Source organism: Durio zibethinus, chromosome 18 (assembly GCF_047325235.1).
Source record: "Durio zibethinus cultivar Kanyao isolate XHJ-2024 chromosome 18, ASM4732523v1, whole genome shotgun sequence".
Taxonomy (NCBI): domain Eukaryota; kingdom Viridiplantae; phylum Streptophyta; class Magnoliopsida; order Malvales; family Malvaceae; genus Durio; species Durio zibethinus.
The window spans coordinates 15,799,747-15,908,943 of NC_143179.1; the positions used below are offsets into that span (position 1 = coordinate 15,799,747).

The following is a 109,197-nucleotide window of genomic DNA, read 5'->3' on the forward strand; positions in this document are numbered from 1 at the left end:
ATGGAAATAAAAAAATTCAATGCTAAAGATGTTTTAATGTATTTCTTTATCGCACTTGATATATATATATATATATATATATATATAGAGCCTAGATGGGGATCTTATAGATTGTATTCACATATTTCACCAACCAGCTTTTGATCATCATTTTCTCAAAGATCACAAAATCCAAGTTCACTCTTCACCTCATTTCCATTGTTTGGCAGCATTTTTTTTTCATATAATTGAAATTTGAGGATTGAATTTTGTATTGTTGTATCAAATAAGGCCTAATTACCACATAGAGGTCCTTTTTGACGAGAACAAGATCTTTGAGACTAAAAAACCCAAACAACGCTCAAACCCCATAACTCAGTTATGGCACAAGAATGGTAAATTCCCCAAAAAATCATACCTATTAGAAGAACTAAAAAAGAAGACATTTCAAGGGCAAGCTCAATCAAAAGATATGGTAAAAAGAAACATAGGGTCGTTCTTCAGTCTAGGTCTACGATCCTGATCTCATCAATCAAAGTGGTCATCAGGTGGTTTTTAATTTTCGTGTTAGTACATGTTTAAGAGAGGATGCAAGATAAATCAAGAGATGGAGAACTTCTAGTTTAGATAGAGAAAATTTATTTGGTTTTAGAAAGAGAGAATGAATTGATGATGAAGAATGAGGGAAAAAATAAAAAGTAATGAAAAAAGTAATGATTTTAGGAAAAAAAATAATAAAATAAATTACAAAATAATTAAGCGTCACTTTTTAAACTTCAGAAATTATTTTAAATTTGCCTCAAACCACAAGGTAGTTTTATATAACTTACCCTAAATTTTATTATGAATTTTGTAGTTTTTCAGAGCAATAATAGTAATATTTTATTTGCTGGAATGACTTTACAAGATTCTTTACATGTTACCATAAGACGTCTTCTTTCAATAAGAAAAAAGGTAGCATTGAGAAAAGTAGTAAATAGAGTAAGACATATCCATCTTGTAATCGCAAAAGTCATACAAAGCATACTTGTGGTAAGTATCAATAATTAAAGTAAGTAATCAAACTAAGTCCATTTTTTTCCTTTGTTCTATCTTTTTTAACTTTAAAATTAACATTTTTTTATTTATGTGGTCTTATGAATATTGCAGTAACGAGTTTAGTTCAATGTGAACTTCTAGCACTATTAATATGATTGAACCCTAACATTTTATGGTATGTTGATCTTTCTTTTTTTTTCTTCTTATAGTCTTTCATGATGTGCTTTGACTATTCAAATGATATTTTAAATATGTTACCAAATATGCTTCCATAGAAAGATGAAATTGGATTTCAAGTTACCACATTCTGGAGAATTAGTATATCACAAACTCTATGTAATAACTTTTTTATTTTTTTTGTTTTTGCCAACATAAAAAAAATAATTAAGCAAAAGGTGGTTTTTGAGACATTATAATGATTGAAGCTTAAGTATTATGTTATTTATTTGATTAATAAAAATATTTTTATTTATTTAATTTAAATTTAAAGAAAAAGCTTCTCCAGAGGTCTATTTCAAACCTCGAACAGGGCTTCATATGCTGTAACTGCATCAGTTGTGGTAATAGCCTAAGGGTTACCGTCATGATCTAATGTCTGTTCCAGTTCAACTATTAACTGTAACCACTAAACCAAATGATGAAGCTGTTATCCGAACCCATTCTTTGATTTAATGGTGTTATGGATTTAAGCATCAAGTTAGGAAAAGTGAATTCAAAATTAACGGTTTAAATTATCATTTGCAAAGTTTCATAGATTAAAGTTGAGTTTGTACTATTATAATGAATGAACCACTGGACAAATTAGGAAACATTTGTTCAATAAATTAGGATTAAATTAGGAAACATGTCAGAACATTACAGGCAAGATGCAAAGTTCAAAAGACATCCAAGTTGCATTCGATACTCCCTGATTGTGGCTAGAAATAGAAACAGTACAAACTTATGTGCCAGAAGGTGTTTCATTGGAGTTCAAATGAAGATGAGGCATAGTAAGTCTCAAACAAAGTGAATTCTCAGTGCTATACCGCTGGCTAGATAGTATGGATGACATTTCAATATTGGCTCTGCGCTCAATCTCTTCAAGTACTTTCCGCTCTGTAGGCATACTGGTAGCAGTCATCCCAGCTGAGTAAATTAACGGCTTTATATCATCTCTAACCATCTATGTCAAGGTTTTTGGGTTACAGCCACTAAATAAAGCTGTCACTAAGCCTCTGTTGTCTGAAACAACTTTTCTACTTCTATTATGGTACTGCGAGCATCTTCAAATTACGAGCCTTCCTTCTCGTTTGCCTCCTCCAATTAAACCTGAAATTAAATATGTAATTTGACAAACTTCATCTAATTAACTAATCTTCAATCAGATATATATAAAGTTATCTTGATAGGAAATTAGAAAATCCAAAAATAACCAAGTATAACTGGCAAAGGTTATAATCCAAATGCCATAAACATGTAGACTAAAACACAAGTGAGTAGAATTCTTCCATTTCTTTTCCAAATTATTCTTAAGTATTGAAAGTCAGTTATCAACCAATGAGAGGACCTAGAGCTCCTTTCTGGTACCTAAAAGATATCTGCAAATTCGGTTATAAACAGTGTACATATGGGGCACCTTTCTCAACTACATTCATGTTGTCTGCTATCACAAGAGCACGGGGTTTGGTAAAACCCCTAAACAACACCTATCCGGACATATTTCAATCAGAACTACAATCTGTTAGCAAAGGCCATGGCAATATATATTTCAACAATGGATTAGTGCAATGGATTTGATCATCAGACCATCCAGCTTTGGTGCACAACAAACTTCAATACTGAAACAGAACTAATGAAATGATATTGAATATCATTCTCCATCCCTAACTTTTAAATCAAATTCAATCAGGACCAAGTCATTGGTATACTAAACCCTGATTGGGATGATCAATGGGACTCTTGTAGAACAAACAATGAAAAAGAATCACATCATTGCTTATTAACAGTGAATTCAAAAAGAGAATAACTTCATCAAATACAAATGTACAATACCAAAGTTCCATTAAGGTCAGCCAATGAAGCCTCTAGCCGCTTGCGATAATCAGGGATCATCTACCAGCACATTTTCCTGTACCACCAAATAAAAATTTATATCTATAGAAAACAATATACATGAAGAAATTCCAAATTACAGATACTCATTTTTAGTAGGTGAACAAATATTAAATGAAAAATAACATGGGATTTCATAGATTCAACAGTAAGTTTACTGTCCCAAACAACGCTTAAATAGCAACAATTGGAGACAGTGACATCTATTGCTTGAGGTCAAAAGGGTCAGCTCATTTCTCTTTCATGTCAGCTGTTTTTGTAGTTTCCTTTTCAACCTGCAGCTATTTAACAATTCGTTTGCAAGTTGATGTCTTGATTTTCAGATATCTAACTGTTGCCATGAGCCCATGACTAAACTGTAAAAAACCAAATGCTTTCTGTTATTGATTTTCATACCATAAATCCAAAGATATATACCATATTCCTTTGGTTCAATAAATAGTTTATCCTTTCAGCCTACATTTCTATTATCACTTTTACTATTAGTTTCCTTGCATTTTCTAGGAACCCAAACAGATGGTTTAGATTTTTTTGGAGAGAAAAGTAAACATTTCATTAGGTAGAAAATTATTATTATTATTATTTTAAAATTGTAAAGATCAGGCTTGGTCAATCTTGTTTGGTAAATGGAAAGAAATCCCCCAAAGCATGACAAAAATACATACATATGAGAGGGGATCTGCAAATCAGAGGACTGAAAGTTGAAGTGAAGCTTCAGAAAGTAAAAAGAAAGACAAGAAAGAGAAAATGAGAGATACTCATAGCGCGGGAATACTTCAAGGATTCTTCAGAAGGTTTATTAAATGGAAAAAAATTAAAATTAAAAAACCTTGCAAAGAGAAATTGAAATTAGTGAGACGAACAGAGGTCAGAGACGAGAGGTTGAGAGAGAAAGCTCCTAAGTTTGGAAGCAGCGTAGAGAGAGAAAAAAGTTTGGAAATTAAGCAGCAGTGAGCCTAAAATTGACGTTAACGGCAGAAAAGATAGTTATTTTTTTAAATAATCGTGACAACTAAAAACCCTCACTAGTGGAGTTTTTAATTTCCACAGTGAATAAGATAATAATCCTTATTCTAAATTGGAACTAAAAAAAACGATTTATATAAATTAAAATCATATTAACTAGTAAAGTATCCATGAGCTTTGAACCAAAAATAACAAATCAGGAAATGAGCCGGTCCTCTATGATTGGGTTTTTAAAATATTTGGACACTGCAAAAACAAATCTAAAATCTAAAGCCAATATCAACACTTTAAAAAGATTGATTATTATACATGAGCAACACTAATTGTTATTGAAAATTCTATCCATGATCCATCAATAGCATCATAGCATGCTCTTTTTTTTTTTTTTTTTGTCCCAATTGACAATGATCAGAATATGGCGGCGTAGCTGTTGTGCTCCCAAGTCCACAAACAGTTTGACTAGTGTGAGTGTGGCAGTGGCACGTACCATATCGATGCCAACGTTTGCATAAGCAACAATCCCACAAATATCAGAGCAATTGCCGAGCTGCAAGATCTCTTCATTTGTAGAATTCGAAGTCAGTGTCAGGCTTCTTCACATTTGTTCTGTAACCCTTTTCAAAGTCCTTGGGAAGTATGACATATCGGTTCTTGCGAACTGCATGCATACCGGCTTCTTGACAGATAGCCACAATCTGTGTGAATCAAACGGGCATGCCTAATGATGAGTGAAAAAATAAAATAAATATTTATGACCTAAACTACAATATATGCCATAGCTAACCTCCGCAGCACTAATTTTATCTGGCCGAGAAACGTAATCCTCCAAGTCCACCTCATCACTTAGGTTCATTTTAGCACTGCAAACCTGTGAAGGGAAACATCACCTTAAACACAGCTAACAAAATAAAATGTAACTTTTCCTAATAACAATCTAACCACGACGGATAGAAAGGAACAATAAGAAAATACACAAACTATAAAGACAATCGCTAATTGCACAGAGAATTTCTAAAGACAATGATGACATAGGCATTTATACATTGCCCTACTTGCCTGGAAAACAAGCCTCTTCTGCCTTCTATCAAGCAAAGGGAACTCAATCTTTCTGTCAAGCCTTCCAGGACGTAAAAGTGCAGGGTCCAAAGTGTCTGCCCGATTGGTTGCATAATGACCTTAACATTCACAGTCTGATCAAATCCGTCCATCTAGAGAAGTTGGTTGAAAAAGCAATAGTTCAGAAAAAAGGTCAAGTAAATTTAAAATATCAAACTCCTCAAATATTTTGAGGGATAATATTCTACGTAACATCTTTATTGATACATCAACAAATTCCTCAACTCATATATACCTGATTCAAAAGTTCCATAAGGATTCGCTGAACTTCTCTATCGGCTCCAGTTTGAGCATCAAATCTAGCAGTAGCAATGGCATCTACCTCATCAATAAAGATGATAGCTGGAGCATTCTCTTTAGCAAGACGGAAGACATCACGAACCATCCTTGGGCCCTGAAACAAAACAATGCTCAATATATTATTATCCACCAATAGAAGAAGAAGAGAGTGGTCAATAATTAACGGAATCAGTAATAACAAAAGTCAAGTATCATGGCAGGCAACTAAGTCTTACATTAATTAGTGAATGATGAACTGAATAATGAAAACTAAAAGAAAAATGACTACTAGATCCCCTTACCTCACCCAAATAGTTTTGAACAAATTCAGATCCAACAACTCTAATGAAGGCTGCAGTTGTATGGTTAGCAACAGCCTTTGCAAGCATGGTTTTCCCGGTGCCAGGGGGACCATAGAGTAAAACACCTCGAGGAGGGTCTATCCCAATCTGTTTGTAGAGCTCTTGATGAGTCAATGGTAACTCCACTGCCTCATGAATTTCCTGCTTTTGAATGTCACATCCTCCAATATCCTAAGAGAAGAGAATAAGGTCTCAGATGCCAGAAACAACCACCAAAGCATAACCATTATCATTTTTATTCCAAAAAAGAGATATGTATTCAAAGAGAGTCTTGCTAATGCACTACAGTCTACAGCAGAAGACTGACCCTAACAAAAGAATCTATATCCAACAATCAAACAATACAAGAATGCACACGAATCAATTTGATACTGTTAAGGTTTAGGTATCAAATATGACCTAAGGTCCAAATATGTAGTTGGTGTCTACAAAGGTTCCATTTGATAATTGAAAAAGGAATTCAAATTTAATGTGAGTATTTCTTTACGAATTATTGAATTGGATTTAAATTCATCATATACGAATTATTTTACCTATTCATCGACTCATTTATTGTAAATTTTATTTAATTAAAAAATAAAATAAAATGAAAAATATTTAAATTAATGTACCTCGTTGACATCTTAATTAGATTTTTAAAACAAATTTATCTAAATAAAAACAAAAAAAAAGTTGCAAAAAGAATAGAAATTAAAAAAAAAAAAATAAGATGCTACATTAATATATCAAATGAGAGCCAAATAAAAGTAAAAATAAACAGAATTTATATAATGAATAGATGAATGCATAGATTACATCTTAATTATTTATAAATATAATATTTTATCCCTAAAATAGTTTTTTTTTTTTTAAAGAAAGCTTAGTGTCAAATGAATCTCACTTTTAAAACTTAAAATTTATAAAAAAATATTTGTTAAATATAAAAAAATTAATTAAAAAGGACAAAAGAAAAAACTAAAAAAATTAAAAGAGTGCCACACGATACTTCTTTGATCATGTACTGTTTATTCATACATGATTAAAATTTAATTTTTCAATATCATATTTTCTCTTACAAGGCATAATATCTTTTACAATTTTGCTTTTAGAGCATTGTCATGGACCAAGGGCTGAATTTTTAAGTCCACTAACAAATTATAGAAAAAAAAGTTAAATTGATAAAAGAAATGCAATAATTATTCTTAAATTCTTACACTTTTCTTCGTATATATGCAAGTCAAATGAATAATAATTAATGAGTTTGTATATAGATTTATATGTAAAAAAATAAAAATAAAAAATAGGCACTGATTGGACAGTTAAAAAAGGAGTACCACACACGCGAGTTTAATTTAACTTTATATTATAATTTTTAATTGATTTGTTTGTTTATTAAATTTTTTAAATATGTTTTACTTGATAGATAATGAAAATGATTTAATTGAGATTGTAATTTACTTGTAATATTTTACCTTAAAAATAGACTCAAGATTTATAAGGTTAAGAAAATATTGGATAAACAAATTAATGAAAATAGTATATATATATATATATATATGATATTTGAGATTCAAATTTGATATCTCATATTTATACTTATTAAATCATATATCATATATAATATTATATTATAAGATACATGATTATTCAATAAAATTTATTTATGTATAATCTTATATACACAATTTATATTTTTGACACGTACAATAATTCTTTCATTATAATTGTCTGCCAATAACCTTATCATTTGAATTTTAAAAATGTTTCAAATCTTAAAAATTAGATTTATTCAAATATTTTTATGTTCAATATTTCATAATTTTTATCCTCATTTAAATAAGATAAAGTTATTTAGATCATTCCAATTAAAAATTAAAATCTCATTTAAAATTTATAAAATATGTACATAATTTTTATGTTACATTTAAATTATATAAGTACATTATAAAACAATTTTAAAGTTTTATATTTTTTTATTAATTAATTAATTAATTAATTATTATTATTATTAGATTTGTAATATATATTTTTAATATTTTCATCTTAAATCAATTGATTTTTGTGTCATAGTTAATTAACTTTTATTTTCACTTAAAATTATTTTTTAATATAAATTTAAGTAAAATGTTATAAAAAGATTTTCTTTGATAAGTTAAATAAGACCATAAATCCATAACAACATATAATACTTATATTTATTTATTATTTTTATTGCAATAATATTTTTTTCAATGTTTTATGAGTCCTATTATGTATGTAGAATAATGATAATTATATAAAAAAAATTCTTTAAGAAAATAATTAAGAACAAAATAAGTGAAAAAAAATCTTTTATATTCAATTTTGGTGTGGGGTTAAATTGACATCATACATAAAAAAAAAAAGATAATAATATATGACAAAACATTCACTAACCAAGTAATTAACTTTTAATTAAAACAATGTTAAATTTAAAACCAAATTAAATTATCGATCTTTTATAAATGTTTAAAAATAAATAATTAAAAATATATTTTTTCTAAATTCAAAATCACACATGTCTTTTTAACTTTTTTAATTTTTCAATATTTTATCTTTAGTTTCTTTTTAAAATAAAAAAAAATACATATCACTTTAACTCTATTAATAATATGTACTACCTCATTTTTTTCAATATTCGAATTTTCTTTAAAATTTATATTATTTTTTGATTTTGTTGTTTATTTTACTCAAATGATTTTTTTTTCTTTTGATATTATTTATATTCAATTCATTTTTATTTGTCAAACATTTCTTAATTGATATTTTTCAATATTTTAATCAAAATCATAATTTAGTGAAAGCATGTAAATTTTTTTATTATTTAATTGTTTATTTAATATTTTATTTTTATGCTATTTTAAAAAACCAATATTATATATATTTAATTCTTTTTTACTTTTTGTTCCATATCTAATATGTTATTTTTTTTAGATTTGTTTTCAATATTTTGATCAAGATAATAATAGTAAAGTTTAATTTTTATGATATTAATTAAATATGTATTTATATTTTATATATGTCATAAAATTTTAAAAACTTAGATATAATTGTAAAAAATATATAAATTTTGTAATTTAAACATATATTTGAAAAAAAAATTTCACACAAGAGCTACAAGTTAGTTAGATTAGATGACTTATAACGTGTGCGTAAAATTTCTCACAATGTGACACGTTTATTTACATTTTTACTAATATTTATATAATTTCTTTTCAATTCTTTTTTTAGATTTAAATTTTTTAGTAAAAAATCAAAACTTTTGTAAGGACAAAAAAATTAGAAGTTGGGGTACTAATGTAGTAATACCCAAAACTTCAAGGACTAACCGCATATTTTATCCAAATAAAGCGTAACCTTCACGCTTTGATAAACCTATATAATTGCTTTTCAATTCTTTTTTAGATTTAAATTTTTTAGTAAAAAATCAAAATTATTATAAAGAAAAAGAAAATTAGAAGTTGGGGTGCTAACATAGTAATACCCAAAAGGACTAACCGTATGTTGTACCAAAAGAAAGAGTGAAGCATGTTGTATCAAAAAGAAAGCGTGAGCTTCACGCTTTGATAAACCCGATACGGTGAAATTGAAAAGCTTCCTTTCGGGGTTCAGCCATTTTTTTTACTATTTTTATTGTTTTTTAAATTTTAAACTCAATAAGGTAGCAGGCCGTATATGAAAAGGTTTTTTATGTAGAAAAACTATAAAAAGTTCTTAAATCTGAAATTGCAAAAACACGCGTCCTAAAAGGAAAAAAAAAAATAAAGATAGTGCTATCTTCTATTATAACTCGCGAGACTCAGAGTTTCAACATCAGAGTCGTGCGATTTTTCTTTTTATGTGACTCGTGTCAATGAATTTATCTATTCATTATAAATTAATTAATTTCTTAATCTCCGATTTTAAGCAATCAAAATTACAATTAGATTAAATTTAGAGAGTAGACAAAATAATGGTTCCTCTCTATTTATGACTTTACAATATAAATTTTTAATTTTTTTAGACAACTTTTTAATAGTTTTTCGGTGACATATTTGATACCCATGAAAAGGTTTTTTCAAGACATTTATAATGGATTTTATACCTTTTCATTTGATTGTGTATTTTAAAAATTATAATATTTTTAAAATTGATAAAAATAATTTTTGACAATTTTAATAACACAACTTTATGTCACTGAAATTTCACATTTCAATAAGTTTTTTAATTAATTTTTTGATGATTTTTGTAATATGATATGTGATCTTAATTTTAGTATAAGTGACTCGATTAAAAAAATTTTTTGTTAAAAGAATTAAAATTTTAAAACTAATTAAATAATTTTAAAATTTAAATATCGAAATACAAATGCAAAAACAAACAATAGAGAGATGAAGGCGGAGGCAATAGATACCTGCTATTGCGCACTATATGTGCAACATAGGTCTTTAGTTGCATATTCATTCTGGAAATTGCATGCGTGGAATACATACTATCCATATACTAGAAACCGAATCTCGGCCTCTCTTCCTCTCGGCCTCTACTTTACATCGCATCAGCTTCGTTAGCATCATCATTGGGTGCAGCTCTCTCAACCTTAATAGAGTGATAATATAAACGACGCAAAAGCTTACCAAACAACTTGATTTCATCTTCAGATACGTGCTCATAAATTGTCACTACATCACCAACTCTTAGATCATGAAAATCAACAAAAAGTAGCCATTCCTTCTGCAAAACAGGCTTTTTGAAGCCTGTTTTGCGGATCGAGCAAGCAAACGTCCACACGCGCCCACTACTCTCTTCTTCATGAACTGGAAACTCCATGGGACGAGATCTGCTACTTGGGAAGAAGGCAAGACTCTTGGTGGGTATATCCAATCTTTTGCTAATATCAGTTGGAGCGAGAAGCTTGGAGAAGATCCGTCTCCTCATATCTGTGCATATATATTGTTAAAAGTATAATATTATCACTCTTTCTCTTTCCAGACAAAACATTGAAAAAATTTCAAATTATTAAATCATAGCTCAAAACAATTTCATATTTTTCAAAAAAAAAAATGGAAGATTCAGTAAGAGAAACTGATTACCTTCTTGAAATGCAATTTGAAACGTTTATTATAGTGATGAAAACGGGGAGCAATTGTTTCGTTTACTCTCCAAATTTGCTCATAGGTTAGAATCAAATATGAAAAGGTTGACATGTTAAAAATACATAAACAAATAATTATAGACGCGTGTCACAAGATAAAGCCGATCGTACAATCTATTTTTTTTTTACGTTTTTAAAATTGATATAAAATTAACACGTGTCTTATCTTTTCAATTTCACCGGTTTATCAAAGTGTAAAGCTCACACTTTCTTTTGATAAGATATACTTGTAATTTTTTGACCTTATATACGATTTTGATTTTTTATTAAAAAATAATTGAAAAAAAAAACATCATATTAGTAAAAATGTAAACAAACGTGTCACGTATGAGAAATTTTTATACACACATTGTAAGTCATCTAATCTAACTAGTTTATAACTCATATTATGGATAAATTATTTTATTTATTTAAATATATATTTATATCAAATATTGTGGTTGGGAACGGAAGCTCCAACGGGAGTTTCGGTTCCACCACCATTGCTAAGGCTGCCATTCGCGCTTTCTCCGACTTCGAATTTGGCTTGAAGAGCAAGAAAAGGAAAAGTAGAAAAGATTAAAAACTACCAGTCCTTGGGTTTTCATAGACTTCCATGTTTTTTTGAAAACGACGCCGACGTAACTTTGTCAGACTTTTCTGCTTCAGCCCAATATGTTATAATCCAACATAGACACCGGTGCTTCTATTTAATAAAATTTATCAAAACATCTATTTTAGTATAAAATTTAATAAAAGAATAAATAATAATATTCATTTAGGTGGGATATCGCTCATTGTTATGGATTAAAATTTTTTTATTTATAATTTTTATTCATAGCTTTTTTAATTTTATTTAATTTTAAAAAAATAAAAGATAAAAAAACTCAAATGAAAGCGAACATGATACTTAAATTGACAAATTTTTTTTTACAAAATATCAATTATAAGAAAATTTTTAATTTTTTTGTGTGAAACTCATTTAATATCAAATTTTAAATAAAAAATCAATAAATACATATATAAATATAAAATTAAATAAATATACTTTTATTCTATCATTAGTTTTTATTAAAAATCAACTTGGATTGATTCAATATTGATTTTTTTTAAATACGTTCATATCGAATCTAAACAGATAAAAATTTATTATATATTAATTATTTTATCATCTTTATTAATCTACTCATTTTATTATAAAATTAATTTGATTAGAAAATAAAAAATATACAAAAAGAAATAAACAAATGAGAATTCGACATTGACACCTTTATTAACATTTTTTTTTACAAAAATGATCTAATTAAAAAACAATAAATTAAAAAAAAAGCAAAAAAATTTTAAAAAGAGAAAAAATGACCACTATTAGACCGAGTCAAATTTCAACTCATCATATACGAATTATTTATCTATCCATCAACTCCTTTGTTGCAAATTTTATATAATTAAAAATTGAAATGAAATGAAAAAAAATAAAATTTATTGTACCTCGTTAACATCTCAATTAGGCTTCTAAAACAAATTTATCTAAATAAAAACAAAAAAGAGCTGTAAAAAAGGATAAAAAATTTAAAAAAATAAGATATTACATTAATATATTGAATGAGAGTCAAATAAAGATAAAAATAAACAGAATTTATATAATTAATGAATGAATGAATTGTATCTTAATTATTTATAAATATAATATTTTTATTAAAAAAATAAAGATTAAAAAAAAAGCGTAGAGTAAAGTGGGTCTCACTTTTGAAAATAAAATTTATAAAAAATATTTATTAAATATAAAAATTAATAAAAAAAGGATAAAAAAACTGAAAAAAAATAAATAAAATAAAATAAAAGAGTGCCACATGATACTTCTTTGATCATGTAGTGTTTGTTCATACATGATTAAAATTTAATTTTTAAATATCATATTTTCTCTTGCAAGGCATAACATCTTTTGCAATTTTGCTTTTAGAGCTTTTTCCTTGGACAAAGGGCCGAATTTTTAAGTCCACTAACAAATTATAAAAAAAAAAAAAAAAACTTAAATTGATAAAAGAAATCCAATAATTATACTTAAATTCTAACACTTGTTCTTGTCTTCGTATATATGCAACTCAAATGAATTAATAATTAATGAGTTTGTACATATATATATATATATAAGGTACTAATTGGACAGTTAAAGGAGTACCACACACACAAGTTTAATTTAACTTTATATTATACTTTTTAATTGATTTGTTTGTTTAGAACCACACACGCGAGTCTAATTAAATATGTTTTACTTGATAGATAATGAAAATTATTTAATTGTGATTGTAATTTACTTGTAATATTTTACCTTAAAAAAACCTCAAGAATTATAGGTTAAGAAAATATTGGATAAACAAATTAATGAAAATAGTATATTTATATATATATATATATAAGATATTTGAGATTCAAATTTGAGATTTCATATTTACACTTATTAAATTATATATCATATATAATATTATATTATAAAATATCTGATTATTTGATAAGATTTACTTACATATAATCTCACATAAAATAATTCTTTAATTGTAGTTGTCTATCAATAATCTTGTTATTTGAATTTAAAAAATGTTTCAAATCTTAAAAATTAGACTTATCCAACTATTATTATGTTAAACATTTCATAATCTTTATCCTCATTTAAATGAGATAAAATTATTCAGATCATTTCAATTAAAAATTAAAATCTCATTTAAAATTTATAAAATATGTACATATTTTTTATGTTACATTTAAACTATATAAGTACATTATAAAACTATTTGGAAGTTTTAGATTTCAATTATTTATTATTATTATTATTATTATTATTATTATTATTATTATTATATGTTATGTAAAGTGTAGATGTATTTAGATATTGCCTTCTTATTATTAGATTTGTAATATATATTTTCAATGTTTTCATTTTAAATTAATTAATTTTTGTGTTGTAGTTAATAAAACTAAAAGCATGCATAGAGATGTATATTGATATAATTTCATCATGCACAACAAATATATAACTTTTACTTTTCACTTTAAATTATTTTTCAGTATAAATTTAAGTAAAGTGTTATAAAAATATTTTCTTTAATAAGTTATATAAGACCATAGGTCCATAATAACATATAATACTTATAGTTATTTTTTATTTGCATTATAATAATTTTTTCCAATGTTTTATATGTCATATAATGTATATAGAACAATGATAATTATATAAAAAATTCCTTAAGAAAATAATTAAGAATAAAATAGGTGAAAAAAATCTTTTATATAGATGATAAATTGAAATTTTATTGTGGGATTAGATCGACATCAAACAAATAAAAAGAGAATAATATATGACAAAACATTCACTAATCAAGTAATTAACTTTTAATTAAAATAGTGTTAAATTTAAAACCAAATTAAACTATTGATATTTTTATTATAAATATGTAAAAATAAATAATTAAAAAATATTTTTTTTCTAAATTCAAAATCGCACATATCTTTTATATCTTTCTCAATTTTTAAATATTTTTGTTGCTAGTTTCTTTTTAAATTAAAAAAAAAATATTACTTTAAGTTTATTAATAATATGTACTTCCTCTTTTTTTTTTCAGTATTCAATTTTCCTTTAAGATTTATATTACTTTTTTTATTTTATTGTTTATTTTACTTAAATGATTTTTTTTCTTTTGATATTATTTATATTCAACTCATTTTTGTTTGTCAAACATTTTTTAACTGATATTTTTTAGTATTTTGATTGAAATCATAATTTATTAAAGGTATGTAAATATTTTTTTTATTATTTAATTGCTCATTTAATATTTTATTTTTATGTTATTTTAAAAAACCAATATTATTGATATTAAATTCTTTTTTACTTTTTGTTCCATATCTAATATGTTGTTTTTTTCAAATTTGTTTTCAGTATATTGATCAAAATAATAATAGTAAATTTTAATTTCTATGATATATTAATTGAATATGTATTTATATTTCATATATGCCATAAAATTTTAAAAATTTACATATAACTGTAAAAAATAAATAAATAAATTTTGTAATGTAAACATATATTTAATAAACAAAATAATTCATTCATGAGTTACGAGTTAGCTAAATTAGATGACTTATAACGTGTGCGTTAAATTTCTCACAATGTGACACGTTTATTTACATTTTTATAATATTCATAATTTTTTTTCCAATTCTTTTTTAGATTTAAATTTGTTAGTAAAATATCAAAATCATTATAAGGACCAAAAAAATTAAAAGTTGGGGGTACTAATGTAGCAATATCCAAAACTTAAAGGACGAACTGCATATTTTATCAAAAGAAAACGTGAGCTTCACGCTTTGATAAACCCGATACGATGAAATTGAAAAGCTTGCCTTCCGGGCTTCAGCGATTTTTTTTACTATTTTTATTTTTTATTTTTAATTTTTTTAACTTAATAGGATGACAGGGAGTAAATGAAAAGGTTTTTTTTTTTTTTTTTTATGTAAAAAAGTATAAAATTTTTATTTTCTGTCGTAATTTAATGATCACAAAAGTTTTTAAAAAAACATAAAAATTTAATTTTGAATCAATCCCCTCTCTCTTATCTTATAGTAGGGCTTTGCCTCCTTAGGAATAAATTAAAACTGACATTACATAAATACGCGTTGAAAAATAAAAAAAAACTAAAGATAACGCTCATAATTTGTGAGAGTTAGAGTTTTAACATTAGAGTCATGCGATTTTTCTTTTTTTTTTTATTATATGATTCGCATCTATAAATTTATTTTTTCGCTATAAATAAATTAACTTCTCAATATCTGATTTTAAGAAATCAAAATTATAATTAAAATAAAATTATAGTGTAAATGAAATAATAACTCATTTTTATTTATGATTATATAATATAGATTTTTAATTTTTAAATGATTTTTTGGTAATTTTTCAATGGCATATTTGGTACCTACAAAAGGGTCTTCTCTAGACATTTTTAATGGATTTTGCACCCCCTCATTTGATTTAGTATTTTAAAATTTATAAATATTTTAAAGTTAAAAAAAATAATATTTAACAATTTTAATAACCTAACTTTAAGTCACTGAAACTTCACATTTTGATAAATTTTTTGGTTAATTCTTTGGTAGTTTTTTGTAATATGATATACGATCTTGATTTTGATATAAATAACTTGATCAAGGGATTTTTATGCTAAAAAAATAAAAGCCTTGAAAATAACCAAATAGTTTTAAAACCCATAAATTCTAGATATTTTTGTGATAATTTTCAAATTTTAGATCTTCAAAACTTATGATTTTTAGCGTTTTTTTAAGTGAAACAAAATTTTAAATTATAATATTACATGTAAACTATGAATTAATGTTGCTTTTACCTCTGGATTTAATATAATATATTAGATACAAATACTCAAAGTAGAGTAAATGATTGAAAATTCAAAATTTCAACCACTTATAAAAATTATTTTTAAATTATTTTGAAAATTATTTTTGCCTAATAATTCATCTAATTTGTTATAAACAGTATAAATTTTGATTGTATAAATTTTAATCATTTTTTGTATGAATTAATATATTTTGTAAAATTATCTTTAAGTTGTCAATTTACAAAAAAAAAAAATTATTTTTCCTAAGAAGTTTTTCAAAACTAAATATAAAGTAATGTCATGATTTATCTCATCCAAATACTAGGTTTGATATTGATTTTGAGTTTTAGCCTATTATTTCAATTTTTTGATATTTTAGTATTATTTTAAAATCATAAAATAAAATCTTTTTTACTTACAAAATATATTTTTAGAATTAATTTTAATTAATGAAAAATGTTGCTACACCTTAAACACCTTAAAATGTCTACTAGAAAAGCTAGGTCATTATTTTGATAATAGATAAGTTTTGATTTGTGGCTTCGAATATTGTTGAATTAATAGGTTATGTGTGGTTTTGAATTCTTTCTTTTTGGCGTCATTCTTTGGCAAGTATATATAAGTAATTTGATATCTTTTCGATTTTTCACTCTCTAAAAATTAGTCTCAGTATGTCTAGAGTTTATATATATAATGTATATTGTTTTGTCCATTTGTTTTGTAAATCGGGTTAAACATACAAAATGTATATATATAATTTTTTTTATTATGAATTTGGATATGATTTTGTTATTTCTTTAATATCTGAATATGATTTCATAATAATATATTGATATATCCATCAATTTTTTAAATATGAAATTTTACTTTTTAATGATATACGAAATTTATTATTTACGAAATAATGTTATGAAAAAGTATATGAATATTGATTTTATTTATGTTTGGTAATCTAAAAATATTTTTTGATTTTATATTCTAGTATGGCTATGTTTTGACCTTGCTAATGAGAGTTAATTATTGATCATGTCGATATGTACTTTATAATCTAGAAACTAGTTTCAAATGTGCCACTAATTGAGAATAGTTGTTTTGTTCACTGTGCCATCGGTAATATACTTTTATCCTATTACAATAAAAGAGAAATTATGATTTTGTTCTATTAAGTGGAATAATTTAGTTACTTCTGATATACTTTAGTTTTATTACACTAAAAGAGTAATTCTTATTTTGACCTATGCTACAGAGGTAAAGTTTGATCATAGTATGTTAGAGAGACTAATAAAACTTATAATTTTATAATATTTTATTTTGCTTTATAATATGAGAATATGATTTTGAGAATATGATTTGTGAAAATATGTTTGTGAATACAAGATTACCCAAAATATTTTTAAATTATTCAATCAATATTTTGACCTAAATATTTTGTAACATACTTAATCAAACAAAAGGATGTTAGTTACTTGCTGAATCATCGTATTTTTTTTTAATTTTTCTTACTTTCAAATTTAGATATTTGCATATTTGGAACTTAGTTTTGACAAGAAATTATGTTGCAAGACTTTATCTTTCTTTTGCCATTATATAGCTTTTTAATTTGAGTACCTTGATATAATAAAATTAAAATATTATTGTATTTTTCGATTAAGTGTAACATGTGAATTTCAAAAACTTGATTTTATAAACTGTAATTTTTGAAAAGCCTTTAGAGTTTGATTTTTAATTAATATGGTATTTTAAAGTTTGATTAGTATGATATCAGTTTTTTTACATGCTTATAGGATCTTCTTATGAGTATGCAGCATTGTAAGTCATAAATCTTCAGATTTAGGGCATGACATAGGGTTAAATCAACATTATGTAGATAAAAAGATAATAATATATGACAAAAAATTCATTAACTAAATAGTTAATTTTTAATTAAAATAATGTTAAATTTAAAAAATAAATTATTGATTTTTTTACTATAAATATGCAAAAAATAAATAATTAAAAAATATTTTCTCTAAATTTCAAATTACACATATCTTTTCTATCTTTTTCAATTTTCAAATACCTTACTATTAATTTCTTTTTAAATTCAAAAAATGCATGTCACTTTAAGCCTATTAATAATAATACATGATATGTCAATTTTTTCCCAATATTCAATTTTCCTTTAAAATTTATGTTGCTTTTGTGATTTTGTTGTTTATTTTATTTAGATGATTTTTTTTTCCTTTTGATATTATTTATATTCAATTCTTTTTTGTTTGTCACACATTTCTTAATTGATTTTTTCTGTATTTTGATCAAAATTATATTTTAAAAAAGATATGTAAATATTTTATTATTATTTAATTAATCATTTAATATTATATTTTGATGTTATTCTAAAAATCTAATATTATATTTACATTCAATTTTTTTTCACTTTTTATTCTATATCTAATATCTCTTTTTTTTTCACATTTATTTTCAGTATTGTGATCAAGATGATAATAATAATAATAATAATAATAATAATAATAATAATAATAATAAAGTTTAATTTTTATGACATGTTAATTGAATATATATTTATATTTTATAAGTCATAAATTTTAAAAACTTAGATATAATTATAAAATATATATAAATTTTAGGATATAAATATATATTTAAATAAATAAAATAATTTATGCATAGTATCAGTTACAAACTTGTTAGATTAGATGACTTACAACGTGTGTATAAAATTTCTTATACGTGACACGTTTGTTTACATTTTTACTAATATGACGTTTTTTTTTTTCAATTCTTTTTTAGTAAAAAATCAAAATCCTATATAAGGACCGAAAATTAAAAGTTGAGGTACCAATATAGCAATACCCAGAACTTAAAGGACTAACAATATAATTTATAAAAAGAAAGCGTGAGCTTCACGCTTTGATAAACCCAGTGAAATTGAAGAGCTATCGTTTCAGGCTTCAGCGAATTCTTTTTTACTTGTTTGTTGTTTTTTACTCTGCAACAGAAGTTATTGTAGGGCGGTTTTCTTTTAATGCAAAAAAACTATGAAAATTTTTAAAAACTGAAATTACATAAACACTCGAAAAAAAGAAAAATAAATAAGGATAGCGCTATTCTCTAATATAACGTTCGAGAATCAGGGTTTTCGCGTTAGAGTCGCGCGATCTCTTTCGCTTCGTGTCTGTGATTCACGTCTATGAATTTATTTATTCATTATAAATAAATCAGTCTCTCCATCTCTGATTCTAACTTATCAGAATTAGAATTAGGGCCAATTTTGAGAGTAGACGAAACAATGGCTCCCTTCTGTTTACGTGGCCGTTTTCATCACTATAATAAAAGTTTCAAATTGCATTCCAAGAATGTAATCGGTTTCTCTTACTGCATCTTTCATTTGTTTTTTTGAAAAATATGAAATTGCTTTGAGCTATGATTTAATAATTTGAAAATTTTTCAATGTTTTGTAGGGAAAGAGAAAGAGTGGAACGAAGAACATGCAAGAGAAGTTAAGGAGGCTGAAAGCTGAGATGGAGGAAATCAGCGAGGAACAGAAGAATATAAGAGAAGGGCAGAGAAAAGTGAGGGAAAAATTCGAAGCGATTGAAAGCGAGTGTGAGGAATTGAAGAGAGAAACTAAAACCATTATCCAGCAAAGTGCCCGGACCCAAATCAAGTTGGCCCTCATGTTCCGAATTTTCAAAGCCTCCCAACAGGCTGATCTCGCCACTGTCGCCAATCTCAAGAACTTGCTTCGGTACTTTTTTTTTTCTCAATTTTTTTATTCTCAATGTTTGTTTACGCTTTAATTTGGCCTCCCTTTGGTTGTTAGTTGTTGCGTTTTTGTATATATGAAAATGTATTTTTATATATTTTTCATGGACCAATTTTGTTAAATTTTAATTATTTTCTATGTTGATATAAAATTTCTTTGATCATGACTAGTGATTTATGTAAACTGTACTTGGATTTCATAGTTTTTAGGGTGATTGTGTTTCAATTTGCTTAAGGCTTTATTCGTTATTGTTGTTTTTTTTTTTTTTTTTGGATGATGGAAATTCTATCATACAAAGACCCTGGATAACTTGCTACTGAAGAAACTAAGTTAAACCAATATAGAATTAAGATTTTGGTATTGAGGCTTCACTGCTGAGAAATTCCTTCATTTATTGGCTTCTTACTTAGCAAGCTCTGATATAGAATTAAGCCATGGTTGAACATCATTTGTATCAGACTTTAAGATCATTGCAGCTACTTTATTATTGTTATAGTGCTTCATAGAGTTCCTTTTGTTTTGAACTTAGTAAATGTAATTGGACCAACCAACCCTTAGCACATTGGCAACAAAACTATTGCCTCATGTCCCCAATAGACCCAAAAAGCTCATAATCTGAATAACCAACCATTTGTTTATTCCTGAAGCTTACATTAGATTAGAAATAATAAAGATTGGAATGAATTGAAATGTTCTATGAACAGAACTTAACTAAAGTTGCAATCCAGTCGAGGATTGCCAACCACTAAATAATAGACTGTTTTCTAGAAGTTTATGCCAGGGAACCCTGGGGTTCTTTTCCCTAAGACACTCTACAATGAGTAGTCTTGAATTTCCAGAATTAAAAGGATTCTTTCATATTCAATTTATGCCTGAATCTAGATCTCGCTTAATCTGCCGGAGTGCCAGGCAAAGAAGCTTTCTCCACTTCCAAGTACAAAACACAAGAATATGGACCTGTCACTGCTTTGATTTATCTTAGGTTTTAATTGTGATTAAAATTTTGCTTCTGGAAGAAAAGCTATTTAGAAAGTTGTTTGACTCATAATTTAATTGATGGCTTTTCAATTTCACCAATTCTTTTTTGCTTTGCTATTAAAGCAAACAATTATGCATTGATCTAGTTATATATATATATATAGATACATATTTCTTTTTTAAATAGGGTAGGACAAATTGGCTTTAAGTTGGTCGATGGAATAGAAAGAAACTATATGAAAGAGAGATTTAGGGATCACAATTACTTGATTCAATCAAGTACCTCTTTCTATTCTTTTGTCTATGGAAAGATTATATTTGAAATGATCCTTTTCTACTGGAAATTATCCTTTTTTCCCTTCCTGTTATCCTTTTTCCAATTTCCTTTCCCTTACTAAATATGCAGTTAGTGCAGCCTTGACTACTGTTAATTGAATTATATCAGTCGTCCTTAATGTATGCAGCCAGGAAATGGCCTTTTAGTATCCCAAGATTTTTATGATATTTCTGGATGCAAATGGTGCTTGTAAAACTAAATAAATTGTTTTTCATTTTTGCAGTGAAATAGTACGAAGAGAGAATGAGGAAAGGCAAGCATCAGGTGACAATTGAACTGAATGGAGAAATTTCGTCTGCTGGTAGAAATATTAAGTATAGAATCTAGTGAGTAATAAAGTGGTTGCTGTCTTTTAGAATTGAGTTTGTTGTTATCAACTTATGTTTAATCTAGTTTTTTCATGTTTGGTGTTTTGTGACAACTTCAACTTGTTGAACTGTTATTGTGTCTTAGGATGAAATTTACATGTAAGGAATGCCTTAAAACCAACAAGTGCGTAGAAAATTTTATAATGCAATCTATAAGTCTATGGTTCTACTAGAATATTCTATGAGTTTGTGGTGCTTTATACCATGAGGAGCAAATTTGTGCTTATAGTTTGTGCAATTTCACTGTATTGGAGGAGTGATTTGAAGAACGTGGAGCTTCTGGGATCCAAATTGCTAGTTATTGTAAATATTTGTGTGTGTGTGTCTAAACTCACACAAAGAGTCATGCAACTCTGAGACAGTTTAGGGGTCAGGAGTAGGAAGTTCTGGCTTGGATGCTTTTGCAAGGTCTTCTTGAGTTATGAATGAGCCAAATAAGCTAGATAGATAGTGTCGTTTGGGTTCAGGGTTCATTACTATCCATTCCAATGTCCTAGGGTTTGTGCCGCAAGTCAAATTACATAGTAAACCTCATGTTGGAATGACATGGTCATAGGATGATAACCTAGTTTCTGAAATGATAGTTGCTATGTACTTTGCTTGTGGCTTTTGTAGCCAGATGTTAAAGGGGGAGAAACTGGTGGAGGAAGAATGAACCATTATCTTCTTCTGTCCTCTTCCTGGAATAAGTTGTAGCTGGGCTGGAAGATGTCTGATAAAAACAATAGAAGGTTGAAAGAGCTCACTTTTAACTGACTAGCTAGTTGTCATTTGAAGAATTTTTTCAGAATTTTGAAGTTGTTAGTTTTCATTTTCTGATGATTGACCTTTCAAGAACGCGTCCTGAATTACTTGATTCTGAAAGCACGTTTTTAGATATCAGTGAGTGACTGGGAAAAAAAAAAGAACAGAAATTGGCGGAATCATGTTTGCTTAATGAATATTTTGTGAAACCAATAAGAAGGGATGGTTATGAACAAAATTCTTTTTTGTGCTGGAACTTTTTAACTCTTTCTTTTAGGACCAAGGAAAGCTTAGAAGGCATTCCGTACTTATGGGGGATAAATCCCACTCTAATGTGCTTTAATAGATGGTGGTATATGTAATGAGAAATGAGAAAATTAATGGGGTGTATTAATGTAATGGTAAATGTAGGATTAAAATAAATGATTTTTACTATGTTATCAAAATTAATTAACCCAAATATGAATGATTTTTACTGTGTTTTCAAAATTAACTAAAATAGTCTTTCTTGTTAAGAGGTATTGCTTGTGATCAAATGGGGTGTGGACGGTTTAAAAACATTTAAAAAAAAGTTAATCCAAACCCCAATTACGCACTCAATTTGATCCAACATAATTTAATCATGAAAACTCAACAATATATTTATGTTAACACTTCCTTTAGTTTAAAAGAATCGAAACTATTAATCAACAAGAAGTGCTTTTAGCAATAATAAAATAAAGTAATGAAAGTTGGAGTTAAAGTCGAAGGATATATAATCTTCAACACTCTTTAATCTATGCTTACATTTTGTAGAGGTTATGGGAAATTGTTTAAATGATTTTGCGATGGGTACAAATTATTTAAATTTAAAGTATTTTTCTTCATATATATAATATATATATATATATATAAACTATTTATTTATGAGATACTAAATAATATTTAATGGTATTCATGGAATTGACTTGAGTTCGGGCCAAGCTCGTCAAACTTAGGCCCCATTTGGATTCTGCTGCAGCAACGATTAGGCGATAATGAAACTTGTAATCGCACCATTTTTTTCGTTTGGTAGCAAATGTGCTGTAGTTCATCGTGCTATAGCTCCAGTCATGTGTAAGACTCTCATATGTCCGACAAAACGCAAATTTTAATTGGGATTTTTTTTTTCAATTTTAACCCTCTTTTCTTTTATATATTTTTCAACTCTATCTTTTCTTTGCTTTTGTTTTACTTTTAATTTTTATATTGAAATTTTTTTACCATTAATTTTTTGATAAAATCAAATTATTTTTTTAAATTAATTTTAAATTATTTTGAAAATTATTTTTTCCTAATAATTTATCTAATTTTTTATAAACCATATAAATTCTAATCAATTTTTGTATGAATTCATATATTTTGTAAATTTATCTTTAAGTTGTCAATTTATAAAAAGAATTTATTTTTCTTTAGAAGTTTTACAAAGCTAAATTTAAAGTAATGTTTGATATTGATTTTGAGTTTTAGTCTATTATTTCAATTTTTGAATATTTTAATATTCTTTTAAAATCATAAAATAAAATCCTTTTTACTTACAAAATATATTTTGAGAATTAATTTTAATTAATGAAAAATGTTGCTACACCTTAAATACCTTAGAATGTTTACTAGAAAAGCCAAGTCATTATTTTGATAATAGATAAGTTTTGGTTTGTGACTTCAAATGTTGTTGGATTAATAGGTTATGTGTGGTTTTGAATTCTTTGTTTTTTTTTTTTTACTTCGTTTTTTAGCTAGTATACGTAAATAACTTGATATCTTTTTCTTTAAAAATCAGTCTCGGTATATCTAGAGTTTATATATATATATATAATGTATATTGTTTTGTCCATTTATTTTGTAAATCAGATTAAACATGCAAAATGTATATATATGATTTTTTTTTATTATGAATTTGGCTATGATTTTGTTATTTCTTTGATCTCTGAATATGATTTCATAATAATATATTGATATATCCATCATTTTTTAAATACGAAATTTTACTTTTGAATGATATACGAAATTTATTATGTACGAAATTATGTTATGAGAAAATATATGAATATCGATTTGTTTATATTTGGTAATCTAAAATTATAATTTGGTTTTATCTCTTAATATGGCTATGTTTCAACCCTGCTAACAGAGGTTATTTATTGGCCATATCAACATGTACTTTATGATCTAGAAACTAGTTTCGAACGTGCCACCAATTGAGAATAATTGTTTTGTTCACCGTGCCATTGGTGATATTCTTCTAACCCATTACAATAAAAGGGAAATTGTGATTTTGTTCTATTAAGTGCAATAATCTAATTACTTCTGATATACTTTAATCCCATTACATTAAAAAAGTAATTTTGATTTTGACTTATATTGCAGAGGTAAAGTGTGATTATAGTATGTTAGAGAGACTAATAAAATTTATAATTTTATAATAATTTATTTTGCTTTATAATACGAGAATTTGATTTTGAGAATATGGTTTGTGGAAATATGTTTATGAATACAATATTACCCAAAATATTTTTGAATCATTTAGTTAATGTTTTGACCTAAAATGTTTTGTAACATGTTTAATCTAAAAGAAAGATGTTGGTTACTTATTGAGTCATTGTCATAACATATAGATCAGTGGACCTACCGCTAGACATTGATTAAAGAAGTCATCATCAATCTTTATTATTTTGGTGTGATTGGTCACTTGATCGAATTTATCCCCTTTAAAAAAGAGTCATAAGATTGACTTAGGTATCTTTAAATAGTAAATTATAATCCACGAAACCAGATTTTAAGTTTAAAAGTACAGTTACGTGTGAAAAAAATTATAACACTCTTACAACGCCCATTCAAACAATGTTATTAGTTTGATTTCAAATTATCTAAGCCTTAAACATGTTTATAATTTACCCAAATATTTAATATTGAAAATTGATCTTAAGATTACTCCAATAGTTTGGTAGCAATTTAAGATAATTTTTTTATCTTAATAGTATTCATGGAGACTAGTATCATACTTTAAAGAGATTCTATTAGTGAATTTATTAATTTATTTTATTCAAAAAAATTAGCAAAGTCCTCAAATAGTTTAGTAAGATTTACTTTGAGGTAAATTTATCAATAGTTTGATGAGATTTTATTTGAAAATATTTATAAAAATTTTATTCTTTTGAAAAAATTCATTAAATCTCCCAATAGTTTGGTAAGACTTGATTTAGAAAGTAATCTTTCAATAGTTTGGTAAGATAAAAATAATTTTTTTATTTTTTGAAATTTATTTATGAAAATTTCAATAATTTGGTGGATTCCATAAAATTTAATCTATGAAAAATTCTTAAATAGTTTGGTAAGATTCATGAATTTATTTGAAAATATTTTTTTTTGTTTTTGGTTTTTCAAAAATAAAAATAGAATTTTTAAAAATATTTAATAAATAATAATTGCTCTATAAAAATAAAGAATTAATAAAAGTTAATAAAATAAAATAAATAAAAAAATTGAAAATAAAAAAAATCAAAATATAAAATAAATAAAAATAAAATTAAAAAAAAAGAGAAAACTTGCGATCGGGTCGGGTCGAACCATAGGTGGCGCATGGATTCTATTTGGATTATGCGTGTATCTGGGTTTATAAAAACGATGTCATTTTAAAACCCTATAAAAGCCAAGTTCTTCGTTTTGTCTTCAAAAGCTCTCGATCTCGTCTCTCTCTAGCCCGAAAAAATTCTTTGATTGCTCTTTAGGAAAACCCAAAAATTCAACTAAAAATTGGAAAACCCATTGATTTTTGGAAAACTAGCTGGAAACTGACTGAAAAACTAAAATCTTATCGAAAAATTCAATTGAAAAATTCAAAAATTTATCCCGAAACCTAGATTTTTTTTAGATTTTTCTCAGATTCTTTAAACTTTTTCAGAAATCCAAACTTGATTCCATAAATCTAAAATCTCAATCCTCACACCCTAGGACAAAAACTAGAAATCCAAACATCTTTCAACCACCCAGAAATTTCGAATTTAGAAACTTTGAATCCCAGAAACCCAAGTGACCAGACTTTTTCCCAGAATTGCAACAACAAAGTTTTTTTCAAAAATTCTCCCATGTCCTATTTTCTGTAATATTGTCCAATTTATAGGCCTATTTAGTAAAAATTTTAGAGATCAGATAGAACTGACCCAGGCTTGAATCCTGAGATTGAATTCTACCTGAACCTAATTTTAACCTTAAGTCCTTACTGATTTGTCTAAAAAAATCTTTGGATTTGATTCTGATTGACCATGTAGATTGGATTACTTTATGATTGGAGATTTTAGATTCCTTATTCAATTGTAATTTAGGAAGAAACGAAAAGAAAATAATAATAATAATAATAATAATATGTTATACTATACTATAATATAATACAGGTAATACTAACAAATAATAAAAATCAATCCCAATTGACCCCAGACACAGATGAATATCTATAGCTGCCTCTCTTTGCACATCCTTGTTAGACATGGATGATGTAAAGACCTAGACATCTATTTTATTTTGATCCAAAAATAAGAGTAAAATCAGTAAAAAAAAAATGAGCGAGATTGAGCCACAAGTTTGAAAAATGATCTGAACTAAACCGAAATTAAGTGATCAAGATTGAATTGTAAGTCTAAAAGATGATCTAGATCAACGACCAATATTGAACCATAAGTTTAAAAGATGATTAGGACTGAGCTGAGATCAAATGATCGAGATCGAATCACAAGTTAAGAAAGCTGACCTAGATCGGGTCTAGGTCAAACAATCGAGATTAAATTACAAGTTGAGAAAATGATCTGGACTGAGCTGAGATCGAATGATCAGATTGAACCGTAAGTCAGAGAAATGATCTAGACTGAGCAGAGATCAAATGACTAAGATTAAACCACAAGTCAAAAAAATAATCTGGACTAAGCTAAGATCGAATGATCGAGATTGAACCAAAAGTTAAGAAAATGATTTGGATTAAGCTGAGATCGAACGACTAAGATTGAATCATAAGTAAAAAAAAAAAATTTGGACTGAGTCGAGATCGAATGATTAGGATTGAACCATAAGTCAAGAAAATGATCTAGACTAAGCCAAGATCAAACGATCAGAATTGAATCATAAGTTAAAAAAATGATCTGGACTGAGTCGAGATCGAATAACTAGGATTGAACTATAAGTTAAAAAAATGATCTGGATTGAGCCAAGATCAAATGACCGGGATTGAACTACAAATAAAAAAAATAAACTGGACTGAGCCAAGATCAAACGACCGGGATTGAACTACAAATAAAAAAAATAAGCTGGACTGAGCCAAGATTGAACGATCAGGATTGAATTATAAGTAAAAAAAATGATCTGGACTAAACTGAGATTAGGGTCGACAAATCAACCCGAAACCGTTGGGTTTCGACCCGACCGGATTATTTAGAGGAAAATTTTTTTTTGAAAAAATGGATTTTCGATCGGGTCGGGTTTATGTGAAACTTGATCTGAAATATTTACCAAAATACCCTTATTATATATATATAAGTAATTTCTTTTAGGGTTTTTAAACTTTGTTTCTTTTGGCAGCCCCTGTTTTGTTCTTTTATATCCTTTCTCCACATTAGGTAGTGAAAATCTAACTGAAAATCTTATCCACATGGTTGAATCTGAGAAATGTTCACCCAATTAATTTTTGACGCTTGATTTCTCTCTTATCAAATAGTGTAGTGGGTGTTAGTGGTACTATCACCTTCAGATTTGGTGCATTTACAGTCGAATTTTAAACTCCATGATCTCTTTAAAAAAATTTTTCCATCCATAGCGTGATGCTGACGCTGATGCTGATGCATCCCTTCCGACAGATCGACCTTGGACAGGTGGGCGATTGGGCGAGTTTCGAGGAATGGGTCTTGTTGGAACCAGATTCAGGCACATCCAATTTTGGGCGTAGTAAAAGTACCCCATCGGTCAATCAACTGTAACCAGGAGAACAAGCTATGCCTCCCGCTAGGCTTATTGTGCAGGAAGCTGCTAATCAGGGTCTACATTCTCAATGAATGTCGAAACGACTACCCAACATCTATTTTGTCAGGGTTATAGTCCATAAAGGTAGGAAGATAGAAGCGATAGCCTTCATACGCTGAAGCAAGGGTGATGATAAAGTTTCATACTTAGCACGCTGCACTCTTGTCATTAACTCTGTTAATAGAACACTCAAGCTAATACAACCTCTGACCTCTCACCTTTTTTTCCTTCATTTAGCTTTCATCCATTACCATTTCCTTCGAATCTTTCCTCTATTTCAGCAAAGAAAACCTTTAAGCCAACAAGAAAAAGTCAATGATGGTCGTTTCCCCTTTTGAGAAATAGAAACTGTAAGTCTGCAACAGCTAAACCTTCATTTGAGTAATCTCTATTAGTACCAGTAATTTTGAGGTAAGCCAAAGCCATCTCCTTTACATATCTTATTTACAAGTATCAATATTTTTTATTATGTATTTTTCTTAAATACTTGCTAATAGCTTAGAAACAAGACAAAAGGATTGAACATACTGAGGCCTTAATGGCTTGGTTCTTGAATTGAATGCTCAGAAGTGTTTCTGTTTTGAGTGGAATAATATATAGATAGCAAAATTTAAGTACCACAAGTCAACCAGCTACCAATATGAAAAGACTGGTAGTTTTTTAAAGAAATTAAGGGTTAAGTCAGATACAATATTGTTTGAGTTGATATAGAATTTCAGTTGAAAAAAAATATATCAGACCTGAGGTAGGTGAGCCAAGATGGACAACTGCCAAAGATATTCAAAGCAAAATGTGAATACTGGATTGCCTGCAGATACGATGTTAGTGTTATATGGCTTACTTTGAATTTTGAAACAATTATGAAGTAAAACCAGGAACAAAATGGGTAGAATGTGAATGTAAAACACAGAATGCAAAACCATGCTGCTATACTTCAAGACTGATTATGCACAAAATGTGTATATTATCTTGCTATAAAAGAACAAAATCAGCAACACAAACAAGTGCAACTACCACAGAGATAAAAAAACTTGCAATATTACAGTACGTAAATAAAACTTGCAAAAGCATTAACAATTCAAACACGCTGCAAACCTTAATTACATCAAAACACATGTAGGATGAAAACTATCTTAGAGTTACAAAGATTCCCACTTTTAAGTGTTAACAGCCTGTCAGAAGAAGTAACCAGGATTTCACTGACAAGGCATAAGTAGCAATTCTTTTGATCAGTCAATGTTTAGATTAAATTTAGTTATTTTTAGATGGTTTGCTACCATTAACTATCTTCATCTCTGTTATTCAACTCTTAAGAACAACACGTGGATGGCAAAAGTGTGCATTATATCATCCAGTAAATTATTATACTAGGCTAATAATACAAATAAATTAAATTTCTATCAATAAAAAATGCTAATAAAATATGTCTACTTACTAAAAGCTAAATGGAAGTTCAACACCCATAACAAGTGTCTCTACATATAACATTACCCTTATGAAGGTATTGATACTTAGACATGCTCTGTAATTAAAATTGGACCTATGAATTATCTGTTATTAAGTAAAATTGTTGGCATGTTTTTAGATTTGGTTGACCATTCATGCATTACTTTGATGTGAGCCTTTAAGATTTTTAACCATTTCTTTTTAGCTTTGGCTGAATCTTTTACAGGCTTGACTTATGGTATTTACTTTTTTCTATAGTATTGTTCAAATTTTTAAGTTAATCCTTGTCATGTTTTTGTTACTACACTTCTAACTTGGATTGAGAAAATCTTACCTGTCAAACTCTGCTACTCATTGATCTTCTTCTGATGTGTAGATTCCATGACATATATTATAATCTCTCTCTCTTTCTCTTTACGTGCCTAAATTTCCTTCCAAATTTTTTAAATGATGTCCTTGTGAATCTATGTCTAGACCGCAATATAATATGCTTGAATTGAATGTTGCCAGTGTCATTATTTTAGGTTTATAGTATTATTTTTGAGGCTTCTAGTTGTGACAATAGGAGAATGTGTAATATTATTTTACTTGTGGTCTCAACCTAGAAGAGTCTGTATAAAATCATTATCTTCAAGTTTGTGATTAAATGCTTATGTTGCTTGGAGTCAATGCTAGATTAACTGTTTGAATTGGATGATATGAACTATCAAAGGAAAGAATTATTACACTAGACTTTTACTGTTATTTTTTTTGGCAAAAAGAAATAAGTAAAAATAATCATGCTCTCTAATGTATGATAGGCCTAAAATCTCCAATGGCAAGTTGGAATTCCAGTTTCGTTTTAAAGAAATTTAAGGAAACTTAAGTACAGTATTAAAGTCTTGAGAAATGGATGCTAAAAAACGTGAAAAAGAATAGTTGTCCTTATGCTTTTAGTAACAGTTAATTTATTTAGTTGCTTTATTTGTTAATATAAAAAATAATAACTCTAATTTTTTTTTTTTATGAATGAAGGTGAAATGTCTAATTTGGGAGATAATTCGTGTTCCCCAACACCTCTTACTTCTACCTCACATCAGTCACCAATTCAGCAAACTCCCATTCTAACATCTGACGAAAATACAACTCCATCATTAAGTGTGACTAACGAGGGTGCTGAAGTTGATAATAGTGGGTATAACTCAAGTAAGTTAAAATCAGAAGTATGGAAACATTTTAGAAAAGAGAAGATCAATAATGAATGGAAGGTAATATGCAATTATTGTAAGAAAAAACTTGGTGGTACGTCTAAGAATAAGACAAGTCATTTGCGTGATCATTCAGAGAGATACAGCAAACTATTTCAAATGGATATTCGTTAACAAGTGTTGCTAGCAAATCAAAGGAAGGCAGATGGAAAAGTAACATTAAAAAACTTTTCCTTTCATCAAAATGTCACAAGGAGGGAGCTTGCCAAGATGATAATCATGCATGAATACCCCTTATCAATGGTTGATCATGTGCAATTCAGAAAGTATTCTTACAGTCTCCAACCTTTGTTTGCTATGCCTTCTCGAAATACTATAAAGAGTGATATTTTAAAGATTTTCAAAGAAGAAAAGGCAAAGATAATATCTAAGTTGGAAGCTAATGAAGAGAGAATTGCTATCACAACTGATATGTGGACTGCTAATCATAAAAAAAAAGGATACATGACTGTCACTGCTCATTACATCGATAATCAATAGAATTTACAAAAATGCATCATCAGGTATATTTTATTAAATTGTCTTATTTTGATATTGTTAATTTTTTATTAAGTATTATTATTGAATTAATTATTAAATTAATGTAAATAATTGATTGTTTAATTAGGTTTGAATATGTGCCAACTCCACATATGAAAGAGGTCATTACTTCAAGTTTGATGAAATGTTTCTTAGATTGGAATATTGATAGAAAACTTTCATCTATTACAGTGGATAATTGTAGTGTGAATGATGGTGTTATTGAATTGTTAATTGATAGAATTGGTTGTGATGCACTTTTGCTTAATGGGACTTTTTTTCATGTGTTGTTGTGCACACATCTTGCATTTGATTGTGAAAGATGGATTGAGTGTGATTGGAGATGGAATTGATAGAATTCATGATAGTGTCCTTTTTTGGAATGCTACACAAAGAGATGAGAAAAATTTGAAGAGGCAACGCGTCAATTACGCATTCTAACTTTAAAAAAGTTGTGTGTTGATGTCAAAACACGATGGAACTCTACTTACTTAATGCTTCGAACAGCTTTGTTTTATAAAGATGTTTTTCCTCGTTGTGTGCAATTACATGGTGATCTTTTGTATAAATATTTACCAACTGAAAATGATTGGATCATTGCAATTGAGATTTGTAAGAAGTTGAAATTGTTTTATGATATCACTGAAGGTTTTTCTGGCACAAAATATGCTACTGCAAATCTTTATTTTCCTAATATTTATAAAATCAGATGGGCATTGAATGAATGGATTATGCATATCAATAGAATTATTTCATGTATAGCTGTGAGCATGTTAGGCAAATTTGAAAAATATTGGAATGATGTGCATGGTATAATGGGTGTTGCCACAATTTTAGATTTAAGATACAAAATAGAGTTATTGGAGTATTACTTTGAAAAGATTTATAGAGAAAATGCTGAATTTGAAATTGAAAGAATTGTACAAATATGTCAGGATTTGCTTAAGGAGTATGAGGAGAAATTGGCTTTGAAAAATGAAGAAGGACCTTATAGTTCAAGCTTTTCATTCTTAGATGGTGTTGATGCTACTGAATTGGGAAATTTGAGAGACTATGATGATTTTGTTTCAAGAAAAAAAAATCAAAAGTAAAATCAGAGTTAGATTACTATTTGGATGAAGAAGTCATACCAAGAAAATGAGATTTTGATATATTGAATTGGTGGAAACTAACTGGACCTCAATTTCTGACCTTACAACTTATTGTTAGAGATATTTATGTCATACCGATTTTTACTGTTGCTTCAGAGTCTACTTTTAGTACTGGAGAGAGATTGGTGAGTGCGCAACGTAATAGACTTCATCCATCAACTATAGAAGCTTTAACATGTTGACAAAATTGGTTATGGGCTGAAGAAGAAGGTACAATAATGCATATTATGCAATTTTATTTTTTATTTTAGCATATTGTTAGTTATTATATTTTGTTGTTATATATTATTTGTTAATATTTTATTATTTTATTTGTAGGGTCAATTTCATTAGAAGAAAAGTATTTTTACGAAGATGTTGATGTGAGTGAGATTGAGGAAAAGATAACTAGTTTGGTAAATAATATTATCTTTTTTAATTAATTCATTTTTTATATTATTATTTTTAAATATATTATTTTATGAGATTTATTTATTCATCTTATTGTTTTATTTTATAGGGCTAGTATGGTTAGAAGAGAATGATGATATGGAGCTTAGTGATGATGGAATGATTTGTTGTGATTTTGAAAGACTTTTATCATGTTGGATGAAAGGATGTTCAAACAATTTAGCTTTTTATTATGGTGATTTAAGCTTTTGATGTTCATCTTGTATCATGTATTATGTTTAAATTTAGTTATTAACTTATGCTTGTTTGATATTTGAATTTTAGTTTACTAAGTTTTATATATTTCATAATTCCATCATCTATGGTAAGAATTTGTGAGTTTGAATTTACTATATTTTATGTATTTTATAATTCTATTATTTATGATGAGAATTTATGAGATTTTTACTAGATAAAAAAATAGTATGTACTAAGATTGAATTTGTGAGTGATTATGTTAAATTTGTTAATGCTTGTAATATATTTAGATTATAATTTATTACGTTTTTGGTAAATTTAAATAGGTAATAGATTGAATTCGGGTCGGATCGGGTTAAATTCGGGTAAATAATATTCTAGCGGATCGGGGTCAAATTTTTCAATAACAACCTCCGAGCGGGGATGGGTCGGCTATCGGATAAAAACATTGAAGCATCGGGTCAGAGGCGGAGAGAGAAAACCGCCTTGCCCTGCCCCGTTGTCAACTCTAACTGAGATCGAATAACTGGTATTGAACCATAAGTCAGGAAAATGATCTAGACTAAGCCAAGATCGAACGATTAAGATTGAACCAAAAGTCAAGAAAATAATCTGGATTAAGCCGAGATCAAACAACTGAAATTGAACCACAAGTCAGAAAATGATTTGGACTGAGTTGAGATCGAATGACTGAGATTGAACCACAAGTCAAGAAAATGATTTGGACCGAGCTAAGATCAAACTACCGAGATTGAACCACAAGTTAGAAAAATGATCTAGGCTAAGTCAAGATCGAATGACTAGGATGAAACCACAAGTCAGTAAAATGATTTGGGCTGAGCTGAGATAGAATGACCGAGATTGAACCACAAGTCAAAAAAATAATTTGAATTAAGCTGAGATTGAAAATGAGTAATGTAATGATGCAAATGCATGTCCTATCTAGGATACAAATGTAAATACAATGTAAGCACAATGTATGTAGTGCGGATATTACTGAATCAATGCCATGAAATTTTAATTATGGTAGCAAGGTTCTCAAGACTCCACCATCTTATATATTCCCTCTCAGTTTCTTAACATTAATGATCTCAAAACAAACTATCATTCATTCTATGCTATTTTCCTCATCTGGTCATAAATCACAGGTTATATCAACTAATCTATCACTGAATTCATCACTAGATCACCTTGTTTGTCCATTTTTAAAGTATTTTCTTAGGCTTCTTGCACTCATCTCATCTTGGATTTCTTTCAATAGAATGGAACACTCTTTACAAACATTGTCATTCATTTATTTACCATCATTCAAATTGGTGATAGACATGATCAATAACATTTGGTAAATGATAAGAAAAATGGGTCTTTATTATAAAAAAAAAAAGTATGTTCAGACAATTTTGAACTCCAACTCAGAAATCTTTTTCAAAAACACATTCTATCAATATCCTCAATCTTTGAGCCAATCATCATCCTTATTTCTAGGACCCTCACATGATGTTGTTTCTTCGAGTTTTCATCTTTACTTAAATCTCCTTTTTAGATTCAATTTAAGTATCCATTTTTCTCTTTTTTATTTTTTTTGCTTTTTACTTTTTTTTTTTTTTGCATACCTCTTTCTCATCTTTTCTTTTCATTTCTCTTCCCTCTTTATCCATTAATGAAACTTTGATCAAAGTTTTAAATAATCCAATAGCAAATCTGTCTTAATTCAATTCATGATTCTTCAATTTGAGTATTCATATTTGATCAAAATGGACTTTTAAGGGATGAAATATAGGCTAGGGTGAAGTGCTATGAAAGAAATAAATAGAATAGACCCAAATTATATTTGAAGGGTGATCAAACTAAGAATCATTTTCATATGGGGCACATTGGCATTTTGCCCTGTTAATTTCTCTTTCATTTCTCTTTTTTTTTTTTCATTTTTTTTCATTTTCTTTTCATCAATTTTCAAGAAAAATTAGAGTACAAAAAGGCTTTACCCCCTGAAATCACTAAGGATAAACTAGCTTCTCAAACTTTGCCTTTAGTGTGGGGGTGGTCTTTAGTTAGGGTTTCTCAAAAAAAAATTTTAACAGGCTTAAATGAGATAACAAAGGATAATTTTACTCTCTTTTTTATTTTTTTTAAAAGACAAAAGAAAGATGGCTATTTTTCATCTTGAACATAAATACTCTCGATGAAAGATATTTATTGATCAATAGCAAATTTGTGAATAAATAATTACAAAGATTATGTGATGCATCACTTTTGAAACTTTTCAATAAATTTATCTTTTTTTTATTTAGCAGTCCCAATGAATTAACAATTTTCATCTATTAATCAAATCATCATAAATGATAGTTTTTCAAAATTGAATTCTGAATTATCATCATAACTATCTGAACATTTATTATTTGAAATTAAAAAATACATATGAAAAAAAAAGTATGAGAAGGTAAAAGTAAGTAATGATGATTTACACAAAAGAAGAATGTCATGAAAATGCATCAACTCTATCACTTTTATTAAAATGATACAAATAAGATAAAATTCAAGCACATAAAAAAGATCCATATTCTCAAAAAGTTCTAAGATGATAATCAGTTTCAATCAACCTTATCAAAATCATGCCTTTGAATGATTGGGTAATGGGTTACCACTGACATTAGGTGTCATGTTTCCACTAGGTTGAAGCTTATCAACCATTCGTTAATCAGACTTTGCACCCTATGTTTCAAAAGGATATAATTTTTGATAGAATGGCCAGTCATCCCATAATGATAGTCATAGTGAACAGTAGAATCATACCATTTGGGATATGAATGTTCAAGTTATTTGACGAGAATGAAAGCAATCAAGTAGTTTTTGTAAAGATCTTGGTATAGTTCTACGTAGCTCATAGGAATAGGATCAAATGTAGGTTTTTTTTTATTTCAGGATTCTCGTAGACCACTTGTTAGGGTAGTTAGATGAATAGAGGGCCTCGTTGTGGATGGATAAGAAAGTTGTGTAGTTGATTGGTAGGGTAAAGCAGAAACATGATTTACAGTAAGATGATATGTGGGATAGATCAATTGAAGGTAGTTTTTGAATTGTTGCATTTTGAAACTCACAACTTGAGTCTCACTTTTCTTTTTCTTGGGCATCTTTTTAGTAGTAGAAGATTTACCTTCTTTCAGTTTACCATTTTTATTACATTTTTAACGATCTCACCTGAAATCACTATATTAGCAAAATTCTTTATTGTGTTCCCTATCATCTTCTCATAATAGGGCGACTTTAAAGTACTTACAAATAAAACTATCATTTTTTTCAGTTAAGGGAGGCTACACTTGAGCAATGACATCTCACCATCTTTAGGCATACTCTTTGAAGGACTCAAATTTTTTTTTCTAAATTTCTTGTAATGAAAGGTGATTAGGAGCTATATCTATGATATGGCGATATTGGTTGATGAAAGATCGAGTTATATCTTTTCACAATCTTATGCAACTCTTGTCCAACTAAACATACTACCTTACAGTAGACCTGATTAAGCTATCTTAGAATATATGCATGAGTAGTTTTTCATTGTTGACTTGTACTATCATTTTACGATAATACATTGTGATGTGTGTAATGGGACACTTAGTATCGTCGTACTTTTTAAATTTTGGTACTTTAAATTTGAGAAGAATCATAATATCTGGGACCAAACAAAGGCTGGTAGCATCAATAGAGCCACAAAAATCTATTTTTCAATAGCTCTTAATCTTTATTCAATCATGCTTATTGTTTGATCAATTTTAGAGTTTTCTGAAGATGTAGCCATTTATAACTTCACTTTTTCTTTTGTCTCATCTAGATTGGAGATTTGGATGGGCTCAACTACCTTTTTAACGAAGACAAGATTAGCATAGCTCTAAACATTCCCTTGACTAGGTGTATAAGATATTTCCAAGTAGTTGTAACTTGGAAACGTGGTCTGTTGTGACTGAAGATTTGAAACGATTTGGATTTGATACGAACAGAACCCTAAAGGATACAATGACTTAGTAACTTTATGCGAAATATCTTTTTCCACCTCTTTTCTTTTTTTTTTTAAATCTTTTTTAAAGCTTTAAGGATCTTACTTAGTTTCCCCTCAATTACCTTCAAGCTTTTTCTAACCTCTCGAAATGGATCGTATTGCCTTGTTCATCTTTTTAGCTTGAACCCGAGTGTTATACGGGTCTTGAGCTATTCTTGCCCCTTGATTTCTCATAATATGCAAATTTAGAATGATGTTTATGAGAATGGATGCAAAAACCAAATGCATGAATGCAATAAGAAAAATTTACCACATAACAATTGTTATCAAAGAAAATGTTTATTGAATTGAAAGTCATTTTTAGTCAAATCCAACATTACATCCATGAAAAGTTTAGAATTTATTGGGAAAAAAAAATTCATAACTCGTCGATACTAGTTTTGCATTTTATTAAGGAAATCTATCAATTCTTGACCATTTGCTCCCACTGGTGGTAACCTTGCCTTCTATTTTTCAATTTGTTTTGCTATGTCCTTGGTTTTGTAAATAGCTATAGTGATTTAATCAAGTAGATACTCCTACTAGTAATGTTTTCTCACATATGCTTCTTTCATTTGTTTATTCAATCACAGCCCCCATTTGAGCTTTGATTCTCACTACTATTCCATGTAGCATTTGAATGTGCCTTTGTGCTTCAAAGAGCATTTCATCCCTTTCTCATAGCTTTGCTTGCAATTATCCATTTTCTTGTAAAAGTTAGATTAATTCTCGATTAGTAGATGATCGTATTGTGTTAAGGTCAGTGAACAAAATCTTTCATTCATTATTTTCTTGTTTAAGTGCTTGGATTTCCTTTGTTAATTTTTTGTTTGCAAGCTTAAACTCTTCAAACTCCCTTTTTAGACTAGTAAAGGATTTTGTTAGGCTTTTCTTAGATATAACTGAGACTTTTCTTATTAAAATTATTTTGTGGCAAATATTCCTTATAATAAATCTAATGATATGAATACATGATAAAAGGAAAAAGTTAATAGGCATTAAAAAATATATATAAATACAAAGACCAACATACAGGGTTAGTATACAAATATATAGAAGATAAGACAATACATAATTTTACAAGTAAAACAAACATCCAATCATGTATCCTATTTAGGATTTTCTAACATAGGGGAAGGTGTGGCTCTACCTAGGTTCAGACCCTTAGGGTTGACTATATATGGCTTGGATTATTTCTAAAAGGTTCATAAATTATTTCTTACATCATTGTTCATCATAGACTAGTAACGCACCCCGATCTTTGCCCATCATAGGTTACAAACAAAAAGGGTTCAATTTGAGTGAGAGTGTTTCGTAGGCCCAAATGAAGACATGAAATCTTATGAAAGCATAGGTACTTCACTCCTTCATAAGGATAAAGCTCGGGTGGAGAGCTTTGTGTTATGCATATGCAAATAAATGATAGATATATATATAAATGAATAATTGAACAAATATAAGCAGGGAAAAGAAAGAAATAGGAAAGAAAGAAAGAAAAACTCAAATTTATCAAGCAAGGCTTGGATAATAAGAAATCATTTACTGACTTGACTCTCGATCTTCCCAGCGGAGTCATCAAATTATCATAATGTATAGATCCGTGGCCTACCACTAGACATAGATTAAAAGAGTTACCATCAATTTTTTTTAAGTACGATTGGCCACCTGATCGAATCTGTCCTCTTTAAAAAAGAGTCTTAAGATTGACTTAGGTATCTTTCAATAGTATATTCTAATTCACGAAATCAAATTTTAGGTTTGAAAGTATGATTATGTGTGATGAATGTTATAGCACTCCTACAGCACCCATCCAAAGAATGGTACTAGTTTGATTTCAAATTATCTAAGATTTAAACATGTTTATAATTTACCAAAATATTTAATATCGAAAATTGATCTTAAGATTACTTTAATAGTTTGGTAGTAATTTAAGATAATTTTTTCACCTCAAAAGTATTCATGAGACTAGTGTCCCACTTTGAAGATGCTTCGTCAGTAAATTTATTAATGTATTTTATTCAAAAAAATTAGCAAAATCTTTCAATAATTTGGTAAGATTTACTTTAAGGTAGATCTCCCAATAATTTAGTGAGATTTTATTTGAAAATATTTATAAAAATTTTATTTTTTTGAGAAAATTCACTAAATTACCTAATAGTTTGGTAAAACTTAATTTAGAAAGTAATCCTCCAATAGTTTGGTAGGATAAAAATTATTTTTTTATTTTTTAAAATTTATTTATAAAATTTCTCAATAGTTTGGTGGATTCCATAAAATTTAAATCCATAAAAATTCTTCAATAGTGTGGTAGGATTCATGAATTTGTTTGAAAAGATTTTGTTTTTGTTTTTGGTTTTTCAGAAATAAAAATATAATTTTTATAAAATATTTAATAAATAATAAATTGCTTAGTAAAAATAAATAATTAATAAAAGTCAGTAAAATAAAATAAATCAAAATAAAATAAACAAAAATAAAATCAAAAAATAAAATTAAAATGAAAAAAGAAAAACTCATGATCGGGTCAGGTTGAACCACGGGTGATGTGCGAATCCTATTCAAGTTATGAGCAAATTTGGGCTCGTAAAAATGGTATCGTTTTGAAACTCTATAAAAGCCAAGTTCTCCATTTTGTCTTCAGACGCTTTCGGTCCCATCTCTCTCTAGCTCAAAAATTTTTTTGACTTCTCTATAGAAAAACCTAGAAATTCAATCGAAAATTAGAAAACACACTAATTTCTACAAAACTGGTCAAAAACTAAACAAAAAAACTCAAATCCTGTTGGAAAATTCAATCAAAAAAATTAAAAAATCATCTCAAAACCTAAAATTTTCCTAGATTCTTTAAAATTTTCCAAAAATCCAACCTTGATTCCATAAATCCAAAATCTCAATCCTCACACCCTATGACAAAAACCAAAAAATCCAAACATCTTTCAACCACCCAAAACTTCGAATCCCATAAACCCAACTAACCAGACTTTTCCCAAAATTGCAACAACAAAGGTTTTTTTTTTTTTTTTTTTTAAATTCCTCTCGTGTCCTGTTTTCTGTAATATTGTCTAGTTTATAGGCCTCATTAGTAAAAATTTTAGGAATCGAACAAAATAAATCAAAGCTTGAATCTTGAGATTGGATTCTGCTCGAACCTGATTTTAAGTCTAAGTTTTTGTTGATTTATTTGAAAAATCCTTGGATTTGATTCTGATTGACCATGTAAATCGGATTTCTTTGTGATTAGAGATTTCAGATTCCTTATTCAATCGCAATTTAAGAAGAAACAGAGAGGTAATAATAATAATAATAATAATAATAATAATAATAATAATAATAATAATATACTACAATATAATATGGGTAATAATAACAAATAATAAAAATCGATTCCAATTGATTCTGAACACAGATGAGTTATTACAGTTGTCATAATCATTCTTTTAATTTTTCTTATTTTTAAATTTAGATATTTGCATATTCAAATTTTAGTTTTGACAAGAGATTATGTTGCAAGACTTCATATTTCCTTTGTCATTATATAGCTTCGTAATTTAAGTACTTTGATATAATAAAATTAGAATATTATTGTATTTTTTGACAAGTGTAACATGTGAATTTTAGAGACTTGGTTTATAAATTGTAATTTTTAAAGACCTTTTAGAATTTTAGAGACTTGGTTTATATTAGTATGATATTTTAGAGTTTGATTAATATGATATCTATTGTCTTACATGCTTGTGGGATCTTTTTATAAATATGCAACGTTGTTTACTTTCAAATCTTCAGGTTTAAGACGTAATATAAGATTAGATCGACATCATGTAGATAAAAAGATAATAATATATGAAAAAATATTTATTAACTAAATAGTTAATTTTTAATTAAAATAGTGTTAAAAAATAAATTATTGATTTTTTATTATAAATATATAAAAGAATAAATAATTACAAATATTTTTTCTAAAATTAAAATTACACGTATCTTTTCTATCTTTGTCAATTTTCAAAAATCTTACTATTAATTTCTTTTAAATTAAAAAAAAAAAAAACATATCACTTTAAGCCTATTAATAATAATATGTGATATGTCAATTTTTTTCCAATATTCAATTTTCTTTTAAAATTTATGTTGCTTTTGTGATTTTGTTGTTTATTTTATTTAGATGATTTTTTTTGACATTATTTATATTCAATTCTTTTTTGTTAGTTACATATTTTTTAATTGATTTTTCTTTTCAGTATTTTGCTCAAAATTATAATCTAAAAAAGATGTGTAAATATTTTTTTATTATTTAATTGATCATTTAATATTATATTTTGATGCTATTCTAAAAATCTAATATTATATTTACATTCAATTCTTTTTTACTTTTTATTTCATATCTAATATCTCATTTTTTTTCATATTTATTTTTAGTATTTTGATCAAGATAATAATAATAATAAAGTTTAATATTTATGACATGTTAATTAATATATATTTATATTTTATATGCCATAAATTTTAAAAGCTTAGATATAATTGTAAAAAATATATAAATTTTATGATATAAATATATATTTAAATAGATAAAATAATTTATGCACAGTATGAGTTATAAACTAGTTAGATTAGATGACTTGTAACGTGTACATAAAATTTCTCATACGTGACACGTTTGTTTACTTTTTTACTAATACGGTTTTTTTTTTTTTTTTTCAATTCTTTTTTTTAGTAAAAAATCAAAATCATTATAAGGAAAAGTTGGGGTACCAATATAGCAATACCCAAAACTGGTATTTTATCAAAAAGAAAGCGTGAGCTTTACGCTAACCCTAAGCCCAGTTAAATTGAAGTGCTATTGTATCGGGCTTCGGCGAATTCTTTTATTGGTGTTGTTGTGTTTTCTTTAACAGAATAGGGCGGTTTTCTTTTAATGCAAAAAAACTATAAAAATTTTTTAAAACTGAAATTACATAAACACTCAAGAAAAAGGGAAATAAATAAGGATAACGCTATTCTCTTATATAACGTGCGAGAATCAGAATTTTCGCGATAGTGTCGCGTGATCTCTTTCGTTTTATTTATGTGACTCGCGTCTATGAATTTATTTATTTATTATAAATAAATCAGCCTCTCCATCTGATTCTAACCTATCAGAATTAGAATTAAGGCAAATTTGGAGAGTAGACGAAACAATGGCTCCCTTCTGTTTACGTGGCCGTTTTCATCACTATAATAAAAGTTTCAAATTGCATTCCAAGAATGTAATCGGTTGCCCTTACTGCATCTTCCATATATAGTTTTTGAAAAATATGAAATTGTTTTGAGCTATGATTTAATAATTTGAAATTTTTTCAATGTTTTGTAGGGAAAGAGAAAGAGTGGAATGAAGAACATGCAAGAGAAGTTAAGGAACCTGAAAGCTGAGATGGAGGAAATCAGCGAGGAACAGAAGAATATAAGAGAAGGGCAGAGAAAAGTGAGGGAAAAATTCGAAGCGATTGAAAGCGAGTGTGAGGAATTGAAGAGAGAAACTAAAACCATTATCCAGCAAACTGCCAGGACCCAAATCAAGTTGGCCCTCATGTTCCGAATTTTCAAAGCCTCCCAACAGGCTGATCTCGCCACTGTTGCCAATCTCAAGAACTTGCTTCGGTACTTTTTTTTTTTTCTCAATTTTGTTATTCTCAATGTTTGTTTACGCTTTAATTTGGCCTCCCTTTGGTTGTTAGTTGTTGCGTTTTTGTATATATGAAAATGTATTTTTATATATTTTTCATGGACCAATTTTGTTAAAATTTAATTATTTTCTATGTTGATTTAAAATTTCTTTGATCATGACTAGTGATTATGTAAACTGTCCTTGGATTTCATAGTTTTTAGGGTGATTGTGTTTCAATTTGCTCAAGGCTTTATTCATTATTGTTGTTTTTTTTTTTTTTGGATGATCGAAATTCTATCATACAAAGACGCTGGATAACTTGCTACTGAAGAAACTAAGTTAAACCAATATAGAATTAAGATTTTGGTATTGAGGCGTCACTGCTGAGAAATTCCTTCATTCATTGGCTTCTTAGCAAGCTCTGATATAGAATTAAACCATAGTTGAACATCATTTGTATCAAACTTTAAGATCATTGCAGCTGCTTTATTATTGTTATAGTGCTTCATAGAGTTCCTTTCGTTTTGAACTTAGTAAATGTAATTGGACCAACCAGCCTTAGCACATTGGCAACAAAACTATTGCCTCTCATGTCCCCAATAGACCCAAAAAGCTCATAATCTGAATAACCAACCATTTGTTTATTCCTGAAGCTTACATTAGATTAGAAATAATAAAGATTGAAATGAATTGAAATGTTCTGTGAACAGAATTTAACTAAAGTTGCAATCCAGTCAAGGATTGCCAACCACTAAATAATAGACTGTTTTCTAGAAGTTTATGCCAGGGAACCCTAGGGTTCTTTTCCCTAAGACATTCTACAATGAGTAGTCTTGAATTTCCAGAATTAAAAGGATTCTTTCATATTCAATTTATGCCTGAATCTTGATCTTGCTTAATCTGCCGGAATGCCAGGCAAAGAAGCTTTCTCCACTTTCAAGTACATAACACAAGAATATGGACCTGTCACTACTTTGATTTATGTTAGGTTTTAATTGTGATTAAAATTTTGCTTCTGGAAGAAAAGCTATTTAGAAAGTTGTTTGACTCATAATTCAATTGATGGCTTTTTAATTTCACCAATTCTGTTTTGCTTTGCTATTAAAGCAAACAATTATGCATTAATCTAGTTATATATATATATATATCTTTTTTAAATAGGATAGGACAAATTGGCTTTAAGTTGGTCGATGGAATAGAAAGAAACTATATGAAAGAGAGATTTAGGGTCACAATTACTTGATTCAATCAAGTACCTCTTTCTATTCTTTTGTCTATGGAAAGATTATATTTGAAATGATCCTTTTCTACTGGAAATTATCCTTTTTTCCCTTCCTGTTATCCTTTTTCCAATTTCCTTTCCCTTACTAAATATGCAGTTAGTGCAGCCTTGACTACTGTTAATTGAATTATATCAGTCATCCTTAATGTATGTAGCCAGGAAATGGCCTTTTAGTATCACCAGATTTTTATGATATTTCTGGATGCAAATGATGCTTGTAAAACTAAATAAATTGTTTTTCATTTTTGCAGTGAAATAGTACGAAGAGAGAATGAGGAAAGGCAAGCATCAGGTGACAATTGAACTGAATGGAGAAATTTCGTCTGCTGGTAGAAATATTAACTATAGAATCTAGTGAGTTAATAAAGTGGTTGCTGTCTTTTAGAATTGAACTTACGTTTAATCTAGTTTTTTCATGTTTGGTGTTTTGTGACAACTTCAACTTATTGAACTCTTATTGTGTCTTAGGATGAAATTTACATATAAGGAATGCCTTAAAACCAACAAGTCTGTAGAAAATTTTATAATGCAATCTATAAGTCTATGGTTCTACTAGAATATTCTATGAGTTTGTGGTGCTTTATACCATGAGAAGCAAATTTGTGCTTATAGTTTGTGCAATTTCACTGTATTGGAGGAGTGATTTGAAGAACGTGGAGCTTCTGGGATCCAAATTGCTAGTTATTGTAAATATTTGTGTGTGTGTGTGTGTGTAAACTCACACAAAGAGTCATGCAACTCTGAGACAGTTTAGGGGTCAGGAGTAGGAAGTTCTGGCTTGGATGCTTTTGCAAGGTTCTTCTTGAGTTATGAATGAGCCAAATAAGCTAGATAGATAGTGTTGTTTGGGTTCAGGGTTCATTACTATCCATTCCAGTGTCCTAGGGTTTGTGCCACAAGTCAAATTACATGGTAAACGTCATGTTGAAATGACATGGTCATAGGATGATAACCTAGTTTCTGAAATGATAGTTGCTAGGTGTTTTGCTTGTGGCTTTTGTAGCCAGATGTTAAGGGGGAGAAACTGGTGGAGGAAGAATGAACCATTATCTTCTGTCCTCTTCCTGGAATAAGTTGTAGCTGGGCTGGAAGATGTCTGATAAAAACAATAGAAGGTTGAAAGAGCTCACTTTTAACTGACTAGCTAGTTGTCATTGGAAGAATTTTTCAGAATTTTGAACTCGTTAGTTTTTCATTTTCTGATGATTAAACTTTCAAGAACGCCTCCTGAATTACTTGATTCTGAAAGCACGTTTTTAGATTTCAGTGACTGCCTGGGGAAAAAAAAAGAAAAAAACAGAAATTGGTGCAATCATGTTTGCTTGATGAATATTTTGTGAACCCAATAAGAGGGGATAGTTATGAACAAAAATCGTTTTTGTGCTGGAACTTTTTAACTCTTTCTTTTAGGACCAAGGAAAGCTTAGAAGACATTCTGTACTTATGGGGGATAAATTTCACTCTAATGTGCTTTTATAGATGGAGGTCAATGTAGTGAGAAATGAGAAAATTAATGGGGTGTATTAATGTAGTGGTAAATGTAGGATTAAAATAAATGATTTTTACTATGTTATCAAAATTAATTAACCCAAATATGAATGATTTTTACTGTGTTATCAAAATTAACTAGAATAGTATTTCATGTTAAGAAGTACTGCTTGTGATCAAATAGGGTGTGGATGGTTTAAACACATTTTAAAAAAAGTTAATCCAAACCCTAATTACAGATTCAATTTGATCCAAAATAATTTAATAATGAAAAGTCAATAATTTATTTATGCTAACACCTACTTTGGTTTAAAAGAATCGAAACTATTAATCAACAAGAAGTATTTTTAGCAATAATAAAATAAAATAATGAAAGTTGGAGTTAAAGTTGAAGGATATATAATCTTCGACACTCTTTAAACTATGCTACATGGTGTAGAGGTTATGGGAAATTGTTTAAATGATTTTGCGATGGGTACAAATTATTTAAATTTAAAGTATTTTTCTTCATATATAATATATATATATATATATATACTATTTATTTATGAGTTACTAAATAATATTTAATGGTATTCATGGAATTGACTTGAGTTCGGGCCAAGCTCGTCAAACTTAGGCCCCATTTGGATTCTGATCCAGCAACGATTAGGCGACACCATTTTTTTCGTTTGGTAGCAATTGTGCGCTGGTTCATCGTGCTATAGCTCTAGTCATGTATTAGACTCTCACAGGTCCAACGACAAAACGCAAATTTTAATGGGGATTTTTTTTTCAATTTTAACCCTCTTTTCTTTTATATTTTTCAACTCTATCTTTTCTTTAGTTTTGTTTTACTTTTAATTTTTATATTAAAAATTTTTTACCATTTATTTTTTGATGAAGTCAAATTATTTTTTATTACTCATTATTCGATATAATTTTTTTTAAATTTTTAATTAATTTTATAAATATTTAATAATTTAAAATTTTTATTTCATATAAATTTTAATATAATATTTTAGTGATTTTTTTTCAACTAAAATTCATCTCATTGTCATTATTATGTTTGTGTTTAAACATATATCTTTATTATTAATTTTAATTTTATAATTATAGTAATCAGTTTTATTTATACTATTATTTTTAATTTTATCGTCCATCTAAATTGATTTTTATTTTTTAAAAAATCAAGTTACAATCCAACTTAATTAGCTTATTTAAATAATAGTTTATTAATAAAATATTTAAAATATTTTATACTAATATTTTAAAGATGATTTTTTGCATTTTAGTGGAATTTTTTTTTTATTTTCTCTAGCCGAAGAAACTGTCATGTTTCCTTTTTTATTTTTTAATTTTTTTAAAAAAATTTTAACATAAATGGGTAGATTGAGCTGGGTTTAGGTTGGCTCAAAAAACAATTGAGTCATTTTGAGTTTAGGTTAAGAAAAGTTTTAGGCATTTTAGATTTGGATTATTTTGGATTAGAATTATTTTGATTTTGAATTATTCGAATTTGTGTTATTTCAAGTTTAATATTTGAATCATTCAAGTTTAATTTGTTAACTTTTAAAATTAAATAATTATAATTATAATTAAATAATATAAAAATAAAAATTCAAAGTTAAATGATTTTGAAGCCATTTATTAATAATATGAAACTATATTCTGTTAAATATGAAATTAATTTTGTTCATAATAAAAACTTATTAATGATTTTTATTTATTGATATTTAATACTTATTTTCAATATTTTGTGCATTAATTATTAATTTATTATTAATGATTCACATTGATTAGTCAACATTATTCATTAGCAATAAATTAAAAATAGACAAGTAATTAGATAATTAAAAAAGGTTGACCACTAGAGTTATCACTAAAGAGCATGATAATATTAAAAAGAGTATTAGTGGTATTGATTATTTAATTAACCTAATGGTCTAATTTTAATGCTTATTTTTTTCTAAAAAAATCAAAATTATTTAGATATAATCTTAATTTAATTTTAATAATTGACCATTTAAATAATAAATAGTATAATAAAAAAATAAAGATGAAATATTAGTATATTATTTGTTGGCTCCGTCGATGGCGTCAGAAAGAGATTTTAATAATGAGGATTGAACAAATTGTTTCTTAATATGTAGGATTTACAATTTAATTGTCTTGAATTGAAATTATTATGATTATGAATGACATGACTATATTTACTTGCAGTAGGATATTTCATCATTATAATTGATTATGTATGATATGATTATGTTTACTTTAAATAAATAAATAAGACTATTTTTACTTGGCCTAGGATTATGATTATGTATAATAGCTATTACTTAATAATAATAAAAAATCAAAAAACAATTTAACTGTTTAAGAGATTTTGGGGTTTCAGTTAAAAGTTCAGAAAAAAGAATGAGAAAAAGAAAAAAAAAGAAAAAAGAAAAAAGAGAGCCTTCACAGGAATATTTGAATCTGAAGGCACAGAAAAAGATGACAACCTGCCCCAGTAAGAGTTCAATTGCATTCAAATGCAGCATTAGAATTAATTTTTATATTGATATGGGCTAGTGCTTCAATTGAGCCATATGTTAAAGAAATTAGGCATATAAATTTGATTCTAGTGGAGGATTCCAACATTGTAATTAGACCTGATGAAATAAACCTGAAACCCAAAAAAACTCAAACATGAACTTAAAAGGCATGCTAAAATAGTTACATTTTTTTTTTTTTTTATAAATCTAAAAAATAACTTGACTAACCTAAACTTCAATCAAGCCTAAAAAGCTCAAATATGAGAAGAACTTAAAAGAATCCAATTCGGAATTTAGGCAAAATGTATGATTTACAACTTATCATCCTTTTTTTTTTTTTTTTCTGTACTTAACTTTTCACTTTCATTTTTCTTGGAAAATGAGAATTAAGGGTAGGGATAGAAAGTTACAATTCATGGGCCACTTCCAAATAAATGCAGTTTGGGCAACATAAAAAAGTTGATGAGAGCAACCTGGTCATCTTTCACCTAACAATGATTCAAGAAGAGCAGCTTCTTCTTCCTGCAAAAATTCAGAATTAAACCCACAACAACTATTAGGTCATTTCATCAGCTCATTGACAACAAGGCAATTAGTAGCGGCACATACCACCAAGGCATTAAATTCAGTTTCCTCATCAATGGCACTCATGATAGCAGGATCCTCCAGCAGATCCTGTTAGCAAATGATACACACTACTTAAAGCCATACCACATATACGTGCTCATATAAAACTCACTTCACAAAAACTAGTTAAAAAAGCCAAAGGGAGGGAAAGAGGGCAAGATAACAACAGCAATACATAGTTGCAAACTGAAAAGCAACTGCTCAGCATCATCCTCTCAAGTGAGGAAGATCCTCCAGTGTACATATCTAGGAAAATATAGATTTCTCCTACTGTCTCTCTCTCCCTCTCTTACACACACAAAGTTATATGCATGCAAAGCTAACCCTATGGTAAGTTGATGGAGACTTGACATATTTTCTAGGACATGCCAAGACCAAGAGTAATCAGCCACTAGGCATGCTGTGCATACTGGGCCTAAAACTATATTTGTGCGCGCGAGAGAGAGAGAGAGAGATCACCCCTAATGAATTCAGGGCAATGCAGAGTGATTCAGCATTTGAAACCCCTTTGGCATGATTGCTGCCAAGAAAAATGCTCCTTAGCTCTTAATTTGCCTCGTAAAGCCCTCAAAACCACAATTTTTGTTTCATATACCCTTTTCAAAGTTCCATACCAAAATTCATAAGTGTATAGAAGATGTAAAAGTTGTGCATTGAATCACAATGGGAAATTATTTACGTTAGTGGTTGAAGGACTCTAAATGAGAGCCAGCTTGTGCATGCACATTAACATGCAAGTGAAGACTCTTGAGGTAAATTACAATACGATATTATTGATAACAGAGAATGCATGTATAGCACTATTTATTGCATTGTTATAATCTAGAGGAATAGAGAATGAAGTAGTCAAATAAAAAAATTAAATAATTTTTATTGCAAAATGTAAAATGTTGCTTACATCATCAGCAACTTGCAGCATTCCATTCTGATCCTGCAGAAACAAAACCCAGTTTTATCAGCTTCCCAGTTCATCCTAATATTCATAATGTTTCTTCTCTTTTGCATTTCCCTAAACCCAGCTTTTAAAGTCCAGATCTTAGACACATGGGCATAAAATTCAATCAAAACTGAAGTCCAGCCACATTCAAGTGTGAAACAGTAATTCCTTCAAGGAAATTTATATTACCTTGACAGCAACAAATAGAAGTGGATCAGACGGTGTATAAATCATGTAATGTGCTCCATCCTGCATAGAAAATCAGGATTTGACAAGAAGTGTCAAATTAAATAATAATGATGATGATGATGACTATGTTATATATACCTCTGTTCAAATGTCCTTATGTTGACATAGCTATACCTCTTTTACTGTAAATATATGTGGCAAATTCAGGAATTCAATTAAAAAAAGACAAAGGTTAAATAACACTTTTGTCCCACGGCTTCTGAGTAAATAAATGCCTTCTATCTAGAATGCCAGATATAACAATCCACTATAAATTCACATGCTTATCTAAACACCAAAAAACTTAAAGAGGAGACTAATTTCTCCCCCTCCCCTCCCACTTCAATAATCAAACAAATATGAAACTTCCAACTATTATAACATGTGTAACTTTTAAATGCTAACATGTAAACGATAATAAACTGTGGTAACTAATCTGGCAAAAAAAAAAATAAAAAGATAATAAACTGCAGTAAGATTCATGCTTTTTTTATGTATGCTATGTGTAGGGGTTAAGACAATGTGTCCAATATTCTTGGTCACAGGGCATGAGAACCTGCCAAATACATATCAAGTCTGCATCACTCTTTTAACATAAAGATCAAACACAAACAAAGTATAGGAAAATTATGCTAACACATCCAATCTTTTATGAACAAGAATTACGGTGAGAAAAACAGATAGAAAACAGAAAAAGAATAAAAGCCTAATTATTATTGATAAGGAAAAGATTTGCTCAAAATTCCCAAAATAGGATGCAACACTCATACACAAAAGTTAAACATGAGCACTGAAAGGATATTAGATATACTGTAGTAGGATTCACCCATTTAATATATGTCGTGCTTTTAGATGCATCTCTGTGGCCATTAAAGCAGTGACTAAAATATATTCTAGGTCACAGGGCCTGAGACCCTTCCAAATACATATCAAATCAGTATCACTCGTTTGATGTAAAGCATCAAATTTTAACAGACCTCAAGTCAGCAAAAGGTGCGAGAATGATGCTAACACACCCAATCTATTATGAACAAGAGTTACTGCCACAAAAAGAAAAGGAATAAAAGCCTGATTATCATTGATAAAAAGTTTGCTGATTGCTAAAATTACCCAAAAGAGGATGCAATCCTCATATGATAAGGGTAAATATGAGCATTAAAAGAGAACCATTTGGCGAACAAAGACAGAACTACAGAAATGGATGACAATTAAATTGAAAAAAAGAAATCTAACCCCTAAATGTACCAAAAAAAACTCAAAAAAGGAGATTTACAAAATGCAGGGATAGAGTTTCTACATGTTATAGAACTTTTATTTTGCAATGCAAGGAATCTAAAAGAAACTGGCATTTGCAGAAGTGTAATTAATAATCCTTGGAAATGACATTACCACTTACAATTTCCCTGACAGTAGTTCTCACTGTGAGTTCAAAATTTTCTATGAAAACAGACTAAGGGGTGCAAGAGATGATTCTGAGCGTGTGATCAACCATTAAAAGAGGCATCTTTTTTGGAAAATATGAACAGTTGGCCCTTAATATATGGCTTTACAAACATACAAGGCAAAGAGATATAATACCAGAAGCAACTGAAACTCTAAAAAAGTTAGAAGCAACAATAAAGAACAAGACCAAGTTATGAAAATACATCACAGAGTGAAGACTGATTTGCTTCAAACTGAAAATGAAAAAAAAAAAAAAAAAAAAAAAAGAAGATCAAGAATAATGTTATTCAACCAGAAAAGACATTTTGACTGATTTTTAAAAGATGATATGGAGAGAATTGGTGACAAGTTGATGGAGGAACAATCTTCAAATTTGGTGGAATTTGTTTTATTATGTGGCTTAAAAAAGTTTATTAAGCTCATATAAGACTTTAGAGGGAGCGTTTGACAACCTAAAGTTTGGTACTAAGAATTGACTATTGAGGCTTGAGATTTGAGATTTCAAAATTGAGTTTTTTGGATATTTTCTTGGAAATTAGTTTGAGATTATTATTCTACATAACACGCTCAATATGGTCAGTGCCAATTGCCAAATAGTCAGAATATAAATCTCTAAGTTGTCATGGACAATTTCAATATTATCGAGTTTCCAATTATCAGCAATTGCTCAACTTTTACACCTCCATGTTCCCTAGATATCTTGTGTAAATAAATTGAAAAATAATTTTCACCTACAACTTTGACTATTATGAATCACAAGATTACTATTCCAATATAAAAGTACACATTAGCTGACAACATAGGAGTTTGAAAATTCTTAATAATGATGTAAATGCAGCAATGCAGGTCTTTGGAGAAGAGCTGTAACTCATGCAAGCCAGTTCAGTTTCAGATGAAACATTGAAATGGAAAGAAAACTGAGGGTTATTACCAGATGGAAGCATGTAATTTCGATGCCCTCAGTTGGCAAGCCATCTATATCTTGACCATCATCTGCAAAATTTGAGCACCAAACATAAACATATTACCTCACACGGCAGAATACCTAATAAATATTTGACAGTGTCATAAGAAAATAGGGAACACTAAAGAATGCAAAAGTCTAGAAAGTGCACCATACCCAGACCCCAAGCCTAAGCCTTTCTTCATACAGCTTGAATCCTAACACCATAATAATTTCTCAACCCATTTTGACCAAGCAACACATCCACAATAAGATAAGAATTCATGCTGTTATCTTAATTTGTAGAGAAAATTAATCTGTAAGGATAGCATCTGGAGACTTGGAAGCTTCATTAAAAGAGGAATCTTCTTCCCTCAATCTTCTGCATTTCAGAGGAAGAAGAGGAGGGCAGAAAATGAGTGGTAAGGTGTTGCTACCATTCACTTGCCTTCTAAAAGAGATCCAAACAAGGAGAACTAGAATGCCCTACCCTCTAACTCTCTTTGCCTCTCCCTTCACCCACAAGGACACAAGGAATAATCAAATTCAAACCTCCTTTTCTTTCTTATATATAGTTAAACAGGGAAGATGGGGCTTCAAACTTGATTACTCCTTTTGGAGGTAAGATTCAATAACTAGAGCTATTGCCTCAGTCATGACTAGTTTTCTGCAATTCAAAAGCCTAAAAACATACTCTTCACCATTCAGACTAACTCAAAATCTGCATAGGCAGATTTCTTAAATCCACCCTACCTTAAAAGTTCAGAGAAGTTTATCCACCAAAATGAAAGAGAAAATTCAGAGAAGTATGCATGACTTTAACTTTGGAGAATGTCCAGTCAACCCTAATGTTAGAAAATCATAAGAGCCAAAAGCAAAAGCATAAAGCAGATAAGTAGAAGAGATTGCCTGTGCGGAAATCAAAGATGTTATCTTCTGAGAAGCAAAATCCTCCACGAGCCGTATAACAGAATCTGATGTGACACAAAGATATTGGAATATATAATATCTAGAAATATAGGAGAAATAAGCTAAACTGATTTTTTGAACATACCCACTATGGACTAGATGCATATGTATTTTTGCAAGAGCATATGCAGCTGTAGGAAGAATAGCTTCAACTTCTTCATCACTGACCTGAAACAAAGAAGCATGTACGTTTGTTAGCTAGGTTGTAGACCCTGTGGAAGAGGAAAAGAGGAGTTGATAGTTTTTTCTGTGTGATGGAGATGGGATATTTTCTTCTATAATATACAAACAAGGCTTAATGAATTCTATATATTCTAAAGTCTGTTCAAAAGCTATTAAAAAAATTACTCCCAAGTAATTAAGTCTGAAAAGATTCAACACAGGAATAAAAACTAATGTGGAAGAGGAAACATACAGCTGACCATCCATCAATATTTATACTCTTTAATATCTCAACAGGCCTGCAGAAACCAAGCTCTTATCAAATATCCAGAGCCAGCAATAGACCAATAGTTAATGTCAAATACTTTTTTGATGAATTACACATCCACATTTAGAGCAAGAATACATACATGTCAACTGGGCAGAGCAGCATACATTCATCCCCCCGAGAACTTTTGAATACCCTCCTTATAACACACTCTAATGGACTGTTGTTGGCAGAATCAACCTGTCCATAATTTCTTTAGAACTTCTTTAATTAAATTAAAGATAAAAAGAAGCAAATAACTTACCCTATTTACTAGAATAAAGAAATAGAAGAAAACCACTCATTTTGAGCAAGGTATGAAAAATTTATGGTCACAACAAGCATTAACTATTTTACTTAATGGAGCATGGAGAGCACTAGAACAAATCCTTGATGCATCATTGTAACCTCTCTTTCATTTACACTGTAAAGGATTTGTTCACATAATCTAATCCCAAGATAGATGTAACTCAAGGTATAGTTGAAAATTCTTGCGACTTGCTTGTGCAAAACAACTAGAATCGGCTAGAGCAGAGTGCTAGAACAAGATGCACGAATGGCAAAGAGATAATTCAAGCTTTTTAAGCAATTAAGGTCATGTTTGGTGCATAGGCTTTTTAAGCAATTAAGGTCACGTTTGGTGCATAGAATGATAACCATCCTATATTATGTTGGTTTGTATCTAAAGAAGTTATAGCATTACAAGGAGGATTAATCATCCTCTTGGTATAGGATGATTCAATCCTCCCAAAGTGGAGAGGATTATTTTTAATCCATAGGATAAAACTTACATGTTCTCTTATACCCTTAAAAATTACATCAACAATTTAAATTGTATAAATTTTGAAAAAGGATAATTTTGACTAATAAATAAATTACCTATCCTAATACTTGCACACATCAAACACAAGATTGGATGAGATTATTTAATCTAATTCTATTCAAAATATCATCTTTATCCTATCATATCATAATCTTGTGTACCAAACACATCCTAAAGGACTTAGCTAGCTTTGACTGCTAAACATCACAGCTGCTATCCCACAACAGCAATTTTGCTGCAGTTAAACTGATGGAGGACAAAAAGAGGGCTAATTGCAGAGTTAAAATTATTTAAGAATTTATTTACTTATTATGTTATACTTTTTAAGGGCTTTATTGTCACTTCTGGAATTTAGGGTATTTTAAGATTTTATTTAATGCTCATACCCGTTTTCTTTGCCCATCTTCTTTTTGGTTGTCATGAAACTATGAACACCTTATACTCTTACTTTTTCTATATTTCAAAATTATTCCTTCATTTTTTACTTTTGGCATTAAAAATCATAGAACATAGATTTTATAAAAAAAATTAAAATTTTAATATAAGATACACCATAGTCAAAGGTTTTTTCTTAAACTCTGTAAAAGTCAAATTAGGATAATTAAAATAGGTTGCAGAGAGTAGTTCACATTTCTATTATGGTTTACAGTGTAACCTACGGGTACCTTATGTTATTTCAATTATTAGTAGCTCATTATTAAGAGGTGAAAATATTTAATTTTGAGATTTCACTCCCTTGGTTCTATCGTTTCCCTCCCCTAAATTCCTCTATTGTTTCTCCTTTCCCTGTTATTTCTTCCTATTTTCTGTATTACCCCTCTTTCCCCTTCCTGTTCTACATCAAAAACACCATTATGAGCATGATTTGGTTATGGCATTGATTTGGCCAAGTTGGTTGCATTGCCTACCCTTACTGACATGTTGTAATCTGACACAACAAAATCTCATACTCTTTTCTATGTTGAGTCATATCAACGGGCATTTTTGGCTTTCTTTCAGCTAGTCTTTATCACTTGTAGGCACACCTCTTTTTGTTCAGCTCATAAGCCAAACTCTAGCAAGGGTACTATGTTGAGCTCGACTCAACTTGTTTACAACCCTAACCACACATAGCCAAGCTGGCCAATCATCAATAAGTAACTTCAAAAATCCAAGTTAGGTTCTCTGGTAATTAGAAAAGCTTCATATGCCAACGTCAGTGAATTGTTATCCAATTTCCTAGTGCTAGAAGCAAATGGATGACAAAAGACTTTAAGAACATTGTCAGTCATCTACCCTAATACTAACATACTTCTTGAAATAGCTGTTGACAGCAATCAAGATCTATCCCTCATTTGTTGACAGTAATTACGATCTATTTCCTGATTTGTTGGGATTTAGGATCTATTTCGTAATTTGTTGGGATTTCCTGATCATTATTTACTATTATTTGTTTCTAATGTTTAGATGACTGCTTCCTGATTTTATGGATTTTTTGATTCCTCTATATATTTGAGGATTATCTCTCAATAAAAGTTAGAGAACATTGTTTCTTTAGTTCTGCTTTCAACAACTATGATTCATTTACTCCATATTTCATGTTTACATGTGCAAAAGAGGACCTTTTTCTTGATGCTTAGAGCAGTCAAGTATTACATACTATTATACTAAATAGATATTTATAATATAATTAGTTGATCCATATAAAAATAAAGTTATGCATTTTCTTCTCTAAAAATTTTACAAAGCTAATTTTGAACAACTATTCAAAACTATTTTACCAGTATTTAATCTCATGTTTCCTTTCACTTTCAGAAATAACCAATTAGCCCTAGAACTATATCGCTGTTCACAATTTGGCACCTATAAAAAAAATTCACCATTAGATATACAAACTTTGTTTTCATCAAGCATTTTGCACCACACACTAATTATGTTCAGGGTAAGCTTATGCATTTTTATTTGTTAGTCAATGGTGTAAAATGTTTGAAGGAAACAAAGTTGACCTAACTAATTGGCTAGTCCTGAAATTTTTTTCTATAAATACCAAATCGTTAATAGTAATATAGTTCATGGGCTAAATTCTATATTAACCCTTACAAAATCAACAAACAAACCTTAGCTAAATAAATAGAAGTAACAACCAATAGCTTCAAAAAAGAAAAAGAAAACTCACAATAGTGGCAATTCTCTTGTTTGAGGCCATGAGAACCCTGCCATTGTCATCAACCACAAACCCAGCAGGCGGTTTGGGCAGTGATGGAGGATGATATATTAAAGAACGCGAAGTAGTAGTCGAAGAAAAAGCTAACGCTTCATTATCATAAGCAGTTTCTTCCACAATCTCAACATCCCTCAAACTCAGCTTCTTTAGATTATCATCACCATGCCCGCTTTTTCCCTTCCTCCTCTTCTTATTCCCAGCTGCTGAGGACGACCGTTTCTTGACAGGTCCACCCGTCTGGGACTTTGCAGCAAAGCAGAGAGGGAGCAGTGAAGATGTAGAGCTGTAGGTGGGGTTTTGGCAAGGGACTGAGACTGGAAACCAAGGGAATGAATTTTTATGGTGGAAACAAGGGAAATTGGAAGGGGGTGTTGAAGTGAAGGGAATTGAGGACGCCATGTTATAATTATTACTAAGGTTATAGTTTTTGCTCTTTGTTTGTTGTGGATTTACAGTGAAGGGTGAAGAGGGAAGAGTACGCAGTTTTACTCCTTATTTGTTGTAAGGCAGCCATAGATAAACTTCAGTGTTCATATGTCAACTGCAGATATTTTGGAATTTGGATTCGGACGAATTGGACTTCGGCGGTTCAATTTGGACCGGGTTATGGGGATGTATGATAAATATATATTATTAAATATATTATTAAATGTATAATAAATATTTATTATTAAATATTATGCGGTATGTATAATAAATATATATTATTAAATATATAATTTTGGACTTAAATAAATATTAAATATACTACAAACTTAATAAAATATATATTTTTAAAAGCATACTAATAATCAACTATTATATCTATATAATTAATAATTACATAATTAAATAATCAATTAATAAATTTTAATTTAATTAAATAATTAAACCCACATACAATTAGAATTAAATCTAGGACCTCAAGATTTTAAAACCTCCACATTGTCACTATAAAATATATATTTTGTTTATTGATATTCTCTCAAATAATTAAAAATTTATATCACATCACATAAAAATTTTTGAATAATAAATTAATCTTGAAATCAATTGATTTTTTTATATCTATTCAAAAAAAAAAATCAAAGTAATATCTGGGGTAAAATTCAAGTATATTTCTTATGGTATTCAACTTTTGTACTTATACTTATATGAATTTTTTTTTTTCACTTATAACTTTATGGTTGATTATCATTACCAAAAAAGGTAATAATGACAAAAATAAACTAGATTTTATAAAGCTTAAAAAATGCCCTCAACGCTATAGCCATGGATACAGAGTTAAATTAAAATTAACGTGTTTTTTTTTTCTTGTAAACACAATTTTATAGAAAACACCTTAATATTTGAAGATTTTGGTTTTTGCTTTCTTTTAGGAAATTTCAAGTTTGAAATTTGAGTGAACAAAAAGTATTCAAAGAAAGAAGATTTAACATAAGGGGGTTAAAAGATTCTTGGGATTTTTTTTGGGTGTTTAAGATATGTGAACCCAGAGGTATAAGACACAATCAAGAATCAAAACTAATTTAGAGACAATTTGTGATGAATCTATATGCTGACAAGGGTAATAGTATGAAGCTATGGGCCAACTTGATGCAAGTAAAAGCTGACAATGATAGCATAGGAAAGCTAAAAGTGCAATAAAAAAACTGAGTTGATAAAAAAGGAAATGAAGCTGAAAAATGAATAAGCTGAGCCGAGAGTTAAATCAAAGTTGAATTGGGAACTAAAATGAGGCCAATAGTTGAAATAGACCTGAAGTCGATGGTTGGAAGGGGAGTTGATTATGTAAATGCAAACAAAGATGGTGGTGCAATCAATTGTGCTGATTTGGCAGCTAGATATTAGTTAATTTGCATAAAATCTTTGTACTAGAAACAACTATCATTCAATTTACAATTTTTAGCCAAATTTTTAGTAAATTTGTTAGAGGATTTGTAGCACATGTTAAACATATATTATATCAGTGTTGTAATAATCAAACTATGAATGAAAATATCACAAAATTTTGCTTCTATTTTCTTTGTTTCTTTTTAATTCTCTGGTCTATTTCTTCTAGTTTATTCTATCTTATTCTTCTTCTTAATTGGGTTTCATCAGTCATAGCTAATCTGTGATAAATTGGTATTAGAGCCTAGAAAGATCTAACCAACATGGAAAAACAACAACATATGTCAGAAGATAAAATACTTGATATCTTAGAAGAGCAACTTTAAAATTTGTAAATTCAATTAGAGGTAATGAACAACCTCTGTTCCCAAATGGTGAGAAAGGCAGAGAAGTTTTGAAGCTATGCTAGATGCCATATTGGATAAACAACGGTAACAAATCTACCAAGTGCTTGAGTTGTTACAACCATAAGGAACCGTATAAGCTTCACTTGAGACATGTGGTATCACTAGCAATCAACTAGTGTGGTATCATTAACGATTAACCAACCTCAATGTCACAGCTTAAGGAAAAAGTCATAGACTAGGAAGCAAACCAAGATGACTTTTGAGAAGCCAAATAGGGTATTATCAAGAAGGTTTTTATTGTTTCCAAGTTAATCATGAAATCTCTATCAACCCAAACCGTAGACTTAAAACTCATTAGATAACCATCAAAGGAAGAATAAAAAGTTTTTTTCCAACTTTTCTTTTATCTAAAGGACCAACCAAAGATAGAACAAAAAAATTTCTTTTAATTTTTCTTTCATTTGGTAATCCTTATTTGAATTGTTTTTTCTACAAAGGTCTTAATACACCATATGATTAGGATGTAGGAAAGATAAGCAAATTTGATAAAGAAAGGATTTATACGATAGTAAATGGCCTTTTTAGTAAACATTCTAAAATTATTGCTTTTAATCTTAGGGCTATTGCTAAGTACTTGAAATTTGATATTAAAAACTTTAATAATGAAAATATTTTTTATATAAGTTTTAGATGTGAAATTGTGTCTTTCGATTGATTTATCTTATGATAAGATTATTTTTTTATACCTAAAAAACTACTTAATCTAGTTCCTTTAAAAGATTATTGGCATTCATGCTTTGACAACCAAGTCGAATTCAATGGATTCACTACACCACAGGAATATCATAATAAGGTTGCAAAGCATTCATTTTATGGGATATTAGTAAAGTTGAGACATGGAAATAAGGTCATAATAGCTTTTTGTACTACAAATTATGCCTTTATGGTTGTTAACTATGTCTGTGTTGAAGATGTCTTTGTGCAAAAAGAGATTATCCTTTACCATACTCTTGGAGAAAGGATAAAGCTTGTCTTAATTATTAACAAGATGGATGGGTTGTTCCTCAAGATCCAAGTTGATGAAAAGAAGGCCTATGACTACTAATGATCATGCCTTGGAGTTTGTTCTTGATTGGATTACAATCATAATAAATGGTTATTATGGTCTTGAATTCAATAATGTATACACTGTACTTGGTTGTGAGGTCATTTCTATTAAAACTCTAAATTAATATATGCTTAGGTTTGATTCTGAGATTGGTAAGTTAGCTCAAAGTGTGTTGATCAAGCTAAGAAAAATTGGCTATCATACTAAAATGATTACAACCAAGATTACTGTAAGGGTTGGGAAACCAATCGTTATTGAGCTTTCTAATGTCATAAAAAATGTTAGTACAGCTCTTATTAAAGAGGTTGTAAGTAAAACTAATGACTCTACAAGTGATGTGACAATTATGGCATCTGTTCTTGCATGAGAAATAATCAAACTAGTACTTATAAGTGTTCTCTCTGGTGCAAATCTAGTCTTAGTAAATAACAATATTGATAAAATCATACAGTGGTTAAAAAAAGAGCCAAAAAAAATGGCCAAGCCTATTAAAGGTGGTGATGATGTCAAAGTTGTGACTTCCATTTTTGTTGGAGACAATGACCTTATTGGATTGCTATTGCAATTGACAAAATTAGGCTTGATGATGTTTGTTCATTGAATTATCATCCTCATTTAAGACCATAGTTATTGATGATGAAGTGGATATAATGAGTACTGCTAATCTTCGACAGGGATGATACCTCACAGCATCAGCTTTGTTTCATGGCAAGATGAGCATAAAAAAGGTTAATGAAAATAATGAAAAAGTGGTTGCCAATGCTGTTATGCTTGGTTTTTTTATAGAGTTTCTTATTGAGAGTTCCCATAGGCATTTTAAAATATGAACAAATGCTAAACTTGAGAAACTTTTAGGAGATCATATGTCAAAAATCAATGGGTAAATTGTTAAAGTCAGAGTTTGTAAACACGTGTGGGAATTACAAATATGCTAGGATCATTTGTTGCATTGATTTTGATGCACAAGCTAAGAAGAAAGTTACTTTTCATTAGAAGTTTTTCAAGCATGATATTGATAATGGGCCTTCAAACAATTTCAGTTAGTCCTTTAGTCTTAAGCAGTTATGAATTTTATATATCTATTGGAGGTATACTACTATTTAAATTAACCTTTGCTAATGGTGTTGGATTAGTCCTTGGTTTTCTCTTATAAGAAATGTTTCTTGATCAAATTTAGACCTGGTAATTTGCATATTCATATTATGTAAAATATTGATAATTCGTGTATTCGTGTCATGTTTTACATGAAACTAACGTGTAACAATTCGTATTAACATGAAAATATAATTTTTTTATTTTATTAAAACTATTTATTATTTTTGCAAAAATTTTAAAATCGTGTTATCTTTGTGTCTTTTATTCATATCATTTTTATATCGTATCATTGTATCATGTTTGAGATTGCTAGTCTAGTCGGATAAAGGCAAAGATAATATCAATTTATATGGCTACTCATTGAGTGATAATTTTTGAAAAACTTAAAGAGCTTGATTATATGAGTTCGAAAAACTACAAATCTCTTAGCTCATAATTTTCATTCTTTGATCCTTAGGGACAAAGATCAATTCCATATGCTGACAAGGGTAATAGTATGAAGTTATAGGCCAACATGATGCAAGTAGAGGTTGATAAGGATAGTAAAGGAAAGCTGAAGGTGCAACAAGAAGTTGAGCTGATGAAAATGGAAATGAAATTGAAGAATGAAGAAGCTGAGTTAAGAGTTGAGTCAACAATTGAGTTGAAAACTAAAATGAGGTCAGTAGCTGAAATAGAGCTGAAGTTAGTGGTTGAAAGGAGAGTTGTCATGTGAATGTAGATAAAAATGGTGGTGCAACCAATTGTGCTAATTTGGTAACTAGATATTAGTTAGTTTGCATGGAATCTTTGTATTAGAAGCAGCTATCATTCAATTTACAATTTTTAGCTAAACTTTTAGTAAGTTTGTTAGAAGATCTGTAGCACATATTAAACGTATATAATAGCAATGCTGTAACGATCAAACTAAATGAAAATATAACAAAATTTTACTTCTATTCTCTCTTATTCTCTCTAATTCTTTAGTCTGTTTCTTTTAGCTTATTTTATCTTCTTCTTAATTGGGTTAATCAATCATAGCTAATCTATGACAAAATCCTAAGCAAACAATATATATGAGGGATTCAAGAAAAAAAAATTCCATAAAAAAAAACTAGTAAGAATCAACATAAAGGAATTTTACAAAAAATGAGGGAAGGAATTGAATCAAACATAATCAAAACCTAATTACAAGCAAATAGAGGAGGGCAATTTATTAGCAAATTCAGAAGATCCAAACATCTTATAAAAACCTATAAACACAATTATCAAGAGCCATAAGAATGGAGAAACCCAAGAAAACACCAACAAAGCATAGATAATAAAATAATACACAAATAATTCATCAAAATTAACAACAAATTTACTTTCGACTTGCATTTAGCTTCGATGTTTTATTTTATGGATCTGATTTTATCTATGGAATCCCAGAACATGTAACTAGTTTTACTTTTATACCCACTAGAGGACCTAAAGTTGAAGAATCTGAGCAATATAGATTGTTTAACTTTGATGTTTTTTAGCATGTTCATGATTCGTCATTTGAGATTTATGATTTTATACCATTCATGCTATCACATGAGAAATATGAAAAAAGTTTTGAGTTTTTTTGATTGAATGCTTTAGAGATACAGATTGATGTATTTGTTAGAATGCAAAAAATGAGATTTTGATGCCAAATGGAGAAAGTTGAATTGATACATTTTGAATACGTGAGGTAGGGATTGTAGATTATTTTTTTTATTAGATCAGGACCAAAGGATGTTGTCAAGCAGTACATGATTGTGACAGGCTAACAATGCCATATCTATATGTCACGGTATATCATCATAGTAGGTGAAATTACTAGAATAAAGATGTAAAAAATGTGGATTCGAAGTTTGATGAGCATGATACTCCATATGATGTTTTATGGCTTAATATTGAGGATTCTGATGGCAAAAGGTATTTCACATGAGATAAGTTGTTGTTCTTACATTTGGATAAGATACAAAAGAAATTGGTGGTCAAAGGTAGGCACATGTGTGGATCCACAGATCAAACAAAATGACACATTTCACTTGCATAAGCATGCAACTCAGATGGGTTATTATGTTAAGGATGTAAGTGGTAAGGATTATGATGGCTGGTGTTGGCCAGATACCTCTTTATACCTAGATATATTGAATGTGGAGATTAAATCATGGTGGGTGATAAGTTTTCTTATGAAAATTATATTGGTTTAGCTCTTTTATTGTACATTTGGAATGACATGAATGAGTTTTTATGTTTAATGGACCAAAGATATGCCGCTTTTGTTAATGTATTCTAAATTTTATCTATTCATGATGTTTATCTTTTTATTGTTTTCTTATCCTATATTACATTATTGATGATAAATAGCTAATGCTTATTCTGCTTAGCTATCATCCAATTATACACATTAGCTTGTTACTGCCTATTTATGTGGGTAAAAAAAATATAAATGAAGAGGAAGAATAAGAGAATTAAATGTAATATGATTTAAGAGAAAAAATGAAAAGATTGGGGCAAAATTAATAGAGAGGAGAAAAAGGAAAACATGAGTTAGGTAACTTAATCAAAAGGTTATTCTATATTGTATTAATGATAGAAATACTATAATTATCTTTAGAGATTAGTAGTTTTATAAGATTTTGGTATTTGATGGTCTATAATTATTAAGACATATTTTTGACAAAACTCAGCCCATAGTGTTTGCTTATTTAATTGTAAATAACAAAATTCAACCTATAGTGTTTGCTTATTTAATTGTTAAGAAACTTCATTTCAAATTTGAAAAAAAATATTTTTGTTTCCCGAAAAATTCATACAATAACTAGTAAAAAATAGATAGTCATTGGTTTGCTAGAAGACCTGCACAACTACAACTAGAATGAGTTTAATATACCAATATATGCTCTAGCATAAATACCAAACAAACTTAGGTTTTTACTTTTCATAGGTTGATGTACTACAAAAAAGAAACCAGTTGGTTGTAATATCTTCATTAGCTAAAATGTCATATTTATTTTATTTAGTGTATTAGACAAAAAAGAAAAGACCTTATCTGCTATGGAATATAGCAATGAATATAGTTACAACTTTTCAATGGAGAAAACTTATTAATTACAGAATGCACATTCACAGATTCTGTGGTCATTGTTCTAGTTATTAAGAAAACTTTCTTGTATAAGCATAATATGCACTTGTATAGATACTATTTTCTTTTTGGTAAGAGATTTCATTTTTTTTTCAATAAGTAGTTCAATTTTTACTATTTTTTTTTTTTCATGCAACATTACCATTGACATTTGGTATGGTATGGGTTACTTTATTTTAATCTATTGCTTAATGTGATATTGGTGTTTGCGTATATAGATAAATGGGATTAGAAATAGATTAGTGGGCATGTACTTTGTAGATAAATGTATTTAATATAGTACTATGATTTTCTAACAAATATTATCTCGATTTAACTATGATAGTTTTTAAAGTTAAGTGTTTAAGTTTGAGGATAGTAACATGCATAGAGGTTATGTAAAAAAAATTCTTTAATGAGTTTGTTCATTTGTTAACAATTATACATTTCTCTAATCTTGTTCATAAGGTTTGCAATGGATAGAAAGGTATAATTTTTTATTTATGTTTCAATTGTTGTTGTTTGGATAAGGATATGGTTGGCTAGTGATAATAAAAGTTTTAAATTTTCTAAATTAAGTACATCAAATTCTTTCATTTATCTGAAAGTTCCTCTATTCTTCAAATGTCAGAATGTAAAAGCATGCTTATAATCATGCTAATTTTGTTATTAATAACTTAAAAACTACATTTCCATAAAGATAGGGGTGAAATTGTTTCTAAGTATCATGTTATTTTTGGTGGCAATAATTCAAAAATTGTGGGAATTTTGTAAGAATGTTAAAAAAAAAAACTATCATACCTTGTTATTAGATATATATATATATGTGTTTGTAAAAAACTACAAATTGATAGGTAAAATAACACAGATTAACTAAACTTTTACTGTGGCTAAGTCATAATGTCTAGAAATGCTTTACTTGTTGGTTGAGTGGAACATTGGAAGTTTTATAATGTTTATAGTTATTACTTCCACTTGGCAACAATTAACGGTTTTGTAAAGTGTGAAAATGTTAAGGATAAACCTTTTGTTTTGTCTGAAGCATTCTTTGCTGGAAGTCAAAGGTACAAAACAGTTTGGACTAGTAATAATTCAACAAATTGGGATCATCTCAAGGTTTCAGTCCAAATTTTTTTAACACTTGGTCTTGCTGGAATGTCTTTCTTTGGTATGCATTCCATTATATATAAAAAAAGTTAAAACTAGTGCACCTTTTCCCCTAGTGATGCTAGATAAATTTTCATAAGTGCTAATGTTGGAGGATATTTTTGGTAATCTTAAGCCTAAGTTATTAGTGTATTAGTATCAACTTGGTGCTTAGTATCCCTTTTTTTCTAGGTCATGCCCATCATGACATGAAAATACTAGAGCCTTGGTTGTTTAGGTATGATATGTTTAATATCCATGTAATTCTACTTCTTGTATATTGATGGATTAGCATTCATTTTTAGCACATTCATTTATATAGAATATTCCTAACATATAAAATTACAAATGCATGTTAAGTTCTTTTCTTGACTAAAGCTAAAATGATCTCTCATGAACATTATGCTATTCATTTTTCATGTGTATCTCATCTCTTACAGCTTAACGAGTTTCTAAAATGGTTGAATTTTGCCTTATAGTATTGCATTTAAAAGTAAGCTATACTTGTTTTCACTATTTGTATGTCTGTCATCTGAATCTCAATAGAGAGCATTTTAATTGAATTTTGGTCAGCGGCACTACATGTGTATTTTAGGTATCATGACTCATAACTCCTGTAAGCTTTTCTAAATTATGAAACTTCTTTAAGTTATGTTTGAAGATATTTTTGGAACAATTGTATTGGTCAATTCCTAAAAAATAACCTTTTTAGTTTTAATAGACCCGCTTTAACGGAAAATAGTTTTATTATCTACTTTGCCTAATACTATTGAAGTTCAAATTCTAGCTCTCATACTAATTCTAATGATGGCTCATTACCTAAAAATGTTGCTTCATTTGCCTTATAAGAAGGGTTAAACACTTGTTTGGTCTGTGAATTTTGTAATTTTTGTCATATTGGCACCTAAAATTTTTTTTTGTCATATTAATACCTAAACATTTAAATCTATTATCACATTAGTATCTGAAATTAACACCATTAGTTAATTTTACTGAGGTAGCATGAATATCAAATAAGATGCTGATATATGTAAAAAAAAAATCCAACTAGCACCACATCATCAATGTAACGTTATGCTTATATTATCTTTAAAAGAAATTTTCTAAAAAACTTCTAAAATTTTTGTAAAAATTTTTTTAAAAATTCCAAAAATTTTTAAAAACCTCAAAAAAATTAAAAATGCTATAAAAGTTCTAAATAATTCAAAATTTTTTTCAAGAATTCTAAAAATATTTTAAAAATTATAAAAAATTTTAATTTAAAAAAATATAAAAATACCAAAAAAGGTTTTAAAAAATTTTAAAATAATTTTTTAAAATGAAAATTTTTTTTAAAATTCTAAAATATTCAAAAAAATTTTAAAAAGTTCTAAATTTTTTTGAAAAATTATAAAAAATTTGTAAAAATTTTCAAATTAATAAAAATTTAAAAACATGAAATATTTTTCTAAATTATACAAATTATCATAATTTGAAATTTTTAAAAATTCTAAAAATTTTTTAGAAATTCAAAAAAATTAAAATTTATAAAAATTAAATTTTCTTAAAGTTTAAAAAAATCACAAAATCTTAAAAAATTTAAAATAAGAAAAAATATAAAATTTTTTGAAAAATTAAATAATTTCAAAATTTTAAAGCATTCTTTAAATTTTAAAAAATCTAAAAAATTGAAAACTTAAAAATTTAATAAAAATTCAAAAAAATCTAAAAATTCAAAAAATATATAAAAAATTGGAATTGTAAGACTAAAAAATATGTAAAAATTTTAGAATTTTTAAAAATGTTTTAAAAAATTATTATTTTTTTCAAAATTTTTTATTTTTGATTTTATTTTTGAGTTTTTGTTATTTTTAAAATTTTGACAAAAATTTAAATTTTATTAAAATCTTCATTTTGTTTTTTAATTCTTGTACATTTTTTTAATTTTTTTTAAAAATTTGAAAATTTTTTTAAAATTTTTAAGTTTCCTTAATTCCTTTTCATTTTTTAAAATTTTTTAATTTTTTTAATTTTAAAAAGTTTTTATAAAATTTTAAACTTTTTCAAAACTTTTTTTAAAAAATTTTCTTATATTTTTGAAATTCTTAGAATTTTTAGAAAAATTTTAAAACTTTTTTATTTGTAAAATTTTTTTAAATGTTCTAAAAGTCGTTTGAAATTATTTGAGAATTTTTGAAAATTTGTTAGAATTTTTTAAAATTTTTTTGGTTATTTTGAATTTTTTTTAAAATTATCATATAATTTTTGGAATTTTTAGAAAACTTTTAGAAATTCTTAAAGTTTTTTATAATTTTTATAAATTTTAAGGAATGTTTTAAGAATTTTTTTAAAATTTAATGATGACGTAGGCATGGCATGTCATGACGTAGGCATGGCATGTCATGACGTAGGCATGGCATGTCATGATGTAGGCATGGCATGTCATGACGTGGCATTGATGATATGGCATTGACCGAATTTTTTTTGACAATTGTCAGAGTTTTATTAGATGTTTATGTTAAGTTAGCAAAGTTGTTTAACGACCTTAATCACATGTACCAACGTGGTAATAGATTTGAACATTCAAGTACCAATGTGATAAAACAATTATTTAGGTATCAATGTAAACAAAATTACAAACTTTAAGGGCCAAATATGTATTTAACTCTTATAAAAAATTTCAAGCTCTTTTATTATTTTCTTGTAAATTAGTTATCTATCTTTTGGCTAGAATATATACGAGATGTTTAGGTCAATTGAGATCCCTTTAACATACATGGTTTAAGTTAAAGGTACTTTGAGGAGCGCAGCTACCTTTTCATTATATGAAATAGTTCATCAACAAATTGAATTTTGGTCAAGGCTTTGATATAGATTGATGTCCATATTGTTGAATGGAGTTGATTAGAGAAACGTTATTAATGGCCATAAAGTTGAATAGAGAAATGTGATTTATGAACGCAAGGCTTGCATGCCTGGATTCCATTACTAAGTGATTGATTGCAAATAGAGAATTTGTTGCTACTAGTGACTCATTTTGCTTTTATGGCATTACTTTAAAGATATTATGAGCTTTATTCCAAGGTTATGCATTGACGTGAAGTATGAATCAAAACTTTTTTATAAGACTTTCAACCTAAAACCACTTGGTTATTGGTTGAAAGGTCTCTTTTTTTAAAAAGTCATTTAATTGCTATCACTACTTACACTTTCCTCGCACGTGTAAGGGCAATAAACTTATTATGTGGCATTTACTTCATGTACAGGGATAATAGATCTATTACATAGCATGGACTTCATATGTAGGCATAACAAACTCAGAACCAACAAATGAGAAGAGCTTGCTCTGATTCCATATCAAATTTCATGATAAGGCATCCAACTCAAATTAATTAGGCCTTTATCATATTAACGACAAAAATAACTTAAATTGGATCAATGTTGGGTTTATCTTTAGCATCCCTTTAACAAGTTTAGTTGTCATTTCTTTAGTGCACCATGTAGGTTTAAAATATGTTAGTTTTAGATATATTTGCAGAATAATCTATTAAAATTTTGGTTTATCATTAACAATAAGGAATCGAGATACAAACTTGTGGTTGTATAAATAGCAAGTATATTTGGATATGATGTTGTCATGAAAAAGCTTAAGAAATAAAAAACATGAGACATTGCCATACAATATCTCTACATTCATTATGTATTTACTTTTCTAATCTATAAAAAGATAAGGTTTATGTTATTTCAATGAACAAAATATAAAATTTATGAGAAATGCCATACATGTTTGGTACACATTGCTTCATACTTTTACACATTATTTAGAGAAGCAAATGTTAGTGGTGTTTTTGTTATATGCCTATTATGAATGAAGTTCCCATTTAACAAAGTAGCTTTCAACAATGATGAAGCTTTCATGGTTAGGAATAGTTTTTAGGTACAAGAGATCTATACAAAAATACTTTTAACTAGATTTTCAACCTTCTATCTTTCTTGTTTCTTATTTTTCTTTATTAAGTCTTTTGTTGTAAATAACTTCAATCTCATATATTTTCACTTAATATAGAGGGCTAAACATGCATCAATATATTTGCCTTAGAAGGAATTTTGGTATAACCTTAGAATAGGAATTCCATATAAGGGAAAAGAAATCCATAAGCTTGAAATTTCAGAAGAAAGCATTCTTGCGTTCCAAAGAATTGTCACTATTGTATAAAGAAAAGATTGGTTTTGTAGAAGCTCTACACAAAAGGTGCATGATCCTTGTACACTGGTATGTAATTGATACCATTTGACCATTCAAATCTTCTTAAAAGTGTATTTTACACTTGGTATATAATAGTGCCAAATATTTTTACAATATTGTTATGTTTACTCATTTGCATTTTTTAGGACGATTAGGCTATTATGGTGGCCCAATGTTTTCATGGTTTGTGTTCAGGCCCTAAGGTATTGCACTATTAATTAAAGCATATAAGTACCTCTTCTTATAAAAGAACTTTAATTGAGTGTGCATTTTTTGTGTTTTTGGTAAGGCAAAAGGTGCTTTGAAAGCATGATTGTCTTAAAGTCTCTTTAGTTTTTTTATTTTTTCTGTTCCTTTTATTTGTTTTATTTGTAATGTTAGAAAAAAAAAAAAGGTCTTATCAGCTCTTTTTATAAGAATAATCAAATGGGTAATCTAGTTCATTCACAACTTTTTCTTGAAGATGGAATTGAAGAAAACATTGAGTTAGAGTTGGATAATGACATTTTAGTCAATTATGATAATAATTTATCTTTGAAGCACGCTAAATAATAAGTTGAGCAAGCTCTATAATGTTTATTAACAAAATTAAGTATGTTAACATTATTAGATTTCGTATAATACATAGAATAATACATAGAATATTAATGTCAACATAAATGGTCCATGCATTTCATTAATATGATAGTTGTTATACGTAGGTTGTAGCTCATATATGTTGAAATAGTAATTTTAATGACAGGTTGCAATTCTACTTTGTTTATAGTTTATATAGCTAAAAGGATTTGTAATGATTTCTTAACACATCCATGTATGTAGCAATCTATAAATAATACTAAATGTTATCAAAGAGAACTTAGTCAAGTTGGTGTATATCGACCTATTCAAATCTTGATCTTGGGATTGACATTACTTTTTCAAACAAATGTTAAAACCTGAACGAGAAAAAAGAGGAAAAAAGAAACTGAATATCACTTAGATAGTTAATTAAGATGAGTGATTCTTTTTTTTTTTTTTGAAATAATGATGTTCTTTTCTTAAAAGATAATTTTGTTTAGAAAGAAACATTATTTGGCCTCTAGTTCACAACAGACTAAAGGTAAAGGTGTCTTGTTCTTACACCTCATATTTTAAGCTTTTGAGTTTCCACTTGATTCTGACTTCTAAGAGAGCCAAATATTATTTATAAAAGTTAAGTATATATTTAGTGCCCGAATTTAGGAAAAGTGTACAAATTAGTATCTAAAAAAATAAAATATATAATTTACATCTTGAACTTTTAAATTATGTATCATGTTACATGCCATATTGTTGATAAATTATTTTAACAAATGACATGTATATAAAAAAATTATACTAATTAGATACTAATCGGCAAGTTAAGTTGATAGTATTAGAATTTGGATTAAAATGATATATTATTTGAAAGTTTAGGATGTATATTGTATATTTTTCTAAAATTCAAGTATCAAAAGTGTAATTACTTTTGTAGAAGATTTAAAAGTTAAAGAATAAAATCAAATTCCTTATCTTTAGGATAAGATCTAGTTCATATCCTTTTGTGTTTTTTTATCTTTCTTTTATTTTTGAATTTTTTTATCTTTTTTGTTATTTGGTTTAGTCTATTTATTTTGTAGTTGTTTTCTATGAAAATAAGAGTTAAGATGAATTTCTGATTCTCAAAAACTAACATGATATCAAAGTTGAAGAGTTGAGTCTAAATCAAAAGATTTTGAGATGGCAAAAATTGCCATGACCGGAGCCACGAAAGACTCAACAACTTCTGGGAATGATGTGGATAGCACTCAGACCATATCCTCTACACCTTTTCAACAAATTGATTATATCAATTTGAATTTCTCTGTTCAATTAACCATCCACAAATTGAATGGCAAAAATTACCTAGAGTGGGCCTACAGCGTAAAACTAGTGATTGATGGCAAAGGAAAACTTGGTCATTTGACTGGTGAAGTGAAGTAACCAACAGCAGACGATCCGACTTTGAAAGTATGGAGGTCTAAAAATTTTAGGGTAATTGCTTCACTTATCAATTCTATGAAATTTGCAATTGGGAAACCGTTTATGTTCTTATAGATGGCCAAAGAAGTCTAGGATATTGTTCATGATACTTTTTTAGATCTGAACAATTCAACCCATATATTTAAATTTAAGACAAAGCTTTGGCAATCCAAACAAGGTGATTGAAAAGTAACCACTTATTGTACTGAGATGACAACTCTATGACAAGAGTTAGATTTGTGTTATGATGAGGAATGGGACTACGCCAATGGCAGCATAAGATACACAAAACAGATGGAGAATGATCGATTCTACTTGTTTCTAGCAAGACTTAATAGAGATTTGGATGAGGTCAGAGGTTGAAATTTCAGTAGGAAACTACTGCCAGCCATCCGAGAAGTTTTCTTGAAAGTACGAATAAAGGAGACTTGATGTAAGGTGATGTTGAATGAAGAATTATGGCTAAGTATTGACGTAGAAAGCTTTGCTCTTATATCAAAAGGACCTAACCAAGAAAGAGATAGAAGAAACACAAAAAAGCCATGGTGTGATCATTATAAAAGCCTTGGCACACTTGAGAAACATGTTGAAAATTGCATAGGAAGCCTCAAAACTGGAAGAAAAAAATTAGTGGAGATAACAGAGTTTTCCAGGTGTCCAATACTGATCAAACGTAACAAATTGCTTCAGAAACGTTTTTCACCAAGAATCAACTAGAGCACCTATATAAACTTTTTCAATTTCCGTCTTTCAATGAAAACTCTAATCTGTCTCCATCTTGTTCATTTGCCCAAAAAGGTAACTACCTCACAATAGCTTTAATTAGTGTTAATTCCATTTCTTGTCATCCTTGGATCATTGATTCCGATGCAACTGATCTCATGACTAGAACTTTTAAACTATTTTCTTATAAAAGTTGTGCACGGAATTAAAAAATCGAAATAGCTAATGGATCTTTTTTCACTATCACTGGAAAAAGACCCATAGTTATTTCTTCCTCTCTTACACTTCATAATGTTCTTCATTTCTCTAATCTGTCATGTAATTTGATGTTTGTTAGCAAATTAATTCATGATCAACATTGTCAAGTTAATTTTTTCTCTTCTAAATGTAAATTTCAGGATTTGAACTCGGGGAAGAAGATTGGCAATGCTAGACAAAGTGGAGGACTTTACTTCTTTGAAGATAGAACTAACTTAAAAAGACAACCTCAAAGTACTTGTTTCAAATCTATTTCTGTTGCTAGTGATAATGAAATTTTTTATGGCATTTTAGGTTAGGACATCTAAGTTTTCAGTATTTAAAATATTTGTTTCTAAAGTTATTCATCAATAAGAATCCATCTTCATTTCAATGTGAAATTTGTGAACTAGCGAAACACCACCGTGCATCATTACTCTCATAGCCATGTAAAGCATCAAAACCTTTTTTGTATAATTCATAATGATGTCTGGGGGCCTTCTAGAACTTCTACACTTTCAGAAAAAAAGATGGTTTATCACTTTCATTGATGATCATACCCGTATGTCTTGGGTATATTTATTAAAGGAAAAGTCTAGATCTAAACATGTTTTTAATGTTTTTCATAAAATGATACTAACTCAGTTTCAAACAAATATTCAAAATTTTCAAAGTGATAATAGGAAGGAATATTTTACTAAAATTTTTGGAAAATATTTTGAGGAAAATGGTATTGTCCACCAAAGTTCTTGTAATGACACACCTCAACAAAGTGGAGTGGCTGAAAGAAAAACAAAAATCTTCTTGAGGTTGCTAGATCTTTAGATTTGCAGCTAAGGTTCCTAAATATTTGTGGGGGGAAACTATTATTACAGCCACTTATTTGATCAATCGGATGCCATCAAAGGTATTACATTTTCAAAATCCTTCGGATTTGTTCAAAAAATGTTTTCCCACATCAAGGATTTTGGTCAATATTCCTCTAAAAATTTTTGTTTGCATTGCATTTGTTCACATTCACAATCATACACATTCACAATCATAATAGGCGAAAATTTGATCCAAAAGCAAAAAAAATATGTTTTTTTTTGTTATTCTCTAACACAAAAAGGATACAAATGTTTTGATCCCATTTCAAAAAGGATATTTGTTATTATGGATGTCATTTTTTTTAAACAAAAAAATATGATTTTAATCATTATCTTCAGAGGGAGAGTGAAAGTGAAGATTCTATCTTTGACATCCAGATAAAAATGCCACCTATGATGTCTACCCTAAATTCAAAAATACCTGCAAACTCTACTTTAGAAATACCAAAGATTACCATGGAAACGAATATGTTAAATGCTGAAAACAATGGACAATCCCCTATTTTGTCATCAAAAAATCACTTAACACATAAATATGTGAGAAACCAAGTAAAAACTGAATGAGTTTATTGTCTATTCAAGAAAGAATACTGATAAAAAAAAAAGTTGTCCAGTTTGCAACAATCCCATGTGTCTAATCTGCGAACATATCAGATTTCTATCAATCCTCCAGGTAAATCTATATCTGAGTCTAGTTCCTTTAAGCTTGATACCAAATTGAGTCTATTCATGATTTAGATGTTCCAATTGCTCTTAGAAAAGATACTAGAGAATGTAATAAACATCCTTTGTCTAATTTTATGTCATATGAAAAGTTGTCTTCTTTTTTTTTTTTTTTCATTTACTTTTCAATTATCTAGTATGGACATTCTTAAAAATGTACAAGATGTTCTTAAATGAAAGGAAGCTGTTCTTGAAGAGATGAAAGTTCTTAAGAAAAATAAAATTTGGGAAGTAATGAGTTTGTTTGAAGGTAAATCCACAGTTAGCTGTAAATGGGTATTTACAGTGAAATACAATTCTGATGGCTCCCTAGAAAGATATAAAACTCGACTAGTAGCGAAAAGATTTACTAAGATATATGGTGTTGACTACTCAAAAACATTCGCTCCAGTGGTTAAACTAAACACATTGAGAGTGCCATTATCAATTGCTGCAAATTTGGACTGGCTATTGCAAAAATTGGATGTAAAAAACGCATTTCTCAAAAAAGATTTGGAAGAAGAAGTTTATATGGACTTTCCTCCGGGCTTTACTGAGAAATTTGGATCAAAGGTGTGCATGCTAAGGATGTAATTATATGGATTCAAACAATCACCTAGAGCATGGTTTGATAAATTCGCTCAGTCTATAATATCACACCTTGTTTATGAAATTTTCACATGAAGGAAAGATAACAGTGTTAATAGTCTATGTGGATGATATTATTCTTACTAGAGATAACTTCCTCAAAATAAAAAGGCTAAAACAGGTTCTAGCTCTGGAATTTGAGATCAAGGACTTGGGATCATTGAGGTACTTTTTTGGAATGGAAGTAGCACGGTCAAGTCCAAGAATGGCATAGCTATCTCACAACAAAAGTGCATCATTGATCTCTTAAAAGAAACAGGTATGAGTGGCTGCAAACTGAATGATACTCCTATAGAATACAACTTGAAGATAGGAGAAAGTGACAATAGAACGCCTATTGATACAAAGTGATATCAGAAGTTGGTAGGAAAACTGATATATTTATCACACACTGGACTAGACATTGCCTTTGCAATCAATTTAGTGAGTCAATTCAGGCATTGTCCATACGAAAAGTATCTTGAAGCTGTTTACAGAATTCTAAGGTACTTAAAGAGCACTCCAGGAAAAGGATTATTGTTTAAGAAAAGTGAACAACGGAGAGTTGAAGTTTATACTGATAGTAATTAGGCCAGATCAATCATTGATAGAAGATCTACCTTTGGATATTATACATTTGTCTAGGTAACTTGATTACTTGGAGAAGTAAAAAACAAAATGTGGTGGCATGAAGTAACGTTGAAGTAGAGTTCAGGGTTATGGCGCATGGAATTTGTGAGATATTGTGGTTGAAACGTGTCTTAGAAGAACTAAGGAGGCCTAGCACCCTTCCTATGAAACTGTACTATGAAAATAAAACAGCCATCAATACTGTACACAACCAAGTACAACATGATAAAACAAAGCATGTCAAGATTGATAGGTTTATGAAATACTTGAGGTTTGTGCTATATGCTTGCCAATTGTTCCTACAACGCAACAAATGGCAGACATACTAATCAAGGGGCTTCTAAGGCCTAACTTCGAGTTTCTTGTCAGCAAGTTGAGATTGATAGACATCTACAAACCAACTTGGTGGGGAAGGGGGGGGGGGGGGGGAGTGTGGAGGATTTAAGAGTTAGTGAAGGAATAAAGTCAAATTCCTTATCTTTAGGATAAGATCTGGTTTATATCTTTTTGAGTTTTTTATCTTTCTGTTATTTTTGAATTTTTTTATCTTTTGTATTATCTGGTTTAGTCTATTTATTTTATAGTTATTTTCTATGAAAATAAGAGTGAAGATGAATTCTGATTCTCAAAAACTAACACCTCTATTTATAATCAATCTCATCATTTTGCTCAATGGTCCTTTTATTTTGTTAATATATCCTTGTACTCTTTAATATTATGAAAAGATCCCATATTTACCATTTTTTTTTTTCAGTTTGGTAGGTCAAAAGGCAATGCACATGCTGAAATTTTTGGTTTTTTTGTAATATTCTCGGACCTGTTTGGGGGCCGCTGCCCCCCAATGCCCCACTATAAGTCTTTTATCTCAATAGAGATACACATGCATTGTCTCTCACCCTCTTTTTTTCCTTACTTTTCTCTATATTGCAATTACTATCCATTTAAAATCCATTTTTTTGTGATAAAAGGCTTTTTTTTTTTTTTTTTCTTTTGACTCCTTTTAAAGTTCAGTGCGACAAGATTGTGCAAAGGAAGCTGTTTTGGACTCTTCCATCCTATATTAGGACAACTGGCTGTTTTACGGCTGTTATTTTTTATTGGCAGACTGGTTAAGGTTGATTTTCAGCTGTCTAAATCAGAACCACTTAATATTTGCAAAGTAACGTGAAGGCAGCATCATAAACCTTTTTTTTTTTTTTCTGGCCAAAAGAATGAAAATCATAAACCATGTTTAATGTTTGTCTATACAGTTTATTACTCATTGAACAATCAGCCAATATGTCCAGGTTTCAAGTTCCTTAAATGCCTTCATAGCTGTGTGCAGGAAGATATTTAATGCGTGCACTTTTGTGAACCTCATTTTTTTGGGAACTTATGCACTATTTTAGTGTTGTCAACATTTTGTCTTAATGCCTATTACTCATCACTAATGAAGGGTTTTTATAACCAAGAAAACTCAGTGCGAAAGTGGGTGATACATCTGCAAATAGATTACAGCAGTTTAGAAAGTAGTGATGTTAGAATACTAAGAAAAGAATAAAATGCTTGTTGGCTTAGAATTTATTAGCGCTTCTCAAAATTGCCTTGGACATTTTTAATAAGTTATCACTGTTAGGTTTCCTTAATCTACATGGTACGTATTAGTAAGTGTATGACTAGTTAAATCCTTGCAGCAAATTTCCCTTTTATCAGATCACATTTCATCGAACGATGGAGTAGCTATCCTTCCTCAAAATTTTTTAGAATGGCGGAGCTTTGATCGTGATTGTTGCTGTTTTCTCTATGTTTTCTTCTCTACTTGGTATTTTTGACATTGATGACAGCAGTGGTCAAATATTTTAGTTTCTGTGCACGATGAATAGGTAGTTCTAACATCATCGTGTCTGTATAGGTGATAGATATGAGCAGATCTCAAGCAGCTGAAGGTGAACTCTATCTTGATGGATGGTAAAAGCTTTGACTTCAAGCACGGGGCTTACATTCATCGTCGATTTTTGTTCTCAAATGGGCAGTTTACATCTTCAAATATGGCATCCTCTTCCCTTGGTAGGTCTAGATTTTCTTCTGACTGCATTTTTGAGCGAATTACATCTTCAAAAAGAGCCCTTGTTGAACCAGGAAAACAGAAGGATGAAATTGAACTTGGTCCAATTTGGCTAGGGGGCCCTGTTGCTGCTGTTGTAACCATCCGCAAGCCTGGTGTCAGAGTTGCTGAAGATTGGACAATAAAAATTTTTGGATATTTAGTTTCATTACTTTCTAATGTTAAGAAAGGAAAATTATCCTTGTAATTGTTATTCTTGAGTTTAATTATATATATATATATATATGTAGTGGAGAAAACTCAAATGGAAATAACATTCCTACGTGCAATTTACTAGTAAACCCCCCTAATGCGAAGAACTCTGGTTTCACCAACTTTGATTTTCTTTGGCAGCCTTGCTTGACAAATTTTACTTTCATTTGGAGACGCTTACAAATTCTTATCTTCGATCTTTTCTTTGAGGTCCCTTATGAGCAAAATGGTTCATTTTTAGTAGATGAGAGAGAAATATAGAAGTGTGGCACTTAGAATCTAGCATTGTCTTTGTCTTTCTTTTCAAGTGGCACATTTTTTTGGTATAAAGATATCTGATGCTGGAATTTAAGTTCCAAACCAACCGATGAAGCAAACTCCAAACCTATCAACGCCATCTAGGTGATGGATTCAAATGGCACGTTTTAAGTAACAAATTATAGCTATCAATAGTTATGAGAGAGAATGTGTACAAGCACTATGTACTTTTTTAACTACCCTACTCCCATCAAAATTCAGAATTAAAGGGCAGAAATCAGAATAGCATAGCTTGTCTCTAGGCCTGCATTGGGTTAGCATTCAGTGTTTATTGATTTATTTTATTTTACCATAGATTTCACAGCTGACACATCTTGGTGCAAAATAAATGGTGGAAGGATCTCTGCTTTTTAATCTCTTTTTTTTTTGGGTACAAAAGCATGCTTTTTTGCCTTTTTCATCTTCACTTGTAACCTTCATTTGTAGTAATATTAATACTAAATTTTTTTTTCGAATAAATACTGACTAAAATTTTAAGTGATAGGAGGAGATCACACAACATGCTGACCATTGAAACAGGAAGCATGCGGGGGTTCAATTCAAAATGCACAAACAACAAAAATTAACCTACATAAACTGATCATAAGGAAGCAGGAAAGATTAGGAGTACTTCTATTGTTGTTAGCCTTACAATAATTGAATCACCAGAAAATAGATTTCCTTCCATACAATCTTGTAACAATTTTGGTCCAAGCAATGCTTGTGGAATAGTCTTTTTTCCACTCTAGTGTCCTTACGAGGTTTCTTCGTCTTCCTGAGTGTCATCTGCACTCAGAAGGTGTTTAAGAACAACCCTTGGTTTCTTAGGTTCTGATAAAGCTTCCTGGTTATCATCATCACCTTTCCTTTTCACTCTCTCATCCTCTTGCTGTTCTTGCTCAGCTGCAGTAGCTTCATCAGAATTTTGTGTTTTATCTAGCAATGGTGCCCTTGAATCACGTTTTTCAATCTTCTCTTTACCCTTCACATTTGCTTCCATAGGAGATTGTTCACATTCTTTCAAATATGAGCGAATTTCTTCACTAACTGCAAGATCAAGTGGGGTTTTCCCTGCTTTTGTTTTGGCACTAAGACTCGCACCTTTCTTTAACAAGACTTTAATTACTTCTAGATGGGACCCTTGAACAGCATAGTGAAGCGGAGTGAATCCCTTGCGATTGGCAGCTTTCACTGAAACTCCTGATGAAAGCAAAGTCCGGACTACCTCTAGATGTCCTTTCTGGGCTGCAAAATGAATCGCACCCATGTCATCCATGGCAGCAGCACCAACATCTGCTTTTTGCTTGCACAGATAACTCACAACCTGTGCTTGCCCAGACCATGCTGCTAAATGTAGTCTATATCACAGGGTTACCAATGTCAAGGAAACAAATTGGAAAAGTGGCATGCCATCATGCAGAAAATTAGAGTAGAATGCATGATGTAAACAATAGGATCCAGTTACAATAAACATTTAGCAGAAAAACCATTTTCTGCAGATATCAACAATAAATATGATACAATAGGAAACAAGTAAAGAAGCACACTGCACATACAATGAAGGTCATAGATATTTGAGTATGTTACTATTCTGAACTGAAGACCACCTTCATAGTAGAGGTGGGTTGGTAATTAGGCTATGCATCATCCACAACACTTCAACATCTCAATTTATGGATAAGCAATAAGAATAATTTGTGCATATTTGAACTGAAGCACAAGCATGGGTTTAGCAACCTTTCCAACATAGGGATTCAACAAAATGCCAGAATCAGGCAAAGCCTAAATTTTCACCCAAGACACATAAAACTTGAAGGCAGATAACTTACAGTTGAAAATAATGATTTTCTGTGAAGCCGGAGCTTAGCTCAGCCATCTTAAGAGGTGGCATCAGCCATCTTTAGAGTTGGCATAAGAAGGTTTGGGATTCGAATCTTAACACCGACAATCCCTTCTTATTCCAGGTTGGGAACTCCTTTGTATATATAAAAAAAAAACTATATATTTTCTGCTGTCAATTTGCTCTTATTGACTTGGAATGAAAAACAAAGAAAAAAAGAGATGCAGATGGAGAAAAGAATGATGGAAAAGAAAACCAACATAAACTCCAAGTTTTATCAACAATTATGAGCTACAAAATATTGCTGCAGATATTCTAATGGTTCACAAATATTTCCCAAAAACAGGAAAATAAAAAACAAAAAATTGTTAAAGGAATTGAGCAGAGAGTAAAACGAACAGAAGAGAAGAGGAAGGATACGGAGTTCTGGAGTGCTTATCTCTGGAGTTAACAGCCAAAGGGTTAGATGCCAGAATCGATTCAAGTGTTGAAAGGTCACCTGACCTTGCCGCTGCGTGTATGTCTCCCCTAACCCTAACCCTACTCATTCTTTATTCCTCTTAATTTTTGATTGATTCCTCCTCTCACAGTCTGACCTAAACACTAGATATGGAAGCGCGTTCGAGTCACGTGCTGCCGCTCTCTTAAAGTTTCTTTTGTAGTTATTTTTAGAATTAAATATACAATCTAAAATCTTTCAAAAAAGAAAAAAAAAGAAGATAGAATTAGAATTTGAAAATTTGAGCCCAAGATTATGTGTGTAGCCCAAGGTCCAATTGGGTCTGTTGCGAGAACAGTTAGGTTTTTTAGGGTTCGAAAACAAATAAACCCATCCAGATGATGTTGGATATCACAAAACAAAACTTCGATGATATGAAAGGACATACATACATTGCAAAAGATTTGGATGGCCAAAATGTGTCGTATAATTTGCTATCAAATAACCAAATCTCATATAATTAAAAGAGCGTGTTTAGCTAAGCGATGACACTTGGGAACAAAAATATTATATTAGTGCTCTCGTCCCGTTCGGAACGCAACCGCGTCTTTCAACAACCTGTCAAATCATATCGAAAGCCAAGCCATTAGAAAACAACAAAAAGCGTTGACCAAAAGTCTCTCTCCCACTAGCTCACTTGCCGTTGCCACGTAATAACAGCAATAATTTATGACATACAATAAGTATATAAATATAAAAAAGTCCCATAAAACGAAGTGCGGCCTTGCGGGATGCTTTCTAATAATAATAATAATAATAATAATAGTAGTATAGTTATAGTACCCTGCTTTCCCTTTCACTTCCACCACCACCAACGCGGAATTCAAGTCCAACTCCCTCACCTCTTCCTATTTCAGTGAAATACAATGGATTCATTGCCCCAACTTAATTTTAAATAATAATTTGATTTTGACCCAACAAATTGTCCACTAACAAAGCAAATTATTTGAATTCCTAGTGTTTAAAAAATATTTTAAGTATTCATTTAATTAATATAAAAAATTATCAATATATTTATTAATTTATCATTAAAAAAAAGTCCAAAATTTTTTTTTGAGGGTATATTCAAAATTTTTTTTTTTTTAATTTTTGAGTGTCTAGGAACATTTTAATTTAAAATTTAGATCCATCAATATACTAAATTTAATTAAGTTCATTTATATAACTGTTTTTAAAATTCGAAAACTAAAACTTACAATTTTTTAATCTATGACTTATTATATATTTTAAAAAATAAATAAATTTTATTTTTATTGAAAAAAATATTATTTTCATTTTTAATCTTGAAACCACTATAAAATTTTCTTTCACGAAAAACAAAAAGAAAAAAAAATAGGAATAATATTCATTTTCAAGTATATTTGTTTTTGTCACTAATAAAAGACCCCCAACAAGCAACACGCCCACCTCCAAAAAAAAAAAAAAAAAAAAGGGAAAGAAAAGAAAGAAAGAAAGAAAGAGCAACATCTTTTCGTCCATATGGAAACCGAAACTTCAAGGTAAGTACGTGAAGCCACTCTTTTTTCTTCCATTAATTCCAAATTTGACTTGGAAATTCTTTATTCTAACACCCTTAACATGTTCTTCTTGAAATTTTATTCCGATCAATTTAAGCCAAAACAGTTTCGAAATGAGCGAGACGCTGGCAACATTTCTTGCCTCGACGCCATTGTTGGAAGAGGCATGGCGGCTTTGCAGCATCGCAAACACAAAATTTCCAGGGGCTTACCTGGTGGATCAGATCGGAAGCGTGGCCTACGTTGCGTTTTCTGGGAGACAAATGAGTTCTGGGTCGCATCAGAGCTGCAGAAATCTGGTGCCTTTGGATGCCGAAGACGATGATCGCCTTTTTGCTCCTCTTTATCGACATAGCAAAGCAGAGGAGCCCATCAAGGTGCATAATGGAATGTTAAAGCTCTTCCTCTCAATGTATCCAAGTTTGCAAATCCAGGTCAGCTTTTCTTTTTACCTTCCTAGTTTATCTTCTATATATAACTTTTCAATTCATAAATATAAAAATAAATCCCCTTTCAGTTTCTTTGTTTAATTTAGTTCATTTGATTCACAATTTCTGAAGTTTGAAAAAAATCAAAGTTTTTTTTCTTAAAAAAAAAAAAATACAAACCATAAAATCAATTGTTGATATATTTTGGTGGTAGAACAGTAGATACATCAAGTGCATAAGTTGATTATTAATTACTCAAATCAAACCATAAGTGGATGAATAATTTTTGCATTTTTGGGAAATGAAGTTAATGGAAGGTGAGATGATGGGCAATATGTATTATCCGCCCGTCTGTCTTAGTGCCAAAGATAGCATCATCTTTTTCCCAAATGATAGTATGTCTGAAAATGCGAGCATAAATTAATAATATTTAATTACATATTTACTACTTGAATTAATTATAATAAGATATATAAATTGATAAATAAAAAAAAATTGTACAATTTAATTCCTAAATTTTAAAATATTAAATTTTTTAATCCAAATTTTAACACCTAGCCATTTGTTATTACAAAATCCTTTTATAAAGTGTGAATTGAAGGTCTTTACTCTCTACTCAACTTCCTAAATGAAACTTGAACCAACCTAAATTTACTCTACATGTATTTACCTTTAAATACAATTGTCTTCAAATTTAAAATCATGTTATAAACTTCAGGTGGATTTGAATATGATGACTTGAAATTTTTATTAAAATTAATTTTTTATAAATTGTATAATGTGATTCATTGATAATATATAATTTTTATACAATAATAATTTATGGAATATAAATTTTATAAATTTTTCCAAAAAAATTACAAACTCTATAAAAAAACCAAAAAAATATCATTTCACTAAAGAAAGTGATACGTGAAAGTACCACATGAACAAACAAATAATGTTGTATTTTAGTGGCATTAGTCATCACATTTAGGCAAATATTATTGAAAATTTTGCACCTGCAAATTATTACTAGGGCACTATCCATATTTTGTGCCTTTTCCTGGGTTGCATTAGTGCTTGTGATGTAAATATCCAATTTATTTATATATTATAATATAATACAATATAAAAAATTTTTAGAATTCATCTTTATATATATAAATTTTGATTTATAAAATAAAAGGTAACTTTTTTTATTTCATAAATTTAATTTTTATCTCTTTCAAGATTTAAATTCAAAAATTTCAAAATAGAATATCAAATTATAACAATTGATTTTTTTTTCTGTTAACTATTTGTTTATGTTTTTCATTTTCTTTATAAAAAAAACTAATAATAATTGCCTTTTCCCTTTTCATTTTCTCTTTAGTAAAATAAAAACTCAATTAATGAATAAGTCACTTGGACCTTACTTAAAATTGGTATTAAGGATTAAATAATTTAAACGTGATCCATAAAATAATTATTATGTTAATTTAATTTTTTTATTTACAATTCACATAACACACTTAGTAATCTTTTCAAAAAAAAAAAGCACCTTAATTATTTAAGTACATTTATAGAGTTTAAAAAACTCCACTTACACTATTTAGATAATTATCATTTTAATTTTAGTATAATATATTTTCTTTTCTCACTAAGAAAAAGAAATTTAGTATAATCAAAATTTGAGGATTTTTTTTTTTTGAGTTGAAACTTTAAATTTTGAATCGATTGATTTTAAATATTTTGAATTATTACAAATTTGAGTGAACTAAAATTTGAATTATTTTAATTTTTAAATGGTTTTTGCATTTATATTGTTTTAAATTCATTTTTTTTTTATATGAGTGTAATTTTTCAATCAATTCAAATTATCACGTTGAATTCGTCTTTAAATAGATCTGAACAAAATTTCAATTTCGGCCAAATTACTCTCAAAATTCGTGGCAAATAGAAACGTTGACTGACAAATGGGCTAAAGGATCCATTCAACATTTCCAGGCACGTTTCTTATAATAAAATTTACTATAATTTGATTGCAGATAATTTGAAAAGATAAAACTTACCCAAAATTTTTTAAATAAAATTTGTAAAGTTTTTTTAAAAAATAATTTAATAAAAATTTTAATAAAAAACTTAAATCAATTTATTAATAGAGTTAATTTAAAAATTAATAATATATAAAAAATTATTTGTATCTTAAGTTTGATTAATAATTATTAATGTTAAAAATTTTATTAATATTTTTATTAAAAATATTTATATGAACAATGTATCAAAATTTATTAATTTTTTTAAAAATTTATACATTAGATTTATGTGATAAAATTTATTAATTTTAATTTTTTATTTTATCTTTTTTAATAAAATATTTCATAAACTTCATTTAAAAAATTTTATCTTAATCTTTATGGATTTAAAAGCAAGTATCAAACAAGTAATATATATATTTTGGATGCATTATAGATTATGCATGAAGAATCTATCTTATGGTAGTAAGATTACAGGACAATCTAAATGCACGACGACTGATTAGTTGAGTCCACATTCAATGTTTGAATTTGGTAGTCAAACTTCAAATAAAGTTAGCCCGGACTGCACTCAGAAGTTCTTAAAATATTTCACACTGTCGGCAAAACCGGTCCCTCGTTCACCATTTCGTAGTTTTTTTTTTTTTTTTAAATGGTTAGATGGGGTCAACTCTTAAACCAAACATGCCTTCCATTACCCCACCTTCGCTGTCTCCTGTAACCCCCACTCGTTTATAGATAAGGACCTGACTTTAAAGAAAAGAATTCGTTCAAAGAAGAAAAGGGCTTCGCATGTACCTTTTGAAACCTTCAAGATGATTTCATACCAATGCAAAAGCAGGTCAACATCACCATTTTTTTTTTTACTTATATTATTTATTATTTATTATTATTATTATTATTCAATTACAATTATGATTAGTGTGGTGTTTAATGGTGAACTCCCTTCGGTAAGTATCCCTCTATATTCAATTATAGTAATTGGTATATTTTAGGGTTAGCAATTGAGTTGGACAGGGTTTAAGTCATTTCAAGTTAATAAAAAATTGAATCACTCAGTTAATGATGTTTTTGTTTTATTTATTTAATTTTTTTTAAAATTTAAAACATAATTATATTTGGTAAATTGATTTTTTTTAAATTGAAAATAAAATTTTGAAAGTTGTTTCTAAGTGAAAAATGATGTTTTCAATATTCTAAAAACATTTTCATTTATTACACAAATAAATAATATCCGTACGTGAACAAGATCAGTTTTAATGCCAAAAAATTAAAAGATGATCATCAGAACTGCCAAAACTTGGATTCAAACTCCAGACAGTTTGCTAATCCATGGACTCAACCACTTGTCTACTTTTTAGTCTCTTGCCTGAATGGCTTCTACAATTAAAAAATTAATTTTCAACCATATTTTTAATTTCAATAAAATAAAAATAAAATAAATTTTTAAAAAACATAAAACATAAAATTGATAATAATATCAAATGACCCCCTAATTTTAAGTAGTCATCCAAACTCAAATTGTTGACATCTAAAATAAAAATTGAGTTGGATTCAAATGAGTTATTCTGATCGTGCATTATTTTGTCAAATCTTAATTAAAATTTTCAAGGTTACATTTTTCTAAATTTTGATAATGGGACTCTTTTAATTTTGATTTTTAATATCACAAAAATAAATTAAGAAAAAAATTAGATAATATATGAAAAGATAAGAAGATGTAAATTAAAAAAATCATTTACTAAACTAGAATTATTTTATATTCACAAATTTCCTCCCAAAAAAGTAAATATTCATCTTTATTGCACTCATTATTATTTTTTAATTTACCATTCAATAGGATTTATCATTAATTACAATTATGACTTACAAGGTTAATCATAATTTGAAAACTTAGAAGTTATATCAATTATTTTTTAGAATGTTAGAATTTTATTTAGAGGTAAAAATAAAAAAAAAAATTATATATAAAAATAAACAATGTTTATTATAAGGTGAAGTTTAAAATTATCTTTATTGTTAATTATTTTTATTATAATTTATAGAGTACTTTTTGTTTTTAAATTTATCTATTTTAATTATTTATTTTATTACTTGGCAAGAATGAAAAATAAGACAGAAAAACTTTTGGATTAATTAATTTTAAAATTTTTTTAATATACATAATATACATCACTTTAGTGAGTATAATATTCCATCTACAACTTTGAACGTACGTGTAATCCTTGTGGGAAGTTTTGGATTTAACTCATGAATTGATTATTTTTCCAATCTTAATCTCCATTAGTTTTTTTTTTGGTTCAACGTTAATTGGATTCAAGTTGCATTGAGAAGATATTGTTGGTGATGCAGATTGCGGCGTTGATGGGAAAAGTGAAGTCAGTAGTAATCACGGGTCATTCCATAGGAGGAACAACAGCCTCTCTTTCAGCTCTATGGCTCCTCTGTCAACTGCAATCCATATCTTCTCCAATGTCGAATGTGCTATGCATCACCTTCGGCTCTCCATTGCTAGGAAACGAAGCCCTCCATCGATCGATTCTCCGAGAAAGATGGGGTGGAAACTTCTGCCATGTCGTTTCCAATCATGATATCATGCCAAGGCTACTCTTTGCCGAAATTGTCAGCCACATTTCTGAAATACAAGCCCTGCTGCATTTCTGGCACAGGTGCATGGCTTCTGCTGACGTCACTGTTACAAGCCTTTCTTCTCAGCTACCCGATGATTTCAAAGATACTATTTTTCGCTGTGTTTTAAAGGACTTGGAACTGTTGGCGCAACCTGAAGAGCCATCAGAGAGTTTGTTTCGGCCTTTTGGAAGCTATGTTTTCTGCTGCCAAGAGGGTGCCATTTGTGTAGAAAATGAAGCATCTGTTATTAAGATGATGTATTTGATGCTGGCAACTGGTTCATCAAGTTGTAGCATTAAAGATCATCTCAAGTATGGAGACTATGTTGCGAAAGTTTCGAAACAGTTTTTAAAGGCCAGAAACTTACATGAAGATTGTCTACCTGATTCTAGCTATGAAGCTGGAGTTGCATTGGCATTGCAGTCCTCGGAACTAACAGATATGGTAATCTTTTTTCTCACAAGGAATACTTAGTTCCCTCAAGTCGATTTACAAGTTAACTTGATTTTTTTCTTTTCGCTTTAACTATAATCAAATTACAGGAATCAGTTCAAGACCATTGCTTTTCCATGCAAAACTCAAACCTGGAGAGGAAAGAAGTTGCAATTATGGCCAGGGACTGCCTACAAATGGGTAAAAATGGTGACAAGCCAAACCTGATTGCCGCCAATCTAGCAATAAAATTGTCCAAGATAGTGCCTTTTAGAGCTGAGATTGAGTGGTACAAAGCCTGCTGCGACGAGGCTGATGATCAAATGGGTTATTATGATTCCTTCAAGCTCAAGGGGGGATCAAGAAGAGAGAACAGAGTGAACTTGAACCGCCATAAGCTTGCTGCGTTCTGGAATAGCGTAATCCACATGTTGGAACACAACAAGCTACCTCATGATTTTGACAGAAGAGCAAAGTGGGTAAACGCTTCCCAGTTCTATAAGCTCCTTGTTGAACCATTGGACATCGCGGACTACTACCGAACAGGGATGCACCGCGTACGTGGCCATTACATCGAGCATGGAAGGGAAAGGAGGTATGAAATTTTTGATAAGTGGTGGAGGGACAGAAGCGTTCCAGAGGAAGAAAACAAGAGGAGCAGATTTGCCAGTTCGACACAAGATTCAACCTTTTGGGCAAAGGTAGAAGAAGCCAGGGAGTGGCTGGATAATGTCAGAAGTGAGAGAGATGTAACCAAGCGACATCTGTGTTGGCAAAAGATTGATTTTTTTGAAAAATATGCGAGGAAGTTGATCGCGAATAAAGAGGTCTCAAAGGACGTTTTGGCAAAAAATTCAAGCTTTAGTCGATGGATGGAAGAATGGGAAGAATTGAAATCACAGGTTCAGCAATTCCCTCCTAGGTTTCCAGGTTTTGTGGATGGGGAGGTAGTTCCATAGCTTTGTGACAGAAAGATGTGCTATTCATAGGTTTGCAAAAAATGTAGAAAACCGTTTCGAGTAGCTTTGTTTCATGAATTGGCTTTTAAGACTATGGTGCACTTTTTACACAACCATCTTGACCTCAAGAATTATTTGAGTCCAATGAAGAAATCTGAAATTTGGTTATTAAGATGACTAGTCAAAATTCCGATGGATCAAACCATAAAGAACATGGCAAATACTCAAGGGAAACACAAAGATCTTGATCTATTCATAAATATTTGAAGTCCTGATTGATGCTAAACCTTTCCATTCTGAATTTCTATGTTTCTAACAGGTCCCTTGAACCATTTCCTTGCATCCACCACCCACCAAAGCATTATCAGAGACAAACCCACACCCAAAGCTACAGGTGCATAATTGAAAGTGTCCCAAGTAATTGGGTAGTAAGTCGGTAAAAGAAAGACAGAACAAGTGTAACAAATCCACAGAAACGCAACCAGGCATACTGGCCTTCTAGCTTTGCCCAAATAAAATGGTCCAGCTTTGAAGTTCTTCTCTGCCATTACCATTCTTGCAAATATTGGAACTGCATAGCCGCCAACCCACCCAATCGTACATATGGAAGTTATGGCTGTGAATACTACATTGACTTTCAAGATTGGCAGCCCAAGAAGAATGCATATGGCTGCACATAGCCATACTGCATGTGATGGAACTTTGCGCTTGGGGTGCACTTGTCGCCATAAGGATGAAAAAGGAATTCCATTATCTCTTGATAAAGCATACACCTGAATGGTACCATGGTGCAGGTCAGTTGTCAATAGTAGTAAAAATGAATTAACCTCAGCAGAATTCACTATATGAAAAACATGAAAATTCATTTTCTTGGGATTGCTAACAATCTGAATTGTGAAGAAAAAAAAGACTTTATTAAACATTTGATCTGGTAATCAAGAAAAATTTATAGGTACTTCAAGCACCAAAAGAAAGAAACCTAAACGAGCGAACAAGTAAAATGACAAGTGATCCCGTGTTCACGAGAACAGTTTATGAAAGTGGCTTTTGGTCCTCCAAGGTCGATCTAGTAAGGCTTTTGACAACATTAACAACTTCGCTAGGAGAAATAGATTGCTTACTACTCTGGCTGCACTGGTAGTGATTGAAAGCCCACCAAAAAAGAAAGATCCCCAGATGACAAATAGTAATACAATTGCTCCTGCAGAATTGTGATACCTCCCATGGAATGCATCATAGAGTATTTGTGCTGGCACAAATGCCCCTGCAGTCTCATTGCTTGGATCATATAAGTAGCTGAAATCCTGTATGAAAGAATGGAAAATAAATTCAACATTCAGCAATTCTGATGAAACATATAAGAACTGCACCTCCAAGGTTGGTTGTAACAAAACAATGCATCACAAAGAAGGGATGTTATTTGTAACTAGAACATGTATATCAAAGAAGAAAATTGTTCCAGACTTCCAGCTAGCAATAAGCGCTCAATGAAGCAGAAGCTTGAATGGGACACTTTTTCTTTTCCAGAGAAATGAATTGTACTTTCAAACTTTATAATAGAATCCATTAATTTTTCTAAATTGTAAAGAATCCATGTGACAGGAGCATTTAATGAAGAGCTATCAAACTGCAGAATAGCTAAAAGCTGTATAGACATACCTGAATGCTGAAAGTAAGGGCCAAAATATAAGCCCATCCAAATAATGAAATGATCCCAATGCTGGACAGAATTGCAATAGGACCATTCCTATCAGCACCTTTCGTTTCTTCAGTTAAATGTGCTGCTGCATCATATCCATAAAGTGAATACTGACTGACAAGAAAAGAAAGGATGACTGCATAAGGTTTGCTTAATACTCCTGTTGAGTCTGTCCCCATTTCGAAACTTGTAAATACATATGATGCAGATTTTGTAGTCAATGCAACCAAAGGGAGCATTATAACTATAACTAAGCCACCGATAACCTGACAAGACAGAACTTTGGTTACTGTTATTAAATACTAGCATTATAACTTTTACTCTCAACCTCATGGCTGAAGAGTGCTATAAAAGTACTAGATTGTGTTCATTTTCATAAGACCCCATTATATCTTCCCTATTGGTATGGAAGAATGGTGTGCAAACTTCAGATACATGCATATTTGGAAAAATGGTGAGACTTGCAACAAATCTCATTCCAGAGTCAGGGCATATCGCAATCTTCAGCAAGAATTTACACTGGATTTACTGATTGCCCACCATAGGTACTGCTGGCAACGAGAATTGAACCTAGGCCTTATAAGCGAAGTATTTGATCCTTATCAACTTAACCAAACTCGATGGGAAATATAGGGTTTCTAAATGCGTTTTTCTCTATCCCCAACTTTCTTTATTGCACATTAGAGTATAAACGAACCAAACCTTAGTTATTTACACACTAAAAAGCCTGAAAGAAAGCAAATGTAAAATTTGTACCTGCCACCAAATTGAAATTATGTCGATGAAGGCAATCACTTCTAATGCAAACGTGTTGAGCACTGCCCAAATTATAGTGAGACTAACATACATGCATAAGAAAAGCCACTTTGGAGCAAAATATCCTCCACCTTTATTAGTTCCTGTGCATAATAAGATGATGCTCTGCAGTGTTTGGGATCCTGCATACGCCTTAATTCCATACCAGACACAATTATATAGTTAAATCCCATGTCCTTCAAATTCAAACAAACAATACTGTACTAATTGAATTAATTGCGGCAGCAAGTTTACCTGGGTACCTATGCCAGCAATAAGCCCTATGGTCTCAAGCCAAGCACAGCACCATGATGAGAAAGGACCCCATTTGGGACCAGCTAAATGGGCAGCCCAAAAGTAAAGAGAACCTGTTGTCTGTCAAAATTTTACAAGAAAGATGAAGTCATTTCCCTCCAGTTTTAGAAGCTTTATGAGAATTAGATGCATAATAATCATGGTCCCAGGCCAGAGCTGCTGCACATATTAGAATCTTTTGGCTTCAGATTAGTTCAAGGCCGCAAGCCATCACATGACTTAAACCATTTGGTTTTTTTTTTGGTGCTTTTAAATCTCTTTGGCGGAAATTAAGGAACATGCAAGAACAGACAAGCAGGTTTATTTGCAGGGAAAAAGCCTTGGTGGTGGAGGGCAAATATAATATCAAAGTGCAAATGAAAGAAAATTGGATTGGAGCAAAAGAAATGGAAGAAGATGGATAAGGGACAAACTGGAAAAGAGGAACAGATCTCAGCCATTGCAATTCCAACAAACCAGGTGAAGAAAGAGACAACCACCCATCCCCAAACAAGACTAGCAGGACCTGCGTACTGAAGACTTGAACCATACAGGGGAGTTATCCCAGTGAAGAGTGTCATTGTTGAAAATGATATTGCAAGAGTCTTGAACAAAGTCTGCAAGAGAATGAATAAAACCAACAAACATATATATATAAAATTAATGAAATCAAACTGAGATCAAAATAATAAGAACCAGCTGTTCCATTAATTCCATCAGGTATGGAGTTGAAAATAAGATAAAATCAAACAGGAAAGAACAAATGAAGAAGTTATTGTGTAAAAAAATAAAGCAAAATCAACCATTTCTCTTCTCAGTTCTTGCTTGTATCCAAGCTCATTAAGCCGCTTCTCCCCAGAATCCATTTCTTGGAATGGTGTTGAGTCCTGCTGGTTGTGCTCCATGAACTCTAGATATCAGCTGCTAATTTGGGTCTAAATGGGAATTGAATTAGCGGAATTGAGTTCCCAAGGAAAGATTCAAAAAGGAGTAAGGAGAGAGAAATTAAGAAAGGTTGACTCATGCATGCATATATATAAGTTCAATCTTAAATTTGGCTTACGCAAAGAGTTCAATGTTTGAATTTTCGTATTTGTTCTTTCCAAGCAACTGTTATTATAATAACGGCTAATTTTCCATTGGCAGTTTCACATTTTCTTTTCGTAGCCTTCGGTGCCTTTCAATATCAGGTTGCAAAATATCATTAGTTAGCTCATGCCTGCATCATCGTTTTGAAGAGTAAAGACCTTTCGCAAGGTATTGACTTTTTTTTTTTTTTAACAGATTCCCGGGGAAGATCTTGCTTAAAGTCAGTCCACATGAAATGAAGTAATGCTTTGCCATATTAGTCCGTCATTTTTGGGAAATGGAATCCGTTAGGGGTGTTTACTTTGAACTTTTTAGCCACGTGGGTAGATAGAACATGGTTGGACGCGATCTGTTGAATACAGAAGCAGACTGAGTCAGAACAATAAATAAAAAATGTTAAAATAAAATTAAAAAAAATGTTTCTTCAATTTGGGTCATCTTTATTTATACATTTATTGTGAGACTAAAAATAATTCATCACTTTGGGCTCAAATAATTAGTTAATTAATTGATTAATCGATAGGCATGGGCCTTTGAGAGGAGTCTAACACCAGACATTATTATATTACAAGCCCTAAGACATGGCTAAAGAAGACTTGAGAAGAGGGATAATGGCTGAGACCATATGTGCTTAGAGTAAGGCCTCATATGAGAGGCCTAATGAGAGTCAACATGTTCAAGTAGTTTCAATGTTAAAGAAAGTTACCAAGGGTTACAAGGCTTAAAGATAGTGTTGGAGAGTTTTCAGCATCAATGAGCAGAAGATTGTCATTGTAATAAGGAATTATTTGATAAATGCACTCACATGTTCAACAAATCAGAAATTTAAATCAAAATACTTATAACTCTTTTTAAGTTATAACTTCTTTTATGAAATAAAAAATTACATCTCTATATTGAAATTTATAAGGATAAGAAATTAATTGATATCATTCATTATACAAAAATGTTATTTTAAGGTTATTATGACTTATGACTAGTCTCAACATCTTAAGTCATCAAGAAATAAATTATAGTCATATTGTTTGATTAATTTGCAAGATTCTGTGTGGTTAAGCGACATTAATAATTATTTGGTCTTATGGGAAGATAATTAATTTTATAAATTAATTAAAATAAGATGTTCAATTTAATTTTCTAAAATAAGACTTGCAGCCAAAAATTCGCTAATAAAAGCTTTGATTATCATGAGACCGTCTCTTTAGTACAAAAACAATTCATTTAGGATTATTTTAGCGTTGGTATCTTTTTTTTTTTTTTCTTAAATTTAGAACTACATTAAATGGATATTAAAACTGCGTTCTTGAACAAAAATGTTGAAGAATAGGTTTATATGAATGACCTAAAGGTTTTAGTTATAAAAAAAAAAGAAAAGAAAAGTCACGTACTTCACAAATTAAAGAGGTCAATTTGTGGGCTAAAACACATTCATTCAATGAAAAAGCTTCACAAGGGTCTTAATTACCCAGCTCTTCACCTATCGTGAAAAATCATTAAAAATATTGAGATTTAGATAAATCCAAATCAAGATGAATCCCTTTCATTAGTAAATAAAAGAAATAATGTAATAAAAGAATTGCAAGCAATTACATGAGAAAAAATGTCACGGATCTCACGTAAAAAATTTGTTTTGAATGGATCTTAAACTTATGAATAATGATCTTCCTCTAACAGTAATTTTTTGGGTTAAAAATTGGTTAAAATACTAAAAAAAAAACTATTGAATTATTCATTTTTATTTAAACAAATTCTTATCATTTTATTTGTATTTATATAAATTTTTTTAAATAAATTAATTTATATTAAGATTTTATTTAAATACAAATTAAAGATAAAAAATTTTTGGATATAAATTAAAAATTAAAAATTTATTTGAATATAAATTAAAAATTAACAGCCTATTTAAATGCAATCAAAATATAAAAAAACTTAAAATGATAAAATAAAATTTAAATTATTTTAGTCTAAAAACCATGAACCATTAAGTAACTTGACTCTTGGACACTTTTAGTAAAAAGTTAATATTTCAATTTACATTAACACTATCCTAAAAAGTAAAGATTCCTCAGTATGATTAGAGGCATCCAAAAAATAGAATTACTCGCCAAACACGTGGGTAAGATTTGGACAAACTTTTAGGCCGGGAGCTAGTCCAACCCATCCCAATTAGATCATTTTATTAATATTAGTAATATGTATTTATTTAATTTTAATTATAGAATAATCTAAAAAATATTAACATAAAACAAAATATAAATGAATAGGGAGTCAGCCTAGCATGAAAACATATTTGTGGCACCTATTTCGAGATTGCTTAAGTGTCATATGATCCTCCCATGCTTAAGTGTCGTGAGATTAAAGAAGAGTTATTAATCTCACATCAATTAGTCTTGAAATATAAATGTTCATAAGTTGGTGTAAATCATAACATTAAGCATGCATGTTATAGCAATTGATCACACTTAGCAGGAAAAATAAACTTTCCAAGTCAAAAGTTTAAGCAATTTTTTTTTTTAATTTTTAATTTAACCCTAACCCCCTACTTTATACTTAGTTGAAGATGACATTATGCATATAATCTTTTTTGAACTAGCAATTTTCAAACGTTAATTCAAATATCATGTCAACTAATCTAAGAGTCAATCAGCAAAATTTTAAGCATTTTCAAGTTGCATGAAGAGAAGATAGCTTGAACTCCCTAATGGTTCTAGCACAAGAATACCACAAGGAGCATCTAAACTATTGAAAGCAACCAACATTTAACATATTTGATTGCATTAATTGAAGTTAAATGAGAAATAAAAATCTTAATTCTAATGATCAAATTCAATTTTTAACAGCTTCAAATATAAAAAAATAAAATAAAATAAATGGAAAGTAAAACTTTTCATGAAAACAGATCAAGTTAGGACAAATAGGAAAAGGTGTATTTTAACCCCTAAAACAAGGAAAATTTTGATCACATGACAAATAGTGCTTACATAAGTTTGTAGACATAAGTGATGGAAACCTATAGACTGCTACAAATTTTAGAATTTTCACTAGCAAGGTTAAAGTTTCTTCAGGTATTTCACTTGTTTGAAAACATAAAATCACTGCATAATATTGCTTTAGTAGCAACGAATTTGGATGATACAAACCAGCTTACAATAAAAAAACACAGACATTTGAATTCTCATTTAAATCCTTGGGTGAAGGCTAAACCTATGAACTTAGCATAATAATATACCTACATACAGTAATTGAAAACAACTCAGAGCTAAAGAGATCTTGTTTAAGTAAATTTTAATAAACAATGACAATAATATAATATAATGTTTTCATCCATTCACCATTAGCCCCCATATTAATCTTGACATAAAGAATTTAATTGTGTTATGCCTAAATCAACTGATTAATGGTCAAAACATGGTCAGTATGGCTAGGTCCTTAAGTAACACAGGGAAAACATGCCTAAACAGCTATGTCACCTGCTTTAAGGGCACAATTAGCCATCCACCAAAGGAAGGACTCGCCTAAGGTCCCACTAATGACTTGTCAAGTCAATTACATAAAAAATGACCTATCAACACCTAACTTGTCTGGGATCATTAAATGTAATTTTCATCCATTCATGTGGACCCTCTTCGAGCTCCACACAGACATCCTATCAACCGTTAACTATCTTAGTCGGGCCGTGACCCTTGATTTCAAGTAAAAGTTAGGTGAAAAACCAAATATGCAAGGTAACATAAGATTAGACCCAATTCTTTGAACTCATTCTTTTGCATGGAAGTTTCTCATACATACTTCACCATCTTACTTTTAAACCCAATCTTAGGCACCATACTGACTTCAGTGTTGGAGCACGTATCAAAGTAACAACTTTGGTGCTCTTTTGACTATGTTTTTTAGTTGCAAGTCTCTGTTATCTTTTTTTTCTTTTTACCTTTCTTTTTATAACTAAAACATCCTAAGAACACCATCAACAATTATCGCCATTTATGGGAAACGATAGCTATGTCTCACCAACCGTACTATTTTGAAATAATAGCTCCCACCATTAATACTACTACTCAACCTGCAGCTACCATTAAGGTAACATCCTTTCTACCAATTCTTCTTCAAATTGCATCACCAATTTTACGTTCTTGGAATTCCTTGCTTCCAAATAACAATCTTTCATTAAATGCTTGGGTAACACAGCTTCTGGGCTTTTATATTAATTTAATGAGAGTTTTATCTCCAAATGTAACATTGACACCACTTTTAGCCCACACCATAGCACTTGGACCTTCAAACTTTTTTTTCAATTACCTATGACATAGATCCCTCATCATAGCCCATTAATGCCAGTTTTTGGCCAAACATTCCTCTTGTAACATCTACTATACATGTTTCACTACTCGCACCATAGATCCCAACATATCAACCCTCAATGCAAACTCTACCAGACTTTTATCAAACCCTCATGGCACAACTACAGTTATTAAATGCTCAAGTGGCCACTTAGCAGAGATTACTTTAACAGTATCAATAGGCCTTACAACAGCCTCATAATAAAGACCTTATCCTAGCGAAAGCATAGCATTTTCTTTATGGGAACCATAACCACCATGAAACTCAGCCCACCCTAAAGAAACCTATTCGTAAACCGTCCATGATAATGCCCACCACTACGACCACACTCTATAAAATCCTATATTAAACCAAACATATGAGAACCTTAACCCAAACAATGAGCTAGTTGCACAAGTTACCATTCTGTGTAAGAAGCTAATTGAACTTAAGGAAGAGAAAAATAGAGATCTTAATTGGCTCAAGGATGATCATGACCTTCTGACTTTTACTATTAGACAAGCAAATATCTCGTCTTCCTTTAAACTACTAAAAGATACTTATAATAGAACTATTGACCTAAAGGACTATTTGGACCACTCTAGAACCCTTATGGACTTGCACAATATGTCTAATGTCATGAAATGTAGGGCTTTTCCCACCACTTTATGTGGAAAAGCTAGGACATACCTTACCATTATAGACAATTTTAATGCCCTTGACAGGTAGTTTTTGGCACATTTTTTAAATAGCAGGGCTGATGCATGCTTCTTTTGTGAGTTTGTTGGCTACAAAGTAAAAATAAAAAAAACTTTACGACAACACTTGAAAGGTTTAATATGGTCACTTTAGAGATCAATGATCTTAACGTTGAGTGGGCCATCTAAGCTTTTACTTTTGGGATGAAGCATGACCATCTGAGGTATTCATTAATAAAAAATAAACCAAATCAGCTATATTAGCTATATGAAAGGGCCTAAAAGTTTGTTAAGGCAAAAGAGATCATAACTGCTAATAGGGCTAAGAGATGTGAACAACATAAAAAATGTCCACGATAAGAGAATAAATGGATTAATATATTGAGCTAGCAGTTTCACAATAATCGTTAGGCACATGATAGCAAGGAAGAGACTTGCATAACAATAACAACAACAATAATAAAAACCTCAAACATAGTCTAATTAGTACCAAAACCAAAGCATAACCCTAAATGCCATTACATAGTGACTAGCCCAATGTCCCATTCAAATAAACAATCAAGCAAAACCCCCACTCAGCTGCCTATATAATTAACCCCCACTAAAGATACATTTCACTTACCACAAAACTAAGGGGCATTTTGATTTCATTAAAATTTTAACATTTTTTTTACCTTTTTATAGTGTAATTTCTCTTGAATATTTATTTTTTTCTTGAAAAATTTGATAAAAATACTCCTAAATGCATAAATATTCAATGTGTAGATGAAATATGAAAAATGAAGAAATTTGGAGCTTTGGACTCATTTTGGAGGAATTTTATTGCAAAAAGCTATATTTGGCTGAACTAGTGTAGAACTTGGTCAATTACCTTTTTTGGGAGAAATTTTTTAACTTGTCTTCATTACTTCCTCATGCTGAATTGAGCTTATAGAACTTCATTTCAAGCTTAACTTATATTTTTCATGATTTTTAATCTCTTTTAGCTTATGGAAATAATGGTCACATTTATAATAAGCTTACATAAGCTAAAAGAGGAGAAAGGGCTATTAGTACTTGTAATGGATTTATAGTTAATTTCAAGAGCTGAATTTTTTTATTTTTTTTTTGAATTTTTCATGATTTATTTGGCATTTAGGTGGTTGTTTGTTGGCTGAATTTTAAAGAGGAAAACTACTATAATTAGTGCTAAAAGTGAACATAATGATTCAAGCATAACCAATAGATGCAAGTGTGATGATCATATAGAAATGACACCATTTCTTGGATTCAAAGGGAAGGCCAATAGGCAGCTACTTAGGTGGCATTTCAAAAGGTTCTAATTGGTTATAAGTTTGACTTTTTAGAGCTTACAAGATCAAAAGAAAAAGACTTGAAGTGAAGTGAGGCAAACAAGAAAGCTAAGGATGTAAGTTAGTTGAGTTGAAAAAATTTAGAAAATGTGTCAGCCAAGCTGAATTTTTCTTGCATTTTGATTGGTTGAACCACTTTTCCTTTGGTCTATAAATATGTGGATTGGCTAGCCATTTGAGAACTTTTAGAGACTTTTACCATTTTTTCTAGATTTTTCTTTTCTAGCATGTTACTTTCTTTTCTTTTCAAATAGTTTCATCCTTATTCTTTTAGAAGGTTGTTCAGGAGAAAATTACATTTATTTTTCAACAAAGTTTACTTTTCTTGTCATTATTTTACATGAATTTTAAGAATTTTTTTTTATAAAAGCTCATGCTCTTTAAGTTTTCAAGTTCATTTTGTTGTAATTTCTCTTGTTTCTCAACTTTATTTGGTAAATCATGTTTTTGCCCTAGTTGTAGTTTTTCCATTAGAACTCCATCAATTCTTGTGAGTTTCAATCTAATTGTTTCTATGAATTCTTAATTCATTGTTCTACAAATTTGAAAAAAATCACAATCAAATTCATTTCACAAATTTTTAGAAAATTCCTCAAAGTTTCAATTAGATCTAAAAATGGAGTGAAAGCTTGAGTGAGTGACAACACATAAGTCTCTTCACTCCTAGTTGGGCATTTAATTGCTTTTTTTTTCCTCACTTTGCACTATTTAATTCATGCATTCACTTGTTTAATTTCATTTGATTGCCTTTAAATTAAAGCATTTCAAATCTGTTTGGCTAGATTTTATAATAACTCTTTTGTTTTTACTGTTCTTGCATTTGATTTATGATATACTTCAATAAGCTAAGTTTTTTTATTGTTTCTTGTGATTTGTTTGTTGATTTAGATAGTAAACTTGTAGATTTATTTTATTTTAGTTCACTTTAAGTTCATTCAAGTTGTAGAAGCCTAGATCTAATTTTCTTTTTACAATTTTGATAGTTTCCAAATTTAAATTTTGATTTTGATTTTGCTTGTTCTTGTTGATTTTTATGTTTTTTCTACTTTAATTGTTCTTCAATTTGGTTTTGATCTTCAATTACATTCTGTTTTTGCAATTTCCAGTTTGTTTGGATCAATTTTTAAGTAGTTTCTAGATGTTTCTTTTGTTAGACGTTGAAAGGTAGTTAGGGTAATTATTTTCGGTTGTTAGTTAGTTATTTTCTGTTAAAGCCTTTAAGCTATTATTTTGATTGTTAAATGTTCTTGTTGTTTTTGATTATTTATATTGGAATTATATTCAAAGTATGTTGAGTTCAATTCAATTCATTTTAGCTTTTGTTTTCATTAATTTTGATAGTTGTAATATTTTGCATGTTGCAACTTTACTTTTTGCTAAAGTCATGTTTTGTTCTTGTTTTATTCAATTGTTCTTGTTAGTTTAGCTTTATGTACACTTTTCAATTGAATCAACTTTAGAGGGAGTGTGGGGGTAATAGGTAGTTACACTAAAGATTCTTTAGTTAATCTATGTAAAACGATATCTTGATTTTAAGTTACTATTATTACTTGAATGATCTGGGCACTAGCAAAAAATTTTGCAATCAAGTTTTTGGTTTCGTTGTCCGGGATTAGATGTCAAGAGTTCTTAGGCTACTATTTTACTTTACCATGCTCATCTATTGATTGATTCACCCTTATTGTATATTTGCTAGGCTAGTTACTAATTCACCTTGTTTTTATTTCCTTAGGTTGCACAAAAGCTAACTTTCTTTGTTGTCTCATTTCATTAGTTGTCCCTACTTAGAATAGTTACTTAGTTTACATAGCCTTAGTATAGCTTAGATTAGAATATGTGCATCATCCTTTAGTTTTCATAACTTTGGTATGGATAGGTTAATGTAGTTAGTTTTAGTATACACAACTATTATATTTTTGTTTAGGTTTTAGTTTAATTTTCATGTGAGAATCAAATTTATATGAGGTAACCGAGCACCCTAAGGTCTGATAACTACTTAGTACAATGGTCAAGTGATGAAAACGAAGCCAAAAGAGAGTTAATCTTTAAAACTTTATTCAAAAAAATTGATTCTATAGCAATTAATCTAGAAGTCATTGTCCATAAATTCCCAAAACAATATAAATATGTTGAAGTGCACAGTGAAAACAACCATAATGATAGGTGTACCTTTGACCAACAATTCCAATTTTTCTCAAGCACTTACGCTAATCAAACTTGGGAGGTCAATCCTAAAAACATGTGGGAAACTAGTTTGGGGCATTCCTTAAGTTTATCACCTAAGTACATCCTGAATTATTCTATCAAGCCTTCTTTTCCACAATACCTTCCACCATTCCTACATTTTATACCATCACTACAAATCTTTCAAGTGCCACACTATGTTCTATCACAACAACATTTTTCTTCATCACAAAGTCAATCATCTTTACATTATTTTCCATTTATCCAGTATTCACCACTGCACTTCCTAAAAGAAAAAAAGCCATCCCTTGAGGAGACATTCATAGAATTGTTTTAAACTCATGCAAAACTCTAATAGGCACTCATTAGGAATTTTGGCCCATTTGGTCAAAATACACATACCTTAAATATTTGGCCTCAAGATTTCATGCCAAGTAATATAAAGTCAAAACCTTGTTGGGTGATAAAAAAAGTGCACATTAAGAGATCATTATAAGAGGAAAACTTTGATATGGTTTAATGATGATGATGAGCTCATTGTTTTGAAGATGTCATATTTTGTAAAAGTTATGGAAAAAGAGATAGTGGAGGTTTAAGATAAATCTATGGCTAGGAAAGTTGATTAGAATGGATCATTTAAGGAAATTAAAAAATAGGGTACCATTTAAGAAGAAGTTGAGCTTGATATTTTATTATGCCATTTCTCAAATTCCTTAAAAATCACTTACCCTATTGTTTGAAGATGGATGAAGTGAGCAAATGTGTTGATAAGGTAACCTTACTAAATAAATTACTTAGCCTTTAGACACATTTTTTTTGAATATAGTATCAATCTTAAAGATGATGAAGAAATCGTTAGCAAAGAACTTACTTGTTTAGTAGCTTATCCATTCCGTGATCTTATACCTAAAATTATAGACACATCATTCTTAAAGCTTTCTCAAGGTAAACCATTCATAGAAGATAAAGTCAATGATATGAATTTTAGAGAAGATGGATCTACTTATTACATTATCTATAAAAAGGTCTCAGCAATGGTCTTGATCAAGAAAATTTTGAGCTTCATAGTATACATATGCCATTTTCATTATTTTTTAAAAATTCATTGTATGATGAGTTAAAAATACATGTCTTTGAAAACTCATTTTTTAAAAATAGTGATGAGGGTTGTTTAACTCTACCATTAGACATAACCCTTGTTAAGCCTAAACTTCTACCATTTATGGAAGAAAATTTCATTTTAGAGCCAAAGTCCATATTCTCAATAGTGGTACCCATGTCATTGGTATTGAAGCCAATGACCACATCTATTAGATCGCATTACAATATGCTTAAATTATTCATAGAAGTGGGATACAAATCTACCATAGTGCACCATATTTACTTAGAGTTTTTCATTATATATTTGGTGTTAAGGAAAAAAATGAAATGGGTAGATGCAGGAACTAAATGTGGTGTAATTCTCTAACACCAATGAAAGTCAAGCTTTTGACTTTAAATAAGTGCTTCTTGATAGGCAACCGAAGTTCTACATTTCATATTTTGTTCATTTACTTTTTTTTTTTTTATACTTTCTCATACATAGTGATGTTTATTCTTTTTGTAGGTATTTTTTTTTATTTTGTAGGTGAATAAAAATTTAAAGCTATGAGCACAAGAAGTTTTGGCCATATACACTTACTCTTACATTTGGTCACCATACTTCCAAGATGATAGGAGAGTTTTTTTGTTCCTCTCTCTTATGTTTTATTTTGTTTTATTTTTTGCTTATATATTGAGGACAATGTGTTCTTTAAGTTTGGAGGTATGAAAAAATTGCTTAAAATGTTTACAAAATTTTTAAAATTTTTTTTTTAGTTTTACCTTGAAATTGAGCTTGACTTGTTGTAACTTGAATCATTAGTATACTTTTTTTAATTAGTTTTTCATGAAGCCAATGATAGGTAAAGATTAAAAAATGAATATAACTTTAAAAAAATATTTAATATTGTGTGAAATATGATATGATGCTTAGGTTTAGTGACTTTTTGAGTATGAGTTTTCATTCATGAATTAATACTTCAATTATTTATTTGTATTTTTTTATCTAGTGATTGATTATGTGAGTATGAGGTTTTTTTTCATTGGTCTTTAAAGTTATGTTTCATGTTTTAGAATTTATTTTTATCATCTCTCGAGATAAAATATTAAGAGACAGATTAAAGAAATGATATAGGTCATCTCTAGATAATTTGAGCCTTTTCAAGCTAACCTTGAAATAATTATTTCATAGTCACCTATTTGAGCCTAATGATACCTTTTTTTGTTATGAAATCGCATTACAAACCTAAGCTTTTGTTCTTATATTTCCTATTTTTTGGTTATTTACCCTATATTCATTAGGACATTCGTGGATCATTTTGAAGCAATGCATTATTAGAGAGAAATGGTGGAGCTTAGAAAAAGAATGAAAAAACAAAAAGAAAAACTGAAAAGAAAGAAAAAAAAAGAAATAAGCTGGCTTGTAAAAGTAAAAAAGAAGAAAAAGACCATGAAAAAAGAAAAAAAAAAGCAATAAAGTGATGAAATAGCAAAGAAAGAAAAAATGTATGAATTGATTAATTTTCTCAACTTAATCTTCATTTTTTTTTATGTCAACATTAATTGGATTCAAGTTATATTGAGAAGATATTGTTGGTGATGCAGATTGTGACATTGATGGAAAAAGTGAAATTGATCACATGTTATTCTATATGAAAAACAACAACTTTTTTTTCAACTATATGGCTCCTCTATCATCTACAATTCATGTGTTTTCCAATGTCGAATCTGCTATGTATCATTTTTGGCTTTTTATTATTCAGAGACGAAGCCCTACATGGATCAATTCTACAAGAAGGATGGGGAGAAAACTTTTGCCATGTTGTTTCCAAGCATCATATCATGCCAATGCTACTCTTTGCCGAAATTGTCAACCATATTTCTAAAATGCAAACCCTGCTGCATTTTTGACACTGGTGCATGACTTTTCTTCATGTCATAATTACAAGCCCTTCTTCTTAGCTATCCGATGATTTAAAAGATACTATTTTTTGTTGTGTTTTAAAGGACTTGAAAATGTTGGTGTAAGCTGAAGAGCCATCAGAAAGTTTGTTTTGACCTTTTGGAAGCTATGTTTTATGCTACCAAAAGGGTGCCATTATGTAAAAAATGTAACATCAGATGATGTATTTAATATTAGCCAACAATTCATCAAGTTGCAAGATTAATGATCATCTCAAGTATGAAGACTCTGTTACAAAGTTTCAAAATAGTTTTTGAAATCTAGAAACTTTCATGAAGATTATCTACTTGATTCTAGTTATGAAGTTGAAGTGGCATTGGCATTGCAATCTTTGGAACTAACAAATATAGTAGTTTTTTTTCTTACAAGGAATACTTAGTTCCCTCAAGTCAGTTTACATGGTAAGTTAATTATTTTCTTTTAGCTTTAACTAAAATCAAATCATAGGAACCAGTTCAAGACCATTGCTTTTCCATGCAAAACTTAAACTTGGAAAAAAAATGAGTCACAATTAATGCTGAGGACTGCCTACAAATAGGTAAAAATGGTGACAAGTAAAACCTGATTGTCAGTAATCTAGCAATAAAATTATCCAAGATAATGCCTTTTAGAGTTGAGATTGGTGGTACAAAGTATATTACAATGAGGCTGATGATCAAATAGGTTATTATGATTCCTTTAAGCTCAAGTGGGGATCAAGAAGAGAGAATAGAGTGAACTTGAATTGCCATAAGCTTGTTGGGTACTGGAATAATATAATCCACATGTTGGTACATCACAAGCTACCTCATTGTTTTCCAGTTCTATAAGCTCCTTGTTAAACCATTGGACACCGCGGACTACTACTGAACAGGGATGCACTGCATACATGGCCATTACATCGAGCATGGAAAACAAATGAGGTATTAAATTTTTGATAAATGGTAGAAGGATAGAAGCGTTCCAAAAGAAGAAAACAAAAAAAGCAAATTTGCTAGTTTGACACAAGATTCGTGCTTTTAGGCAAAGGTAGAAAAAGTTAAGGAGTGGCTAGATAATGTCAAAAGTGAGAGTGATGTAACTAAATGACATCTATCATGGTAAAAGATTGATTTGTTTGAAAAATATGCATGAGAGTTGATTGAGAATAAATAGTTCTCAAAAGATGTTTTGACAAAATATTCAAGCTTTAGTCAATAGATAGAAGAATAGAAAGAACTGAAATACAGGTTCAACAATTCCCTTCTAGGTTTACAGGTATTGTAGATGATGAGGTAGTTCCAGAGTTAGTTTTCTAATAGAAAGATTTTATTGGTGTCGAGTTTCGAACTGAGGGTCAAGACCCTGAAATCACAAGAGAGAATAAGAATGGCTAAGAGTAAAGGCATAGGGTATTTTTGTATTTACACTTCAATAACTATATCAAAGGTCGAAACAGGGAAGTTAGAAGGAAAGAAAAATATGAAAATAAAGAAAAAGGTTAGATTGGAATGATAGTACCTAGATGATTTTATTTATAAGTGAAAGATGAAGGGTTTATGGGGTAGGATAGTGATGAAGTAGAGTTGATGTGGCACTGTACATGTCATGCTGACTTAACATGTTAGATCGGTCCAAAAGTCAAAAATATCCTTGGTTGTCTATTGACAATTTATAATGAAAAAAAAGATAAATTTGTTCTCTGAATCCAAAAATATTTTTAAATTTTATCCCCTTACCGAGCAATCTGAGATCAGACTAATAGGTGCTTGATTGAATCATTTTGGCATACATGTTCGTTAGTTCGACCTTGAGTTTTTTGAGTATGAGATTTTAAAAATTTATGCCTAGAACCCAACCTTACGTAACCAAGGTTAACTATTTCTGAGATTGAGGTAAAGGTCGAGTGAAAGAGGTTTATGATCGATTGTAGACTATCAAGTGTAGCCTTGGCCATTTTGGAGTGTGCTAACTTGAAGTTTGATCATAGGTGCCAATTTTGATCTTGAGCATAAATTTCAATTTATATGCTTAACTAGTTCATTCTGGGGTTGTTGAGTTAGTTAACCTTATGTTAAAAAGGCCCGAGGTTGGGCTAAGCTAACTTATGAGCAACTATTAATGTGACTTATGTGTTTAATATGAGACTTGTGTTTTTTTTTTTTTGATGTTGAAGTTTGATTTTTAGGTCTAATACAAGATTAACCTGGTAATTGCTCTATTTGGCCGATTTGGCTTTGTTTTATGATCGATTTAACAAGTTTGAATAGGTGTAATGATCGATTTGCCCTTTCGCTGTTTGAAAATTGCATTAAATTAAAAAAGAAGTATTTAGGCAGTAAAAATTCAGAGCTAAGAAAGCGAAAGGTCATCTTTAGTAACCATCCGAACATGTGGCACGATCTAAAGCATTCATTTGATCCCACCATTGGCTATATAAAAAAGCCCTTATGTTTTTTACAATTTATTCGAGATCATCTACTAGTTAAATTCATCATATGCATACAAATCTTTTTTTTAATAATATTTTATTGAGACTAGATGTATGTTAATATGTGATTGTTTCTTTTTTGTAGAAAATCAAAGAACTACAAAAGAAAATACAAGCTTAATAAATATATCACCATTGCACATTGAAAAAGAGTTATGTAAATGTGAAGTATGATTTTGTAAGTATTTAACCACTTTTATTATAGTCATGATTTAAGATTATGAACTTCATTTAACGAAAATTAGAAACTTATATTTTCATATGGTTTCATAAAACATCTAGCTCAGGTACTAAAATATCAAGATGGGATGTTTAAGAATAAGGACATGTGAAAAAATGAAACGTATGGAATGAAGTAACTCAACAAATGACTAAAAAGATTATAAGTTTACTTCATTTTATATCACATATTTTGAATGGGTTTTTATGCATGAATAAATATATTATTTAGCTACTTACCAGCATGTTGCATTTTGGGAGGACTTCTCTTCGAGATATGAATCTTGTGAGCTATGAACCGGTTATGATGAAGATCTTTTATCCTTAACTTTAGGATCAAAAGACAGACCTAGTTATGTTTGGGGGGTTAGGAGCTTTGTTTCTCCAACATAGAATTTCAAAAATCAACCTAAACCCCATACAACGAAGAATGCTGAATGTGAAGCCATAACAGCAATGACCTGATGAGCAAGAGTAGCGACTTAATGAGCAATAGCAACGACTTGCTACATTGGAGGTAATGTTGACAGTAATGCAACTTAACATGGCTTAAGGTTAGTTTGTTATTGACATTATCAAAAATAAATTTACGAATCAAGCCTTCAAGTAAACCACTTCTCTGATAATTATCATACATACAGATTATTGTGAATTGATTTATTTTTAAATTTGATTTTTGTGATTTGATTTTGTTACGATAACATTTCATTTTGTTTGTAATAAGATATTCAACCTCAAATCATCCCACCTACGTAATCTAGTACAATAGCACTTTCCATTCATTATTGTGAACGTTTAGTAGAAGGATCATGCATTATCATGAAGGTCGAGTATAGATTATTTGATTACCACTCGATTACATTCATAAGGCAGCCAGAGATTGATGCATTTTTTGAGATGAAAAAGATATCAACTACTAAAATTATTGCATATATGAGGTTAGTTTATACATTGATTTAAATATATACTATAAAAATATTTTCTTATATTGTGTGTAATGGTATGATATTGTTATTGATTTTTGTCATGCAGCTTCCTGCACAGAGGGTTGAAAGAGAGATAATAGACTGATACATACAGATTTATTAACCCAAATCATATCAATCATGGTTTTGGCTCTTTCACGGATTATGCTCATGTTGTGGGTTAAGCATTGCAAAAACATTTCAAATATTTTCTAGTGCCTCATAATTCTGGGTAAGTTCAATTCATAGTAATTACTTACCTATGTATGATATCCAGCTATTATAATTGTTACAATTATTACATTGTAACATTAGCATACATATTATTTTGTTGGGGTCACTAATAGCTAATTGTCGTTGATATGAATACAATTATTCCTTACTTATTGGACTCAAGACGAGAAGGGTTAAATCCTAAACCCGAGCTTGTCACTATAATAAAGAGGCATCACATTCACGTTTAAGTGAACAAATATATAAAATGTTTTACTATGTAATTAATAGTATTTATGTTTACAAGTTTGTTTGTGTTGATTTAGGGGATATGGTATTGTTCATAAAAATAGAAAGTTCAAATGGATGATATTTTCAGTAGGTGTAAAATATATCTCTATACTGAATTTGTTTAAAATCACTTTGACTACTGAACAAATTTCATTTTTAGGTTCCTCGTTAACTAGGACTTATAGAATATAAATATTATGTTTTCCATTTTATAAGAGAGATTGTTATGTATGATCTAATGAGAACACCAGACAAGGTTAGTGTAGATGCAATCTACTAACTAATATGTTTCTATTAAACATATATATAAAATGCAAATTGATTGACATTGAGTCCTGATATTTTGTTAATAATGGGTGAAAAGGGAACATTTCACACAAGACGAAATTGATGAAGTTTGTCAAGAATGATGTGACTATATATCCACATTTGCACATTAAGGATTGAGGACAACCATCCAATTGTAAATTTATATAAGAGTTCTAAATTCTTTGTACTTCATATAAATGTATAGTTTTTAATTAATAAAAATCATTATTGTTTTAATTAATACCAATCCCAATTGTTTCAATTAAACACTATCATGACCATTTTTTTTAATTAATTTATACAAGTAGAAATTGAATCATTCACCCAAGTACAATTTTTGTTCTATTAATACAAATAAGAAAATTGTCATAGATATGAAATTAAATATTAAATTAAATTTTAAAAAAGGAATTTAGAATATGCAAATCTATTTGCAATAAAAAAAAACTTCTTTATACTAATTAATGTAAATGAACAATACATAAGATATGAATGCTACCAATATATATTGTGTTCTACATATGTCCAAAAAGAGAAAGTC

At 29.4% G+C, this 109,197-nt stretch overlaps 6 protein-coding genes and 6 pseudogenes across 9 annotated transcripts; 7 read left to right on the top strand and 5 right to left on the bottom strand.

The window, feature by feature from the left end:
• Nucleotides 1-1,828: 1,828 nt before the first annotated feature.
• Nucleotides 1,829-3,449, bottom strand: LOC149513761 (tubulin-folding cofactor A-like; annotated as a pseudogene).
• Nucleotides 3,450-4,255: 806 nt separating this feature from the next.
• On the bottom strand, nucleotides 4,256-11,069 carry LOC111300619 (26S proteasome regulatory subunit 6B homolog; annotated as a pseudogene). The gene is made up of 8 exons (XR_016329921.1): nucleotides 10,898-11,069; nucleotides 10,442-10,744; nucleotides 10,222-10,350; nucleotides 5,772-6,002; nucleotides 5,426-5,584; nucleotides 5,131-5,282; nucleotides 4,859-4,942; nucleotides 4,256-4,769 (listed from the first exon to the last, which is right to left on the bottom strand). The product of XR_016329921.1 is annotated as a 26S proteasome regulatory subunit 6B homolog (transcript).
• Nucleotides 11,070-19,340: 8,271 nt separating this feature from the next.
• LOC111300620 (uncharacterized) lies at nucleotides 19,341-21,959 on the top strand. Its single transcript, XM_022896248.2, has 3 exons — nucleotides 19,341-19,677; nucleotides 19,781-20,067; nucleotides 21,624-21,959. Exons 1-3 carry the CDS (start codon nucleotides 19,609-19,611, stop codon nucleotides 21,673-21,675), a joined length of 408 nt encoding a protein of 135 aa, XP_022751983.2. The 5' UTR covers nucleotides 19,341-19,608; the 3' UTR covers nucleotides 21,676-21,959.
• A 20,602-nt stretch (nucleotides 21,960-42,561) lies between these two features.
• Nucleotides 42,562-45,037, top strand: LOC111300621 (uncharacterized). The gene is made up of 3 exons (XM_022896249.2): nucleotides 42,562-42,799; nucleotides 42,904-43,190; nucleotides 44,731-45,037. Exons 1-3 carry the CDS (start codon nucleotides 42,731-42,733, stop codon nucleotides 44,780-44,782), a joined length of 408 nt encoding a protein of 135 aa, XP_022751984.2. The 5' UTR covers nucleotides 42,562-42,730; the 3' UTR covers nucleotides 44,783-45,037.
• A 3,705-nt stretch (nucleotides 45,038-48,742) lies between these two features.
• LOC111299737 (uncharacterized) lies at nucleotides 48,743-57,716 on the bottom strand. 2 transcript variants are annotated; one of them, XM_022895152.2, is made up of 10 exons: nucleotides 57,078-57,716; nucleotides 54,203-54,300; nucleotides 54,046-54,091; nucleotides 53,716-53,798; nucleotides 53,571-53,635; nucleotides 52,650-52,711; nucleotides 50,237-50,296; nucleotides 50,009-50,041; nucleotides 49,093-49,158; nucleotides 48,743-49,005 (listed from the first exon to the last, which is right to left on the bottom strand). In XM_022895152.2, exons 1-10 carry the CDS (start codon nucleotides 57,522-57,524, stop codon nucleotides 48,961-48,963), a joined length of 1,005 nt encoding a protein of 334 aa, XP_022750887.1. In that variant the 5' UTR covers nucleotides 57,525-57,716; the 3' UTR covers nucleotides 48,743-48,960. The 2 variants fall into 2 exon arrangements, with proteins under 2 accessions (XP_022750887.1, XP_022750889.1); XM_022895154.2 differs by lacking the exons at nucleotides 54,046-54,091; nucleotides 54,203-54,300 and having other exon boundaries at nucleotides 57,078-57,656.
• Nucleotides 57,717-62,061: 4,345 nt separating this feature from the next.
• Nucleotides 62,062-64,159, top strand: LOC111300974 (putative glucan 1,3-alpha-glucosidase pseudogene; annotated as a pseudogene).
• Nucleotides 64,160-65,565: 1,406 nt separating this feature from the next.
• Nucleotides 65,566-78,134, top strand: LOC149513762 (putative glucan 1,3-alpha-glucosidase; annotated as a pseudogene).
• Nucleotides 71,561-73,323, top strand: LOC149513763 (uncharacterized; annotated as a pseudogene).
• Nucleotides 78,135-79,002: 868 nt separating the features above from the next.
• On the bottom strand, nucleotides 79,003-81,196 carry LOC111299738 (Ankyrin repeat family protein). 2 transcript variants are annotated; one of them, XM_022895156.2, is made up of 2 exons: nucleotides 80,697-81,196; nucleotides 79,003-79,794 (listed from the first exon to the last, which is right to left on the bottom strand). In XM_022895156.2, exons 1-2 carry the CDS (start codon nucleotides 80,822-80,824, stop codon nucleotides 79,191-79,193), a joined length of 732 nt encoding a protein of 243 aa, XP_022750891.2. In that variant the 5' UTR covers nucleotides 80,825-81,196; the 3' UTR covers nucleotides 79,003-79,190. The 2 variants fall into 2 exon arrangements, with proteins under 2 accessions (XP_022750891.2, XP_089603833.1); XM_089747707.1 differs by lacking the exon at nucleotides 80,697-81,196 and adding an exon at nucleotides 80,266-80,674.
• Nucleotides 81,197-82,146: 950 nt separating this feature from the next.
• LOC111299739 (lipase-like PAD4) lies at nucleotides 82,147-88,911 on the top strand. Its single transcript, XM_022895157.2, has 4 exons — nucleotides 82,147-82,274; nucleotides 82,390-82,726; nucleotides 87,070-87,792; nucleotides 87,891-88,911. The coding sequence occupies exons 1-4, from the start codon at nucleotides 82,255-82,257 to the stop codon at nucleotides 88,737-88,739; spliced, it is 1,929 nt and encodes a 642-aa protein (XP_022750892.2). The 5' UTR covers nucleotides 82,147-82,254; the 3' UTR covers nucleotides 88,740-88,911.
• Nucleotides 88,912-88,969: 58 nt separating this feature from the next.
• On the bottom strand, nucleotides 88,970-92,526 carry LOC111299741 (amino-acid permease BAT1 homolog). The gene is made up of 7 exons (XM_022895159.2): nucleotides 92,331-92,526; nucleotides 91,962-92,144; nucleotides 91,489-91,608; nucleotides 91,195-91,386; nucleotides 90,399-90,704; nucleotides 89,861-90,043; nucleotides 88,970-89,512 (listed from the first exon to the last, which is right to left on the bottom strand). The coding sequence occupies exons 1-7, from the start codon at nucleotides 92,430-92,432 to the stop codon at nucleotides 89,021-89,023; spliced, it is 1,578 nt and encodes a 525-aa protein (XP_022750894.2). The 5' UTR covers nucleotides 92,433-92,526; the 3' UTR covers nucleotides 88,970-89,020.
• Nucleotides 92,527-103,920: 11,394 nt separating this feature from the next.
• LOC111300983 (lipase-like PAD4) lies at nucleotides 103,921-105,487 on the top strand (annotated as a pseudogene).
• Nucleotides 105,488-109,197: the final 3,710 nt, after the last annotated feature.

Bases quoted from the DNA above. Each gene is read 5' to 3' on its own strand.
- LOC111299739 (XM_022895157.2), top strand. From the start codon at position 82,255: ATGGAAACCGAAACTTCAAG. The intron at 82,727-87,069 runs GTCAGCTTTTCT...TTGGTGATGCAG, and splicing joins ATCCAAGTTTGCAAATCCAG to ATTGCGGCGTTGATGGGAAA. The intron at 87,793-87,890 runs GTAATCTTTTTT...ATCAAATTACAG, and splicing joins CCTCGGAACTAACAGATATG to GAATCAGTTCAAGACCATTG.
- LOC111299738 (XM_022895156.2), bottom strand. From the start codon at position 80,824: ATGAGTAGGGTTAGGGTTAGGGGAGACATACACGCAGCGGCAAGGTCA. The intron at 79,795-80,696 runs GTATCCTTCCTC...CCTGTGATATAG, and splicing joins GATAAGCACTCCAGAACTCC to ACTACATTTAGCAGCATGGT.
- LOC111299737 (XM_022895152.2), bottom strand. From the start codon at position 57,524: ATGGCGTCCTCAATTCCCTTCACTTCAACACCCCCTTCCAATTTCCCT. The intron at 50,042-50,236 runs GTAATATAAATT...TTGTTTCTGCAG, and splicing joins TTCTATTTGTTGCTGTCAAG to GATCAGAATGGAATGCTGCA. The intron at 49,006-49,092 runs GTATGTGCCGCT...GAATTTTTGCAG, and splicing joins CTGAATTTAATGCCTTGGTG to GAAGAAGAAGCTGCTCTTCT.
- LOC111300621 (XM_022896249.2), top strand. From the start codon at position 42,731: ATGGCTCCCTTCTGTTTACGTGGCCGTTTTCATCACTATAATAAAAGT. The intron at 42,800-42,903 runs GTAATCGGTTGC...AATGTTTTGTAG, and splicing joins TCAAATTGCATTCCAAGAAT to GGAAAGAGAAAGAGTGGAAT. The intron at 43,191-44,730 runs GTACTTTTTTTT...TCATTTTTGCAG, and splicing joins AATCTCAAGAACTTGCTTCG to TGAAATAGTACGAAGAGAGA.
- LOC111300620 (XM_022896248.2), top strand. From the start codon at position 19,609: ATGGCTCCCTTCTGTTTACGTGGCCGTTTTCATCACTATAATAAAAGT. The intron at 19,678-19,780 runs GTAATCGGTTTC...AATGTTTTGTAG, and splicing joins TCAAATTGCATTCCAAGAAT to GGAAAGAGAAAGAGTGGAAC. The intron at 20,068-21,623 runs GTACTTTTTTTT...TCATTTTTGCAG, and splicing joins AATCTCAAGAACTTGCTTCG to TGAAATAGTACGAAGAGAGA.
- LOC111299741 (XM_022895159.2), bottom strand. From the start codon at position 92,432: ATGGAGCACAACCAGCAGGACTCAACACCATTCCAAGAAATGGATTCT. The intron at 91,609-91,961 runs GTTTGTCCCTTA...AAATTTTGACAG, and splicing joins AGATCTGTTCCTCTTTTCCA to ACAACAGGTTCTCTTTACTT. The intron at 90,705-91,194 runs GTACAAATTTTA...CTGTCTTGTCAG, and splicing joins TAATTTCAATTTGGTGGCAG to GTTATCGGTGGCTTAGTTAT.